This window comes from Mastigoproctus giganteus, chromosome 5, assembly GCF_048544385.1.
Source record: "Mastigoproctus giganteus isolate SK-2022 chromosome 5, ASM4854438v1, whole genome shotgun sequence".
Taxonomy (NCBI): domain Eukaryota; kingdom Metazoa; phylum Arthropoda; class Arachnida; order Uropygi; family Thelyphonidae; genus Mastigoproctus; species Mastigoproctus giganteus.
The window spans coordinates 84802161-84924056 of NC_143579.1; the positions used below are offsets into that span (position 1 = coordinate 84802161).

Consider the following 121896-nt stretch of genomic DNA (forward strand, 5'->3'; position numbering starts at 1 on the left):
GCAGTTCAGTCTGCTGGGAAAGAAAAGTTATATATGATGAATAATCCAAAACAAGATCCTCAAAACTGCTCTCCTCACTTCATCTGCTAAAAACAAAAAGAAAAAACGACGTCATTTACAATAACAACAATTGCTATTATTTTAATGGTCCCCAGGTGCTACCCAAATCCCTATGTGTGTATTTTGTCTATAAAATTGAATGTTCAGGGTCTGATTTCTGTGCAGTGCGGGGTGAAAAACCCTGAATAACTCACGGGGGCTAGATCCTAGCCCCTCTACTTGAGATGGGCTAACTACAGCCTCGACAGAAGAGTACTGTAGAAACTCCACCAATCGTCAACGGGATTCGAACCCAGACCTCTCCAAACTAGTATCAAGTGGTAAAATCACTATACTGTCACGGAGGTCAGTTACATATATACACTCAAATCGCAGTACTCACTTTTAAAGTGCATGTATAGACCAAAATAGTAAAAATATTAGTTTGATTAGTTCTATTAGTAGAGTATTCATCATGTATTCAGTAGAAAAGAAAAGATTTAGGGGACATGTTGTATGAAGTAATGAAATTTTTGTATATGGCATACATTAAGAACCCGTAGGTACAGTAGTCTCAATTTTTAAAATCTTCTATACGGTGAGTTGTAACCAAACAACCAATACTAAATGGGAAGCATTTAAGGGAGTAAGCATAGACGCTACTAGGCTTTTCATACCAACTAAGAAAACCAATTCCAAACCTGAACCTAAATGTATTTCAGATGAACTGATGAGACGAGACTTGTGAGAGAGAGGAGAGGTGCATGGGATGCATGTAAATTGTAGAGTGTTGCAGGAGCCTGTGGTGGATGTGAAATGGTCTGTTAAGTTAATTGGGTCACGGGGGGTGAGCTAGTGCGGATTTTGGCACGTCTCTGGCAGGGAATGCCAGGAGGGCAGCAAAGGCTTCAATATGTTAACAATAAATGGAAGGGGTTGAATCACATTGGTCCATTTTGATGGGGTAATAATTCACAAAGGGGGATCAAAAAGCGACATGAGTGATTGCAGACCTGTTTGTTTAACTTCTGTTCTAGGGAAAGTGGTGGAGTCTCTGGTTGGAGAGGTAATGCAGGATCAAGTAGAGAGAAATGTAGTTATAATTCAGTCACATTATGGATTTAAGGGGTGGCCTTGTCTGGCCGATCTCATTGGATATTGTGATGCAGCGGCAGAGGAACTGGATGCAAAAAATGGTTTTGATGTAATGTGCTTGGATTTCGGTAAGGCTATTGATGCTGCTGCGTGTAGGGTAGGGGACTGCTGTACGAATTGGAGCAGTGTGGCATTAAGAGCAACTTGCTGCTCCGGATGCGGAAGTGATAGTTGAGTGGAGGGACACGGAGTGGTTGTTAATGGGCGCAGCTCTTCATGAACTGGTATCATTAATGGAATCCAGGATGCAGTGCTAGGCCCATTGTTGTTTTCTGTATTTGTTGGTGATGTTGATGAGGGTACATCTAGCTTAACTTCTGGGTCTGCGGAAAGTGCGGAGGTTGGTGGGCTGGTTAATGACAGTGATCGGGATGAGCTGCCGCCCCGGGGTCTGGAAAAGTTTAGCAAGTGGGCTGAGAAATGGAGATGGGCAGTTGAAGTTTAACATTGACAAATGCAAGGTGTACATTTGGTGGCAGTAGTCCCTGATTGACGTGCCTACTCCGTCGTGCTACACTCGGGGTAGTGACGGGTGGAAGGGACCTGGGATGATGGGGCAGTCGGATATGGAGTTCTCTGAGCAATGCAGACAGATTGCTAGGACAGCTCACTTATAGAGTTTAGTCTATATTATATAGAAACTTTGCTAGTGGGGATAAGGAAATGATTATCCCATTGTATAAGGCGACTGTTAAGCTGCATCTTGAGTACTGCATATAAGTCTGGTGGCTTCATTTTGGGAGGGATGTGGGTGGAGCAAAGTGGGGGTGTTCTTCCCACGACAGGCTTCGGTTCTACAAATGGCGTCTGAGGACTGGGCGCCTATGGAGTGATCTGATTGAGGTGTTTGGAGTTTTGAGTGAGTTAAGCGGGCTCAGTGATGATGGCATTCTTCCTCTTACTCAGACTACACACACACACACACACGAGGTGTAAAAATTGGAATGATTGCAGGATGGATGTGCGGAAGTTTGCCTTCGGCCAGTGGGTGGTTGAATTGTGATTGTTGGAACAGGCTCCAACTGGTGTTGTTGTGGGGTGGGCAGTTTGAAAGGGTTCAGGGACGAATTAGAAGAGAACGAATTATTATTATAGAGGTGATGGACAGTGATGTGGTTTTTTTTTTTTTTTTTTTTTGACTGATGCTTTGTGAGTCTGCGCAGTAGCACAGTGGTATCGTCACTGTCCTCCCCACACCATGTGGAAAAGGCCTGGGTTCGAATCTTGTGGATGACGCGAGGTACTTTTATGGCTTTTTTTTCACTCCGTGGCTGAGTTATTCGATCTCAGGCGTAGATAGCAAGGTTTTTCCGGAAAAACTGGGGTTTTTAGTCCAGCAAAGCAGGCAAATCTACCAGAGAACACAAGCAATTTGCAGACACAATACACATGGCTAGTTGAAACTAGCTTTCTAAGTGACCCTAATATAATAGGTTTTTTTAGATGCTTTGTGAGCTTGCTTTCTTGCATCACATGCCACTACTGCTACTAAAAATACAGACTAGAAACACTCAATCAAGATCAAAAATATAACTTAAATCTGGTTACTCCATAATGGGCAGAGAAAGTGGCGGCATAACATACTTCTTATATTTTAACTTCCTAAAATCACCAATAAATTTGAACTCTGCTCTGCAGTTCAAACTGATATACTACATAGAAGCATTACAAGTAAATGAATAAAGCAGAAATAGTTATATATAAATCCCACAAAAAAGGTTTGGGTGAAGCAGGTATTGATACAGAATTGCGCCTCCCCCCCCCCGCACACACAAAGAAATAAGCAAAGCTCCTGGTTACGACACTTAAGTTAATAAGCTCTTCCTGCATACTATAATTAAAAGTCCATTTCATTATGCCGAGTAAATTTCCGAAGACCCCACTAAAAATGACTCAAAACGTAACATTAAAAGCAACTTTTCTCGTCTGACTTTCCGTAGTAGTTTTGTGCTTCGTTGTCACATAGAAACAATAAAACCAGAAAGATTTAATCACTGAATAAAAGAATCACTCTCACACACGTACATATACGGCGAAGTGACCGAATAATTGGAAATCAATTCATTCTGGAATTGAGTTTACCTAACCCTTGACAACTTTCCACAAGAATATTTCGCTTCGTACATTTCGAATTATCGCTAGTTTTAATCATGCACGGTCGAAAGTAGGCGACAGCGTTCCATTAAATTATGGCTATCAGACCTCTTCATCTGTCAGGTAATCGGGCACAGACGCTGCAATTAAATTTTGAAAAGTGAAGGCCAGGACTTTCTTTTAAAGTGGTATTTTTAACTCCAACGCAATATTTTAAAAAGTTCGAAAATTATTATTAATTTATAAAAAAAATAAATAAAAAAACTTGAGGAAATAGATTTTACATTGCCACACAGGGAAACGTAACAGCTTATATTGTTCACCCTCTATCGGAAATCATAGTAAACATCCAGAAAGGAATGTTTTAATGGTTCTAATGGAATATGCCTGCACTGTATTATTAATGGGCATTAATAAATCAACAATTCGTTTCGTTGTACTTCTTTCGAAAATGGGAATAAAAGGCAATACGAAAATTTCATTTCATCGAAAGCAAGCTCATGCAGAAGTTACATTAAAATATGGCCAATGCTGATAGTGTACGTACTCTCTTGAAGGCAATTTGTCTCTTACAAGTTTAAGTTTCGTAATTACTGTATAACTTTTATGGTAGGGCAAATACAGATTATTTATTTATAAACTGTATTTTACGGTGAAATACTTTCTTAACTTTAAAAGATCACCCCTAATTTTAAAATAGCTACTTAGGGATACAATAATTATTTTCTTTTCAAATTAAATAAATAAATAATGAGTGTTTACAGTAATAAAATATAAGAGTATTATTAATATTTTTATTGTCTGAGCGAAATGCATTTAAAACAGTACCTCAAATTACGACAGAAATGCCAAGGATTAACAATTTAATTTTACACTAACAAACAATACAAAATACATACTTCTAAATTTTTCTACACTCCTTCCTCCCTAAAAGTTTGGCTTCACAGCGTATGACAACAGTTTTCGTTATTATTATTATTTTTTTTTAATTAGCTATGACAATGTAAGGCTTAATATAAAGAAAAAAAAAACTTACAACCTACTTTAAGATTTTTTATTAAGCATTGAAAAATTTACAGCAAAAAAAATATTTAGTATTAACAACTATACTGATTTTTCCTCCAAAATATCCTCCAAGAGACCTTATTCCGTCGATTAATTTTATAGTAGTGTCGTAACTAACTTTTTTTGGCAGTTGTTGGCGCATCGGCTTCTGTGGTCATAATGCACCTCCAAGGTTTTTTTGCAGTACTTTGATCCAAGCCCGAGGCAGGATTCGCACCCGCGATCTTTGGGTTGCCAGGCAAGCACTTTACCCACCCAGTCGGCGTCGTAACTAACATTATTCCAAGTGATCTTCAAGGTTTCCCATTAATTTTGTGAAGACTTCAAGATTCACGGACTTGACGGTCCAGATCAGCGATTCTCATTTGGTGGTTTGCTAACCCCTGGGTGTTCGGGACGATTATCCATGGGTTCGCGCTAAAAATTCTATGATGTCGTCTTCAATTTTTATAAAAATATTTTTCATTAAAAAAATTATTTGGAAATATACACTTCGCGGAAATCCTGATAATCAATTAGTCAGTGTTATTAAAGACAATAACGTAATACATACGGATGGTGAATTTTGAATCTGACGTATCTCAAAATTTACTTAAATTTAGTTGTAGATGGCGCTATGCAAAGAAACTCTACTTATATAACCCTTCAAAATTTTATAATGCTTACTTTATCGATGATACGGTTTTCCCCCGATCTTTTAAATGACGTATGTCAATAGTAAAATATACAGTAAGAAATCTGACATAAATCAGTGAGTTCAGTAAATAAAATAAATATTTAATAAAATAAATATATAAAATAAAAGATAAAATAAATAAATATATAAAAGTTTTATAGAAGCAAATTTTACATTTATAAAACTTTTACTTTTACTTCTATATAATTTTACTTCAAGTTGACCAAGAAACTAGTAAAACGCATTCAACTGATTAAAATTCTCAAATAGTGCATAAAAATGTTCAAGATATTAGTATAAAGATTAACATTAAAATGAAATATAATGAAGATTACATTAAATTTAGTATTAAGGGCGTTAAGGGCAAGTTGTTGCAAAGGATAAAGGGATGGTTGAGTGGGAGACGGCAAAGAGTGGTAATAAATGGACACTGCTCTACGTGGACTAATGTTATTAGTAGAGTTCCCCAGAGTTCGGTGCTGGGCCCATTGTTGCTTTGCGTATTTATTAATGATATCGATGATGGTGTATCAGGCTTAATGTCCAAGTTTGCAGATGACGCAGAGTTGTTAATGATAGTAAAGACAGTATGCCACTGCAACAGGATCTAGAAAAGTTAGGCAGATGGGCTGAGAAGTGGCAACTGAAGTTTAATATTGACAAATGCAAAGTACTGTATATGGGTAGCAGTAACCTAAGAGAAACGCCAACTGTGTGGTACTACACTCAGGGAGGCGGAAAATGAAAAAGACCTGGGGATAATTGTGCAGTCGGATATGAAGTTCTCTGAGCAGTGCAGACTGGTTGCCAAAGAAGGTCATGGAGTTTTGTAAATGATATATAGGAATTTTGCTAGCAGAGACAAGGAGGTCATTATACCTTTGTATAAAGCAATGGTCAGGCCACCACATCTTGAGTACTGCGTACAGGTCTGGAGGCCTCATTTAAGAAGGATGTAGAGTTGCTAGAACGAGTACAGAGAAGGGCAACAAGATTGGTGAGAGGAACAAAGGGGTTCTCTTTCCAGGAGAGGTTTAAATTCTGTAAGTTGCAGCATCTGGAGACTAGGTACCTGCGAGGTGATCTGATTGAGGTGTACAATGCCTTGAATGATTCAGGCTCAGTGCTGATGGAATAGTTCCACTTGCTAAGATTGAGACCCTAAGGAGACATAGATTCAAATTGAGGAAAAACAGTTGTGGAAAGATATGCGGAAGTTTGCCTTTAGCCAGTGGGTAGTTGATTGTTGGAACAGACTGCCATCTGTTGTTGTGGAAGTTGATAGCTTAAATAAATTTAAGGCTGGACTAGACAAACATTTGGAGTGACTGGGTGGGTAAAATGGGAAGGGGTTTTTTTTGGCTGATGCTCTATAAGCTTGCTTTCTTGCATCATATGTCTCAACTAATGCTAATGTTATTTCATTTCTTGGAGATGATGAGTATCCATGCCCACAATGTGTCATTTGTGCTCGCAAATAGAAACTTGAAACTTCTGTCTCGACGTTTACAATCAAAACATGAAAACTGTGTTGATAAGCCTATCGATTTTTTTAAACGTATATTAAAAGAATTCAAAACATAATATTAATTCATATATTTCTCTCAATAATCAAGAAAGCAAAAAAGCAATTGAAGCTTAATATTTAGTAAGGTACCAAATTGCAAACGCTGTACAAGCCCATACTATTCCAGAAGAATTGATTTTACCATATGCAAAAGCAATTATCAAGCGTATATTTGGAGATGATTCATCAGTTAAAAAGTTGGAGATGATACCTTTTTCTAATAACACGGTGTATCGCTGAATTCATGATATATCTGATGATGTTGAATCAGCTATTGTATTCACTGGTTCTACTGTATTCTTCTTTTGCAGATTACAGGAAAATTTTTAGGCTTAATTACTCGCATAAAAAATATTAATACAAATATATTATGGACACATTGCAGCATACATAGGCAAGCTTTGGCTTCGAGGCGAATACCACAACAACAGAAAAGTGTGTTAGATAATGCCGACAAAACAGTTAATTTTATAAAATCAAAACCAAATAACTCCTGACTGTTTAGTACTCTATGCAAAGAAATGGGCAGCGTGCATGTCATACTTTTAACGCACGCAGATGTTAAGTGACTTTCCCACGGAAAATTAATGACTTATTTATTCGAGGTGAGACAACAGTTAATAGTTTTCTTCACCAATCATCCTTTCCACCTTAGTGGGTGTTGTTGTTGTTGTTGTTCGGTTTAACGACACAGTTGCTACTGAGGCCAAATTGTGTCTGTTCATCGTTAATTCACAAAAAGCACTTAGTGGGTGTACAACAGATAATACATAGCTACAAAGATAAGTATATTTAGCAGATGTCTTTACAGATCTTAATCTATCATTACAAGGTTCAAATTTTAAGTTCAAACCATTTTCAACGTTGAAGAAAAGGTAGCAAGTAAGGTAAATTAAAATTTTGGAACAACACAGTTGAGACGAGTACCGTGTGCTTTAGCACATTATATAATTTTTATATAAAGTGCTAAAGCACTCAGTATGCCAAATCCCATGTACTTTCTCTGACAGAATCCCAGTTATCAGTTGATTCAACCACTTCTCATCTCAGTTATCCAAAGTATTCGCTGTATGATTTCTTTTGCTTCGAAGGTGGTACTTGTGCATATGCCCGTTCTGATATTATTGTCAGAGATTTAGTAATTTGGAATCTCCTATTTTCGAGCTTCTCTGGCTTAAAATCTCTCGACCACATTCCGTGAAATCCATCTGTTGCCTCTATCATTCTTCCAACTCCACTAATCACTTGGAACTCTTTGACTTCCCCTCTTTGAAACTTGACTTTCTCGAGTACAACTCCTAATAGTGAGGTAATTTTCCATGGTTATTTTAATGTTCAAAACTCTAGCTGACTTCCATTTTCTAGTCACACAGACCCAGTTGGTTTAAATGCGGAGGCGTTTGCAATTACAAATGACCTCGCAGAGATTGTTCATTTACGTACCAGAATAACAGATAATCCTTCCCGCGCAGGCAACACGCCTGATCTTTTTCTGATAAACAACCCTTCTAAGTACACACTCGAGGTGAGTGGTCCTCTAGGCAACTCAGATCACAACTTGGTGATGGACTCCTCTCCAATGGAGCTTTTCTCTTGAGACCATTCTCAGCCTCCTGTTCTGTAACATTACAAAAATGCAAAATGGATGATCTGCGAAATTTCTTTTATTCTTTATCTTGGTCGGATTACTGTTTCCGATCTTCTGATGTCAATGTTTGCTCACATCGTGTCAGTGAAATTATACTTATAGGGATGGAATCCTTTATTCCCCACTCTACCTTAAAATCTTCTCCTTTATCTAAACCTTGATTTTCCGATAAATGAGCTAAGACTGTTCAAGATAAGAATGTCGCATATCGCAATTGGCTTGTATCCAAATCTCCAGGTTCATTTTCTGCCTGCACCGAAGTTTGCAATAATTGTAAAACAGTTATTAATCAGTCCACCCTAGATTTAGAACACGTTTAGGGTAGAAAACTTGCTTCTTGTCCAAATGGTAGTCGAGCATTCTTGTCTCTTGCCGAGGCTACTGGCCACAACTTTTGTCCATCTCTATTCCTACCTCTGCCAAACCAGATGGTTCTGATGCCACTTCAGCCAAAGATAAAGCTGACCTACTTTTCTTCCAACTCATTTATCCACGATCTTTAGCATTAGTAGTGTCATATGATATATGATGCAAAAAGGAAGCAAGCTTATACAGCATCAGCCTTAAAAAAAAAAAAAAAATCCCATTACACGTATCCATTACCTCCAAAACTTTGCTATTTCTTCCATAAATTTGTTAATCCTATCAACTTCCACAACTCGAGGTGGAAAGTCGTTCCAATAATCAGCCACTCTCTGCTTAAAGGAAAATTTCCGCACATCTGTTCTGCAACCGTCTTTCCTCAAATGGAATTTATGCCACTGAAGTGCGTAATCTGAGAAAGAAGCAGAATCCCATCAGCACTGAGCTTGCTCAAACCAGTCACAGACTTAAACATCTCAATCTAATCACCTCGCAGGTGTCGAGTCTCCAGACACTGCAATTTGCAGAAATGAAGCCTTTCCTCGTAAGAGCACCTCTTTTTTCCTTCACCAATCTCGTTTCCCTTCTCTGTACTGGTTCTAATAGCTCTACACCTCTCCTAAAATGAAGCCTCCAGACCTGTATCAAGGAGTAGTCTGACCATTGTGTTATACAAAAGGATAATCACCTCCGTGTTCAGGCTAGCAAAATTCCTGTATATCACAGACAAGATCCCATGAGCTGTCCTGCCAAGCTGTTTTCACTACTCAGAGAACTTCATATCTCACTGCACAATTTTCTCCAGGTCTTTTTCAATCTCCAATACTCTGATTGTAGTACCACACAGTTGGTATGTTAATCTGGGGCTACTGCTGCACATAAGCAGGATTTTGCTTTTTGTCAATGTTAAACATCACTTGCCACTTCTCAGCTCATCTGCCCAACTTTTCCAGATCCTGTTGCAGCAGCATACTGTCATTACTGTTATTAACAACGCTCCCAACCTACGTATCGTCTACAAACTTAGACATTAAGCCTGATATACTTTCATCCAAATCATTGATAAATATAGAAGACAACAATAAGCCCACCAACGAACCCTGGGAGACTCAACTAATAACATTAGTGCACAAAGAGCAGCGTCCATTGATTACGACTCTCTGCCTTCTCCTACTCAACCATCTGTTTATCCATAGCAGCAATTTACCCAAATTGGAGCAGTATAGCATTAATGCTATACTGCTCCAATTTGTACAACACTCTTTTATTATTATTATTATTATTGCTGCTCCTATATTATTTCTCCCTGATTGGGGGTTCCACGGGTATTGCTACCAAGTACACAGGGTGGTTGTTATGTCTGATGTTACTGTTGGTCGAGGAACGCTCTGACAATCTTACAGGTGTTCAGAATTGCGACTTTCTGGAGTTCCTTGTAGCAGTTCACTGGGAGACCTATTGCTGCTAGGCTATTATGTAGGGTCTTTGGCACAATACCTGTGGTTGACACGATGATCGGGACGGTCGTTACTTGTTGCATATGCCACATCTCTTTGGTCTCCTGTCTTAGGTTCGTGTACTTCCTGATTTTTCCCAATAGGATTTCTGCAGGTTGCCAGTGTTGGTACCGCTATATCAATCAAATAGGTAGCCTTTTCCTTCTTGTCCACAAGGGTTATGTCCGGTCTGTTCTGCGGGATTGTCCTATCCGTTATTATGGCGCGGTCCCAGTACAGCTTGTAGGTTGGGGTCTCTAGTACTGTCTGTGTTCGTACTTGTAGTACGGTACACTTTCTTCGATCAACTGGTATTTCTTTGCTAGCTTCTGATGTATTATACTGGCTACCTGGTCGTGTCTATGAGTGTATTCAGTCTGGGTGATCACCTTGTATCCCGCGGTGATGTGTTGGATCGTGTCTGAGGCCAGGTGGCATCGTCGACATATGTCATTGAACACTCCGGTCTCCTTGGAGATGTATTTTCTATAGTTCCTGGTGTTGATTACCTGGCCTTGGATGGCGAGCATGAATCCTTCAGTCTCGGGGAAGAGCGTCCCACTCGTGAGCCATGTATTGGAAACAATTTTATCTATGTAATCTTGACAGGAATCACTGTAGTGTCTGCCATGGAGTGTCTTCTCTGTCCATCTTTCTAGCTTCGTTTGTACCTCCTGGTTGAGGGGGAGACTCCTCGCTTAGGTTGAGTGGGGTATACCGCTTGTCTATCTTCCTTATAGTCTGGTGGAGTGCTGCTGCGTGTTTCTGGAAGTAATCCTTATTATTATTATCTCTTATATTACTTCTCCCTGATTGGGGGATTCCACTCTGTGACGGATACTACTATCAAGTACAGAGGGTGGTTGTAACGTGTGGTGTTACTGTTGGTCGAGGAAATCTCTGATTGTCCTACAGGTGTTCAGGATTGCGACTTTCTGAAGTTCGTTGTAGGTGTTCTCTGGGAGACCTATTGCTGCTATGTAGAGTCTTTTGTACCATACCAGTGGTTGACACGATGATCGGGATGGTCGATACTTCTTGCATACGCCACATCTCCTTGATCTCATGTCTCAGGTGCATGTACTTCCTAATTTTTTCCTCGTGGATTTTCTGGACATTGCTAGTGTTGTGCACCGCTATGTCAATCAGGTAGGTAACTTTTTCCATCTTCTGCACAAGGGTTATGTCCGGTCTGTTGTGCGGGATAGTCTTATCGGTTATTATGGCGCGGTTCCAGTACAGCTTGTGGGTCCGGGTTTCTAGTACTGCCTGGGGTTCGCACTTGTAGTATGGTACACTTTTTGTGGTCAACTGGTATTTCCTCGCTAGCTTCTGATGTATTATCCTGGCTAATTGGTCGTTTCTATGAGTGTACTCAGTCTGGGTGATCACCTTCCAACCCGCGTTGATGTGTTGGATCGTTTCTGAGGCCAGGTGGCATCATCGACATGTGTCATCTGACATTCCGGGCTCTTTTGCGATGTATATTCTATAGTTTCTGGTGTTGATTACCTGGTCTTGGATGGCCAACATGAATGCTTCCCTCTCGGGAAAGAGCGTCCCGCTTGTGAGCCATGCATTGGAAGCAATGTTATCGATGTGATCTTATGGAGGTCATTGTAGTGTCTGCCATGAAGTGTCTTCTTTGCCCATCTTTCTAACTTCGTTTCTTGTACCATGTGAGAGGGAGGGGGATTCCTCGCTTACGTTCAGTGGTGTATACCACTTATCTATCTTCCTTATGGACTGGTGGAGTGGTGCTGTGTTGTTCTCGAAGTAATCCTTCAGGTTAACTATCGCTGTTTTCTGTTGATCTATCAGGCCCCTTCCTCCCTCTTTCCGAGCTATTCAGGTGGTGTTGGCGGCTCTTGGTCATTATTGTCCTTGTCTTTCGCATGATATATTCTAGCTCAGTGTTAGTCCAATCTATGACCCCGAAGGTGCATACTGGAGCTGCATAGGTTTTTATGGCTTTAACTGTGTTCCCTCCGTTCAATTTTGCTTTCAGCAGGCTCCTGAATCTCTGATGATATTTTTCGGTCAGGCACTTTTGATTTTCTTGTGCTCTAACTGCTGAGCCTGCATCATCCCTTGGTATTTGTAGGTCTCTCCTTCTGTCATAGCTTCGATCTCTTTACCAGTCTGGTAGTTTCGGTCAACTAATTTTCCCTGGTGCAGTGTGGTTTGCATTTGTCTAGACCAAATTCCATCCTGATGTCCTTGCTGATTTCTTCGGTGATCCGGAGTAGTTGCTGGAGTTGCTTCTCGGTTGCCGGGTAGAGCTTGATGTCATCCGGGTACATCAGGTGGGTGAGGGTGTACAGGTTCTTTCTTCCTTCTTTGAGGTTATATCCATATTTGCTGCCGTTAAGCATGATGGATAGCAGGTTGAGTGCTAGACAGAACCACAGTGGGCTCAGAGCATTTCCCAGAAAAATTCCTCTTCTAATGGGGATTGGCCTGGTTGTGGTGTTCTTCTTGACCTTAATGGTGGTATTCAATTTTGCCATTGTTGCTCCCAGGAAGTTTGTCACTATCGGATTGACCTTGTAGATCTTCAGGGTCTCTATTAGCCAGCTATGAGGTACGAAGTCAAAGGCCTTGCGATAATCGATGTAGGCCGTGTATAGGTTGCGGTGCTTCTTGTACGCTTACTCCATAACTGCGGCATCTATATTTAATTGGTCCTCCGCTTGCATCGTTTCTGCTCTCTGGCCATTATGTTCTGACTCTCTAAGTGGTCTGATATCTTCTTGGTTATGCAGCTGGTCAGGATCTTGTACATCGTTGGGAGGCAGGTGATTGGCCTGTATTTCGCCGGGTTTCTTGTATCTTTGTCCTTAGGCTTCGGATATGTGACTCCTTCGGTGAGAAACTTCGGGATTGTCTCCGGGTGTCTTATCATTCTAGTGAACTGCTTGTGTGTGCAAGTGAGCTTCTTGTACCAGTAGTTGTGGATGTTATTAATTCCTGAGGTGCGAGTTGTGGGTGTTCCTGATCGACTGTTTTACTTCTTCTTCTTCTTCTCGACTCTTCCAATCTCTCATCTCTTGTATGTCCTTGGTTTTCTTCCATTCTACTTCTATCCACAGTGCTCTGCTGTTATGTCTTGCTTCACTGCTCCAGATATTTGCCCAGGACTCCTCGATCGTCTTCTTCTCGGGTGGTCCGTTTCCTGCTTTCTCATCTTCACCCATTTTCCTGTAGAAGGCTCTTTGGTCCTCATCGAAGATTCGGTTTATTTTCCTCTGGGAGCTCTCTTTGTATCGGTGTAGTCTCTTGCTGAGTGCGAAGGAAGTTCTGCTACAGTGTGTCCAAGTATTCTCCTATTCTCTGATTTCTGGTCTCATGTATGCTCGCATGATATACGTATTTATTTCAATGCTCCACTTAAAACGTTGGCGTTTTCTTCCTTCCTGCGTGGTCACTAGCACAGTTGCACAGGAAACACTTCCAGTTGGTGGGACTGGATGGTCTTGCCCTTCTCTTGTGGTAGCCTTACGGATTCTACTTTGGATTATCAATTCCCTGGACTGTGACGACCATTTCAGTGGATGCAGCATCGCTTTCTCTACCTGCAGGTAAAATTTTATCTTTTATTTGATGTGGGAAGGCCATTTTACAAGCAAGTGAAATATATCGTCGTATCTTCCATCACTTGTTGTTAAAGTTGATAGCCTAAACAAATTTAAGGCTCAACTGGACAGGTATTTCGAGCGAACGGAGGGGTGAGATGGGGGTGGTGTGTTTTTTTTTTTTTTTTTTTTTTTTGGCTGATGCTGAATAAGCTTGCTTTCTTGCATCATATGCCTCTACTAATGCTAATACTAATGCTAATGCTAATCTTCCCTATGGAAACCCACGTGGTCGCCGTAGCGATAGTGTCACTGAGGCAGTGAAACCTGTAAACTGTGAAACTGACTGGGAACGGAGTTCTCCCAGGAAACTTTTAAACTGGTCACCTCACATACAATGTCTTTATTTTAGATCCTAGCAGTTTATTTTATATTTTACCATGTTTATCGCCAGTCTCCTTTGTTCGCCACCATATTGTTTCACTTAGCTAACCTACGTTTTTCGAGTTGGCATTAAGAAGCTTCCTGCTAATTGGCTATAAATTCTAGCTGTTTTGAACAACTTCAAAAAAAAAATAATAATAATAATAATAATAATAATAAATGGATAAATAATAATAGGTGAATAATAATAAACAAATGATAATAAATAAAATAGTAATAATAAAGAACAATAAAATTAAAAAATATGTCAAAAATTGAATCTCAAACGGGAAACAGTACTCCCGTAGTTGTGCTATTGCGCCCTTCATGCAGAGAACGGCACACCTCAAGCAACGAGGAATTACTTGAAAACACTTGCCCAAACTCAGCTCTGATTAAACGGCTCAACAGCAAACCAGCTAAGTTAGGCACTGATGTTTCCTCGCAACGGGATCCAAATAATAGTAATATTATTGTTGATGAGGAGGTGGTGAGTGGGGACACCAATATGAACAACTCCACCCCTCCAGCTGAGCAAAAACGGCTAAAACCCAAAAAAAAAGTCAAGAAATCCACTAAAACCTGCTCTCCTTCAGCTGCTCTCTGGGAGAATCTAGAAGAAGAACTGAACTCCATGCAGTCCTCACTAGATAAGGATTGCTCTCACTTGTAGAAAATTATGATCCTCAGGTCCATGATGGAATGCTGCCTTAGCTTTGAAGGAAGCAGAGTAACCAAGCCAGCTGCCCAAAACGTTACAGGCTGCTGGGGTACCCTCGAGAAAATGTTACATGACTTAATACTACAGAATGAACAACTAAGAGCAATCAATGAACAACTGAGTGAAACAAATTATACTTTGACAAAGGCCCTCAGCAGTCCAGCTCGGACCAGCCATAGCACTCATAACTCTTTGCTCCCAGATCTGACAGCACAATAAAACCGCTAGACACGACCAGCACTTCTCCCTACACCTATCTCAGAATCAACCTATGCTGCTATGGTACAGCGGCCAAAAATTAATGCCCATCCTCCCAATCACACTGCCTTACCACCAGCCAGTATTGGCTGCCACCTTATGGACAGTGCACCGAATATCATGGTTAATGATTATCACCAGACCAAGAACCGGGAACCAAGTGAAATGCCACAGCGCCCCCGATCCTATTCAGATGCGCTGAGGATCCAACCAATGGCAGAAAAGCTATTTGCCCCTCCCAATACCAGACAGAATAGAGAACAAAACCTAGTCATCCTTCGTGCGACCCAAGAAGGTTGCTTTACTTCAAGCGAGGCTGTCAAGGAGGTTGTTACTACCAACTTGAAACCTCAAATGAAAACCATAAAAATTAAAAGGCTCAGAAAAATCCGTAATTCTGGGATCATCATTGAGACTGCTTCCAAAAAAGATGCAGAAAACATTATCCAAATCCCACAGATAAATGAACTTGGTCTTAGCGCTGAGATACCCAAATCAAAAGGCCCATCTATTGTAATCTTTGATGTCGAAAAAGGAATTTCCAAAGATGACCTCCTTGAGGAAATATATGACAGGAACCTTGCTGATCATATCACTAGACATGAAATTCAAAGTGAACTTAAAGTCAAGTACTCCACCAAATCCAGATCGGGTACTTGTTGCAACTGGGTAGTCGAACTCTCCCCGAAGATATGGAAAATATTATCCCAACAACAACGAATATTTATCGGCTGGAGCTCTTGCCGGTTCAAGGAGCACATACCTACCATCAAGTGCTTTAAATGTCTCCGATTTGGACACAGATCCCATGTCTGTGCCCGACAAGACTTCACCTGTGGCCACTGTGCTGAACGCGGACACACCTACAACAATTGTCCAAACAAAAATCGAGCCCCTAACTGCGCCAACTGCAAAGCAGCAAAAATGGATTCCAATCACTCCGTCCGGGATGCCAAATGTCCAATCTATTTAAGGGTATTGAGAACCATCCAGAACAAAACCGACTATGGCTGTACACCATAATCGCCATTCCACCAACGTCCTCAAAATTCTCCAACTGAATGCCCAAAGAGCCAGAAATGTGGTCCAACAAATTAGAATGAAAATGGATGAAGAAGAAATTGATATCCTCTGCGCTCAAGAGCCCTACACCCACAAGGGATGGGTACAGGGCTACCCTCGCGCATATAGGATCATTGAGACAACCACAGATACTCCATGGGCAGCCATCATTATTAGGAATACTACAATCACAGTCACAAAGATCGACTCCTTATGCACCCCCTTTGGTGTTTGTGCACACATTATCTGCCAACAAGGCTCCCAGCACGTAATCTCATTGTACTGCCGACCACGAACTGATATCGCACCATATATTGAATATCTCCAGTCAGTCATAACTCTCTTATCTTCCAGCAAAATCCTAGTAACGATGGATGCCAATTGTAGATCTCGCTTGTGGCATAGCCGGGTGGATGGTCACGTAGTTTCCCAGAATGGACAGCGATTATAAGATTTCCTTTCATCTTCTCCATTTGAGGTCCTTAACAAACCACATCAACTTTCTACCTTCAGCAATACCCTGTGGGAAAGCAACATTGACGTTACCCTCGCCACACGGTCCATAGCACAAAAGTTCTCATCATGGATGGTTCATGAGGCCTGGACCACCTCAGACCACAGGGCCATCTCCTTCCATCTATCGAGACAACTTGATAGTACTCCTCCCATATACCACGATATCATCAGATACTCCACCAAAACAGCTGATTGGAATGCCTTCAAGGACAATATAAAATCAAAGCTACAAATGGATACATCCCAACTAAACCATCTTGATCCACAGGAGCACCTCTCCCTCCTAACAAGTACAATCCAACAAGCATGTGAGAGAACTATGAAAAAAGGTCAGAAACACCTAAAAGCAGTCCCTTGGTGGTGCAGGGAACTAGAAAACCTAAGGCGCCAACTCCACACTGCCCGAAAAGCCTTCCAGAGAGCGAGGCACTCCTGGCCTCCTGCTGAGGTCCAGGCTCTACGGGAAGTATATAGAAGATATCGTAACGACTACACAAGCCTCATTCGACAGAAAAAGAAAGTGTCTTGGCAGAACCTTGTGACAACTACTGGAAACGCAGATCCTTGGGGGGTCGTTTATCACATTGTTATGAACAAGCTGCCGAGGGGAGAGATGTTAAATGCAACTCTGACTCCTGATGGCAATCCAACACACACATGGGCTGAATCCATGAATAATATTCTGAATGCCCTACTTCAGACTGATGAGAGTCCCCTCAATGATGAACAAAAGCAAATTAAACAAGACAACCAGGCCTTCTCCAACAATAAAATAGAACCTCCTTTCACCTCTGAGGAAATGAACAAAGCACTTGACAGAACAAAAATAAATAAATGCCCTGGTCATGATAATATTGAGGCTGAGGTCATCAAGAAAGCAGCAACACATCTCCCAAACCACCTATTAGCACTGTTCAACAAATGCCTTGCGAAGGGAATTTTTCCTGATTCTTGGAAACAGGCAGTGCTTCGACTCATCCTAAAAGGTCCAGATAAAGATCCTACTCTACCCAAATCTTACCACCCCATTGCTCTTCTCCCGGTCTTGGGAAAGGTAATGGAGTGGCTGCTTCAATCCAGATTATCCACCTACTACCAGACAGCCAACTTAGACTCTCCCAAGCAGTATGGCTTTAAGCCAGGATGCTCCACTGAAGACGCTATGAACAATCTCCTCAACACAGCAAACTCAACCACAGAAAAATATCTACTGGCTATCTCCATTGACTTTGCTGGTGCCTTTGATTCCATCTGGTGGCCCAGCATTGTCAGGAGATTACGTCAACTCAATTTCCACTCAACCTCTACCGCTGTCTCCAGAACTACCTCTTCAACCGCTCAGTAACTGTTCAAACAAATTTTCAGAAAAACCTCCCGACCAGTTGTTAGAGGGTGTCCACAGGGCTCAGTTCTTGGGCCGTACTTCTGGAACTTGATACTAGATGAATTCCTTCTTATGGATCTAGGTCCTGTGGACTGCAGATGACCTCAACCTCCTTATCAAAGCTGATTCTAGAACTCAGCTTGAGCAAATTGCCTCCCCTGCCTTAACGATCCTCCAAAATTGGGCAAACAACCACAAGTTAGTCATCTCTGGGAAAAAAACGAAGACTATCCTCCTCAAAGGATCCTTAGACATAAGAAGACCGCCCCAAATTAAAATCTCTGGGCAGACATTGCAACTCAAAACAGAACTAAGATATCTAGGAGTAACCTTCGACTCCCGATTAACATTCTTACCTCATCTTAATTACCTCTCCAACAAAATACGTCGTTATACTGCCATGATCGTAAGAATTAGCAGAGCAGACTGGGGTTTGAAGAGGAGGACTCTCATGCTACTTTACAAAACCATCTTCTTACCAGCTGTGTGCTATGGTGCAGCCGTATGGTTCCCTCATGCCATCATTGCCCGCAATAAAGCAAAGCTACATACAATTCAACGCGATATCCTACTCACTGTGACTAGAGCTTGCCGCACAGTCAGTAATCCTGCCCCGCAGGTCTTAGCAGGTACTCTTCCTCTGGACCTGGAGGTTATTCGTCGCGGCCTTGCATACCGCATAAAGAGAGGAATTCCCACCACCATTCTGGATATAACACTCGATCTAGCTAATGATCCAAAAAACGAAATGAAACAGATTTACTCTAAGCTCTTCCAGCATTGGCAAAGATCTTGGGAGCAAACAACCAAAGGTGAAACAACTAAAAGATTTCTTCCACAAGTTATGATAACTGCACCAAAACCTCCTCCATGGTACTCACCAGGCCTTCACGTCTCGTTCTTCCTCACTGGTCATGGATAGTTTCGGGCCAAGCTGCATGCCCTGGGTCTCACCGATTCTCCTCTCTGCACATGCGGTGACAATGAAGACTGGATTCACCTCATGTATAATTGCCCTCTTTATGATTTACCCAAAAGTCTCCTAATTACCAGAACTGGAAATATACCCAGTGGGCAGGAACATCTCCACATAATTGACGAAACCAACTACAAAGCCTTCACTACTTTTGCCCAGACTGTATTTGAAATGCGTCAAATTCACCTACAGAAAACTGTTCAACGCACCCCCATCTTATAATGAACCCAAAACTCAATTCACAGAACATATCCTGAATGGAATCAAAGAAAACCAAACAGGATATTGATCTTTATCCTGACCTAACAGGAATCTCTCGACGTTCACAAAGGAAGCTATCTGACAAACCCACGAACCCAAAAAGGACTTTTCTACAATAGACACAAGAACTCCAAGCAATCCTCGAGCTTCATGAATCCATGTGCCTCCTCTCATCCCCTAAGAGAAGGTTATCCAAGTCCTCTACCCAGTGTGGGACAGTGCTCATTGCCCACAAGTCACCCTTGGATGAAGAAGATTAAATTGCTGACACTGGGCCCCTTGCCCAATGTGGCACCCACTCACTTGCCGGCACCTCTTCTCTTTAAGGTGTAGGACAATATCTGATTTTCCTACTTGTGTAGGAACTCATATAAATATTCCTCTGGGAGTGGGACTGGCATTTGACATCAAATGCAGGATCATGCTATTAGGCAATCTGAATTTGTGGGTCACTTGACCTCACAATCTTTTCTCTTCTTCCTGAGGTAGGGTGGGCTCTCCCCCCAAGGGGGGAGCCCACCCTACCTTCTTTAGGTACCTTCTTTCTTCACCTCAATCTCTCACCCCTTCTCCTATTTCAAAAAATATATATATATATTTTTTTTTTATTTTTATTTATTTTTTTTCTGTTATTATTATTATTATTATTATTATTGTTATTTTATTTTATTATTTTATTTTATTTTTTTTGGCTCTCCCTGGGAAGCTCAGGCTAACCCCAGGGTCGGCCAGCCAGAGTTCTCTTCCCACATACCTGGTCCGGCTCCCAGTGCCAGTGACGGTAACTAGCGGTCTGTGGTGTTCCACAGACCCTAGGCTAAGCGGCCAGATGAACAACATAACCTGCACTAAGCAAACATGAACATACACTAACATATGCTATCTGGCCTTGACAGTACTGTCTTACTTCACAAGAGATTCAAATGCGGAGTTGTGCGAAAGCACCGGTGCCGCTTGTCAAATAACACTATGTCACTATGTGGTAGCCTTACAGGGTACAGTGCCACTTGCTCTTATTATTATTAGCCATATAGTGCAAGGAAGCCTGAGGCTTATGCTGCACCAGCCACAAAAAAAAAATTCCAAATTACCCTGAGAGAGAGAGATTGAGGAATAAACAAGAAATAGAACAATGATGATATCCAGCTCAGGACCCTGGGTGTGCCAAGCCCATACTCACCAGATGTGAGCCTCTGGGGTTCTTTTATGTACAACAGTATCAAAAGCATTCCTGAAATCCAAGGGTATGATATCAAAATTATATTTTGCATCCAGTTCCTTTGTAACCAATCGCAGTATCCAATCAAATTGGTCAACAACATTTCCCCTTAACCCATGCTGCGTCTGAACTATAACTGCAGTCTTGTCTAGATGGTCCTGAATTAATTTTTTTAACCAGTGACTCGATTATTTTCCCCAGAACAAAGTTTAACTAACAGGTCTCTAATTACATTCTGTCACCCTTTGATCACCCTTCTTCAATTGGGAGTACATTCGCACTTTTCCAGTCTGTGGGAACCTTCCCTGAATCCAAGGATGCTCTCATAATTATGACTAAGGGTTTGCTTATTTCCTTTGCTGCCTCCATTAATATAATTGGATAGATTCCATCCCCCCAAACCCGTTTCTTATATTTGACTTCAAAAATTTCTCTTCCACTGTGGTCTCAGTTATTACAAAATCATTATTATAGTTGGATAAACTTCTGGCCTCCCCTTCCCTAGAGAATTCCTCATGTGTGGATGTAGATGCAAAATACTCATTCAGATTGTCAGATTCTGAGCAGGATCATCAACAGTCTAACCATCGATATCTAGTGGACCAATCGGATTCAACCACTTTCTTCTAGAGTTTACCTAAGTGAAGAAGTCTTTACTGTTTTTCTTTGCATCATTTTCCAAAGATTTCTCGTAATCTGCCTTTGCTTGCCTAATCTCCTTTATGACTTGATTACAGACTAGCTTATATCTATCATTGGCTTCTGTGTCACCTGATAATTAATATGCATCCGACGCAATTTTCTTTTCTGTCACTAGTCTGATTAATCTGCCATTCACTTAGGCCGAAACGTTGAAGAGTATTTCTTGGTTGGTATAAAAATTCTGGTAGCTTACATGATTAATTCCTTAAAAGCTTCCCATTTGGAATTTTCTGTTGGTAGTATTATTAGTTGGTTCCATTATATAGAATTTAAAAACTGTCTGAGACCACTGTCACCTTTACGAAAGCAAAAACCCTTCACCTTACCCGTGATGGCAGTTACATCTTTGCGTAAATACAAATCAATGCACTGTGATCACTGCCACCTTGTAGTTCCTTTATCTGCAGATTCCCAATACAAGAATAATCACTGCTGCTAATGAGATCAAGAGTATTACTCCCTCTGGTTGCCTCTCGAATATGCTGCTGTAGAAAACAGTCACCCAATAAATCAACAAGTCTTGCTAATGTGCAAGTGATCAGTCCTAAAGTTCCAATCAATATCTGGACAGTTAAAATCCCGTTATAACACATTCTGATTTACTGGTCGACTCTATTTTCCTGTACAGTTATTTGTTGTACTCATCAGAGTCATTAAGCCTATAACATACTCCTACTATCATTATTGCTTTCCCAGTGCTTATGTCACAGCAAACTGACTCAGAACTGCACAGTTCACCCATGTGAACTAGATGCTCTGCCTTAGATTTTGTTTCTTAACTAACAGCATAACCGTCTCCATTCCTATCCTGTCTGTCCTTTATGTACAGCTGAGTTGGAGGAAACCCTCGGTGCCGCTAGTCAAACTGCACTACATCCTTGGTGTTTTCGCTTTCATTTTCTCATATTGAGCCAGTTCCCAATAGGGTGACAAATCCTTCGCATCCAATTATTGTCCAATCGCACTTTAAACAACAACAAAAAAAGTTTGATTATACTCCGGCATGACCACTAGGTCAGTAGAATTTACAATAAATCATCATATAAGGCTTAAAACCCAGCACACTCAAAGATCAAGTGCTATGGCACTCATAATCCTGACCACTCAGCTATTTCAGGCCTAACTTCTACTCTTTCTAAAGTAATTGAAAAATCAATTAACTGCTAACTCTTAAACCGTCTAGAAACCAATCTGATCAACGATCACGAGTATGGATTCCGTGTCGATCCACTCGTGATATTCTGACTTATGTTACTTATCTATGGACAAATTCAATGGAAAAGTTTGGTGAAACTCAAACAGTTGCACTTATTATTTCAAAGACTTTTGATCGTGTTTTGTGTAAAAGTCTTCTAAATAAGCTTCCATCTTACAGTATGTCATCTGTATTTTGTAACTGGTATCCAGTTTTCTCTCTGACTGCGTACTGCAGTTATGGTAGATGGTTCTCTGTCTTCTAACTTCTCCACTATTTCCTCAAGGTGCAGTTCTTTCTTCCACTCTTTTACTCTTGTATATTAATGACCCTCTTCCACTGAACGGAAATCCTATCCATAGTTTTGCTGCTGATAAAACATTGCATTCCACTTTCCAGGTTGAGAAATCTTCCCCTTCACAAATACCTTCCATTTCTTGATTATCTACTACTAATTCCTTAAATGCTTATCTCCAAGTAATTTTGCAGTGCGCAAAGCTGTCTTAGTTGATTTCAATCCTTCTAAAACTCAGTCCTATCATACATCTCGCAAAAATGGTTCTTCTGCTCCCATGCTTATCTTTGATGATACTCTGATTTCTAGGCAAGATCATATATCTCTATTGGGGAGTACCGACTTCTAATCCCTTTCCTGGCATAAGAACATTTCAATATTGCTTTCTCTGCATCTAAAAAACTAGGTTTTCTCTCTCGCTCTCGGCATTACTTTTCTTACAAACAGTTGTTCACTCTGTACAAATCCCAAATCCATCCTATCATGGAATATTGTTCCCACATCTGGAGCGGTGCCTCAAAAACCTCTCTCTCAGGCTTCTAGATTCCATTCAAAAGAGGGCAGTTGGGCTAATTAATGACTCATCTCTAACAGCGTCTCCCCACTCTGTCTCAAAGACGTTCTGTTTCTGATCATGTCTTTTTCTATACATACTTCTGTGGGCACTGTTCTTCTGAGATTGTTTGTATAATTCCTACTCTCTTCCAAAGCAGTTCGAACACATACCACAACTAGTCAACTTCCTTTTACTGTCCATCTTCAAACTCACACATCCAACTTTTATTCTTGCTCATTCATTTAACTTCCGTTTTCTGGAACTACCCTCATACGTATTTCCTAAAAATTACAATCTACAGAAATTGAAGTCTGGTCATTAAATATCTCTTTCATCTTCACAACTTTCAGTCCATGCACGGTACTAAGTACCACAAACCGATGAGCCAAAACATTATGACCAGCGAGTCGTTATGTAAATCGAAGCAATGCAGGTGAACTACAGCGCGTGCGCGGATCGGAACACGGTATAAAAAACAACTATACTGAGCTCCTTTAATCAGTGTTACTCTTGTTCTTCAGATGGGAAAGCCAGCAGATTTAAGCGAGTTTGACAAAGACCAAATTGCAATGGCCAGACAACTGGGTCAGAACATATCTGAAACAGCACGACTGCTGAGATGCTCACGGTCAGCCGCGGTTAGTACCTACCGAAAATGGTCTGAGGAAGGAAAACCCACGAACAGCCAGCGAAGTCGGACGATCACGGCTCATCAATGCTCGAGGTGCGCAAAGGCTCTCCAGGCTGGCACATGGCAACAAAAGGACGACTGTGGTGCAACTAGCCGGTTATTGGAACCCTGCGTAGCCGCAGTCCCCTCTGAGTGCCCATGCTAACCACGGTTCACTGGTGACAGCGCCTACAATGGGCACGCGAGCATCGAAACTGGACCTTGAGTTAATGGAAGATCGTCCAGTCCGATGAATCACGTATCCTGCTGCACCACATAGAGGGACGGGTACATTCGCGTCATTTACCTGGGAAAGTGATGGTGTCTGAATGCACCGTGGGATGAAAACAAGCCGGTGGTGGTGTCATGCTTTGGGCAATGTTCTGCTGGGATACCCTGTGTCCAGTCATTCATGTGCCAGGCACTCTGACGTCTACCACCTACTAAACAGCATTGCTGACCAGGTACATACTTTCGTGGCAATGGTCTTTCCCTCTAGCGGCAGTGCCGTCTTTCAGCAGGATAATGTGCCATGCCACACTTCTCGGATTGTTAAAGACTGGTTTGCGGAACAGGAGAAAGATTTCCAAGTACTGCCCTGGCTTCCATATTCCCAGACATCAATCCCATTGAGCATCTGTGGCTTGTGTTGGAACAGCAACTCTGGTCTGTGGCATTTCAACCACAGACCTTACAGGAGTTAAAAGATCTGCTGGTTACGCATTGGTACCAGATACCGCAAGACATATTTAGAAATCTTATAGCATCCATGCCTCACCGGGTACTATCTGTTTTGGCTGCATGTGGAGGACCAACATATTAGGTTGATGGTCATGTTTTGGCTCATCGGTGCATATCCCATCTAACAAATGCATTTCGAACATTTCTGCAACCCGCAATGTGCTACAATTGTGTTAATTGTGTAATTTGTGTTACAATTGTTGGGAGATAACAGCAAGAAGGGAGGAAGAACATATAAGCCAGAGGTTTTTTAGGGGGTGTTCCTTTGAAAAAGATAACAATAAAACCAGATACACCATGAATCGGGCATATTTCTACATTCCATTACAGCGACTTCGTAAACCAACCCCACATGTCGCGTGGTTAACAACAGTACTTTTAATTACATTGTGAGTACTTTTACAAAAACAAGTATGAAAGAAAAAATTATGAAATAATTGCGTAGAGTGTTACAAGCTTTTTGACAGCTATTCCTTCAGCTTGTTTACATAATTTCCAAACTGGTATGCATTGTGGAAAGTTCAGGAGTTGAGTGGAAGGTGATTTAGATCAGACATCCCTGGTGATGTGTTCAGTCAGGAGCTTCTTGAACCTGTTTAGTTAAATGGTATTTTTGATATTTTCAGGAAGATTATTCCAGGTTTTTGCACCTCTGTATTTTATATTTTTCTGACCTATGGCTTTTCTAAAAAGCGGAACCTTCAGGTTCGCTTCATTTCTTAAATTATGTTATTCCTTCTTCTATTGTTATAAAAAAGGATCTGAAGAGAGGAGGAAAGTTTGGTGTTTTCAAAGCATTGTAGACAAAGACCGCCTCTGCTTTTTGTATCAGTTGGTAGATGTTTAAGAGTCTCGCTTCCTTATATCTCGAAGTCACCGATGCATTCCAGGGAAGGCCCAAAATTGAACGAACACATCGATTGACAATTGAATTGATTCTCGCAAGGTTATCTTGACTGGTCGTACCCCATGAGATGATTCCATATGTGAAGTGAGGCTGTATTAAGGAAAGGAATACAAGTCTGAGAAGGGAAGGAGGTACTCAAGCAGAGGCTCGGGCGAATATTCCTGCTAGGGACGAAGTCTTCTTTCGTAAGGTGATCATTTGTTTATCCCAACTCAGCTTGTCATCTAGCCAGATTCCTAGAAACTTGGTATCATTCACCCTTTCAGGTCGTTTTCCTTTTCTATGTTATTTCGAAATCAATATTTAATGGTTTATTTTTCGTCCTAAACACCATATATTTGGATTTTTCTGGGTTTAGTATTAGATGATTCTTTTGAAGCAAACTATGCATTTCAGAGAGCAGGGCAGAGATCTTGCATTGAAGTTGGTTAGGGTCTTTATGAGTGATTAGAATGGAAATGTCATCGGCATACGCTACTAGGTGGGAAGATGAGAGAGAAATTCATTAATGTAAAGAACAAATAGGATAGGTCCGAGAAGTGAACCTTGAGGTACTCCCCTGGAGAAATAAGAAATATCTGAAAAAGACTCGTTTGTTTTAACGACAAATGGCCTATCAGTAAGGTAGTCTTCAAGGAGAAGTTAATTTTTCCTCTCAAGCCAGATTGTTGAGCAGGATATTATGATTTATGCAGTCAAAAGCTTTTGGTAGGTCTAGAAACATTGCTATTGCATAGTGACCTTTTTCAAGACAGTCCGTGATTCTAGAGCAGAAGTCAACAATTGCCAGGTCAGTGGATCTTTTTGAACGATAAACGTACTGTTGTTGATGGATAAGCTGATTGACTTCCAGGAAGCCCATGTCTGCCGTGAAGAATTTTTTCGAAGAATTTTGCAAAAACTGAGAGTAGAGCTATTGGACGAAAATTGTTGATAGTTACAATTTTTCCCCTTAAGAACAGGAACAATGACTGCTGTTTTGAATTGAGACGTGAATTTACCAGATTGAAAGGAAAGATTGTAAATATACTCCAGTGGTGTTAGACCTTTTTCAGGAGAGCAGGAGATATTTCATCAAAGCCAGGGGCTTCCTTTTCTTTTAATTGATGTCCTGCTTCTAAAATCTCTTGAACTGAGAGCAGAGCGAGGAAAAAAGAGCTCCCCATTGAGTGCTTGACAGATGCTCCCGTTGCATTATCTCTAGAGTCAACTTCGTCTTTAAAAAGGTTATTCACACTTGAGATAAAGTGATTACGGCAAGCTACGGCTTTTTCCTGGTCATCCGAAATGAGTACCTCGTTCTCAACTACATCTCCAACGTAGCTGTGATTTCGTTTTTCTTCCAGGTAGTAGCTTGTTCAAGGCTGTCCACTTTTCCTTGCTTGTAATGACGTCTTTAAGTTGGGAACTATATTTCCTTTTCTCCGACCTAATACTCTTGGTGACTTTGTTTCTGTACATTGTGTATTTGTTTTTATCCGCCTCCTTTGCTGTTTTTCTAGCAATTCTTGCAAGTTTGTCCCTTTTCTTTAGCATGTTACAAATTTTTGTTTGACATAAATGGGCATAATTTCCGTCTTGGCCTAGTGGTCTTTTTATTCCCTGGGATCCTGATGTATGAGGCGCATTTTTCGTAACTATTTAGGATATGCTCAAAGAAGAAGTTCGTCGCAATTTCAGGATCATCTGTAGCAATCACCCCATCCCACGAAGACTGCTGGAGATCATAACAGAGCTGATTGAGAGAGCCTGGAGAGACAGATCTGTAAGTGTGCATGATCTCTTCCACGATTTCTTCATTTTCAATTACCATTAAGATGGGAGGATGATCAGAAATGGTTGCATCCAGTACTGCTTAGGTTAGTGAGTATTCCCCAATTGCGAAGTCAAGAAGGGAATTGTGGGACTCTCCCATTCTAGTCGGGATAATTCCGTCAGTCAGAAGAGAACCATTGGAAGAAATGACATCTAGGAGGTCTTGCACTTGAGAGGAAGAGCGTTAAAGTATGTTAATATTGAAGTCTCCCATCAGCAGAAGACTAAGGGATTTACTTGTGAAGTGAGATAGAATATTGTCAAGAGTTGCAATGAAACTGACTGAAGCTGAGGGAGGTCGGTATAGACACCCAATTACCAGAGAAGCAATGTGGATAAAAGTGATTTCACAAGCTTGATCAGGCAGATTTGTGATAGGATAGGCAGAGCATAGCAGATGATTGTGAACGTAAATAGCAACTCCACCCCTTTTAGAATCACATCTGCAACTGTGAAAGAGAGCATAGTCTTGAAATCGGACTGAAACTTCAGGAGAGAACCAGGTCTCAGTAAAAACCATCAGGTCTGGATGGAGATTCCGATTTCAGTTGAGCCAGGATTTCATCATTGTTTTACAAGACTGCGTGCGTTCATATAGAATACAGTAATTGCATATTTTGGTGCTGTAGTAAGGCATGTTATTTGGTTTAATTGTTGGCAAGTGACATGGCAGAAAGGTATTTTCACAAGAGTTAGTCATTCAAATTCTGGTAGGATGAAGAGATAGATGAATCATTTATAGAAGTTCTTCCCCGTTGAGATACCAGAATATCTGAAAAATGCTCGAATTGTCATTCCCGTTGACTAGTTTCGATAGCTAAGTCACTGGCTGATGACCCAGTACGAGGAAGAGGGGTTGGGCGTCCATAGAAAGGCCGAATAATGGCTCCCTCAGGCCAGCAGTGATCCTTTAGTAATAGATCAAGATCCGTTTGTTGACACTGAATATAGAAACAGCTGTACGAATCGTGTTTGGAATTCATTTTTAATGTTTACTTCTATCTGCAGTTCAGTTGATATGCTGCTCTACTTCTGTACCGCACAGTTGGGGTTCGAGTCGCGAGACGAAAATACCCTTGGTTGAACTTTTAGTTCTAGGGACTGCTCTGATTGAACTGAGTTGCTCTGAACTGAGTTGGTAGCTGTTCCCACAACAGCAGGGGTATGTCGATGTCTTCCTGTCTGATTAGAGGCAGATTGATTCCGTTGTCCTCCGATGTGATCTGCCTGCCTCCTGGAGAAAATGACATCTTCTAGGAGTGGATTGACAGATCTATTTGCATATTTACACGCTTTCTGAGATTAACTAGTAACTGGAGCATATAATGGAGGATGTAGAGGTTGCTTTACAATAGATGCATAAGTGGCTTCTGCTATAGCACTCGGTTGAAATGTAGGATTTTCCACAGATTTCACCAAGTTTCTTGTAGGACTGAAGGATCTACTGGAGTTTTGAATGAGATTTATTAAATCCCAAAATTTTTTGTAGTAAGATATAATTTATTTCGCAAAGTTGGGCGTTTTAAAAAAATCTGACCTGATTTTTTTAATTTCGTCAAGAAGAGAGGCCATCATGGATTTTTGAGTGTCCAGGATTTGAAAAATCATTTTCGTGATCATCTCATTTGGTTTTTCAACTTGTGAGATTTTGTGGTTAAGGTGAGAGAAGGAGCAATTTGCTCTGATATCACGTCATAGTTATGTCCTCGGATGGCCCACTGTTGAGCGCCATTTGACGATGAGGTGAAACACTGAGATTCACGGTCGGAAAGACGTAAAAGATCCGTTGGGGTTGATCTTGAGTTATTTTCATTTTTCGTCTGTTTTTCTTCGTCTGCCCGTAATTTATGCAGCAGGGACCTTTCCATGAGTTGATAGCTGCCTGACATCTTTTCCAGTTTACGGTTGACAAATCTATGCATTTTATACAATACACAGAACCGCATTGCACTGGAGGAAGTCTTTGCATTTCTTTTTACACATATGGCAAATAATTTGCACTGGCGGAGCCATTGTAATTAACAGTAAAAACAATAAATTTCTTTTTTATATTAAAATGAAAATTTAATATGCAAGTTAAAATGCAAAATATGCAATATTCGAAAACATATTATTGCTATTTGAACTAATCAGAGAATTAGTTGAAATACTTTAGAATTCTTTAAAATACATTCAAAGGGCTAAGTGCGATTCCTGAGAAAAGCTTAGAACAGTCCTAATTTGAATTACACGCAGTACTTAAGGTCACACGACTGCAGATTAATCAGAAGTCTTTTGAAAGGCACGGTCCTCTTTGTAGGAAAAATGACAGGTGACCTTGCGGGCTTTAAAAATTCAGAAGTGATGCAGATTTTTTTGTCTGCCACTGTATGGGCGAGAGAAAGTTTTCAACTTATACCTTCTTAAAATCTATATACCACAAACTTGATGCAGATTTGTAAGGTTCGGTTTTAAGAGCATTAGCGATTAAAGTCATACTGCTCCACATATATTGGCTGTAAATTGAGTGTTCTGCAGTCGATTTTCTGTATGCAAGGAAACCCAGTGAAAAAAACCAGTACCAATCAACTCAGCCACTTTGTTTTATGGAAATTAAGACCATCTTAATTTCCATAAATTTATTGTTGCTGTGTCCTTGGCATATCTTTTACATTGGGAGTAGAACGCTTTTCGTATAATGATTTTGAATCTTCATATCAATTACATTTAAATTTATTGGTTGTTTTGCTGCCTGATCTGCATTTTCGAGCACACTGTATTCCACAATCTGAGATCCAGAAAAATACCATTGTATGTTGTCTTGTGGATGGATCAGTTTGTATCTGATTTGTTTTAGCATAGGATGGAAATTGTGCGTTTCATTCTGCATCGAGTTAAATAGAGCTTGAAGAATTTTTTTTTTTTTTGTAAAGAATCAGTATACATGATATGTTGTGCTGGTTTGAGAATATAGGTGCTAAAGAACTAAAAGATAGCAAAAAGTTCTGCAGAGAAATTGCTAAACTGTTGGTAAAGAAGCAGAAACAGTGAAAGTAGATAGGACTGCCACAGCACAGTCTTGTCTGATTTCGAACCATCAGCGTATATCTGTTATATTCACCATAACTTTGGGTTTGGATAGCATGAAGTTGTTTTATATTTAAGCTTGTCAAAGAATGCTTACCCCACCGACTGAAATAACTATCACATTTAACCAGTTGTGGGAATAAAAAATTTTAAAAACCAGTTCTCTATCACCTTACTTCGCCTTTTCAAGGTAAAAATGAAAAACCAAACAGACCAAAAGTAGTGTAGCTGGTATGGTGTTCGGTGTGAAAGGGCCTTTAGGTACAGGTTCGATGAAGTCGGGAAATTCTAGGAACAGGTTCACGCGAACCGGCTGAATCCCCACCTGCATTTAACCATAATTATAGCCCACGGAGGGCAAGGTGTACACATTGATAGATTTTTTCCTTCTGTAAATTAAAGTCTGCAGTGATCTTATGGAATCTAATGCTTCCAGGTTTATCGATAGGCAACTTATTTTTTTTATTGAACAGAAAATAGAGGCTGGTAGAGGTATGGCCAAATAGGACGATTGAGCAGGCTCCAAACTTTCAATGCACAGTTTACTAATAAAATTTTCTTCTAAAATGTAATGAGTTGAGCTTCTATATATAAGCTTTGAAATGGGGAAATTTTAAAGGCTCCTAATGCAATTCTCAGAGTGTTGTGCTAGATAGGTTCAAGCCATGCTGGTGTACACTTCCTGGTAGAGCCACAGACCAGATGCGATCTAATTAAAGTTCAATAGAGAAGGCTAGCACACTTAGCAACTCAGTTCTAAGTATGTTCATTGTTTAAGCAATTAGTTCGGATTAGCTTTATATGTGTAAGAAGTTTTTTGTCTAGCGTTAATCCAAGGAGGGAACAAGGGGCTTAGAGGGGGAACAGGTATCCTGTGTGTTATCAGACACTCAGCCTAAAACACTGATGGATCCAATATCTCTCTATTACAGAAGATTTAGGAGAAGTCCGGTTAGCCTGCCTCCCTAAAATCCAATTATGCACACCTTCTCCATGGTAAGCCCTGTTATGTCACTTAGGTGGCAACGAACGTGTAGAGTGGTTCTCTTCAAGACGCCTGGTCAGCGTGAAGAGGAAAAGACCAAACCCTCCAGCATATGACAGCACGACAAAATAAATGGCCCTCAGTCACCAGCAGCTTTCACTCTCCCTCTTATGGCAGCAAGAGGATCAGAGTGGAAGCAGAGGGTGCTAAGAATCTCTGGGTACGACCAAACTGCCATGCACAGAAACTGAACTTGGCCTGTTATAATGTAAGATCACTCATCGGTGAAGACAGAATATTAGAGCTGGAAAAGGAATTAGAAATGTGAATTGGAATATAAATCGGTTTGGCTGAAACAAGAAGAAATGAATCACTTATAAGTTTATCAAGTGGAAATCTGCTGTACACCAATGGAAACAGTGAAAGGAGTGAAGATGGAGTTTGGTTTATGGTCCATAAAGATTTTAAAAACATTTTGAAATTCAAAAGTACATCACCAAGGGTGTCAAGACTAATACTCAAGATTTCTAAGAGGTACAAGCTAAAGATTATAATGATTTATGCACCAACATTGAGCCATGATGATGAAGAGGTTGAAGAAATGTACACTGAAATTGAGTCTTCTAGATGAGCAGAAAACCGACTACACTATTATTACGGGTGATTTCAATGCTAAGGTTGGAAAAAAGACAAAACAGCGCAGAAAGGGGAACTATAGGAAATTTTGGAATTGGTGAAAGAAATGAAAGACTTGTGGAATTTGCAGAATCTCAAGGACTGTCAGTAATGAACACTTTTTTCAAAAAAAGGGTGAACAGAAAGTGTGCATGGAAGAGCCCAATGGATTAACTACTAATGAAATTAACTACTTCATCCTCACTAACAGAAGATATATTGTAAATGATGTTACTGTGCTGAATAAGGTAAATGTTGGAAGTGATCACAGAATGGTAAGATGTACACTTGATATAGATGTAGGAAATGAAAAAACTGACTCAAGTAAATAATACAAAGGTCTTTGAGATAACAGAAGAGGAGAAAAAGCAGTATGTACTGGAACTTAAGAACAAGTTTGAGCTTCTGCAGACGGCTCAGGACCAAGATATCGACGAGGAATATTACAACTTTCTGAAAGCGATAAAGCCCAAAAAACCTATAGGAAAAAAGAAATCCAAAGAAGAAAAAATTAGTCAAGAAACACTTGTCATGATGAACCGAAGACGACAAATGAAAAGCAAGAAAAACACTGAGAGGGAGAAAATTGAGTATACTGATTTATGCAAAGCCATTAAGAAAGAGACTCAGAGAGGACATAAGATTTAACACAAGAAAAGTAGAACAAGCATTAAGGGAAAACAAATGATTTAAATTAGCAGCCATGAGCAGTAATAGAGAAAGACATATGATACTGAAACTGAAGAATAGCGACTTATAAACAGCAGAAGACTACTATAGTCTTCTGCCTTCGTGAATTTGAGGTATTGCTCAAAACAAAGGCAGATATTGTTGGGATTTCAGACGTGGTGTCACACAGATATAAGGAATGCAGAACTGGAATTTGGGGAGTACAATGTCTACAGAAAGGATAGACAGGATAGGAAGGGAGGAGGGGTTATGCTATTAGTTAAGAACTACATGAAATCCAAGGAAGTGAAGCCAGTCGACATCGCTGGACAGTGCAGTGTTGAGTCAGTTTGGTGTGACATAAGCATTGGGAGATCAAAATTGAGTATGAGTGTGCTATAGGCCTAATGACTCATGCGTATAATAAGAAACTGTACAGGGAAAATAGAGTGGGCCAGTAAATCAGAGAGTCTTATTTATAATGGGGGATTTTAATTTCCCAGATATTGCCTGGAATTTGGGGGCTGGTCACTCGCACACTAGCAAGGCTTTTGTAGATTTATTGGATGATTGTTTTCTACATCAGCATGTTCAGGAGGCAACTAGAGGGAGTAATACTCTTGATTTGATTATCAGTATTGATTCTCCATGCATTAAGAATCTGCAGATAAATGAACCACTAGGTGGCAGTGATCACAGCGTGCTGAAGTGGGATTTACTCAATGAGGTAACTACCATTAAGGGGAAGGGTTATTGCTTTCGTAAAGGTGACTACAATGGACTGAGACAGTATTTAAATTCTATAGAGTGGGACCAACTGATGACGTTACCAACAGCAAATTCAAAATGGGAAGCATTAAAAGAGAACTTATCTTGGAAGCTACTAGGCTTTACATACCAACTAAGAAATATTATTCAAGGCTTAGATGAGACATATGACAGAGAAGAAAAATGCATGGGATACATACAAATTAACACGTGACACAGAAGCCTATGATAGATACAAGTTGATCTGTAACCAAGTTACAAAGGAGGTTAGGCAGGTGAAGGCAGATTACGAGAAATCTTTGGCAAGGGATGCAAAGAAAAACAGCAAAGAGTTCTTTACTTATGTAAACTCTAGAAGGCAGGGGATGAATCAGATTGGTCCACTTGATATCGATGGGTCAACTGTTGATTATCCTGCTCAGGCCGCTAACAAACTAAATTAATATTTTGCATCGACATTCACACATGAGGAGTTATTCAGGGAGGAGAATGCAAGAGGTGTATTCAACTCTGGCAGAAAGCTAGAGAATCTTGTAATAACTGAGAGTAAAGTGGGAGAGAAATTGAAGATAAACACAAAAAAGGCACCTGGGGTGGATGGGATCTATCCAGTTATATTAAAGGAGGCAGCAAAGGAAGTAAGCAAACCCTTAGCCATAATTATGAGAGCTTCCTTGGACTCAGGGGAGGTACCCATGGACTGGAGATGTGCAAATGTGACCCCAATTCACAAAGGAGGATCAAAGGCTGACACAAGTAATTATAGACCTGTGAGTTTAATTTCTGTTCCTGGAAAATTAATGGAGGCACTGGCTAAAGAAGCACTGCAGGATCATCTAGACAAGACTTCAGTTATAGCTCGGACACAACATGGTTTTGGTAAGGGGAAGTCTTGCCTGACCAATTTGATTGGATACGATGATGCAGTCACAAAACTGGATGCAGGGAATAAGTTTGATATTATATACTTGGATCTTAGAAAGGCTTCTGATACTGTTGCACATGGAAGACTGCTGCACAAATTGGAGCAGTGTGGCATTGGAGGCAAATTGCTGTATGGATAAAGGGGTGGTTGAGGGGGAGAAGACAGAGTGGTAATCAATGGACACTGCTCATCAGGGACTCATGTTATTAGTGGAGTCCCTCAGGGTTCAGTGTTGGGTCCATTATTGTATTTATAAATGATATTGATGATGGTATATCAAGCTTAATGTCCAAGTTTGCAGACGATACGAAGGTCGGCAGAGTTGTCAAGGGCACTACTGACACTATGCTGCTGCAACAGGATCTGGAAAGGTTGAGCAGATGGGCTGAGAGGTGGCAAATGAAGTTTAACATTGACAAATGTAAAGTACTACATATGGGAAACAGCAACCCCAGAGCAACGTATCAACTGTGTTACTACACTGACAGTGGTAGAGAATGAAAGGGACCTGGGGGTGGTTGTGCAGGCAGATATGAAGTTCTCTGAGCAGTGCAGACGGGCTGTAAGAGTAGCTCATGGTGTATTGTCAATGATATATAGGAATTTTTCTAGCAGGGATAAGGTGATTATTCCCTTGTATAAGGTAATGGTCAGGCCACACCTAGAGTACTGTATACAGGCCTGGAGGCCTCATTTCAAGAAGGATGTAGAGCTGCTGGAACGAGTACAGAGAAGGGCAACAAGATTAGTGAATGGAACAAGGGGTGCTCTTACGAAGAAAGGCTTAAGTTTTGCAAATTAGTGTCTGGAGACTAAGCACCAGCGAGGTGATCTGATAGAGGTGTATAAAACCTTGAATGGTTTGAACATGCTCAATGCTGATGGATTCTTCCTCTTGCTCAGAATAATCACCTGAGAGGGCATAAATTCAAATTGAGGAAAGACAGATATAGGATAGACATGCGGAAATTTGCCTTTAGCCAGCTGGTGGTTGGTTGGTGGAACAGACTTCCATCCCTTGTCGTAGAAGTTGATAGCCTAAATAAGTTTAAGGCTCAGCTGGACAGGTATTTCGAACGAACAGAGGGGTGAAGTGGAAGTGGTTATTTTTTTATTTTTATTTTTTTGGCTGATGCTGCATAAGCTTGCTTTCTTGCATCACATGCCTCTACTAATGCTAATTATACAAGAAGCAGGGGAATGATGCCAGCAGTGGGGAAGATGGATTGCAAAGTAGCAACACATACAACATACCCGATATTCTTCCTGATGAGGTAGAACATGCATTCAAGAAAATGAAGAATCAGAAAGCCCCGGGGGAAGATGAAGTTACTGTAGAGTTGTTAAAATTGGGAGGAAGAGACATAACACAAAAGATGGCAAGGCTCTTCACAAAGTGCATTAGAAAAGGTGTGACACGTAAGCAGTGGAATAATGCAATCATAGTTTTGCTGCATAAGAAAGGAGATAAATCAGAAATTATAGACCAATTAGCTCATTATCCCACATCTACAAGTTGTTCACAAGGGTCATTACTAACAGATTGGAAAGAACACTTGATGAGAATCAACCGAAAGAGCAAGCTGGCTTTAGGACAGGATTCTCAACTATGGATCACCTTAACGTAATATCACAGCTAATGGAGAAAGCAAATGAATATAAAACACCATTATGCATTTGTGGATTATGAAAAGGCATTTGACTCCATACAGCATAAGGCAATGTTTCGGGCACTGCAAAGACAAGGCATAGATACCCCTATATTATGATTTTGAAAAAAAATGAGAGTGCTACCTCTTTTATTAGACTAGACAAAGACAGTAGGAAATTTAAAATTGAGAAAGGAGTTCGACAAGGAGACAATATCTCCGAAGCTGTTTACTGCTGCCCTTGAGGAAGCTTTCAGAAGATTAGACTGATTTCAGAAAGGAGTCAATGTGAACGGAGAGTACCTAAACCATTTACGATTTGCAGATGACATTGTGGTCATAAGCCACAATCCCAAAGAATTAGAGGAAAATCTTAATCAGTTATGCACAGTTAGTAAGGATTTTGGACTAAAGATGAATATGACTAAAACAAAAGTAATGATGAACAAGTATGCCACAGAAAGGGAAATAATGATTGAACGAGCAGTAATTGAAAAGGTGGAGTCATATACTTATCTGGGACAAGTTATTATCTGTAATAATGATAAATGGCTGGAAGTCAAGAGAAGAATAAATTTTGGATGGATAGCATTCAGGAAATATAGTCGCATACTTAAGAGCAATATCCCACTTTGTCTGAAACGTAAAATAATGAACCAATGTATACTCTCCACCATGGCTTATGGAAGTGAAACTTGGGCACTCACCAAAAGAATGGAAGAGAAGCTGAGAACTACACAGCAAAGAATGGAACAAATTATATTGGGAATCAGACTGTTAGATAAGAGAAACATGGATTAGGCAGCAAACTCAAGTAAAGGACATTCTTATCAAAACTAAAGAACTAAAAAAATGGTCTTGGGCAGGACACATAGCTCGAAGACATGACAGATGGACTAAGAAAATAACAGAATGGTATCCAAGAGGAGGTAGAAGAAAACCTGGAAGACAAAGGCGGAGATGGATAGATGAAATTCATGAGTTTGTGGGTAGTAAATGGATGGCCAGTGCTCAAAACAGAAGAACTGGAAAGTTGCTGGAGAGGCCTTCATCCTGCAGTGGATTGAAAATGGCTGATGATGAATCCAATGAAGTGCATCGTACTTGTGAACTGGATATGGTCCTGTAAATATAATTGGGGTTTTCCGAATGTGGATTTTGTTTTTACAGAAATGTATGGCTACTGTCTTTTGTTTTGATAGACTTTAGCCATTGCAGTATTCCCATGCAATGGTTCCATTGATTGTCAGTTGCAGTTGTCTTTCTATATATGCCATACCTTGAGTGACATATTGATAGGTAGTCTGCAAAAAGATGTTTGCACTGAATTCAGAAGGTCATTAACTAGTTGAATAAGTCTAAGAGCAGAGCTTAGTACTGAACTACTATGGTAATTATTCTTCTTCTGTATAATGCTTGAAAGAATATTTTGATATCGTACTTGGAAGGATAGATGTTATAGAAAGTTTTGAATAAAGACAGGAAGGTTGCCTCCAAGTCCTAGCTTATAAAGATCCTGCAGGATTCCATAAGGCCAAGTAGTGTCAAATGCTTTTTCTATATCCAGGCTCACCATAGCCACATGTTCTTTCTTAATTAGCATTGCAAATGTTAGATTTTATTAAAAGGTGAAAGGGATCTGTGCTTGCAAAAACCAAATTGATTAGCTTTTAGAAAAATTTTGGTTTTCTAATAGCCAAATTAAACAGTTACTAATCACTTTCAAGAGTTTTCACAGGACAGCTGGAAAGGATATTGGACAATAATTCCAGGGATTTGAAGGGGCTTTCCCTGGGTTTAAAAAAGCTACAATTATTGAATGGCGCAAAGGCCTTGGATAAACATTTTCTAGAAAAATAGTGTTTTAGTAGTTTAGTAGGCCTTCTAAGTCTGCTTCATTTAAGTGTCCAAGCATCAAGTTAAAAATTCCACCCAGCCCTGCTGTACAATCGCAAAATTTGGACTATAGACTGCTCAGTCCTGATAGCCCAAATGGCTGATTATATGAAAAAAGCTATTTGTATGGAAAGTAATTTTGCATTGCTCAGCTTGAAATTTAATTTTCTTAGGGGTTGAGCTGTATGTATCACTGCTGATACATAGGCAAATGTTTCTCCTAGGATGTTTGTGTTATCATGGAGAGAGGATAACCCATTCCCATTCCAGTAGGGAAATGAAACTTGTTATTGAGCAATGTGATGTTGGCAGCTTTGTTAACTGATGAATCATCATCATCCAGGAATCTTTCTTTGCTTTCCTGTTAATTTTTCTAACTTTAGCTCTAAGTTTGTTTAGAGTTTGACAGTAGGATATTTGCGGAATCGGTTCCATGTTTTGTTTTTTTTTCCTTCTCAGCTTTTGTACATTCTTCATTCCACCAATGATTAGTCAGTCTTCAGCATGATACTTGTCGGATGGAGGCGTTTGCTACATCTATTATTTGCTCTTAATGTAATCATTTACTGCATCAAACGGTCAGGACTGGATAAAATTCTGATCTGGTTTCACATGAGAACTAAACACTAGGACCTAGATGTGGCTGGCCTGTCACGTGCAAGTGACGCATCCTGGCCTCTGCCAAGACTAAGTTCACTACCTGGAGAGTCAAAGTGAACGACTTAGATTGCAGCCTTACTGCCAACTAGCGACCCAGGTCTGACACTTGCTGGGCCTTCTTTACTCCTTTTCCCGGTGGGAGGAACACCCCTGTCCCCTCCTCTCCCTGCCAAACCCACTTTCCCTTTTCAGTGGCATGGCTACTGAACATTTGGGGCCACCTTCTCCATCGGTCCCTTTCTTCTTCTGCCCTCCAGCCTTCCTTCTCCCCACCCAAATCTGTCTACCTTCACAGTCCCACATGTCAAAATTGTAAGTACACCAAAAATGCTTGCCCGACCCTTTTCAGCAAAAAATAAGACCCATCCAGTATACAGTCCCTTCTCGCTCTTAAAGCAAATCTCTATGACCAAACAAAAGCATCAACAGCGATTAAAGCAATTTTTTTTTTTAGGGTTCTAGACACTGAAATCTGAGGAAAGTAGGTGGTAGGACCTGCCAGAGTACTGATTCCTTACTGATAACACCTGGCTAGCCTCCACGTGATGCGGTATGGGCAACGTCGGGTACTAGCAGGGCCCCGATGGCCAATAAGCCAGATGAACAATGGACACAGACTATGCTATACACGATCCACACACTTTAAATCTCTGGCTTGACAGGGTACTGTCAATCAATACAGAGAACACTGCAGAGATGGGAGAAATCCCAGGAGCCACTAGACCCTCAACATACCAAATAAGAACTAAAGGTTGACCAGTTTACTATTGTCGACTGCCATTTCCTGCATGGTTCATCATTTGAGTGTTTTGCTATTACTAGTTTGCAGATTATTGGGAAATCATCACTGTTTGGTCAGTTTACTAGTATCCACTAAAGATACTAGTAAACTGACCATTCAAAGTTTAAGTATGGTGAGGGAGAGCAGACTCACAGATCAATTGCTGAAGATGACCCACTGAATCTAGAGAAATCTTTATTGCAAGATAGACAGGATTTACATGTAGTGCAGTTGCAAAACCCCATCACAGCAGTGTCCCAGAGCTATGCCGAGGTAAACATAGCTCTGGCCTCAGGTTAAAAGCTGAAAGGGGCGCCAAAAGAAAGATTAAATAATTGCCAACGTTGCCATCATTAACAGTAGGGTGCAATTTTCCATCCTTGCCTCAGGTACTAAAATAGCTTGGTAGGGCCCTGCAATGCCCAACAATGTCATATAAAGAAAGTTGCCTGAATAGAGCAAAAAAATAAATACAATGATTAAGTTAAAAATTAAAGTATTAGTTTCACCCTCACTCCAAAACCCAGTATTCATGAGTGAATACTGGATCCTGAAATGAGCCACAAGTATGCATTGCCGATCCCCTCAACTGAGAACCATTGACATGGATGAGCAGCTAAATGTACCCAAGCTCCCAAGATTACTTGACATCAGGAGTTTAATGACTGGCAAAAATGTTCACAGGAGTGATAAATGTCTCCAATATCTGGGATTTCTGTCAGTGGCATAATGCCTGCCATCCTTGAAGTCAGACCAAACACTAATCCTCAAATACAACCATCTGAAACCTTTTAATCCTTTCCTACCTGCCCAAGCTTTCTAAAATAGAGTCACTGCAGCATCTTGGAATTAACCTGCAGAAAATGGCTACAAATTACAAATACCTTTGCATTCTAGAATGGATCGCAGCTGTTCAACTAGACTGCTGAACTAGACATCAGCCAACCACCTTTCCAATCCTTACCACGCTGTTTTGTAAGCAGCAACTTATTTCTAATCTTGAATCAAAATCCATGGTGTGGTTTTGATTCAACTTCACGGACAATTTTTTTTAAATTGTTCTAGGATGTTTTCATTTATGTATTTTTTTTTTTCATTATATTTTCCTATTTATTATCATTTTATTTTTATATGCTTTTTTGTGTAACATAATTTCCTATGTAACTTTTCCTTTTCCCAATTTTAATCACATAATTTTTTGCTTTAATATAAAACTCTTGGCCATGTTGCCGTGATGAGTGTTATTGTTCCTAGTACTTGTACCATACTTAGCAGCAATAAAGAAGTTATATTTACTTATTAAATAATAGATAAATTAATTGAGTATACTAAACTTTGAGTGTACAAACCATTAGTTACACAATTCATAACAAGAATATACATCGAATTACATAATTATACACATTGAATTGAATTAAGAGAATACATTGACCAGGACCCAAGTTATAATAATGGTGGCATTGACCATCCACAACAAAGTATTCCTTTTCTCTATCGTCAATCTTGATTAAACTTGAAATCAACATCTACATCCTCAACATGTGATAACATCTGCTGAGAAGGAACCGATCAGACAGGTGAATGCATATTTTAAGAAGGCAATAGCTGTGGAGTTGCTCGCAGATGCACCACTGGGATCCTCCATGCACCGTTATCCCAGGAGGGAGAGATTAGTCCAATCATGAGCTTGATCATAATGATAAGTCTCCTTTCATAAATGAGCCACGTGAGCCTGGGGACGTTGAATGTGTTGGACATAGCCGTGGTTTGGATTGGGGAGGTAGGCTGAGCTTGTGGCAGCAGACCCACTTGAGGAGTTAACTCGGAGAACACTTGTTTGGTGGTAGAGGGAGATGGGGAGGTGCATCTGTGTGCTGCTGCTGCCAGTATTTAGCAAAGTGAGATGGTGGACATCTAATAAATGTCAGATTTTGTAATGTAATTTTAAAAGTATACCTAGTACAGCATCATCATCAGCAAATTTGCTTCAGGCAAAAATACTGGAGGATAAAAAAATAACTATTCTTCTTAAGGAACAATTACACCGATGAGCCAAAACAATATGACCAGCAAGTCATTATGCGAATCAAAGCAACTTCAAGTGAACTACAGCGCATGCATGGGTCAGGACACCACATAAAAAAACACCTGATACCGAGCTCAGTTAATCAATATCACTCTTGCCCTACAGATGGGCAAGGCAGTGGACTTAAGCGAATTTGACAAAGGCCAAATTGTAATGGCCAGACAACTGGGTCAGAGCATATCCTAAACAGCACGGCTGGTAGGTGCTCACTGTCACCCATGGTTATTACCTACCAAAGTGGTCAGAGGAAGGAAAACCCACGAACCACCGGCGAGGTGATGGACAACCATGGTTCGTCAATGCTCAAGGTGAGCGAAGGCTCTCCCGGATGGTACGGGGCAACACAATAGTGACTGTGGCGCAACTTGCTGATAATTTGAATGCTGGTGGGAGTAATGTGTCACAACACACAGAGTACATCGAACCCTGCTGAAAAAGGGACTGCATAGCTGCTTCAAGTGCCCATGTTAACCACAGTTCAGCACCTCCATAGCCAGGTGGGAAGGAGCAGCAGTGCGTAGCACACGCTTCTTGATTATACCGGGGTTCGAGCCCGTCACCACCCAATATGGGAAATGTGGAAAGGTCAGGGAATGACCACCGCATATCCCGGAGCAATATGGCCTTAGTTGCTAATGCTCCTAAAAACCAAACAACAACAACAACCACAGTTCACCAGTGACAGCACCTACAATGGGCAGCAAGCATCAAAACTGGACAGTGTTTGGAAGAAGGTCGTCTGATCTGATGAATCATGTTTCCTGTTACACCATGTGGATGGCCGGGTGTGTGTCCGTAGTTTACCTGGGGAAGTGATGGTGCCTAGATGCACCGTGGGACGAAAACAAGTCAGTGGCAATGGTGTCATGCTTTTGGTTGCTGGGATACCCTGGGTCCAGTCATCCATGTGCCGGGCACTCTGACGTCTACCACCTACTAAACAGCATTGCTGACCAGGTACACACTTTCGTGGCAATGGTCTTCCCCTCTAGTGGCAGTGCAGTCTTTCAGCAGGATAATGTGCCATGCCACACTTCTCAGATTATTAGAGACTGGTTTGCGGAACAGGAGGAAGATTTCCAAGTACTGCCCTGGCTTCCGTATTCCCAGACATCAATCCCATTGAGCATCTGTGGTTTGTGTTGGAACAGCAACTTCGATCTGCAGCATCGCAACCACGGACCTTACGGGAGTTAAAGGATCTGCCAATACTAGATACCACCACACATTTAGTAATCTTGTAGCATCCATACCTCGCCAGGTACGAGCTGTTTTGGCTGCACGCATAGGACCAAAATCATATTAGGTAGATGGTCATAATGTTTTGGCTCATCAGTGTATAACCAGATATATGTAATCTTTATCAGTGCACATGACATTTTGATAACAGGCTGTGAAGGAATTTTACATAATAGATTGGGTCAGTAAATCAAAGTGTCTTATAATGGAGATTTTTTACCTCCCAGATATTGACTGGAACTTGTGGGTTGTTCACTTGCACACTAGCAAGACTTTTGTGGATATATTGGATGACTGTTTTCCACAGCACGTTCGAGAGGCAAACAGAGGGAGCAGTACTCTTCATCTGATTATCAGCAGTGATTATTTATGCTTTAAGATATTGCAGGTAAAGGAAGAACAAGGTGGCAAGAGATCAGCATATTGATGTAGATTTACTTAATGATGTGACTACCACCAAGGGTTAAAAAGGTTTTTGCTTTTGTAAAGGTGACCAGTGGTCTTAGTTTTTAAATTCTATACAGTGGGACCAACTGATGACATTACCATCAACCATTTCTAAATGGGAAGCATTCAAGGAATTAATCATGAAAGCTACTAGGCTTTTCACACCAACAAAGAATACTGTTCAAGGTTTAAGGCCTAAATGGAAGTCAGATTAACTAAGGAGACTCATGGCAGAGCAGAAATGCATGGTATGCATAAAAATTATCAGGCGACACAGAAGCTTATGAGAAATATAAGCTAATCTGTAATCAAGACAAAGGAGACTATGCAAGCAAAAACAGATTACAAGAACTCTTTGGCAGAGGATGCAAAGAAACACAGCAAAGACTTCTTTACTTACATAAGCTCTAGAAGAGGATGAATCAAATTGGTCCACTTGATATCGATGGTTCAACTGTTGATGATCCTGTTCGGGTTGCTGACAAACTGATTATTTTGAATCTACATTCAAAACAGGAGTTCTTTAGGGAAGCAGACGCCCGGAGTTTGTCAAACTCTTAACTGGGAGCTAAATGATTTTTTAATAACTGAGAGGAAACTGGAAGAGAAATTGAAGTAAAACACAAGAAAGGCATCCAGAGTGGATGGGATCTATCGAATTATATTAAGGGAAGCAGTAAAGTAAGCAAGGGAAGCCTTAGAAATAATTATGAAGTAATCCTCAGATTCAGAGTTGGTCTTCATGGACTGGAGATATGCAAATATATCCCAAATTAACAAAGGGGATCAAATGGTAACATGAGTAATTAGAGACCAGTAAGTTTAACTTTTGTTCCAGGGAAAATAACAGTCACTGGTTGAAGAAGTAACATAGGACCATCTAGACAAGACTGCAGTTATAGTTCAGACCACAGCCGGCCCATCCATTAGGCAAACCGACTGGGTAACATAAGCCTGAATATCACCAGTGGATCAATAATGAGGGAATCCGTATTGCAATCGCTGATCACTTGGAAGGTTGCTAGATAGTTTAAGAGTTAGCAGTTAATTGTTTTCTCCATTACTTTAGAAAGAGGGGATTCACAGACTAATAGATAAACGGAAGATGCAGGCAGAGGCAGAAATGATTCTTGCACTGCTTCTACTGAAATGAGCAGCAGCCCAGAAAGCAAATTGCTGGGGATTTCGGGAACTGTTGAGAGTCATGAAACAAGTAAATATATGGGCTGTGTTAGAGTAACTAAGAGTAAGAACAACAGGTGAATGTATACTTTCATGTACACCAATGCTAGAAGTATAGTAAATAAATTTGTTGAATTTGAAGTGCTGGTCAAGACATCAAAGGCAGATATTGTTGCAATATCAGAGACGTAGTGTCACACAGATAAGTAATGCAGAATTGGAATTTGGGGAGTAGAATGTGTACAGAAAGGATAGCCAGAATAGGAACAGAGGAGGGATTATGCTGTTAGTTAAGAAACACAAAATATAAGGAAGTGCATCCAGTGGACAGTGCTCGATAGGATTGATGCCTGGGGAATTTGGAGGCCAGGGCAATACCTGGAAATCTTCCTCATGTTCCCCAAACCAATCTCAAACAATCTGGGGCGGTGTGGCATGGTGCATTGTCCAGAGGGGAAGACAGTTGCCATGATAGGGTGTACCTGGTCAACAATGATGTAAAGTGTGTTGATGTCTAGCAGCACCAGGGATTTCTCCCATCTTCGTGTTGGTTACATTGTGTGTGTGCCGGTTTGTTGGGAAAGCCAGAGATTTAAGTGTGGGAGTATTGAATTTGTGTTATATCGTATACCATTGTTTATCTGGTTGTTTAGCCGCTAGACCCCTGCTGAGGCAGACCGGGAATCTAGTAGACTATTTTTTATTCTGGCAGGTCCTGCCACCTAATTTCCTGAGATTTCAACAGCTAGGACCTAAAAAAAAATGTATATCTATATAAAAATATATACAAATACACATAAAATATATATGCATGTGTAATATTGTACACGTGTCGTCAATTGCATGGGAAAATATCGCTTAGATGTAAAAAGAACGAAAGTGAGCATAATTAATTTGGATTTTTAAGGTTTTGGTGTGGAGGCATACACTTGCATAAAGATAGAAGGGGAGGAGAATGTAGACTGGAGGGGAGGAGTAAGGCAGAAGTATGTGGACAATAGAGTAGCTGACCCCAGTAGAAGCATGCACATTCCTCACCAGAAGGAAAGGAGGGTGGGGGCCCTCCCACATCAGGATTTAAAGAGTCAGGCTAGGTTTCCTGGCACAGATCGCCCTGTGGCATCGGCAGCTGGGCTGCATGTCACACACATCAACTCCGTCAGAGTTGTCAGTCCAGTATTTGTCCTGGAACAGGAGCAAGGATCCCTTTGTTCCAGCTACGTGGATGTCCTCAGGTTCTGCTTGTGGTTGTAGGCGACTAGTCATGTACCTCGTGGGTGTTCATTATTAAGTTCACTTCTTGTTACTCCATTGTCACAGTCTATGTACCTATGGTCCAGTCTGGTTTGTTTTTAGTCGGAGGTCTCGTCCGTGCAGGCAATCCCCGAGTGTTTATCTGTACTTTTGTTGTGTTTATAGTAGGAGGCTGTTCGCCTGCTTTGTGAATTGACATTTGTCCTCAGTCGGGGTCTCGTCTGTGATAGGACACTGGGGTTTCCTTTTCATTTCACCTGATTAGTTGCAGGCTTTTCTCGTTGGTTACTGTCCATATTTTTAAACAGTGCCTTGGGGCTTAGGTTTATCCTGATCCAGTTACTTTAGTCAGGATTTAAGTTATCCTGGGAGTGTTTTCAGTTGTGGGCGATGGCATAGTTGGCTCTCCGTCTTGCAAACAATTTCTGGTCAAAATCAGTGAACACTAATTACTCATCTTTGGTGTCCAGGAGGTGGTGTTCAAGGCCTCTTGGTAGGTATCTGATATTGGTGATTAGGGTGTTGCGTAGGTCGTATAAAGCTGGCAGTCATACATGAGGTGCTGCCAGCTCTCTAATCCTCCGCAAATACAGGTGGGGGTTGTCTTGGATCCCAAGGAGTGATAACTTTGCATTGATGGCCCCATGGCCTGTGAATAGATAGGTTGATTGTAAGCCAGGGGAGAACCAGTTGGATGATGTGGGGTATACCCGAGTCACATTAGGTATGAATTTTCTTGTGATGTCCCCAGTACTGGAGTTTTGCCATCTTTCCTGCCACACCTGTATTAGGTGCACATTTTTTCTCTTCTTGTGTTTTCTGATTAGTGTCCGGGTCTGTTGTGAAATCCAGGCAAGTTTTGAGATGCCCTTGGTATGGTGGTATTGAAGTCCTCGTCTGACTATTTCCAGGTCCAGTGGGAGTACTCCTGCAATGACTTGGAGAGCATGGGTACTGACAGTACTGCATGCACAGATGATGGACAGTAGTATGGTTCTTTGGGTAGTCTATTAGTTGCTTATTAGAAACGAGTGTGGTCTTTTGGAACCACACTCCTGTGGCATATGTTATGATGGGGATGTACACAACCTTGTAGAAAAGATGGAGCGTGTGCTGGGTGAGGCCCAATCCTTTTGGGTGACTCTCGCGATCATGGCTGAGTAGGATCTGATTTTTTTGCGGATGTATTTTATATGCTCCTTGAAGGTTAGTTTGGTGCCTAGGATCACACCCAAATATTTGATCTGTGCAGAGAATTTAATGGTTGTATTGTTTATCTTTATTTGTTGGGGCCGTCTGATTTGTAGGGTGCCTTTGAGCAACACTGAGATGTGCAGCTGATTGTGTCAAGCCCGTTGCTGCAGTTTGTCCAGGGAGGTATTGTCCATGCTCTCCAGTTCTGCTCGTGAATTTGCCTAATGGTAATGATGAGGTCATCGGCGAAAGCCTGAGTTTTCACCTCACCATTATTCTGGCTAAGAAAGCCGTCCAGTGCAATGTTCAACAGTAGGGGGCCGAGTACAGAGCCCTGCGGGCAGCCTCTCTAAATGTTCCTAGTCAGTGTCCGGAAGGGGGCTTTCACTGTGATTTCTCTTTCTGATAGGTAGCTTTGATGAGATTGTAGAGATTTCCTGGAACACTAGCGGCCCTGAACCTTGCCAGGACGTTCGACCATCAAAGGGAGCCAAATGCCTCGGTGAAGTCCACAGAGATCATGAGGAAGTATTTTTTGTTGCATATGGCCACTTTATCCAGCAGGTGCTGAAGTGCACCCACTGCCGAGGACTCCCTTCTGAAACCAAACTTTCAGATGGGAGTCCTCGTGGAGGAAAGCCCAGCCCTGTCATAATGCTTCAAGAGTCAGGAGTATAGAAGGCATTCTAGTAGTTTGCTTATTACAGCGAGAAGGGCGATAGGCCTGTATGAGTTTGGAAGAGTTCTTTAAGATTAATTTTACATTAGCCTTCTTCCAATCTGTTTGGAAGGTTCCTGTTTGAAGGCAGTTGTTATAGAGATTGAGGTGCACGTCGGGTGAGATCTCAACCACTTTTTTTTAATCATTTCTGGTTCAAGCAGGTAGAGTCCTGGGCATTTGTTTGATTTTATCAGTGAGGTGGCTGCAGTGAGTTCCTCTTCAGTGCAGTATGGTTCTGCTTCCTGGGTCTGATAGGCATCGTTTTGTTGGCACTGATGCTTCTGCTCCTGGGTTGTAAGTGGGACTGCAGGATGGAAGACTGTTTAGGATGTTTGTTATTGAGCATGCCCATGTTGTTGTCATGTCTGATGTTTAGATTGATGTCTACCACCTGAGTGCCCAGAACATGGATGACTGGACCCAGGGTATCCCAGCAGAACATCACCCAAAGCATGACACCACCACCTCTGGATTGCTTTTGTCCCACGGTGCATCCAGGCGCCATTATTTCCCCAGGTAAACGACCCGAGGAAGTGATGGTGCAACAGGAAACATGATTCATCGGACCAGATGACCTTCCAATCACTCAAGATCCAGTTTCGATGTTCACGTGCCCATTGCAGGTGCTGTCGCCAGTGAACTGTGGGTAGCATGGGCACTGAGAGCAGCCTGTGGCTACGCAGCCCCATTTTCAGCAGGGTTCGATAGACTGTTGTGACACATTACTCCCATCACCAGCATTCCAATTACCTGCAAGTTGCACCACAATCGCCCTTCTGCTGTCACGTACCATCTGGGAGAGCCTTCACTCACCTCGAACATCAATGAACCGTGGTTGTCCAACACCTCGCTAGAAGTTCATGAGTTTTCCCTCCTCTGACCACTTTTGGTAGGTACTAACCACAGCTCACCATGAGCATTCCACCAGCTGTGCCGTTTTGGCTATGCTTTGACCCAGTCCTTCTGGCCATTACAATTTGACCTTTGTCAAACATGCTTAAGTCCGCTGCCTTTCCCATCTGAAGAACAAGAGTAACACTGGCTAACGGAGCTCAGTATCAGGTTTTTTTTATACAGTGTCCCAACATGTGCAATAGTTCGCCTGCAGTTGCTTTGATTTGCATAACGACTCACTGGTAATAATGTTTTGGCTCATCAGTGTATACCCAGCTTCTTAAAATAACGTAACCTCTACAATAGGGCCCCCCCCATACACACTACTGACTCCCTCCAGCTACTATCTTGCAGAGTTGAGGCAGCGAGAGTACACAGTAGCTGATCCAGAAGCATCCTAGAGAGTTATTAATAGGATCAGTCCAGTGTACTAACTAGCATCCAGCATGCAAACACAGTTTTAGATCTGTACCCCCGAAATGTAAGGAAGGTTGGATCTTGCCATGATGTCCATTATAACCTCAAAAGACATCAATCATACTGCATGATGGAAGAGATGGGGGAAGGGTTTGCCAGAGCTTTGCACTAGAGACTGTTTTTGTCAGAGTAATACAATGTTTGTAGATGAGTATTTGAACACTTTTTGTTTGATTGAATGGCATTAATTCCTTATGTGTGCTGAACGTTTGGTAAACATTTGCAAGGTGATCATCAGATTTTTGCATATGTGGTCAGCTTGCCATCTGCAGTACTTTCATCCCGATCACCAGACCTCAACCCTATGTGACTTCTTGTTGTGGGGTTTTTTGAAGAACCAGGTGTATCAGGAAGGATGTCAAACTCTATCAGATCTGAAGGACGGAATTAGACATCATGTGCTGGCCATTCCAGTTGACATGTTATGTTCTGCTGTAGAAAATGCTGTTCTTCAAATGGAAACTGTTGTTGACCAAAAGCGACAGGACATCTTGTTGTTCACAGGACACAGTCAACAATTGTAGAACTGTTCAAGTGATTTATATTACCACAGTGCCATATAGTGACAAATTTTGTAACTTTTTTTTTTACAATAAATGGTGAGCACATTCTTTATTAGCATTAGTAGAGGCATTTGATGCAAGAAAGCAAGCTTATGTAGCATCAGCCAGAAAGAAAAAAAAAAAAACCACTTGCACTTCACCCCTCTGTTCGTTCGAAATACCTGTCCAGCTGAGCCTTAAACTTATTTCAAACTAACAGAGGGGTGAAATGGGGTTTTTTTTTTTTTTTTGGCTGATGCTGCATAAGCTTGCTTTCTTGCATAAAATGCCTCTATTAATGCTAAATAAAGAATGTGCTCACCATTTATTGTAAAAAAAAAAAAAAAAAAAAAAAAAAAAGTACCTGTTGTCCCAATTTCTCTTCAGTATGAGTCTTAGCACTCTCTCCAGAGCCCTCTACATAGGGATACCTTAATTTTAACAACCCTGTATATATATCAAAATTATTTTTTGCATCCAGTTCCTTTGTTAATGCATCATAGTATCCAATCAGATTGGCCAGACAAGATCTCCCCTTAACAAATCCATGCTGTGATTGAAGTATAACTGCACTCCTGTATAGATGATCCTGCATCACTTCCTTAACCAGTGACTCCATTATTTTCCCTGTAACAGAAGCTAACAGTCTTTTGATCCCTTTTATGAATTGAGGATACATTTGCACATCTACAGTCCATAAGGACCTCCTCTGAATCCAAGGATGCTCTCATAATTATGACTAAGGATTTTGCTTACCTCCTTTGCTGCTACTCCTAATATAAGTGGATAGATTCATTCCACCCCTGATGTCATTTTAGGTTAGCTTCAACAATTTCTTTTCCATTTTCCTTTCAGTTATCATAAAATTATTTAGCTCCCAATTAGTTTGATAAACTTCTAGCATTCCCTTCCCTAAAGAATTCCTTGTGTGTGTATGCAAGATACCTATTCTGTTTGTCACCAACCTGAGAAGGGTCATCAACAGTTACACCACTGACATCAAGTAGCCCAATGTGATTCAACCCATTCCTTCTGATGTTAATATAAGCAGAGAATTCTTTTCTGCAGTTCTTTGCCAGTCTTCCTACAATCTGACTTAGTTTGCCTACAGACTAGTTTATATCTATCATAGGCTTCTGTATCACCTGATAGTTTATATGCATTCCACACATTTTTCTTCTCTGCCACAAGTCTCATAAGTTCATATGATATCCATTTAGGTCCAAGCCTTGAACAGTTAGTTCTCAGGTGTTATGAAGAGCCTAGTAGCTTCTATGATTAGATTCTTGAATTTTTCTCATTTAAAATTTTCTGTTGGTAACATCAGTTGGTATCATTGCATAGAATTTAAAAATTGCATGAGACCACTGTAGTTACCCCTTATGAAAACAAAAGCCTTCTTGACACTAGTTGTCTTTAAGTAAATTCCACAGCAGTACACTGTGATCACTGCCATCAAGTGAAAATACTGATAGAGTGAGAAAAAAAAATTAAGATATATAGTAGAAGACAGAAATAACCTACCAGGAAGCAAAAAAAAAAAAAAAAAAAAAAACCACTGCACCAGTCACTTCCAAACCTTTTTGGGCCCTATGCCTTTACAAGCAGCAAAATGTTGCAAACTTATGAGCAGTTTCATCTTAACTGATATCAATCTCTGACTTGGTAACATACACATCTCCCAATAGCAAAACAATCCATGAATCAAGTTTTTAACACTGCATTGTTGTTATTATTTGGTTTTCAGGAGCACTAGCAACTAAGGCCATATTACTGTGGGGATATGCAGTGGTCATTCCCTGACCTTTCGCATCCTCCGTATTTGGTGATCACGGGCTCGAACCTCTGTCTAATCAAGAAGCGTGTGCTACGCACTGCTGCTCCTGTCCACCTGACTACAGAGGCACCTTAACACTGCATTAACAATTTCTCTCAGCAAGTAGATGATCAAATGTGAAATATAAAAAACAAGACAAACTGACTCAACCAAAGATACTGATCCAAAACCATCACATATAGATGTGATGGTTTTGGATCATATTATATACAGAAACTGATGCAGATTCATACTGACTTTTCTTCTCAAAAGAAAGGACTTAATTTAAATTCAGCTACTAATAATACTAATGATTAAAGATACTAATAATAGTACCTTTAAGTTGTAAAGATACTAATAATAGTATCTTTACAACTTTTAATGGCCTTCTCCAGTTACTTTATTGAAATTTTGTATTCAATCAATTCACTATATCAATTTCATTTGCAGTTTCAGTTTATTCCTGAAAGAATTCTAATTTTATGCTACTTGTCTGCATTATAACAATTAATAGTAAATAGCAATTTTTTCCCTCCCCCATATCATATACAAGTGAATGGGTGCATGCACGAGTCACTGTCCATCTATTATGCTCTTACTTCTTTTCTTTGTCTGTAGAACCTTGAACTAGGCCGCCGTAGCCTAGTGGTCAGGTGCGCAGGTGCATAAGTACACGTGCCTTGAGTGACTGGGGTTCAAGCCCGTGACTGCTAAATACGGTGCTGTTTCTTGTATTCTGTCTATCTTGTGAACTCTTCTGACCATTTGGTCGTCCTGGAGTATAAACAGAAAATTTATTTATTTATTTATTTATTTATTTAAATAAGCTAGACTGTCCACTACAAACACTAAGTTAAGACGAAGAGAAGTTTTCTGTTATGGCACTTTAGCAATCTTTCCTCCCCCCTTCAGTCTCAGGGTTTGTCATCACTCTACTAGTAATATTTTTTATTGCAAACAAACTTCCTGCATCCACCGTATGCTATCCTCTGATATGGTTTGTTTTTAGTTAAATGATATGCAATTCCACCATACTGAACCAGTGTTCTGAGGAAGATGTATAATCATTTTTCAAATATCTGAAAATTAAAATATTGTTTTTTTCTCTGTACACAGTGTATATTTTAATGTTCTTTTGACCAGTTTAAACCTGCCTACTTGAATTTAAAAACTTAAAAATCATTAAAGGATGCCAGATATTAGACAAACAATAAATTATCAAAATTCTTTATTTTTGCATATATTCTTCAAAAATGAAGAAGATGCACAAAATCAGGCATATTATTTAGTGAAACATTTTACATAAATGCTTTTCCATGTTTTTTGATAGCAATGTGTATATATGGCTCACTTTCCTTGGAGGCAGTATCCCCTTGGTACTCATGTTATATCTGTTTCTAGTAGTTCAGTTCATTTTCCCTCTGTGTGGGGGTCACTTAACATAAATTGAAATAGAGTGGATTCCGATGATTCTATATAGTTTTCAAAAACTATTGTTCATAGCTGTATCAATAATGTAAATTTCAGAACAGTTTCTGTTGCCCAGAAGAATCCAAAGATTACTGGGTTCAGATTTCCAGTATGAGTTCCCAATTCCACAATCTAGTGATGGTTTATCTGGAAAACCAGGTGAATTTTTTTATCTCAGTAGATAATATCCTCTTTATAGCAGGCTATGTCACAATTTTGCCATTCTTACTGCCCTCCTAAATCATCAGTTAGCACCATGGTTCAGTGGGAACTTGAGTAAAGTTCAGGAGGTTGAAATGGAAAAATTTTATGAAGTGGAACACTGGTTAATAAACCATCTTATTTTTAATAATCAAGTAAGTCAATGACATTATCAATGCACATGAAAAACTGGAACAGTGTTCTAGTACACTGATCTATTTCAAGCTCTGGGAAACTTATTGCACTTTCACTGCCATTTCTTTAATCTTCTCCAGTAATGTTATATGCTTCAGGGGCTCACATCTGGTGAGTATGGGCCTGGCAAACCTAACCTGAGCTGGATATCATCATTCTTCTCTTTCTTGGTGATTCCCTTCTACCTCTCTCTCAGGGTAACATGGGAATTTTTTTTTTTTTTTTTTTTTGCTGGTGCAGTATAAGCCTCAGGCTTCCTTGCACCATATGGCTAATAATAATAATAATAATAATAATAATAATAATAATTTGTAGCAGTTTCTGGTGATAAGATTTATGCTTTACCAATAAGAATTAATTGATTTTTGATATGTCAGCTATCCTTGCAGAGCATAAAATTTTGTATAAGTTAAGAAACAATCAAAAAAAAATACAAATCATATCTGATGAGAATTGTCAAGAATTTATATAAATATCTAAGTATTTGGTTTGCTATATAAAAATTTAAGACTATGGTTTAATGCTTAGCATATTTGCATATGGAAGGGGGCAGATTTTAAAAATAAAGTTAGTACACTAATATTTAACTGCTTAAGTATAGTAAATAATAATATATTTACTATCTATAATGTCATGAAAAAAAAAAAAAACTCCAAATACCCTGTAAAGCAGTATTAATCAGGTTAAAAATGAATCAATTTTCTTCATGGTGAAGTAAAAACAGTGAAATATAAAATGAGTCAATCACAATTTGCCCAAACAATTAGATAGTTACCTAAAAAAGGTAACCATCTAAAATGCCTTTAACTCTGTCAGACTCTACCTCAACTATTTTGGAAGGCAACTTATTCCAATGATCAAAAACATGCTGCCCTTCATGAGATCTAACTTTCTGTTGCTTCCCAAAACTATATTTGTGGCTCCTTGTTCTAGTTTTACCTGCCAATGCAAATATACCTTCCTCATTCACTCTGCTTATTCTTCTAAGGACCTTAAACACGTCAATGAAATCATACCTAAGTTGTCTAAGTCTCCAGTCTAGATCAGCAGTCCTCAGTGCTCCCAACCAATTTAGTTTTTCTCTGAACTCTCTCTAGAAATTCTTTTTTTTTTTTTTTAGATAACCTCCAGATCTGAATACAATATTCCAAATGTGGTCTCACCAATGTTTTATAAAAAGGAATAAAAACATTCTTCCTGCTAGCAGAAGTCCCACAGATCTTTAACAGTGTGCAGCAATCTTTCCAGACTACTAGAAGTGTCACAAGAATTTTGATAGCTGAGAAATGAAGACTTTAAATGAAACATGTATACTTCTGCATTGGGTAACATGAACCACCTATTTCCTAACTAAAATAAGACAAATTTTTATAATATTCTACATATAAAATGCTAGGATATAGTGATAATTTACATGTAGAGTTTAAAGGAGAGCATACAAAAACATTATAATCAATTTTTTTTTTTATGTAATATTTATAACTCACATCTAACAAGTCACTTTATTCACACTGACTTATGCCAAGAAAATCCATTTTAAATTATAATCAATTTGGCAAAATACCAGAAACAAGCAGAATCATGTCACACTCAATTTCATGACTGATGAGCATTATTGTTCCTGTATTATGTTTTTAATATTGTGTTCTTATAATTGAATTATATCTAAAAATATAAAAGAATGTGTGAAAATTATATCTGCAATGCCACTGACAATTTTTTAAAAAAAAAGTCTAACATATGAAAAATTCCATACAAGAAAGTGAACCCTCATTTTCCTTTACAACTTGATCCTGAATTGTGGCTCGATTTCGTCACAAGATTTAACCGTATTCCTATGCCAAACTCAGATCTAGCTCTACTAACAGAGCCCATCCAGCAAGAAGTGTTGAACAACATTCAGATTACAAAACAACAGCTGATCGTAGCCATCAATTCTCTACCTGCCTCGTCTACCACCGGTGATGATGGAGTTCCAATTCATGCTCAAATGCCCAAGTCCGTACATTATTCAGCCACTTTTAATTATCTTCAACCAGTTACTCTCGAACAAAATTTTCCCACAGCAGTGGAAAAACTATCTCATCAAACCTTTAGCCAAAGTTCAGTCGCCATCGAAACCTAAACACTTCCGACCCATCTCTAACTCCTCCAGCCTGCTGAAGCTCCTGGAGAAGGCCTTACTCCCCATCCTCACTAAGCAGATCTTGCCCAGTAATCCAGTCCAAATTCACTACTCCCTTCCAAACAGATCAACGATCACCAATCTGCTAGCCACCACGAATACTATCTTGTCAGCATTGGAGAATAGGCAGGAACTAGCTGTGACTTACTTAGACATTGAGGCTGCATTTGATGCCGTCCAAGTAAACCAACTTCTCACTCTCCTGGAATGCCACTTCCAGATCACAGGGAACATTATGCTTTCTCTCCTCTCTTCTGAATAACAGAGTTATAAAGCTTCATACAGGAGATCGCACCCTTACTAGATCCGTCACCGCAGGAGTCCCACAAGGAGGGGTCCTTTCGGGCCTTCTGTTTTCATCCATTATCTTCCCACTGGTTGCACATTCTCGATGTCTACTGAGCTATGCGGACGATATCAAGATACTCACTCCCATCATTCCCGGTCAAGGCCTAGATCTGGTAAAAGTGGAAATTAACAACACTCTCACCACAGTCACATCTTACCTCTGCCAGTTTGGGCTCAAGATCAATCCTGCTAAGTCCGAATTCATGGTGTATTCATTGAAGCAAACTCCTTCTCTCCAGCCTTCGGTCGGCAACACCCTCATCCCAATTGTGTCCAGCCATCGTGATCTGGGCGTTGTATTCGACCCAAAACTTCGATTCAACGCCCACATGGATATGCTCCTCACACGTGCTTCAAGACTCCGGTGGATAGCAAAACAGCATCTCCTTCATATCACAGACAAAAAGATAACCGTGAGGTACATAAGAACAGTTATCTTTCCACCTTTACTCTATGCTGCTGAAATTTGGGCGTCAGCGGCACCGTCAATAAAGAAACCACTCTTTGCCACAGAATTCTGGCTCCTAAAGTGGGCCAACAGGAAGCACAACCTTCCAGCTCTGATTCGTACCACACAGCTTGCCAACTCTCTCTGAATTCCACGGCTTCCCACCTTAATCGATGACCAACGCCTCCTAGCAACAGTCAAGATGATAACAGGCATAATGGCAACACCTTCATTCTGGGATACCTGTGGCTGGAGGATCCCCCCTGCTGCCCTTAGGGCCAATCCCGAGCTCTACTCGCATTCAGCACGACTCCATCTCTCGGACAGGTTCCTTCCTCAGCAGATGCTCAAGCAAACCCAGGCACTGGACGCCGACCTCAACAAATTCGCTGCTGACCGGACTTACCGGAAAAAAATTATGACGAGTACGACTAATCAGCAATGACTGATGTATACCTTGCACCTGTTCCTGTCTGATTGAGCTGGTGCTCTTATCTCGATGTTAAGCCAGCTCAAGCAGATTTAACTCTCGTAAGGAGTTCTCTCCTTTGTATTATAATATGTTTTCTTTGTAAAATTACCTTTTTGTAAATAATTGTTCAATTTTCCCAAGTTTGGGAAACTGTAAGCCCCTGGCTTTATGGCCGTGAAGGGTAATAAAAGATTATCTCTCTCTCTATCTCTCTCTCTCTCTATATATATATGTTTATGGCAAAAAGCAATATTTACAAACACACAGTTAAAATTACAAAATTAAACTAGACTAGTTAATTTTAATGCATTCTTTTAAAATAAATTCTTTACATGTACACAGAATTTAAAAGAAAAAAAATGCCCACTTTAATACTAGACAAACAAATTGTGCAAATTTACAATATGAAGTTGGAATGACTTAATTCAATTGTCTAATCTCGTTGGACACATAAATATCACTTCGATTGTTTTTGAAAGTATAATTCACTCACTCAAATCAATGTGAAGTCGAATTTCCTAAATTCTGGTATATTTTTTTTCTTCTGCAAAACAGACAGCTTCCTTATTTTCAGCATGTACTTACTCAGAAGAAATACTTTCAAGTTATGAAAATAAAATATTACATTCATCATTCCATTTCAGAAATTCTTTTCCATCAGACTTTTGGCACTAAGGTTGACAAATGAGACTATATCCAAGTATTTTATCTTTACAAATTAATAATACTGCTCACCCACTTTTCCCAATATTTGTATCTGAAAGTCTTTTTTCCACTTCTGCTATTCTTGAGTTAAAATTTTCAAGCATATCTTCAAAGGTTGAAAGCTTTTTGGTAATTTTGACCATTACATCTTCCATAAATGAAGATAGTGGTTCAGTCTCTGCATCTACATTTTGATTCTAAAAAAAAAAGATACAAAATTATCTTTTAAATAGTAAGAAACACAGAATCTCAACTGCATTTAATAACTATATTTAAATAATGCTTTTGTAATGGAAAAGATAAAGTATAAAAAAATTACCTTGCTAATTACATTGCTTCTACCTACTGCTTCTTACAATTAAAAAGAGGACAGAGTATCCCAAGATATAGAAAGATAAGAAAATACATGATATAATGTATCTTTTCAAATCACTTTAATATAAACTAATATTATATTGCACCAATCAGGATCAAATTTTGAAAATTAGGAAATAAACAAGAAATATGGGACAAATATAGGGAAAAAAATAGGAGAGCAGAAGAATGAAATTACTGTAATTAATTTATAGGATAATCAAGTATTTTATTCATATATTTACAGAAATGTAAGTTAAGATTCTTATGACTATTTACATACTCAGCAGAACTTACTGATAAAATATAGCACTTGCTAAATAATTTGCCAATACAGTACTTAAAATACTAGACCTAATATTTTAAGTGCAATCAAAAAATTGACTGCACTGAAATCAATTTTTTGATTTTTATTTAAATGGGTGCTGACTCTTTAAAAATTACAGCTGTGAATTACAGGCTCCAAAAAAGCAATAAATGTTTGCTGTTTTATTTACCTAATTGTTATTTTATATTGTACTTTATAAGTAGTCTTATAGTTCTAGTTACTCTGGTTATTTTTATTTTTAATTTAGATAGTTTTTGTAGATTACTACTTAATATACATAAAACCATTGTTTCGTTCGAATCTTGCAGCCATTGTTTTCTTATAAAGTGGTAGGGAGTTCAAATTTTTAATTGTGGTAACTAGCTAATTGTGGTATCAAATTTTTAATTGTGGTAGCTCTAATGTAAAATTATATAGTGTAATACACATCACTACATTTAGAATTCTATTAGATAGTGTAGTATTGACAAATTAATTTTATTGATCTTATTAATTTTAAATATCATGCCCCAGACTAGAGCAGCAAAGCAACGGGCACAAAGTGGCAGGAGTGTTGTGACTTAGGGGAGAACTGAGGAGGGGTGATTCTCCAAAGCCCAGAGTATATAATATTTATTTGCTAAAAAAAAAAATGTGCAACTTGTGAAATGTTTGCCGAACTCTATGGAATAGAACATGATCTAAGCAAGGAGGATGTCTTTGTGTGTGCCATGTGCAGAGAGTGTCTAGAAATAAGGCATCAACTCAGCATTCTTATGGGTGTCTATGAGAGCTTGAGGTGTAGGGTAGATGCCCTCGAAGAAATTAATGAGGGGCCTGTCAAGCTCTGAATTGCCCAACTCAGTGCCAGAGCTCTTGTGCATCCAAGGCAGAATGCACTGGTTCCACAGGAGTTAGTTATTGTTGGTGACTATTGTCAGGGAGACGGGTAATATATTGTAAAAAGGATAGATGGAAAAGGACCAGGGTACATCTGCTAGGGGCAAAAGTTTGATTTTGTACAGCAGATATCATCTCTTAAGGGCACAAATGGTGATACTGTTGTACACGTTGGCACCAATGACATTAAGAGTAGGAGATTTGCAGGTTTACTTAACAAGTATAGGTCAAAGTCAAAAATAAACGAGTCACAAGTTGGAATTAAATTTGAAAGTGTCTGTAATTCTGCCCAGACACGATAGGAGGGATTATATGATGAGAGCCTTGCCAATCAATTCGGCCCTGGAGGGATTGTGCAAGGCTCATGCAGCAGAATTTTTTTTCAGCATGGCCTGTGCTTGTTAACAGAAAAGACTGCTTCTAAAGGGATGGGATACACTTAAATAGAAAGGGTGCAAGAGTGTTTGCTGATGCTATCGAGGCAGTGTTAGATGGGTCAGAAAACTGCTAGCTACGGGGGATTCACAGACTAAAAGGTTAAAAGTAGCGGCAGGCAGAGGTGATTCATGCACTACTTCTATTAGAATGAGCAGCAGCCTAGAGTGAGGGGTGCTGGGGTTTTCAGGGATTGATGGCAGTGATCATGAAACAAATAAATACATGGGATGTGTCAGGGTAACTAAGAATAAAAATAGGTGCATGGATACTTGCATGTACACCAATGCTAGAAGTATAGTAAATAAATTTGATGAATTTGAAGTGTTCATCAAGACATCAAAGGCAGGTATTGCTGGGTTATCAGAGACGTCATGTCACACAGATATTAGGAATGCAGAATTGATATTTGGGGAGTACAATGTGTACAGAAAGGAGAGAAGATAGGAAGGGAAGAGGGGTTGTGTTGTTAATTAAAAAAAAAAAAAAAAAAAAAAAAATCAAAGGAAGTGCATTCAGTTGAAATAGATGGACAGTGCAATTTTGGGTCAGTTTGGTGCGACATAAGCACTGGGAAAGCAAAAATAAGAGTAGGAGTGTTATAGGCCTAATGACTCGAATCAGTACAACGAACAATTGTACAGAGAAATAGTGGAGTAGTAAATCAGAATGTCTTATAATGGGGGGATTAACTTCCCAGATAACTTTTTGAATTATTGTGAATTTTATTATACTTTAACTAACTTAAGCAGAAGTACCAGTACATCATGAACTGTGATCACTAATATTCTCTCATTTCATTCCAACACAACAGTCAATTCACTTATCAGCTATTGATTATCAACATGTTGGCCTGGCCTAAAGCAGATTAGCATTAGTAGAGGCATATGATGCAAGAAAGCAAGCTTATGCAGTGTCAGCCAGTAAAAAAAAAAAAAACACCTTCCACTTCATCCTCCATTCATTCGAAATACCTGTCCAGCTGAGCCTTAAATTTATTTAGGCTATCAACTTCCACAACAAGGGATGGAAGTCTGTTCCACCAACCAACTACCCGCTGGCTAAAGGCAAATTTCCGGACATCTATCCTACATCTGTCTTTCCTCAATTTGAATTTATGCCCTCTCAGGTGATTATTCTGAGAAAGAGGCAGAATCCCATCAGCAATGAGCATGCTCAAACCATTCAAGGCTTTATACACCTCTATCAGATCACCTCGCCGGTGCCTAGTCTCCAGACACTGTAATTTGCAAAACTTAAGCCTTTCTTCGTAAGAGCAACCCTTTGTTCCATTCACTAACCTTGTTGCCTTTCTCTGTACTTGTTCCAACAGCTCTACATCCTTCTTTAAATGAGGCCTCCAAACCTGTATACAGTACTCAAGGTGTGGCCTGACCATTGCCTTATACAAGGGAATAATCATCTCCTTATCCCTGCTAGAAAAATTCCTGTATATCATTGACAAGGCACCATGAGCTACTCTTGCAGCTCGTCTGCACTGCTCAGAGAACTTCATATCTGCCTGCACAATTACTCCCAGGTCCTTTTCATTCTCTACCACTCTCAGTGTAGTACCACAGAATTGATATGTTGCTCTGGGGTTGCTGTTTCCCCCATATGTAGTACTTTACATTTGTCAATGTTAAACTTTATTTGCCACCTCTCAAGCCCATCTGCTCAACCTTTCCAGATCCTGTTGCAGCAGCATAGGATAGGGTCAGTAATGTCCTTAACAATCCTGCCAACTTTTGTATCGTCTGCAAACTTGGATATTAAGCTTGATATATCATCATAAATATTATTTATAAATACAGAAAACAATAATGGACCCAACACTGAACCCTGAGCGACTCCACTGATAACATTAGTCCACGATGAGCAGTGTCCATTGATTACCACTCTGTCTTCTCCCCCTCAACCACCCCTTTATCCATAGCAGCAATTTGGCTCCAATGCCACACTGCTCCAATCTGTGCAGCAGTCTTCCATGTGCAACAGTATCAAAAGCCTTTCTAAGATCCAAGTACATAATGTCAAAGTTATTCCCTTCATCCAGTTCTTTTGTGACTGCATCATAGTATCCAATCAAATTGGTCAGGCAAGACTTCCCCTTAACAAAACCATGCTGTGTCCGAGCTATAACTGAAGTGTTGTCTAGATGATCCTGCAGTGCTTCTTTAACCAGTGCCTCCATTAATTTTCCTGGAACAGAAGTTAAACTCACAGGTCTATAATTACTTGTGTCAGCCTTTGATCCTGCTTTGTGAATTGGGGTCACATTTGCACATCTCCAGTCTATGGGTACCTACCCTGAGTCCAATCAGGGGAGGTACCCATAGACTGGGTACTCCCCTGCACAATCTCTCCAGGGCCGAATTGATTGACAAGGCTTTCATCATATACTCTCTCCTATCGTGTCTGGGCAGAATTGCAGACACTTTCATATTTAACCCTAACTCAACTTTTTTTCAACATTAATCTGCACTTGTTAAAGGGTTCAATATATATGTAAAAAACAAATTTTAATATTCACTCTCATTCATTCACTCTTTCTCAGAATCCTATAAGTACACTTCTGAGAAGTCTGTTATTCAACAAAATACAAAAAGCAAAGGAGGGATAAGTTGTTGGAAAATAGAAGCATTAGAAGTTTTTACCTAAGAGAGGGTTACCATGCTACCCTCTTGGTATATCAACAGTAAAAAGGTATTTCATTATGGCCAATGGTTCCAATCAACAAAATACCTTACTTGCATGTATACAGAACATCAAAGGTTTGTATTTTGCTGTACACTAGTGTTGGTCATCCTGAAATATTTCTATATGCATAAAACTTCATTAACTTCAGATTGAAAACCTATGATTTCCAACAACTTTCCCTTCTCACTTTTCAGTATTTTGCCAAATAACCAACTTCTAAAAAAGCAGACTTATAGAAGACCCCGTAGTAGTAGTAGTAGTAGTAGTAGTGGCATGTGATGCAAGAAAGCAAATGTATGAGCTTATGCAGCATCAGGCAAAAAAAAAAAAAACTATCACACCATTCCCTCCAAATGCCTGTCCAGTTCCTCCTTAAATTTATTCAACCTATCAACTTCCACAAAGACAGATGGAAGTTTGTTCCAGCAATTAACCACCCGCTGGCTAAAGGCAAATTTCCGTACATCTATTCTACATCTGTCTTTTCTTAATTTGAATTTATGCCCCCTTAGGTTCGTAATCTGAAGCCTTTCAGATTACGAACCCATTCAAGTACCCATTACAGTACATTACAGTACCCATTCAAGGCCTTATATACCTCAATCAGATCACTGCGCAGGTGCCTAGTCTCCAGCCACTGCAATTTGCAGAACTTAAACCTCTCTTGGTAAGAGGATCCCTTCATTCCCCTCACCAATCTTGTTGCCCTTCTCTGTACACGCTCAAGTAAATCTACATCCTTCCTAAAATGAGGCTTCCGGACCTGTACGCAGTACTCAAGGCGTGGCCTGACCATTGCCTTATACAGAGGGATAATCACCTCCTTTTCCCTGCTAGCAAAATTCCTATATATCATTGACAAAACCCCATGACCTGCCCTGACAGCCTGTCTGCATTGCTCAGAGAACTTCATATCTGACTGCACAATTACTCCATTGTAAATATCACTGATCTTTCTACATAGTCCAAAATATTATACCATAGCTACAACAGCAATACAGAGAGAGAAAAAAACTGGGTATTTCAATTTAATTTAAATATAACTGAGTTAAATTTATTTTAGGTTTGTGAGTTTTTGCCTTCTAGTTTTTTTTTTTTTTTTTTATATTATTATTAAATTTGTCAAAATTTGGCTAATTACTATTTTGATTTTGTGATGTCTAACCTTGCAATTTCCCGGATTTTGTAGTCTTTCCAATTGAAAAGTTATCCTCATCATGTTCAGTCAAAAATCATAATTGTACTCTAAAAACAAACTCAAAAACTGATTTTATTTTTTAAAAGATAATAAATAAAACAGCATTCCTTGTATAAAAGTTGGTACTCAATACACAAGTCAAAGTGCAAACTGAGCACACATCACATGCAGACAGAAAAATTTTGTTACATCTCTAGGTTGCAAATAAAATCAGTTTGTTCATTTTAAAAGTGCAATGACATTTTTGTTCTTATATTAAACCAATGATGGTGAATCACTTAAACATTAACACAAAAACAGCTGATTAGGCAAAATTTAAAGTTAAAACAAAATTTAAATAATAATATTTAATCTGATTTACAACAAATTCAAAACTTTCGATGCAGCTAAGACAGTCTAAATAACAAAGTTCCTAAACCTAAAAATAAGTGTAAAATACTATAATTCATCTTTAAATTGTAGCACGTCATATAATCAGTTATACTGATAAGCACCAAAGCAATGACTGTTTTAATTAGCTGCTAAAGATCAAGTTTGCTTTGCTTTTATTGTATAGTGTATATTAACTTTAGAATCATAATCATTTCAACCAAAGGTTACATAAACTTTTTAAATCTTATGTAAATAAAATTCAGATTACAGTTATATAGAATGGGCCAAACAAAAAAAACAGTCTGAAAACAATTTTATATATGAAAAAATCTATACAAACAAAACAGCAACATAAATATTGTTTACGGTGTTCATGCGATCAAACTGGCAAAATTTTAATATTGGATTTCAGAGTAAAGGAATGTTGTATATTCCTTATCTGGTAGCATAAAGAATTTGGCATTCTTACTAGTAATCATCAAAACTAGTGGTGCCCAAATTTGTGCCCCAGAACTTTGCTGGACTGGGATGATTAAGTATGCAACAAGATTAGGAAAAAATTCCAATGAGTTCAACAGTAATCAGACTTTAGATGCCACAAATATAGTATCTTTTAACTCCAAGTGTGACTTAAGTGACAAAAGTTTGGAAACCATAGATCTAAATAAAGCTGTGAGTATTACTCAGTAATAAATATAATGTGTGTTCTGTATAAAGGGAAATTAATTTTAAAAGAAAAACAAAACTGCACATATTTGCAACTTAAATAGTTTATTGATTGTTACCAAGAGATGTTAAAAAGGATTTGCTACACAAAGGCATGTTCAATTAAAAAAATAAAATTGGTGTAATGTTTCAGATCTGATTTGGGATTCTGTTTCCAGGATAAGATGTTATACCATAGGTGTGATTGGATTCTTCTTGGATGAAACCGGTTATAAAAAAAACTTGAGACAAAAAAGCACTGTTCTTGAGAAAAGGTGCTGTACCATAGAAGTGACTAGACTCTTGAGACTGGCTGCTTACAACAGGATGTTGTTTAAAACCCAACCCATTTAAAACTTGTCTCAGCAGTCCAGCTGCTTCTACAGCACAGCAACTTCTCTTAAAAAACACCAAGTTCTTTTACAACTTGTCTTAGAAGAGTACAGCCACCTGTATCATATAATAACCTGTCCTGAGAACTGAATTACAAACTGAAATTCCAAGTGGATCCAAAATGTTCACATCAAGTGAAATTTTATTTAGTTAAATGAATGTGCTTTAGTACAGGAAATCTTTTGTTACATCTCTAGGTAACAATCAATAAACCAGTTAATTTGCAAATAAACATGGAATCATGTTTTTATCTTTTGAAATTTAATTAAAATCTACTTTCCTTTTGCACTTATTTACTCTGGAATAAAGTTCCCAGACTGGCACAATAAAAAGAACACAAAGTGAAGGAGCTAAATGGTTATTTTTAATGAAAGTAACCACCACCTGATCAAATGCACTTATTACATCACTCTAAAAATTTCTGAAAAGAGTCAGCAAGCGTGTCCAAAGAGATTATGTTCAGTTCAGCAGTTACATTTTTCTTTAACATTCTTTGAAGCACCTGTACATAAAACACAGCACTGACACTCTCTCCTCCTTCAGGTACAAATTCCTTATGAATCACACCCTGTTTTTCAAAAAACATAATCAGCATAGTCTTGATTCTACACCTCTGCAAACTAAACTTTTTGGCTCTTGAAAGTGATTTAAGTCCACTGCATATTCTCTGATGCGTCGTCTCTAGGTTGTACTGAAACACTCAAAGCTCATTACCAGTGACAATACAGTCGCGCAAATTAGGATTGTTTTGACAAGTCTGGTTAAGTCTTCACATGATGACACTATTCATTGCTTCTACTCATAGGTGAGACTGTGCAGCACAAATTTTGCAGACCTTCCTTTCCTAACTCTTCAAGTATAATTTGAAGAATCATCTCCTTATTCATATCCAACTCATCAGCAATCATTCTGAAAGACAAATTACAATCTCTTGCCACAATTTCCAAAAATTTTGCCAATCTGTCCTCATTTCAAGTGGCTGACAGATGCCCACATCTTGGGTCATCACGAACATCCTCACACCCACCTTTGAACTGCTTATACCATTCAAATATATTGGTACAACTTATTGTTTCATCACCATAAAACAGTTTTTAATATTTCATACATTTCTATTGCATATTTTCCCATTTTAAAGCAAAATGTGATATATGCTCATTGCAAAATGGTGACACAGAACATTAGCATTATTAATGAAATTGCAACCTGTCTGCCTACCGGACAATATTTGTACCAACGTCTGTTGAACAAAGTTTGAACTACAACATACCACTTGCATTTATTTCCAAATTCATTGAACATGACAGCAACTGGGAAGTTTATTGCAATACCTCTATAAATCATTGTACCAACTCTGAAAACTTCTTCAGAATCAAAAAAGCTCTTTCAAAACCAAAACGTTTATGCAAGTGTTATAAATACTGATATTTGTTGTTAAACTTATATCAGATATGAGTGAGAGGGTTCAAAAAAGATTTTTATTCACCCAGGAGTAGGAGGGAAAGTTGATTTTTTTTTTTTTTTTTTTTTTTTTGTTTGTTTGTTTGATACCTTGAAATCTATGGCAACCACAAAAATTTTGGTTTTGATCAGACAATTTTTTTACTTTGCCACAATGAATGAAGCACTTTGCAGCACTGAATGAAGTGAAATGTGCCACAATGGCTAAAGTGGAATACAGATCAGTGATTCAGTTCCTCTTTCTGCAAAGGAAAACACCCAAAACAATCCAAGAAGAAATGGTTGCAGTTTATGGAGAAGACTGTCCAGGTTACAGTGTTGTTGCACTTTAATATAAACAATTCAAATGTGGAAGAACCTCAGTGCATAATGAAGAAATCCCATTATGCCCACAACTGCTGTAACAGAAGTGTTACAAAAATTGAGACATTAATCCTGGAAGATTGCCATATTAGCATCAAAGAACTAGCTGCAAAGCTTCAAATTATTGTAGGGTCTGTGGAGAACATCATCCATTAACAGCTGCATATCAGTAAAGTGTCTACTAGATGGGTTCTCAGACATCTGACCCTTACCAGAAGAAGGAAAGGACACAATATGCACATGAAATGTTGTCAATGTGCCAGGAAAAGTAAGGAGTTTTTCACAGCTATTCTCCATGGATGGAACTTGGATCCATCACTAAACAAATGTCAAAACAATGGAAGCATACAGAATCACCCCCCCCCAAAATGCAAAAGTGCAACCAAGTGCTAGCAAGGTGATGTTGTCAGTTTTTTGAAAACTGACATGGTGTAATACTAACTGATTACCTTCAAAAGGAATGTACTGTGACAGCAAAGTATTATTCCAACCTCCTTATAAATATACATTATATTATAAAAGCAAAAAAAAACCAGTAAAGGCTGTCAAAAGTGTGCACCTGCTCCATGATAATGCCCCTGTGCATTCCTTGCATGCTGCAGTGAAGTATAGCCACTAATGTGGGTTTGAAATATTGCCTCATCCTGCTTATTTCCCCCCACCAACCTTGCACCCTCAGATTTTTCCCCTTTCCTGCCCCAAAATCCTTTCTTTGTGGGAAACACTTTGTTGGTAATAAGGTGTATTGAGAGGTAACAAAAATGAGTCTTTTGTCTAATGATTATGTTGAAAAATTGTAATACATGGGATTTGTTTCAATCCTTCATCACAACTATTGGGTGAATACAAATCTTTTTTGAACCCCCTGCCATAACTTTAGTAACTGTAAATATTCAAATTTTAATATATATATAGGAGGTATATATAGAGGGAGTACACATTTTATATTTATTAACATTATTCCCTCAAATCATATAGGAAGCCATTAAATGTTTTACCTGTAATAGTGAACTTTTGTTTCATTCCTCTAATCTACCTGCATAAAGCTATACTCTGCCAACTATGAGCATCCAGTTACAAAAATACAACTGTTTTCATAACTGCATGCTTCTGAATTTTAAGTTGATTTTATCAATTTAGATTTTTTTTTTTTTTCTAAATTATAAACTATATGTACATTACCTTAAATGGAGGAGGTGGTTGATCTAATTTAACCCAGTTATTAGTCACTGGAGAGGCTACAAGAATAAAAACAGGCATTAAAATTGCATTCAGTATTGTGCAATAAATTAACTGATTAATTTATTGCACAATTCTAAAATTAACTGATTTTTTCCTTTCTGTGTGATTTAACAGAAGTGAAAAATAATTACCTTGTTATTAATTAAATAATAATACATCAAATGGTCAAAATACATCTTGAAACTGAATGCTCCAAAACAGCATCATATGTCCATTCCATGTGATAAGCAAATAACATACAGCCAACAGCTGTGTGTTATTCGAGCTGTTTCCTACCAACAGCAACCCTGTGGTAGGAAACAGCTCATTCGTGCAAGAGGTCAGGTCAGTGGAATACCCCAAAAGCTGAGGCATTTTCCTTGAAGCAACAAAGACTGGCAGAAACCAATTCAATCTTGGAAGCTATTAGGCTTTTCATACCAACTAAGAAACTATTCAAAGTTTAGGCCTAAATGGATGTCAGAAGAATTGCTAATGAGACTCGCTGCTAATCATTATTAGCAATGCTTCTGACATCCTAAATGGATGTCAGAAGAATTGCTAATAATGACTAATGAGAATTGCTAATTGCTAATGAGACTCGCTGCACTGATGCATGAAATGCCATACTACAGTATGCACACATGTCAACCAATTTTAATGTCAAAATAAAAAACAAATTTAAAGAACCATGAATATAAAATACACAAAAAATACTGCACATTATAAACATTCCAACTTATTTTTTAAAAAAAAATCTGCAATATTTGTTGTTTAAAATCCTTAGAGATTAAATTTAACATATCGTTATAAACTGAGAAAAAAAAGAATTTTTAGTCTTCATTCTTCCCTCCCTTAAGTTCTAACACTAAATTATACCCTAAAAGAGCTATTTCTCCAGTTTTTGTTAAGTCACAAGACTACAATATTTTCATTATCAGAATTTATTTTCTTAATATCAGGTATATATCTGATACAATTTCAGCCACTGTTGTTTATCAAGAGATCATCAAAATTCGATGTAATAAACCAATTACTTATGTACCTGGTAATGGCACAGCACTATCTTCAAAATTTTCAAAAGCACCTGTTTAAATAAATCCAGCTTTAAGAAAAATTTGACTGTTCACTCAGAAAGTAAATCCTAAGTACCAGCCATAATATGCACTGCATTTAACAATTTAAATTTTTTTTTTTTTACCATTTCCTTAGGCTGAGCATCATTATTTTTGCCAATTTCTGAAATAATTTTGTGTTGCATTGAACTAAATCCTTCCATTTAATTAGATAAGCCATCCCTACCTATTTTTCTGCTGAACTCATATCAGAGTGAAAGTTTTTTCCATGAAGCTTTTTATACTCTGTTTTTGATGGTATGAACCAGAGCTATAATGCTCAATACCAGGGGCTCACATCTGGTGAGTATGGGCTTGGCACACCCAGGGTCCTCAGCTGGATATCATCATTCTTCTCTTTCTTGGTGATTTCCTTCTACTTCTCTCTCTCTCTCTCTCTCTCTCTCTCTCTCTCTCTCTCACACAGGGTAACTCAGAAATTTTTTTTGGCTGGTGCAGCATAAGCCTCAGGCTTCCTTGCACCATATGGCTATTAATAATAATAATAATACATTCTACATTGATATCAATATTTGTAAAATAATAAGAGGTTTACCTCAATATGATATGCAGAACACTTCTATATGATACTCTCCAGAAATTAAAACAACTTTAAAAAAATTGAAAATCTTAATATTACAGTAAGAAATAATTAACAATAATTAAAAATCAAATGAACACAATTAAAAATTAAGTAAAAAATTAATTTAACAAAAAATGCAAAACGATTTTTCTTCCTAGGACGAGTCAGAGATTAGATATGGCCGGCGAACATTAACAGAATTATCATGTAATTTAATTTGACAGTTTCTGCAATTGATAGTCTCATATAATTACGCTGGACACTAAGTATTTTGGCCTTGTTAAATAAAAGTGTTTTTCATTAACAGTATGAAAGGCTAATTCTTACGCTGCTGAACGAGAAGCACGAACTGAGGCCGCATGTTGATTAACACAAAATTTCAAAGGAAACTACGTAGAACCCTGATAAGACGAGCCACAATCACCACACGAAATGTTGTATACTTTCATTTATCATTTATTTGTGTTGCAAACAAGGAAAGGACTGAGCGATTGTTCAGTATAGGTGTAATTTCTATTTGGCCTGGCTACAATTTTAAATTCGGTATCTTTAAAGAATCTGTTAAGTTGTTTGTGCCACTGTTCAACATATGGGACAGAAATGAAGTATTTTTTGATATTACTATTGTTGGTTGGTGTATTTTTTTGTATTCTATCTTTAGCTTGTACCCTAATTCTGTCTATTGTACCAAGTGGGTAACCCCTGTTTAAGAATTTGCTGGTTAATATTTGTATTTCTGAGCCCAAAGCCCATTCTGTCATTGAATATTTATAAGCATTGAGAAACAGATCAGAGATAATCAATCAATCTTTTGTAGATGAATGGGTGATAGCTGTTATAACGTAGAAGCATACCAGTGCTTGTAGGTTTACGATAGATGTTAAATTGGATTTTATTTGCATCCCAAGTAAGTGTGAAATTTAGAAAATTTCATGACTTAGTATCCATATTCTCCCTCTCCAATGTAAATTTGAGTCTAGAATGAATATTATTAAACGAATGTAAAATGTCTTTGATAGTGCTACTATCAGTAATGACTAGAACATAGTCTAAATACCTCCCATAGTATGTGATACGGGGTAGAAAAGGCATCAAACGCATACGTTCAATCATTGAGGGGTAGATCTCCGATCTTAGGCCACTCAGGCTTAATCCCATTCAAAACCAAAAATTTGTTTGTATACTTTGTCTCAAAAGGTGACATAGTTGGCTTCAACTAAGAGTTTAATTAAGTGAAAAATTTCCTTAATAGGAAGCTTCATATAATTAATCAGTATAGAGTTATTATTTCACAAGTCCAATTCCACAAAGAATATCTAATGTGTATTCAACATTTACATTCTTATATAACAAGGTAACATCTAGTGAGAATAAATTATCATTACCGCCAAGTCTACAGTCCTTAAGGTTATTAAATAGTGTATCGTAATTCTTAATCTCAAATTGTATCACCTGTCTAAAGGGTTTTATAATGCTATGTACATGTGTGGCCAAGGATGAAAAAGACAAGTTTCTGTAGGAAACAATAGGCCAAATAGGAAATGCAGTCTTGTGTAATTTTACCTGACCGAAAAAATGCAGGAATATTGTATGTTCTGGCCTTCAATTCTTTTAACTGAGCCATAATAATGTAGTTGTTTTTTCGATACGGGGTTAACATTTTATTGTATTGATTGACCGAATTGGTAAATAGTGCCGGGTCTACTTCAAGCTAAGTGGAGGTATCTGATACAACTGACCAACTTATTAATATAATCAGGTTTATTGAGTATTAACCACTGTATCTCCTCTCTGAATAATGTCTTTATTTTCCCAAAGTTCACATAGGAAGGAAAATCATTTCGCATTTTTTTCGTTAAATTAATTTTACTTAATTTTTAATTGCGTTAAATTGATTTTTAATTATTACTTACTGTAATGCAAGATTTTCCTTTTTTTTTTTAAATTGTTTTCATTTTAATTTCTGGAGAGTATCACACAGAAGTGATACTGGAGAGTATCATATTGAGGTAAACTTCTCTTATTCTTTTACAAATACTCTGTTTTCATGTTGTCAATCTCTTTCCACTTGCTTAGCAGTTTGTCTGTGGGTTTTAAATCTTTTTCACTAAGTTCTTTTTGAAAAGGCAAGGGAACTTAGTGAAAAAGATTTAAAACCCACAGACAAACTGCTAATCAAGTGGAAAGAGATTGACAACATATAAACAGAGCATAAAAAGCTTCATGGAGAAAACTAACTCTGACATGAGTTAGATTTCGGAGGAAACTTGTGCAGTAATTAAGTTGACTAAAAGAAAACTTATAATTCAGTAAAATCCCAGTGATTTGAATTTATTTCCCCTAGTTCTGGAATAATTTAAATTTTACTGTTATAACTGTTATTTACTGTTAGTGTTATAAGTGAAAAATTTCCTTAATAGGAAGTGTCATATAATTAATCAGTATAGAGTTATTATTCCCCAAGTGCATTCCAGATGATACCCACTCATTTTATTTTCCTCTCCCAGAGCCATACAGATCTCAATCAGGTCCTCTCTAAGGTGCTTAGTTAACTACCTGGCTTGCAGACCACATATTCAGTCTTCCCTCATATGATAATCACCAGGTACATTAACAATCTTTCAACCCTTTGAAGAAGTCCAAGGTCTTTTTTTTTAGAGGTCTCCATACTTGGATGACAGTACAGGTAGCCCTCGTTTTGCACTGGACCGATTTGCGCCGATAACTTAACCACAATGCCATTTTTATTTTTATTTATTTATTTTAACAAATTTTTTTTTTTTTTGAAATTTTTTATAAATTGAAAGTTTAAAATCGTCAGACAAAATTTATTGGCATCATACTGTGCTATCCATTGTTTACATGATTTAGGACAATCTGAGGCAATCAGCAATTAGCACATCAGTATCAGAGATGAGAAAGATTCCTGCCCTTAAAGTAACCACTTTGTGGATGCGGGTAGTAAAGGTCCATGCAGTGAACCGTTCAGTTGGTGGTTGCTTACGCTATTTTCACGTGTTGGAAATTTATTATGCTAGCATTTTTTTATTAATTGTGCTATTAATAAATTAAATAAAAATAGTGATATCTGTGTGCAGTTTTTGGCAATCATGTTATAAAGTTTTTAATTTAATAGAATAAAGAAACGCCACGTCTGGTAAAAGAAGTTCATTGAATCCTAGTGCAATTTTCGGAGGATGGAATCTGGTGAAAGCCGCCCGAATGTGTATAGGGCTATGAATATGCCTCCATCGACTATTACTACAACTATGAAGAATGCTAATAAAATAAAACAATCGATGCAAAGTGGTAGGTAAAATTTTTGGTGCCCAGAACCTAACCCTGTGATTTCCAATTGACTCTGTTATACAAAGAGTTCCATTTGCACCTGTGCCCCCCAAGAACCTAACCCCGACGTAAATCGAGGGCTACCTGTATTCTAATTGTGGGCTTACAACTGCCTTATATAGTGGGATTATGATCCCCCTCCTCTTCTCTACATGCAAATGTTTTAAAAATCATTAGGAAATCATGTACGACCTGTTGACACTGCATGAGATATTCATATCTGCCTGCACTGTAATCCCCAAATTCCTTTCTTCTTTTTTTTTTTTTTTTTTTTTTTAAATCAACCCCATCAGGTGTACAAGTTATTTCAGGGTTGCAATTCCACAAGTGTAAAACTTTGCATTTTGCTGAATCAGAATATAGCTGCCACTTCTCTGGCTATGCCTGTAGCTTGCCTATTTCATCCTGAAGAAGTGCTGCTTGGCACTAATCATTAGCCTGGCAGTGGTGACACCCCAAAGTGTAGTGAAAATAGTGGTAGATCACCTGATAGATGCTCAGCTTTCTTTCACTTCTGGAAAGTGATTTTTTTTTTTTCCCTTGATGGACTGCAGTATTTATTATATGTACTTAAAAAATTTAATTTTAAAAACTGCTATGTTTTAACATCACTTATTTTCAAATAAAAAAAATAATAATTCTGCTGAAAATTGCAAAAAATGTTTTATACATAAAACAAAGTCTTTTCCTTCCATTTTTCAATTTATTATTATTAGCCATATAGTGCAAGAAAGCCTAAGGCTTAATACTGCACCAGCTAAAAAAAATTTCTGAGTTACGCTGAGAGAGAGAGAGAGAGAGAGAGAGAGAGAGAGAGAGAGAGAGAGAGAGAGAGAGAGAGAGAGAGAAGGGAATCACCAAGAAAGAGAAGAATGATGATATCCAAGCTCTGGGACCCCGGGTGTGCCAAGCCCATACTCACCAGATGCGAGTTTAAAAGACCATTAGGTGCACGAAATTTAAAACATGCACATATTTCTGTTTATTATGTATACAAATATGATTAAATTAAAAACATTATATAGAGGGGTGTACAAAATAATGTAAACACCTAATATGGAAGTAGTAGTTTTTGTGATATTGGTATCTACGAACAAGGAAACCATACACACTGCTCCTGACTTTGCAAAATCGTGCAGTGATGACTATGTTTCTTCTACGAAGGAAAATTGATAAAAGCTGATATTTATTTATAGGCGATAAAAAAAAAAAGTACATGAGGAAAATGACTGACCTGTCTGAATTCCCAAGGTGACAAATTATTGGAGCATGTTTAGCAGGGGCATCAGAAAATAAAACTGCTGATTTGTTTAATGTAGCCAGAGAAACTGTATCAAAAGTGATGTCTGCATTCACCAAGTATGGAAAAACAAAATCTGATAGGACAAATTCTGGCAGATGGCTTATTCTGGTTTATGTTACCCATCTATGGACAAATTCAATGGAAAAGTTTGGTGAAACTCAAGCAGTTGCTGTTGACATTTCAAAAGCTTTCAATTGTGTTTGGTATAAAGGTCTTCTAAATAAGCTTTCATCATATGGTTTACCAACTGTATCCAGTTTTCTCTCTCTGACTGCTCATTACGAGTGATGGTAGATGGCCGTCTTCTAACTTCTCCACTAATGCTGGTGTTCTCCAAGGTTAAGTTCTTTCTCCCACTCTTTTCCTGTTGTACTGGAAATCCTATCCATAGTTTTGATGATGATAGCACATTGCATTTCACTTTACAATTTGAGAAACCGTGCCCTGCTCAAACAGCTTCAGCTTCTCGAATATCCACTACCAATTCTTTAAATGCTGATCTCCAGGTAATTCTCCAGTGGGGCAAAGATAACTTAGTTGATTTCAATCCTTCTAAAACTCAGTCCTGTCTTATATCTTGCAAAAAGGATTCTTCTACTCCTATGTTTATCATTGATGACACTCTGATTTCTAGGCAAGATCATGTATCTCTATTGGGATCACCCTGACTTTAATCTCTCTTGGAATAAGCACATTAAAAATATTGTTTCCTCTGCACCTAAAAAAACTGGGTTTTCTCTTTTGCTCTCAGCATTACTTTTCTTCCAAGCAGCTGTTCACACTGTACAAATTACAAATCCGTCCTACCATGGAATATTGTACCCACATCTTGCGTGGTGCTCCCAAAACCTCTCAGGCGTCTAGATTCCATTCAAAAGAGGGAAATTAGGTTAATTAATGACTCATCTCTAACAGGGTCTCTCCACTCTGTCTCATAGACGTTCTGTTTCTGCTGCATGCCTTTTCTATAGATACTTCAAGTACTGTTCTTCTGAATTGGCCTCTATAATTCCTGCTCTATCTTTAAAAGCAGTCCGAACAAGTGCTGTTACCACTTAACATAATTTTACTATTCAACTTCAAACTCGCAGAACCAACTTTCTTCTCCCTCGTTTATTCATTCAACTTCCATTTTCTGGAACAACCATCCCTCATACATCTTTCCTAATAATTACAATCTACAGAAGTTTAAGTCTAATGCCAACAAATATCTTCTTTCATCTTGTCAACCTCCTACCCATGCACAGTACTAAGTACTATGGGTTCTAATACCTCTTGTGTTTGGAGTTTTCATAAAAAAAAAAAGAAAGAAAATTGAAATTGCCTGAAAGAGACTGCCGGACACTGAAAGCGATTATAGGCCAAAAAAAAAAAAAAAAAAAAAAAAAAGAAACTACTAACTCAAAAATAACTGCAGAACTTAGTGATCCTCAGCAACCCACTTTCTAGCAAAACAGTTTGGTGAACACATCATTAAGTTCAAATTTATAGCAGAGCCACTTAGCAATATTGGCTCTGCTATATATTTCATATAAGGACTGTTTAATAAAGAACAATTATAATTTTTCATGAGCAAGATTGACTGTTATTTCTAGCTGAGCTTTTAAGACCAAACCAAGCTGCATTACATAGCAACCACGTAGTTTACTTGTGCACACTGTGCTCTTGGCAGTCAGTCAAGTTTGTGCCTGTTCAGTTTTGCTACATAACAGTGAACATGACACACATGGAACAGTACGCTGCTGTCAAATTTTGTTTCTGTCTCAAGGAAACTTCAACTGAAGTGTATGGAATGTTAAAAGGCTTATGGAGACTATGCTTCCACATAGCACAGCTTTCAGGTGGTTTAGAATATTTAAAGATGAACGCAATTCAATCACGAAAAAAAATCAGCAGTCCTTGAGCACCAGTCACTGCTGGCACCACAAAAACAAACATTGTTTCTGTAATCATGAAAGATCATCATCATATAACAGTAAGCCAACTCACAGAGATGTCAAGAATATCAATAGGAAACATACAAGGTATTCTCCATTACCATTTGAATGACATGTTTGTGCATGCTGGGTTCCAAAACATTCACACCTGAGCAACAGCAAGTTTGCATGGAGATTTGTCAGGAGCTGCAATTGATGGTTACTGAAGATGAAGTTCTGCACAAGGTGATAACAGTGGATGAGACATGGCTTCATCGTTTAAACCCAGAGAGTAAGCAACAAAGCTCTGTTTTGAAGTTATGCCATTGCCAACACTGAAAAAAGCAAAAAGTTGTGGCTTCTGCAGGAAAGGTTATGGTCATTTCTTTTTCTGACATTCAAGGAATGGTTCATCAGCATGTTGTGCCACGTCATATAACTGTTATGGGACCTTACTACAGAACTGTAGTCTGCAGGATCACATTCATTTCAGATGACCACAACTACATGCAGGTGGGTGGATGCTGCATCACAAAAATGTGAGACCTCTCATTACTCATATTGTCATTTAATGTCAAATGTGTTCCTCATCCACCCTACAGCCCTAACCTTGCAATTATTTTTTTTTTTTTTAGTTCCAAATTTAAAGGAGCTGCAAGAAAAATATTTCTTGTTGTCAGAAGTTGTACACACATCAGAGATTGTGAAATGTGTGTGAAAAAAAAATGTATTTCACCATGTTTGGGAAGAACAGCAGAAACAGAGTAAATTATTTCAAATGGGGACTACTTTGAAGAGGACCAAAATATGGATGATCAATAAAGGTATGTTTTGAGAAAAAAAAAAAAAAAAAAAATTATGATCATTCTTTATTGAACAGTTCTTGTATTTTCAGAAGAATCATCATTCATACTTTTTCCAGCATCAGGGAGAGTTTGTTTAGCTATTGGCAAAGGAAGTGCATCATCCTGATTGTCTTGTGCCAATCAACAAACGAAGGATCAACAATGGTTTGGGCATCAATATCTTTGTATTCTTTAGGTTGTATTTTTTAGGTTCTATCATCAACCTGAACAGGCAAATTACTGCCACTGATTACCTTGATATTTTGAGTGCAGGTTCATCCCATGGTGCAACATTGTTTCCCATAGACGATTACTGAGACTAAGCACTGCACCAGACTTAAAAATGTCATTGAGCTGCTGTGAGGAGAGTGAGAAGCAGATTTCTTCCACCTTCAACATCACTCAAGGAGTTTTGAAATGTTCCTCTATGAAGATTGGTCCAATATTCCTCTTAAGACAATTCAAGATTTGAATTTATTCCACGCAGAATACAAGCCGTTTTAAAAGCAGAGGGTGGTCCAACACCATATTAGTGAATACCTGCAATTCTTATCACAGGTGTTTCCATTATTTTGTCCACTGCCTGTATATTAGATACTATCAGTTACTTCCATTTTCAAGTTTACTTCAAAATTTATTTTAAATTTGGCATGCTTCAACAGTGTGGAATTTGAATATGTATCTTGCTTCTTGCAGTGCAGTGGTTATCTTGAAAGAATATTTGTTTTCATGTTCACAGTTTTACTATATGAAAATAAAAAATCTTTAAAAAACAACTAAGATAACACTATAGATATTTATTGAACTAGTGGGAGAATAAAAACAAAACCTGAAACTATAAACAAACACAGCATCGGCCCTTGTCTGGTACCATAGTAACTCTTCAAGCAAATACAATGTATGCTGCTAATCGTGATCACAGATAATGTTATCATTCATATAATGGTATCACTTTTACCAATTCCTAATCATATGATTTTCTCATACATAGAAAAAAAATTATTTATTGTAATTGGCATTTTGATTTTTGTCATAATTGTTTGCCTCCTCATGTTTTAAAAATGTGCAGTGTAAGCGATTATTAATCATATATATATTAAGCATAACATCCCGATTAAAAAAAAAGAAAAAAAAAAGTTCTTGTTTATACTCTGACACAATCACCAAGCCACAGTTAACAAAACTTCATGAATAATCATTAATTTTTTTATACCCCAAACGCGAGAGGTATTAGAACCCATAGTACTTAGTATCGTGCATGGGTTAGAGGTTGAGAAGAAGAAAGAAGATTTGTTGATATTAGACTTGAACTTCTGTAGATTGTAATTATCAGGTAAATATGTATGAGGGAAGGTTGTTCCAGAAAATGGAAGTTGAATGAATAAATGAGGGAGAAGAAAAGTTGGTTCTGTGAGTTTGAAGTTGGATAGTAAAATGATGTTAAGTGGTAACAGCACTTGTTCAGACTGCTTTTAAAGATAGAGCAGGAATTATAGAAGCCAATTCAGAAGAACAGTGCCCGTGGAAGTATCTGTAGAAAAGGTATGCAGAAAGTCTGAGACAGAGAGTGGAGTGGCTCTGTTAGAAATGAGTCATTAATTAACCTAACTGACCTCTTCTGAATGGAATCTAGAAGCCTGAGTGAGGTTTTGGGGGCACCGCAACTGATGTGGAACAATATTGCATAGTAGGGCGGATTTGCGATTTGTATAGAGTGAACAGCTGTTTGGAAGAAAAGTAAAGCCAAGAGCAAAAGAGTTTTTTTAGATACAAAGGAAGCAATTTGTAACATGCTTGTGCCAAGAAATATTAAATCAGGGTAATCACCAAAAGTGATATATCATCTTGCCTAGAAATCAGAGTTTCAGCAAAGATAAGCATAAGAGCAGAAAAATCCTTTTTGCAAGATAAGACAGGACTGGGTTTCAGAACGATTGAAATCAACGAAGTTGTCTTTGCCACTGGAAAATTTCCTGGAGATCAGCATTTAAGGAATTGGTAGAGAATATTCGCGAAGTTTAAGGTGATTGGGCAGGGCAAAGTTTCTCAAACTAGAAAATGGAACGCAATGTGCTATCACCAGCAAAACTATGGATAGGATTTCCAGTAAATGGAAGGTCATTAATACACAAGAGGAAAAGAGCTGGAGAAAGAACTGAATCTTGGGGGACAACAGCATTAGTGGAGAAATTAGAAGACGGCCATCTACCGTCACCCTCAGTGAGCAGTCAGAGAGAGAACTGGATAAACAATAAAAAACAACAGTTGGCAAACCATAAGATAGATGCTTGTTTAGAAGACCTTTATGCCAAACATGATCGAAAGCCTTTGAGATGTCAACAGCAACTGCTTATGTTACACCGAAATTTTCATTGAATTTGTCCATAAATGGGTAATATAAGCCAGAATATCACCAGTGGATCAACACTAACAGAATCCATACTGGCGATCATTGATCAGACTGAAGGTTTCTAGATAGTTTAAGAGTTGGTGGCTTAATTAATGTCTCCATTACTTTCGAAAGAGTAGAAGTAATTGCAATGGGACAATAATTGGATGGGAGGGATTTGTCACCCTTTTATAAACTGGCTAGATATGAGCAAACTTCCAAGCAGAAGGAAAAACACCTTTGGAATAAAAAAGTGAAAAAAGGTAGCAAAGAACAGGAGCAAGTTTAGGAGCACAGGTTTTGAGAATGAGTGGAAAAATACCATCAGGACCTGGAGCTTTCTTAGCATCGAGATTCGTCAAAAATCCTTCTGACATCCTTTTGACGGAAGACCACAGTAGGCACCGAATGAAACATGCCGGGAATGGTGGGAGGTGTTTTACCAAGATCATTAATACAGGAGTTGGAAGGAAAACGGAATGCCAGCAGGTCAGCTTTATCCTTGGCTGAAGTGACAACAGAACCATCTGGTTTTGATAGAGGTGGGCACAGAGATGGGCAAAAATTGGGGTCAATAGCTTTGGCAAGAAAATAGAATGCTAGGCTACAATTAGGGCAAGAAGCAAGTTTTCTACTCTTAGTCTGTTCAAATTCTAGTTTGGACTGAATAATGATTGCTTTACAATTGCAAGCTCTGGTGTAGGCAGAAAATGAAACTGAAGAATTGGAAACAAGCCAGTTACAACATGCAACATTCTTCTCTTGAACTGCCTTAGCACATTTATTTGGGAAAACCAAGGTTTAGATAACAGATGAGATTAAGGTGGAGTGTGGAATAAAGGCATCCATTCCTACAAGAATAATTTCACTGGCACGATCTGAGCAAATGTTGACATCAGAAGTTTTGAAACAGTAATCCGACCAAGGAAAAAGGAAGAAAATAAATCTTGCAGGTCATCCCATTTTGCATTCTTGTAATGCCAAACAACAAAAGGTTGGGAATATCCATGAGATAAAGGCTCCATTGGAGAAGAGAACCACCAAGTTGTGATCTGAGATGCCCAAAGGCACGCTCACTTCGACCATGTACTTAGAAGGGTTGTTTCTGAGAAAAAGATCACGTGTGTGTGTGTGTGTGTGTGTGTGTGTGTGTGTGTGTGTGTGTGTGTGTGGGCTGTATGGTTAGGATTGTCCAGTATTCTGTTAGGTAAATGAACAATGTTCGAGGTCATTAGTAATTGCAAAAGCATCAGCATCTCAACCAGTTGGGTCTCTGTGACTAGAAAACGGAAACTAGCTGGAGTTGAACCTTAAAAATCACCAAGGAAAATTACCTCACTGTTAGGAAAGTTGGACTGGATAAAGACAAGTTGCAAAGAGAGGAAGTCAAAGAGTTTCAAGTGATTAGTGAAGTTGGGAGAATAGTACAGACAACAGATGAAATTGACAGAATGATTTAGAGAGATTTTAAGCCAGAGAAGATCAAAGAGAAGATTCCAAATTAACAATTTTCTGACAGGGAATATAGGAACGGATGTATGCACGAGTACCACCTTTGAGGCAAAATGAATCATACAGCAAATAATTTGGGCAACTGAGATGAGCAGTGATTGAATCAACCGATAACTGAAATTGTCAGAAAAAGTACATGGGATTTGGCAGACCGTAAGTGGAAAGGAACATCATTGAGGTTAGAACTGAGACCATGTATATTTGTGAAATGAACTAGCATGTGTTTGGGTGGTTTAGATCTTTTCACAGACAGGTTTGCTCTATTAGTTTGACAATTCATGGTGTATTCAATAGTAAGTAAAAGTGAGGGGAGGACATACTGCATGAAGTAATGAAATTTTTGGATATAGCATACACATGGTAAGAATATACTCAGATCCTTGACATAACGTGGCCTCAACAATGCCCCCCCACATCCTTGACATAACGTGGCCTCAACAATGCCCCCCCACATACACACTACTTGAACTCCCTCCAGTCACTATCTCGCAGAGTAGAGGCAACAAGATTATACACTAGCTGATCCAGAAGCCTCCTAGAGAGTTGCCAATAGGTTCGGTCCGGTGTACTAACTAGCAGCTGGCCTGCAAACACCGTTTTAGAGATATACCCTTGAAATGTAAGGAAGTATGGATCTTGCCATGGTGTTTGGATCTCAAAAGATATCATTCATACTGCATGATGGAAGAGATGGAGGAGGGTTGACTAGAACTTTGCTCTGGAGACTAAACATGGGTTCCACCACTAAGCCTCCACAATAAGTAAAGTGGTGGTATTGCACCGGTTGAGGAGTCATCTACCAACTAGTATTGCCTGGTAACACAGAAGGGCAGTATTCCTCTGTGTGGTATGGGCACCACACCTCGACCCACCCCTGCTTACATTGGTTCACACCTGGGTGGTCACCCACAGTGTGCTTGTGCATGGGGGTTATACTCAAGACTGCTAAATACCCATATTTAGCAGTAACAAGCTTGAACCACAGTTCACTAAAAGAGCATGTACTACTGCACTCTTACCCCTGACCACTCAGATATGTCAGGTCTTGTTCTTGAACTCTGACAGGTTGAAATCTAGTTACTGCCATTGCTTTGTACAGTTTGTATGATTGTCATTACTCTGTGAAAGAAAGTACTGTATCCACACCCTACCAATTTGTTGTTTTACATAAAGCATTAACCTTTTTTAATTCTTGATTTTAATATTTTCTTTGTTTTTTAATTGTTTGTATGGATTTATGACAGTTCACTTTTATTGATGACTTTTTTCAAAGAAACAGTAAACAGTCAAATTAAAGTATTTTATACTGCTTGATTTTAATGTTTTCTTTCAGTCCACTTCCATCTTTCTACATACACATTTCCCCTCTGTATCAATAGACAATGTTGAACAGCTGCATTCTTGTTCCATCAGTTATTATCAATTAAGCCATGTCAAAAAAGTGATCAAAATAAGCAGCATTCATTGCAGTTGCAAAGATAGTGGTGGGTTACCTGACAGGTTCTTACATACAATTTCTGTATGAAAACAATAAGAAAATCACTTAAAACTATTGCAATAAAAGTTTAACTGTACTTAAGAAGGTAGAAAAAATTTCAGATTTTTAATCATTGATTAACAGTTTAATGTGGGAACATTATATATTAGTATTAGCCACATGGTGCAAGAACGCCTATGGCTTATGCTGCACCAGCCAAAAAAAAAAAAAAAAAACCCCGAATAAAACAATGATAAAAAAATAATAAATAAATAATAATAATTAATAAAAGAAAAGGAAATTAAACCTATCATCCTATGCACTTCCCTAACCAGAAGGTACTATCCAGATGACCTTTGAATTTCCCCAAACTGTCAGCCTCTACCACCCATGTAGGCAACTTATTCCAGTAATTTATAACTCGCTCACGCTAAAATAATGTCTTATAGTTCCCTTAAAAAGTGAAAAATGGTTAGGAGCAATATGTTCGGTCTTTGCACCACGTAGACTAGTTTTTCTATTCCGTGTGCACGTGTGTTGTAAACTGAAACGTTCCCAGTTTCGCTAAGACTTGATTTTCCAAATGAAATTACAGGAATCCTTCACCAACCATAGGAGATAGGTACCTGAAAAGTACCATGTTTGGCAAGACTAAGGTCAACAGAAAATAGGGATTAAAGCATAAACCACAAATATACCAAAAAATATGGGAGGGAACAATAGATTCAGACTTAATTTTCATTTTTATTCAAAAAAAATGACGTTCTGTTACAATGTCATAATTTTCCTTGCTTATTTCACACATTCACTTTCATTACATATTGAACATAAAGTACAATAAATATTGGTTTATGACAAACCAAGTAATCTTCAGAGAGTTACAAAAACCAAGATCCAAAAATGTCTATGAAAATAAATGTTACTCAAAAAAACACATAGGGAGGTGACAACACATCCATGCACAGCACTACAGATGGTACTGAGGGGTGCATAATTCAGAGTAAAGTATAAACAAATTCTTTCTCTCTGTACTAATTACTATCCATCCCTCCACACAATCTATGGGATGTAGGAACAATAAATGTCACATTTTTGTTTAAGAAAAGAAGATTCAATACCCATGTAAATATATGTAAAGAGTAAAAAAAAAAAACAGATTATAAAATTTTGTTATACAAATACAAAAACCACATTAATATCAACTCTGTGGCTGGCAAACCTTCAGCTGACAAACAATTACTGTACAGTAAAACCTCCCTAATTTGTGCTGGCTGCATGGTGCAGTCCTGAAATTCTAATTCAACATTGTATGTAAAACAAAGTTTGCTGATGTTGTCGGGTTTTAGATGCATCACAAACTTAGACCATATTGTGTCATTGTGTATTTTGTCTGTACAAGTGTGGGTTCATGAACAGATATGAAGGCTGTACAAGCTAAAAAAAGCTTGAATAACTACAGCTGTGAATTATTTTAACAATGGGCTTGCAGTTTTTCCGACTTTCTACCTAGTAAATTTGATCAGTCACGGAAGTGACATCATCCGCGGCTTCCACTAGAGGCGCTTCCCACGCTTGCACTACTACTACTGTGATTATAGCGTGTGACGCATTTTTTATGACTGGTATGATATCTCGAGTCAGGGGCGAATTTAGGGGGGAGACAGATGCGGCTTATTACTCCCTTAACCAGGCGTATAAGTGAATGTGTAAAATGTTCACCAAGTCTATCTAAAAAAAAAAATTTTTTAAATCTAGTTGTCATGCCTCGCCTTACGATGATAACTGGATACAGCGGTGTCTGGAGTTCTAACTTTTTAGAATTTTTGAATAGTATGATGTCACAATCATGCTTCCTGAAGTTACTACTGCAGTAAGTATGATTTCAACAATTCAAATATTTGTCAACAATTTCTTTTTTCGTCTTGCATTTTCATTACATTCCATTGTTAGGTGCCCCTGACAGTTGCTTATGTCGCTTCAACCAAATACAAGATCGGTACATCAATCAGTGCTATTTTACAGAGATATTTAAATACACTGCACTCGCAAGTATACATCTCTTACTTTAGTTATCATAAATCCATTGTATCTTATCTTCCAGAAATTATGAAAATCTGAATGATCAATAAAATATTTACAATAAAAAAGCTCTTATTTCGTAATCGATGTATACAAATCAAAATGCCTAAAAGAAATGCGAAGGACATTTCGCATAAACCATATAACACGCATGCTCGGCATACGCACAACTTTTTTTATTCTACTTTTTTTTTTTTTTTAAGTAGGGAAATAACGAATTTTTTTCATGATAAAATTTTAATATTGCGAATAAAAAATAACATGAAATATTTCCCATACACAAATAACATAAAAACTATCACAAAGCATTCCACAATATAAAAACAAATATTACATAAAAAAACAACTTTCTAGAAAAAGTACATTAAAAAAAAAAATTACATGAAAAAAAATTATTTCAAAAATATTCAAGAAAAATTTATTCTAAAAATTGCCATATACAATTTACTTCTTTATTAATATTTGTTGTCGATCTTCTGCTTTGCTCGATACCTGAGCAATGATTACAGAGGAATGATTTGACATAACAATCCGGATCAAATTGAAGCAATGGTTTTCCATTTAGATGTATGATCATCATAATCTACAACGTGTTTAATTATCAACATTATTCATTCATTCACTCAATAGTATTCATTACACTGAAAACCCACTCAGCTTCAACACTGCTTTGAATATCTTTGAAACCATTGCTAATGGCAATGGTTTCAAAGATATTTTCTGGCTTTATTAATTGAAAAGTAATTTCACTCAATTTTAAAGATAAACTGTCTTCAACAAAATCTCTAAAATCATTAATTTTTATTTCATATTTTATCAGAAAACTTAAATTTCTTATTCGGTTTTCACTGTCTTGCCACTGAGAAGAAAGTTCTTTCAAATTCATGATTTCGGGTAGCATAAGTTTAAAATTTCTTTCAATGGTATCGTTATTTTCTTTATTTAATTTAAAATCACCTTGTTCCATTAATAAGTTATCCTTTAAGGATAAAACAATGCATTTAATAACTTGTCATGATGTAATTTTTTTACTTTCAATTTTGATTCCTTCAAATTCTTTCCACTTCAACATGTTCTCAATTTTAGCTTCATAATTTCCTTCAGAATTTTTCAAATTAGCAATAGCATTGATAGTTCGAATAATTAATTTATATGCTTTTACCATTGTGATTCTGTAAAGCTTCTGAAAGCTCCTGCAGGATGTCGACCATTAGTGTTAAATGGGTAAGAAATTCCAAATTTAAGTCTATTTAATAATCCGGAATATTTTTTAACTTCTGATTCAAAATGTTTGCACAAAGTGGGATAATTCCTCCAACCCACAATTGCCATCCACAAGCTAAAAGCTGCCCAATCGTGGCCCAAACACACGACCGATCTTTATAGTTTCCACATCAAGTTCTTTAGCAATCATCCTTAACTCGCGCTAGTTTTTTGGAGATTGGCGTTTTTTTTTTTTTTTTTAATTATTGCCTGTATGCCATTATATTTTAGAATGTTTTCTACACAGTGAAAGACTCGACAATGTTTCAAAATCTGCCAACATTTCATCTTCGTAAAGTTTAAATATCTCAGTTGCCTCAATTCCACCCCCCCCCCACATTACTCTCACTAGTTCTTTGAATACTGTGCAAAATGTCTAAATCACACGGATATCCTGCTACTGTGACCATGCAAACACAGACAGGAGAAATTTACTAGAAGGTGTGGATCACTCACTTCTCTGAAAAACATATGCCCGTTTGTCGGAGTAAGGGGGAACCACAACACAGGTTGACCAGAGACTATAATCCGTGTCGAGAATCGTCTTAATCCTCTGACTGGCTATGGAAAGCATATTGACTAGTGCAACTTCTCGGTATGTGACTGTATAGGTTTTACAGACACCACTAACATTGTGAAACGATAATCCCTTTCACCCTTAATTTGCACTTTCTAATTACCTAACTTAAGGGCCCGAGGTGAGAACAATGCATATACAGTTGTCTCTCCTAATCCATTCGTTACATGGAAATTCTTTGTTCAACAGAAACTATTTTAAATGTAATTACCAAGAGGAATCAAAAACATTTGCTATAAAGAAGTTCGTTAAACAGAGGTCCGACTGTAATTAAATCAAAAATGAAGCAATTTTAAAATACATAACTGATCGATTGCACCATTAAAATGCTGGGAATAGGGGCCCCACCATAGTTTCGGTTCTGGATACTCAATAATTGCATTCTGGATTTCATTTGTAAAATAAATCTCAACAATGGCTCGCAAATTTAAAAAAAAAAAAGTCTCAACAATGGGCTCTATAGCTCACCACCGACTACAGCCCCGACTAAAAAAAAATCCTTTAGAAATCCCTTTGTTTTATGACAGCACTGAAATACAGACCTCTCTAAATATGTATTGCACAGATACCTCTTATATCAAGCAAAAAAAATATTTTAATGTCAAATATTGTTACACAATTTGGCAGTCAAAGCTGCCAATGAGCACTAATGAGTTAATAAACTTTACTCGGTATTAACACCATTATATCTATAAGAAAACTGATTAAAAGAATTGGACACATGTAAAAAATGAAGATTTTCTTTTAAAAAAAAATTCTTGCCTTTCTTAGAATTTGGGGTGTCTCTAAAATCACATAAAGATGACTGTGCTTTCTTCACCATTTTGATTCCAGAATGAGCTACAAGCTGCAAAGTAAAATCAAATACAAATCATGCTGTGATATCTTACATCAGGTTTGGGTATAAAACTAGCATTTATCTAATAATTAACTTGGACATTACAAACTATTTAAAATATCAAAATGGAGGCTAGCAAAATTCAAAATGGAAGTAAGCTATCTTCCAAAGATTAAGTATAAAAGAGAATAAATCAAATGTGTGATTGTAATGAATGTTTGTAGGCACAAGAGCAATTTATGCCAAAATATCCCTATTCATATATTATGAGGACTGTGCAGAGAAATAGTCATATGGCAACAAAGAGTTAATATAACTGTGTTTAAGGTTGGCAAAAAACTTATCCAGATTTGCAGTGTTCCTTATAATGCAGAAAAGCAGCACAGGTTCTTGCAACTGTGACAGAAGGGAGCAGTTTTTTCTGATATGAGAATAGTAACGTACATCCTAAGAGAATTTTTTAGAAATCGTGATGAAGTATTCATGCATAGGAGATGATCATCCTCCATGGGTAGAAACGATTGAATTGTGTGCATATATGCCCTATACATAACCTTATTAATATTACTACTTCCTGCCCATTTTGTCTGAAGTGGGAGTTCCAAAAGTGTCATGTTTAATTTGGAGTAATTCCTTGTACATATGTAAATACCAATTTTTTTTTTTTTTACCACAGTTATACACAAACCCCTTGGATAATTATCGTGAAATCCAATAAATGCCATAGTGTTTGGTTTCTTAATCCATAACCTCGTTTTCTATAATGCCAGCATGCCCTTGACCTGAGTGGAAACTCAGACTGACTGTTATTCCACAAATGATTTAACCAAGACCTGAATTTCTTTTATTATGTAATACAAAGTTGAGAATTTGTTGTCCATTGCATGTGTGCGCACACGCAATCAGTGTATATTAAGTTAGGCTAATAGTGTTATGGTTATGATGCTATTGTCTAAAGTTAACTTAATTGCACATATATTTATATTGCTAAAAACATCCAACCCTTGGATGGAGTTAATAAAAATTAACCATACCTGCCACCCATGTCACAAACAGATATAAAAGCAACTGCGATCATACTAGAAGCAGACCAACAAAATTCAATAGATAGGTTGAGGCATTGAACTTAGTGACTTTCAACAGGGAGTCATTTCACAGGAATGACTGTCAGCAATCAATCTGTTTGTGCCATTGCAAAAAAAACTACAATACTCTAGATCAATGGTGACTGATGTAATCATCAAATGGAAATGAGGTACAAGAGCAACCAAGAAACTTTCAGGCAGACCACAAATTTATAGAAAGTAGGAAAGCATTCCCATTTATTTCTATAAATCTGTAGATCCTGTTCGTCCTCATTAATTTTCAGCCAGGAGTTCAAGGAGGTCACAGAAACTGATATTACAAGGGTTATCCCAAAAGTAAGGCACACTGTGCAAGTGCCCTCACTCCATATGCCTACACAACTAACATTTATCAGAATATAATTTGAAGTTTAACCTCAACATTAGTGTGCTTGAAACAGAATTCCTGGATTGAATGTTTATGTAGAGGCTTTCAAAAATGGATGTTGCTATTGCTTCAGGTCAATGATCTTTTATCAAAATTGAAACTTTACACAGATGAACACTGACAAAAAGTAATGAATTCTTGTGGGAAGTATATAGTGAGTCAACAGTAGATTGTAGCACAATTTCACATTGGTCACAAAGGTTTCATCAAGGTCAGACCAGTTGAAACAAGCAATGCTCAGATAGATCAAGAACATCTAAGGACAACACATCAGCAGTCATTATGACCATTCTGGAGGAAGACAGACATGATATGTGAAGAAATACCAATGAATCTGAAATACCAAAATCTGTTCGAATTTTAACTGAGGCATTACATACATGAAAGGTTTCACCCTAGAGGTCCCACATTTTCTGTCAGATGAAAAAGCAAATCATAAAGAAACTGCAACACCGTTATCACACGTTACTGACAAGAAGGCAAAGAGTTTGTAAAATGCATTGTTGAATGAAATGAATATATCAATTAATCAGGTCATGTGTATATTCAAGACATCCAATCACAAATAACTAACTAATAGTAATTTCAAAGTTGCATTGGATAAGCATTATATAATAGATTCCATTCATTCCATCTGCTGATGGCTGATCTGTGCAGAGTTTCTTCAATTCAAAGTCAATTAACTTGAATGGTTAATTATAGGCCATATATTAGAAGGTACTAAAATTTATCTTTCACTTTTCTACTAAGATTTTAAGTTTCAGGAAAGAGTTGTCATATGCATATGCCTGAGAAAAAGCTTCTGCAAGGACAGTGAATATTTCTTCATAAGATGTTTCCTGTCCATTGAATTTTTTTTCCAGATTGGGCAACTGTTGATGTCTTTGATGATGCAAAGTAGAGGCAAATTGTATCCATGAGTCTTCTTCGGCTTTTCTTATAATTTGCCATGCTTTCATTTCATAAAGTCATTTGCAGTGGAACTTTATACCTTCATGGGGCCCAAGGCAAAATGGGATTTGGGGGACCTATCTAAAGAAAAAACTAATGAAGAACATTTTCAATTTCATTTTATTGTGACAACACAAACAATTTATATGACATAACTAAATATTAAATTTAGTCAAAATCAGTAAAACCATTTTTGAAAAAAACAATTTTCAAATTAATCTTCAAGTAAAATTCATTGACCTTGGCAAGTAGAAAGTTCACTTTCTGATAAAAATCACTTAAAAATGAGAAAAAACAGTAATGAGTTTTTGAAACAGTGATTTTGGGGCCCCTCTCTGATTGGGGCCCTAGGCAGATGTCTTTTTTGCCTATAGGATAATGCACAACTGGTCATTTGTATAATAAAAGAAGTTAGAAACGTAAGGAATGGATTCCAGGATTTATATGTCATTCTGATATTATGATGTTCGTGTTTAGCTGCAGAGAGCTAAAGTTCACTTAGCTCTCTGCAGCTAAACACAAACAGGATTTTTCTTCTAACAATTAGTTTATCAGACAACACTAAAAGTATCTGAGCACACTGTCAAACAAACTCTGGCTTGAGTCTGTTTGGCAATGTGTTCAGTGACATAACCTAAAGCATTGTCTATGAACTGCTTGTCCAAATAAATGGCAAATATTTTGTCTAGTCTGACTTCAAGAAATTCAATATGACCTAATGGATATACTGATCATATTACATATGATTGGTATATGCAAGTGATCATTTTAACAGTGCTACTGTATATCTATATTTGAAAATTACTTATAAAAATTAAGTTACATTTCTTCTAGCCTCAGCCATCATGAGAATAAACAGATTATTGAAAAGCAAATACAGTCAAACTTGGTTATAATGAGCATCAAGGGGACCGACAATTTCCTTGTTATAACTGTTGCTCGCTATATCAGTGATAGCGGAGATGGGGAACCCCTGGGGCCATTAAACAATGAACACTTTATATCAGTGATGACTTAAACCTACCTCCTATTTTTTTAAATTCTCAATAACTTGATAAAAAGAGATTCAAAAAACAAAAGAAATATTAGAGAGAAATAAATAATATAAGTATATACCTACATATTATTTGTATAATATGCTTGTATAAACTACAATACAATTAATATTAAACACAATTTATTTATCTGTAATTTTAAAACCATACACTTAATACTAAACAATTTATTTCTCTGTAATTAAACACAATACTATTTAATAATAAACAATTTCAATTAGTCTAATTATTAATCTTAAAATTTATGTTTGTTTTAAAGATTTCACTTTGATATTTGAGTTTCCCCTTAAAACACTCAAAGCATTAAAAGTCTCATTATTTGCTTCAGTTCCTTCAAAAAAATTGACTAGTGTGTCCATTGCACCTTGAGCTTATGAGATTTTCAGCACTGATTTTGATTCACTTTCAATTGTCATCATAACATCACCATAGTCATTATCGTCTTTGTTGAGCACAGCATCTACAATGTCATTCTCTGTTAATAAGTTGTTATTGACTCACAAATTCATCGATGTTATCGGTATTAAAACCTAAAACGTTGTTACGCAGCAACCATTCTGATAATGGTAAGTTGTTTTCTTCATCTACAATTGAAATTTCATTTGAATTTAATTTAGATTTCTTGAAGCAAATCGATATGGTTGTTGAAGTAACGTTGTTCTATGCATCATTCAATAAATTTGTAGCAACCAATATTGATATAGACTTGGTAAGTTTCTGTTCTCTGACTGATCAGATGAAGAACTAGAAATTTTATAAAATCCTTTTAAACTCTTGATTACACTTATGTCCATGGGTTGTAAAATTGATGTTACATTGGGAGACAGAAACACTAGCTTAATGTTGGGCAAATTTTGAATCTGGGGATGTGCAGGACAGTTACCAACTAACAGTAAAATATTTTTCTTCCTTTTGAATAGTTCCTTATTCCAATTGTTTATGTATTGCTGAAAAATATCTGAAGTCATCCAAGCTTTCTTGTTTGCAGTGTAATCCACAGGAAGTTTGCTAATGTACTTTAAACACAGAGGTTTTTACGATTTTCCGATAACAAACAGTTTTTTTTTTTTTTTTTTATCAGTTCCTGTCATATTTGCACACATAAGCACCGTCAAGCAAGCCTTTGATTTTTTCCACTAACACATTTTTCCCCTTTGAATTAAAATGTATTGTCGAGTGTCAAATTATAAAAAAATTCCTGTTTCATTTTGTAGTAGTAATAGAGGCATGTGATTCAAGAAAGCAAGTGTACAAGCTTATGTAGCATCAGCCAAAAAAATTCCATATAGCCATTCCCTCTAAAAGAATGTCCAGTTCCTGCTTGAATTTATTTAAGCTATCGTCTTCCACAACAACAGATGGAAGTTTGTTCCTTGTTCCAGCAATTAACCACCCTAAAGGCTAAAGGCAAATTTCCACACATCTATTCTAGAATTGTCTTTCCTCAATTTGAATTTATATCCCCTCAGGTTCATAATATGAGCAAGCAGAAGAATCCCATCAGAATTCAGCATGCTCAACCCATTCAAGGCCTTAATACACCTCAATCAGATCACCTCACAGGTGCCTGGTCTCCAGCCACTGCAATTTGTAGAACTTAAGCCCTTCTTGGTAAGAGGACCCTTTCGTTCTACTCATCAATTTTGTTACCCTTCTCTGTACATGCTCAAGCAACTCTACATCCTTCCTAAAATGAGGCCTCCATACCTGTACACAGTACTCAAGGCACAGCCTGACCACTGCCTTATACAAAGGGATAATCACCTTTTCCCAGCTAGTAAAATTTCTGTATATCATTGACAAGACACCATGACCTGCTCTGGCAGCCTGTCTACATTGCTCAGAAAACTTCATATCTGACTACACAATTACTCCCAAATCTTTTTCATTTTCTACCAACCTAAGTGTAGTACCATACAGTTGGTACACATTTCTGGGATTATTTCTACCCATATGCATTATTTTGCATTTGTCAATTTTAAACTTCAGTTACCCCTTCTCAGCCCATCTGTCCAAATTTTCTAGATCCTGTTGCAGTAGCACAACTGTTGTAGATGTCTTCGTCATTGAAATCTTTTCCGATTTCTGCCCAAACACAGTCAATCCATTCATTTGCCATTATTGTATCTGCCGATAAGAGATTCTCCACTAATTTTTGCATAAACAATGTTAGTTGATTTTTAAAATCGATCCAGCCAACCATTTGTACACACAAAATCGTTGCATCCAAATTGTTTAGCAAATTTTTCTGATTGAGCCTTCAAGATTGGATCGTCTATTGAAAATCTGGCACTTCTTTGTTTGGTGAACCATTGAAGCAATTCTTCCTCGACATTTGTAACCGCACACTTTCTAATTTTTTTTTTTTTTCCCGATTATGTTTTTTTCCAGTGCCAATATGTAAACATCTTTATTCTCCCACAATGTTAATACACTTGAAGAGGACAAAGAAAACTTTTTACACACTTCATTTTTTGCACTTTGTTCTAACTCACAAATAATTTCAACTTTTTCGCAAATCGAGAGAGACTTTCTTTTGTTAATCAACATGTTTCCAAAGGAAGGGTTCACTTCTAACCGGTTTTTACTTTAAAATGAAAAAGTGACTTGCATACAATGTTCTTGGAACTCCCGAAATGCATACAACATTCTTAGAACTTTGAAATGCATACAACATTCTTAGAACTTTGAAATGCATACAACATTCTTAGAAGTGGCATTTCCAAAATTCTTAGAAGTTCCGAAATAAAGTTATGGTTCAGTGAATACAAGACAATCTAAATAGGGTATTGCAACAAGCGGAACGCCAATGCATTATAGTATAGCCCCCCCCGTCCCCGAAAGGACAAGGTCATAAACCAATCCAATTGGTTTATGACCTTGACAATTTTTATGACAATTGGACAAGGCCACTAATCCAATGCAGGTGGTCATAAAGCTAAGTCGCCCTTTTCATTTTCATCTCTTCCAAGAATTGGGTTTTTTCAACTACCCAAGAAATTAAGAATGTTTGCAAAGTTATCAAAAATTTGTTAGGTATATCCATATAGTACACTCATAACAGTGAGAGAGTGTATGGGAATATGTGCAAATAAAAAATCATGGCTTTTTGCTTGTTACAACCATGATCTTGTTATTTCCATGCTCATTATTATTATTAGCTATATGGTGCAAGGAAGCCTGAGGCTTATGCTGCACCAGTCAAAAAAAAAAAATTCTTAATTACCCTGAGAGAGAGAGAGAGAGAGAGAGAGAGAGAGAGAGAGAGAGAGAGAGAGAGAGAGAGAGAGAGAGAGAGAGGAATCACCAAGAAAGAGAAAAATGATGATATCCAGCTCAGGACCCTGGGTGTGCCAAGCCCATACTCACCAGATGTGAGCCCCTGGGGTTATAACCAAGTTCGAATGTATTTTAAATGTTTCATTTGTAAGCTGAATACTTACTGGGGAGTCTGAAACTGGTATCTTTGAAGAAAGCTCTCTGTTTTTCTCAGTCACCAGTTTTATTATCTCAATACACATAAGCATCTAAATAAAGGGGAACTAGGATAAGTTTACTTAACCTCGATACACAAATGAATCTAAAAAAAAAAAAAAATAGCATAGCATAGTATAGTATAGTATAGTATAGTACGTTACAAGGCTCGATAAATCCAGGTACTAAGATGCCATGGTCATTAAGTCACATGGTATTTTCTGCTAATATAGCACTCGCTTCCAGTAATTTTTTTGACATAATTGTTATTACTTTTAATTTTAAAACTTTATATTTTATTAGGTTTAAATCTTAGCAGTCTTTGCATTATACATGTGCCTGACATTGTATAATGCAGTGTGTTATGTGTTCCCACTATACTTTGCATTATACAGTGCCAGGCACATATATAAAAACATCAATTTTTACATAACACTCTGTAATAACATTATTAAACTATTTTGTTACGTGTCATGAGACAATTAGTGATTATAAACCTGGTGCTTATTTCTAAAAACTTAAGTTATTTTTTGTTTGCATGGGAAAATTTAAATAATCTGTAAATGTTAAGTAATTTGTTAGTACATGAATGGCAATGCCTATTTAATGTATCAATAAGAAAATTTCAATACTTTAGTTAGTCTACATATGGGAAAAAAAAGGCCCATTTATGATCTCACTTGGTTTATATTCTTCCAAAAGAGAATTATGCTTCTTATGAAACTCAATTTTATTATAAAAAGGTATCTAAAATGGTTCGCTACAGTTATCTAAGCAACTCAGTTTTTTTTTTTTTTTAATTCATTTTTTTCAGCCTTGATACCAGTAAACATTACAACAGTACAGCATTAAAATGGCAATGGTACAGGAGAAAAATATGCCTGTTGTGGCTTTGGGATAAAAAATCTCCAATGATTGTAAAGATATGTTTTCAACAAGAATTCTATAAAAATCCACCTACAGAATAATCAATGACGCAATGATTGAAACTGTTTCAAGAAACCATCAGTGCACTGCACCAAAAAGGAGCAGATAGGGCTAGTGTATCTGCAGATAAAGTTTCAGAAATTCAAGAAGTGTTTACTCAAAGTGCTGCAAAATCTATCCACTGGGCAAGCCTGCAGCTGCAAATACCATGAGCAATATTGCACAAGGTGGTTCACAAGAGACTGGAACTTTATGCTTACAAATTGCAAATCATCCAGGAAATTAAGCCTTGCAACAAACTACAACAAGAGGAATTCACTGTTCTCATTCTCAACTGTATAGACAAAGACAAACTTTCTGGAAAATGTCATTTTCAGTGATGAAGAGGCATGCCATCTGTCTGGTAAAGTTAAGAGATAATTATCTTATATGGGGATCTGAAAATCTGACTCAGTACATAAACATGACAGACCCAAAGCCTTTATGTACAAAAACACTGTAAACTCTACAAATTATCTAGATATGATCGAACTTTTCGGCAAAAATATTTGTGAGGCAGAAATAAAGTACGTACTTAAGTATAGTAAATTACTACATGAGATAATAAAATTATACAACTACATTTTGTGTATTACATAAATGTAATTAAATATTCATGGCATAATCATAAGGAGATTATTATCCCATTGTATAAGGCAATGATTAGGCCTTATCTGAGTACTACATATACATCTAGAAGCCTTATTTTAGGAAGAGAAGTGAATCTGTTGAAATGGGTGCAGAGAAGAGCAACAGAATTAGTCAGGGCCACAAAAGGTTAGTTCTCCAAGAAATCATCTAGAAACCAAATATCTGCAAGGAGACCTCACTAAGATACACAGCTCAACAAAATTAACAGAACAAAATGTTTTTCATGAATATTTTATTATGAAAAGTATCGCAAAAATGAATTTGATATAATAGGTATCCTTACAAACAAATTCTGAGTATCCAATAGAAATCAACCTATCACCTTACAGAGCGAGCTGCACACTGAAAATTATTCAGCCTATAAAAACACGGTTTGCAACCACTTCATTACCATTTTTTTTTTTTTTTTTTTTGGCTTACTCAGTGTGACAGCCATATCTCCAGTACTCAGGATGGCAAGTCATCGTCATTTAGATGATTCTGAGTTGAACTGTTGGAAGACTAAGCCGGGCAGTCGTAGGAGGCACATTGGCTTACTGTGTCACACAGTGTCGTCTCAGCACTATGCAAGCAGTTTCGGGACACAGGAACCATTACAAGAAGAGTTAGCCAAGGTTGCCCCAGGGCTTTGTCAATCACAGACTGCTATTTGGTTCTAACAGCAAGATGGAACCCTACAGTGCCCTGTTATTAACTGTCTCTTGAAGTTGCTGCAGCCACAGGTGAAAACATTTCCAATCGGACTGTGTTAAGAAGCTCGATTCAAGTAGACTATGCAAGGAAGCTAGTGGTTTGTATCCCATTAACCCCCAAACCACCGCAGAGCTTGTCGAAACTGGTGCCATGAACATGACTTGGAGCCGTGACAAATGGGATACAGTTATATTCTCTGATGAGTCCCGCTTTAGCCTACAAACAGATTCTAGATGTTATTTCATTTGGAAAAAACAAGGAATGCGGTACCATCCCTCCAACATCAGAGAAAGGGACACCTGCTGGAGGCAGTGTTCTCATGTGTGGCAGAATTGTGATCAACAGCCACACCACCCCTCTTCATGTTTTTGTACTGTAACTGCACAGACATACTGAGAACAGATCATTGAATCCTATGTGTGACCTTTTAGGGGTGTGGTTGGCCCAGATTTTCTTTTCACGCATAACATGCCACTGCACATAGAACTCAAGTGGTGGAGGAATACCTTGAAACTGAGGGTATCCAACAACTGCTGTGGCCAGCACAATCACCAGACTTAAATCCAATCAAACATGTGTGGGACGCCCTTGGACATTGCAGTGCATGCCAACAGCTATCTCCTGTGTAACTTTGTGAGCTAAGGTCTACACTAGTGTAAAAATGGGATTTGTTGCCACAGAATCTTAAAGATTTCCTTATATCAAGCATGGTTCACTGCTTTCAGGCCTGTTCAGCTGTTGGAGGGTAATCATAGGCCATACTAATGACATGTGACCATATTGTCAAGCACCTTGTATCGACTTCTGTAAATGTGACCTTTTTGGTAATTCTTATACAATCCCTATAAATGTCCCTTACACTTGTCCAAAGTTTCTCGGTCTCCTCATTTCATCGTTATTCTATGGTACACCACTATACCAAATTTTGTCCCGCTTCATCACAAGATGCACGAATTACACCATGTTAAATGGATCAAGTAAACTTAATGTGAATGACTTGCTTAGACAAACACACACATAGGGAAACAAATTTAAACTGAAATATAGATAACAGGTTTGATGTGTGAAAATTTGCTTTCAGCTAGAGAATGATTGTTGGAACTACCTCCCATCTGGTGTTGTAGAGATGGGTAGCTTCAATAAATTTAAGGAAGGATTGGACAAATTATTAGAGTGGATGAACAAATGAGATAGGTAGTGTTGGTTTTTTTTGGTTTGTTCTACAAACTGTTTTACTGTTCTACCAGTAAAACTGGTGGAACAGTAAAACTTCTGTTCTATCAGTCTAGTTAAGCATTTAACCAAAAACAGCCAACATGCACACATACACTGCAAAGTATTTTTTGCTTCAGTATCAGGGATCAGTTTAAATTGCTTAAAAGTAATCTTTCCTTTTAGAATTTCTTTCTAGATAGCAGTAAATATTCATCCACTTTCACAAATTTAATATGATGACAAGGACAACCTATTAACCACCTAATGCTCAATCTCCTCTTTTAATAGCCCTGCTACTCAGTTTTAGGCCTACCATAATAACAGGTGCAATTACCACTGCTAAGTGCAAGAATTTCTTTAAAGGACTCTCGCATGCTTTTAGGTAGTGGCATTTGTGGCTGTACCGACAGTCACCTTCCAATGCTGACACTGAAAGCACACTGCTTTCACTATGATTACTGCCATCTATAGCAATCAAAAATAGTCCATTTTTCATCACTAATTCCCTTTTGCTTTCTGTACAATTTCACTAATAATCCATATTGTATTTGTTCTGTAAGTTTTTTCTTGCTATTTCATTAACACAAACATTTCTGAACAACAAACACCTACATAACCAGAACTTAGAGGAAGATTATGTTCTATGACAAAAGATGCAAATAAACATTTTCCATGTATTACGTCATTATCATTATAAAATGCTATATCTATTTTTGCATTTCTTTCCATTCCCTCCAATGGTATCATTATGCTTCTTTGAAAATATCTTCCAATATTTTCAAAAAAAATTTAAATTGAGATTAAAATCAAATCTATGGACAGTAACACACAAACATGTTACTTTTTCAGATTTTACAATACATGGAAAATCTTGCGTATGTCTTCTGAAATTTTACATCTTACTGAAAGACTAACTTTTCACCATATGTATAATAAAATGATCACACATTACAGAGAATAAGACTACCTTGTTTTCCTATTTTACAATGTAGGCTAACAACTGTAGCCAATTCATTAATGAAATAATGAATTTTAGTATCAGAAAATACTGAAATTATGTTTAAATTAGAATTTTAAATCTTATTTTCACAAAAGCTAAAATAACACTGACAAAAACTATTTTTGCAAAAAAGAGAGAAACTTTGTAACAAACTACATTACAACAGAGAGATAGAGGAATCAAATCAAATAAAAAAAATAACATAGATGCTCCATCGTAAATCCAGAAGACTGACAAATGTGTGCCCATTGTGTATTTATTAGCTACAGGCAGTTGACTGGCTATGGCAGCAAATTGCAGCTGTTTAGCTGCTCAGCAGTTAATATCTTGTTTCTGAGTTAAGAACAAAATCTGAGAGAGAGCTGGGAGGGCTGCTCTTCTTCAGATCCTTGAATTTGCAGATCTATATTGTTCATAAATAGTCATTTACTAGATAGAGCACTAACCTGATTGTTGTAGTAGATCCACAGCAATCTTGTTTATATTGCTAGCAATCTTATACTGGCAACATACCAATGTTGTTATAACATCAAGGTTGATATGATGCCAGTATTTGGTGGTAACTTCATATAACTTGTGTAGAAGTTTTCATGTTAAGTGAAAACTATTCTAATCTGGTTGCCTGTCTCAAGAAAATAAACCCCCCAAGTTTTCCAGAGGAGAAACCAGCATCCCTGCACACAATTATAATATTTATAGTATTAGCCAAATAGTGATAGGAAGCTTTTGATACACCAGCAAAAAAAATAAATAAATAAAAAAGAAACAAATTAAGCACTTGCCTCCTCATGGCAGTAATTATCCAATTGACCTCTGAATATCTTCAAACTGTCAGCCTCAACTATCTGCAGAGGCAAATTATTCCAGTAATCAACGACTTGATTGATAAAACTTAAATTCTTCTCTAAACCTCTTCCCCTGTAATTTGAATTTATAACAGTGAAAATTCTACCCTTCATTCATTTTACTAACCACTATCAGAGTATTTAAACCTCGATCAGGTCTCCTCTGAAATATCCAATTGCCAAGCTCAGTAGCCCACATAATCTGAGTCTTTCCTCATGCAGTAGCCCTTTTGCTGATCTCACCACATAAGTTACCTGTCTCTGGACCTTTTCAAGAAGCTCAATGTCTTTTTTTCAAATGAGGTCTCTACCTGGACACAGTATTCCAAATGAAGTCTTACAACTGCCTTATAGCATAAGGTTATGTCCTGCAGAAACACATTAACAACATTAAGCAAGACCATATCTATTTTATTACACATACTATTTTATTGGCAAAAGTGTTGACTTATTTTTTATGATACAGAATTAATTTAATTGGACATTCTCTGATAATAATAAATACCTTTCGTTCAGCAAATCCTGAAGACTGAAACTGAACAATAGTAAGTAGGGGTTTAAAGCTAAATAAATCACGCAACACAAGGTACATTCCTTCAATGAAACGAATAGGGTCTTTGTTAAATATAGGTAACTTCAAACCTTTCTCATTAATAAGATGCGCGACAGCAGGACTATACCACTGGAACAGGTAGTCATATACTGTCAAGTAAGAGTCTGTATCACCTTCAGTAAATCTGTAAAAAAATAATCTACATATTAAAATTGTCTTGGGTAAAAACCATATAAACAACCTATTTTTCAAAGAACGTGAATTTTTTTTTATATTATATCTAAAAATGTTTAGAATATTGCAAACCACCAAATACCTCAAAAATTGCAAGACTGGCTGTCCCCTCTCCTCCCCAACTCAAAATATAAACTTTAAATAAATTCATTAGCACAAAAATACAATAGACTCAAAATTTTAACCACCATGCAAGCCTTCGCACAGTTTATAACTGCACAAAACTGGTTGCAGATAATCTGTGCAAAAATATTATTTATACTTTTTTTAAAAATTTGACCTTGTGTTTAATTTGTCGGATATATTAATTTTGTTATTGCATACAGTAAGTCCTCAAACTTACATTGTTAATTTGTTCTGAAGGTTTCCATTCAAGATGAAAACCATGTAAGTCAAGCAGTGCTTAAATACAATATATTTTTGGCATATACGTTCGTTTCAAAGGATAGTTACAGATAAACAGGTACTGCTTATAAAAATAAAACATTAAGAAATTGAAAATTTATTCAGTATGCATAGAGTACACATAAAAACATAATTGTAAGTAAACTAATACATACTACATGTTCATTATGAATACATATACATACTATTCAATTATGTGCTCAAATTTTTCAGCTGTTGGCAGTGTCGAGCCTTTTTTTCTGATTTATGCAGGTACATGTACTTGTCCAGTGATGTTTGTATTGTAGCTCTTATCTTTTCTTCATAAATCAGTTTATAGCATGCAACAGCATCATGCACAGCTCCAAACACTTTCACAAACCATTCTGTGTTTGAATCCTGAGCCTCTGAACCAGCCAGTCCTTTGTTGATCATATTAAAGCATTCTGCCATCTGCTTAGTCTCAAATCATTTTGTTGGTTCAGCTTCTTGCTTTTCCTCTGAAATGTAGTCTTCATTTCTCTGGTCTTGAAGCTCCATTTTGTTGTTCATTTCCTTTGTACGACTTTGCAACAATTCAATAAAATCACTTTCCTCTAGATTTAATTCAAATTTCCTGGTCATTTCCACAAGTTTGCTAATTATATCATGCTCTTCAGATCCCGTACTGTTGTGAACAAACTGAGGGGGAGGGATTTGAGCTTCTTCCAGACATCATGTTAGATGTTGTAAATTCATTCCAAATAGCAGTTTTTAAAAGCTTTGTAAATGTACTCTTTCCAGTGCTGCTTCAATGATTTGCCATTCTATCCTTCAGAAGCTCTTACTGCATGTCTAAATGTTGTTCATAGATAATGTTTTTTAAAAGACCTTAATCCATGGGTTGTATGAGGGAAGTTGTATTTGGAGGCAAGAATATTTGTTTTCAAGACAATCATACAGAGTTGTGGGGGGGCGTGGCGCTTTATCAACCAACAGTAATATCTTTAATGGTAGACTGTTTTCCTTGCAATATTTTCAACCTCATGCAGTAATAATGGAAAAACCAGTCTTGAAAAATTTCTTGAACCACCCATGCACTTGGATTAGATTTCCATACAACAGTTAGCATTGTCTGAAATATTTTTAAGGCCCTTGGGTTTTTGCTATGATAAACTAACAATGGTTTTATTTTGCAGTCCCCAGCAGCAATTCCACCAAACAGAGGCATCAGCCAGTCCTTTGATACCTAAAATCTTTTTATCTTGTACTATGTTACGCATTAGTTCTTCAAAAAGACTCCAGTCTTTCTCTTGTACGAGCATAAGGCCTATTGTTGTTCCTTGTCTTCAATCCAAATCACCAATAATTTTTCCACTTCTTTTAATACACCTCTTTTTTTTTTAGAAATAATCATGGATTGTATTAGTACAGAACTTTTCACATGTTGCATAATTCAAACTATATCTTTTAAAATATATATAGTTCTAACAATCAATCCATTTGTTTCGTATGCATGTACAATATCTATGGACGCATTACCTTTTTCAGCACTTTAATTCCATAGTTAAATAGTATAACTATTTAACTATGGAAATACTATGGAATTTAACTGGGCAATATTATGAAGTTAGCTAGTATAGTACTTTTACATTTCTCAGAACATGTTTAGGATTTATATTTTGTTTATAATAAGCACTTCGTGGATTCGCTAACAAGATGCAACTTGCACCCAAAGTAGAACCAAACAAAATGGCAATGACACTATCAGCTGTGCATCAGCTTACCAGGAATGCCATCTATTAAAATCCAAGAAGCACTTTGGCCTGTGAATAAACGTATCAGTAGCTAGCTAGCACTATCTATTGAGCTTGACACAATAACATATTATTATTATTATTAGCCATATGGTGCAAGGAAGCCTGAGGCTTATGCTGCACTAGTCAAAAATATTTTGGGGAGAGAGAGAGAGAGAGAGAGAGTGTGAGAGAAATAGGAATTGCCAAAAGAGAGAAGAATGATGATATCCAGCTCAGGACCCTGGGTGTGTCAAGCCCATACTCACCAGATGTGAGCCCCTGGGGTAACATTATGAAGTACACAGTATGTACATTATATGTATATACATATCTCTACATATAACAATTATATGAAAAGAAAGGGAAGAAAGAGTAGGAAAAAAAGTAAAATTTTATTTATGGTAGTAATTTTATTTACTGATAGACAGAAAGCACCTGATGGCCATAATTGTATAATGATATATAAAAAATTTTATATTGTTGTATATCACACAATCTTGGTGTCTCTTCAAGTGTCAGTCACAAGAATTGCATGAGATGACAACAATATATTGTCCTACATAAAGTACATGCCATGGTAAAATAAAATTATATAAATTTTATTTAAATAAAAAACCTACTGCCATAACCAAGTATCTATGAATCCATATAAGTCAAGGTTCTGCTCTATATCATATACTTTATATATGATATATAAAAATTACTTTCAAGTAAAGTTTATATACATTGATGTAAATAAACTTTTGGGATTTCTGACCACATTGAGCACTGCAGTTGTTTTGAGAGAGAGAGAGAGAGAGGCAAAAAAAAAATGGATGGAGATGAGCAGTTTGGATATGAACTATACAGATTTTTTCTAAATCTATGTATATTTAACATAAAGTAGTAAATTATTATGGTTAACAAAGTTTTGTTAAGGGTTTTCTGAAAAGGCCTGGAACATTTTAATGCCACTTGTTGGCTAGTATCAGTTAAAATGTCTTAGTGGACCTGTACATAGTCTACAATGAATCTATCCATAGAAGATTTATGCATAGTCTTGAAGTAGTGAAACCCATGTTTAGTCTCCACAGCAAAGCTCCAGCAAACCACCCCCATCTCTACCATTGTGCAGTATTATTGACTTCTTTTGAGGTTATGATGGGCATCATGGCAAGATCCAATCTTCTTTGAATTTTGAGAGTACAGCTCTAAAACAGTGTTCGCAGAGCGGCCGCTAAATAGTCCGCCAAACTGAACCTACTGGTAACTCTCTAGGAGGTTTCAGGATCAGCTAGTGTATAATCCCACTGCTCTTACTCTGCCAGACAGTAACTGGAGGGAGTCTGAGTAGGGTGTATGCAGGTGGCATTGTCAAAGCCATATATCAAGGAGCTGGGTATATTATTACCATGAGTACACCATATCCAAAAATTTCATTACTCCATATAACATGTCCTCACCACCTTTTCTTACTACTGAATACATAATGAATAGTCAAACTAGCAGAACAAATTTATCTGCAAAAAGATCTAAACCTCCCAAATGCTTCCTCATTCATATTTCACAAATATGCATGGTCTCAGTTCCAATCTTAATGATGTCCATTTCCACTTAACCTACCAAGCCCCATGCATTATTATTTCTAACAGAATCCCAATTATCAGTTGATTCAACCACTGCTCATCTCAGTTGTCCTAATTATTTGCTGTATGATTCCCTTCACTTCAAAAGGTGATACTTATGCATATGCACACTTATTTCCATTTTGTTTATAATAAGCATTATGTAGTTTCTCTAATAAGACAACTAGCACAGAAGTCAGAACCAAACAAAATGGCAATGTTATCAGCTGTGCATCAGAAATTTAATAATTTGGAATCTCCTCCTTTTGATCTTCTCTGGCCCCATTCTGTCATATTCATCTGTCACCTCTATCAATCGCCTCTTGATCTTCTTCCCACAAACAATCTTCCCAAGTACATGGCCAAAGTGAGTGGTCCTCTAGGCACCTCAGATCAACTTGCTGATCATCTCTTCCCCAATAGAGCCTTTCTCTCTGGACATTCTGAACCTCATGTTTTGCATCAAGAATGCAAAATGGGATGATCTTTGAGATTTCTTTTCTTCTTTTCATTGGTTTTGATTTGATTTCATTAATTTAAAATAGCAATTCAATAAACAGAAATTCACCGATTTAAAACAGTATTCCAATTTCAGATTGTTTTAAATCTTCTGATGTCGACCTTTGCTGAGACCATGTCAATGAAATTATTCTTGTAGGGGTGAAGTCCTTTATTCCACATTCCACCTTAAAATCTCATCCTTTATCTAAACCTTGGTTTTCCACTGAATATGCTTAGGCAGTTCAAGATAAGAATGTTGCATATCACAAATGGCTTGTATCCAAATCTCCAGGTTCATTTTCTGCCTGCACCAAAGTTTGCAATAATTGTAAAGCAGTTATTAATCAATTCACACTAGATTTAGAACAGGCTTAGGGTAACAAATGGTAGTCAAGCATTCTGGTCTCTTGCTGAATGCTGCTGGCCACAACTTTTGCCCATCTCTATTCCAACCTCTGTCAAAACCAGATGGTTCTATTACCACCCAAGATAAAGATAAAGCTGGCCTGCTAGCAACCTACTTTTCATCTAACTCATGTATTGATCATCTTGGTAAACCACCTCTTAAGATTCCCAGTACACTCCATTCAATACTCCTGTGGTCTTCCATCAGAAGAAGGATGTCAGAAGAATTTTAGAGTTTTCATTCCAAAAAAAAAGCCAAGTCCTGATGGTATTTTTCCACTGGTTCACAAAACTCAGCATACTACTGTTCTTATTCCATCAGTGTTTTTATTGTCCCATTTCACTTACTTCTACTCTTTCTAGAATAATGCAGAAATTAACTGGCAACTCTTAAACAATCTAGAAACCTTCCATATGATCAATGATCGTCACAGTATGGATTTCGTCAGTGTTGATCCACTGATGATATACTGGCTTATGTTACCCATCTATGTGAAAAGTCAATGAAAAAATGGTGAAACTCAAATAGTTGCTTGACATTTCAAAAGCTTTTGATTATGTTTGACACAAAGATGTTCTAAATGAGTTCCATCGTGATCTGCAAACTGTTTTTTGTAATTAGGTATCCAATTATGACATCACTGCATGTGATGGTAGATAGCTCTTTATCATCTAATTTCTCCACTAATGCTGGTGTTCCCCAAGGTTCAGTTCTGTCAACTCTTTTCCACTTGTATATTAATGTGTTCTTCCATTGGCCAAATTTCCCACCCATGGTTTTGCCAATGATAGCACATTGCATTCCCCCTTCCTGTTTGAGAAACCTTGCCCTGCACAAACAGCTCCAGCTTTTGAACATCCACTACCAATTCCTTAAATGCTGGGAGGAAAGATAACCTAGTTGATTTCAATCTTTCTAAAACTCAGCTCTGTTTCACATCTTGCAAAAACAATTCTGCTCCTATGCTTATTTTCAATGACTCAGATCACATATCTCTATTAGAGATTACCCTGATTTCTAATCTCTTGGCCTACACACATCACAAATATTGCTTCCTCCACATCTAAAAACCAGAGTTTTTTTCTCTCGTGTTTGACATTACTTTTCTGCCAAACAACTATGCACTCTATTTAAGTCTTAAATTCACCCTACCACGGAATATTGTTCTCACATCTGAGACAGTATCCCCAAAACCTCTCTCAGGCTTCTAGACTACATGCAAAAGAGGGCAATTAGTTAATTAATGACCCATCTCTAAAAAAGTCTATCCACAGATGTTCTGTTTCTGCTGCATGCCTCTCGTATAGATACTTCCATGGGCACTGTTCTGAATTGACATCTATAATTCCCACTCTCCCTTCCTAATCAGTCTGAACATGTGCTGCAACCAGTTCGCATCCTTTTCCTGTCCAACTTCAAACTCAGAGAACCAAATTTTCTTCTGAAACTTCCATTTCTTAGAACAACCTTCCTTCATACATATTTCCTGAAAATTACAATTTCAGAAATTCAAATCTAATATCAGAAAGTGTCTTTTTTTCATCTTCTCAACCTTAAATGCAAACGTGGTACTAAGAACAATATGTTCTAATACCTTTTGCTTGCGATTTTCATAAAAAGAAGTAATATAGTTAATTCTCCTTCATTGGAATTAGGGCTTACAATACCGGAATCCCGGTCATTTTTTTCTGGTATTGATACAAAAAAATACCGGTTTTTCAGTACTAATTTTTAAAAAAAATAATTGTTTATAATTTAATCACATAATCTGGGAGCGAGGTTAGCCTGTGCGGACATTGCTCCTTAAAGCTCTTCAAACAGAGAAGTTTTTCCTGATTTATTTTCTGCTTTATTAGTTTAAATTGTCATATTATCTTATTTTCTAGAGTAGCTTTATATTCCTAGTTACGATACTTAGTTTAAAGTTTAACTTAGACAGAGATTTTGTAGATATTACTTAGTATCGGTAACGGTATCAAATCGACGTGTCACAAACCAAATTTTTTTTTTTTTTTTTTTTTTTTTAACCAAATTTAGTCGATTTATTAACCAACTGTTATATCAAATTATCTTCTATAAGTAGATTATAGACCTAGTCAGGAGCCTTAGTTTATTCTAAATTGAGATAGCGAGATTTGGAAGCTAATCAATACTTACGAGTCCGTAGAAATACCGTTCGTGAATTCCCGCCATTTTTACACGATAGCATAAGCTTAGTGTCGTATAGTGCATAATATAATATTGCCAATTAATCAGTAAATCTATTAATCTTGATAAACTTTATTGTCAATTAAATTGTACTTTTAACTCTATATATATATATATGTAACGACTTAATCTAACAAATAATTAATACATAACTATAGTGGTACACGTGATACGGAAGTTGTATAAAGGGAACTCGTAGAAAACACTAGATACCGAAAAAAATATATATATAACATAACTGTTTTGGGATATAACTTAAGGATTTAATTTTTGTTTTGAATTTTATTGAATTAAATCGGAATCATGACTCTGACCAGAGCAGCAAAGCAAAAGGCTCAAGCTAATGGGAGTGCTGTGGTTCAGGGGAGAACTGAGGAGGGCAGTTGCCCTCTGAATCACAGTCTATTAAAATGCACTGTTTGCTTGATGTTTGCGGAGCAGTCGGGTACGGGACATGATACTGCCAAGGGGGATGTCTTTGTGTGTGCACGATGTAAGGAGTGCAAGGAAATCAGGCGACAACTCAGCGTTGTTATGGGCCTTTATGAGAGCTTGAAGGACAGGGTGGATGCCCTCGAAGGAAATAAATTGAGGGGCCCATCAAGCTCTCAGCTGCCCACATCAACGCCAGAGCTTGCACTTGGTCATCAGGCAACACAGAAGCAGCCCCCTAGGCAGAATGCGCTGGTCCCACTGGAACTAGTAGTTGTTGGTGACTCTATTGTCAGGGAAACGGGGAACATCCTTTGTAAAAAGGATAGGTGGAATAGGACCAGGGTATGTCTGCCAGGGGCAAAGGTTGATGACGTTGTAGAACGGATATCATCTTTTAAGGGCACAAAAGGTGATATAGTTGTACACGTTGGCACTAATGATATTAAGAGTAGGAGACCGGCGGAATTACTTAGCAAGTACAGGTCACTGTTGAAAAAAAGCCGTGAATTAGGGTTGAACTTGAAAGTGTCTGCAATTCTGCCCAGACATGATAGGAGGGAGTATATGATGAGAGCCTTGTCGATCAATTCGGCCCTGGAGGGATTGTGCAAGGCTCAAGGGGTAGAATTTTTTTCAGCCTGGACTGTACTTGTTAACAGGAGAGATTGCTTCTACAGGGATGGGATACACTTAAATAGAAAGGGTGCAAGAATTTTTGCTGATGCTGTCGAGGCAGTGTTAGGTGGGTCGGAAAACTGTTGGGGGGGATACAAGGACTAATAGATTAACAGTAGCCAGTGGCAGAGGTGGAAGTGATTCTTGCACTGCTTCTATTGAAATGAGCAGAAGTCTGAAAAACAGGATGCAGGATATTTCAGAGACTGCTGGTAGTCATTGCGGTACAAGTAAACACATGGGTTGTGTTAGGGTAGCTAAGAATAGAAACAGGTGCATGTATACCTGCGTGTACACCAATGCTAGGAGTTTGGTAAATAAATTTGATGAATTTGAGGTATTGCTCAAAACATCAAAGGCAGATATTGTTGGGATATCAGAGACGTGGTGTCACACAGATATAAGTAATGCGGAACTGGAATTTGGGGAATACAATGTGTATAGAAAGGATAGACAGGACAGGAGGGGAGGAGGGGTTATGCTATTAATTAAGAAACACATAAAGTCCAAGGAAGTGAAGCCAGTCGACATCGATGGACAGGGCAGCGTCGAGTCAGTTTGGTGTGACATAAGCATAGGGAAATCAAAATTGAGAGTAGGAGTGTGCTATAGGCCTAATGACTCTGATGAGTATAATAAGATATTGTACAGGGAAATAGAGTGGGCCAGTAAATCAGAGAGTCTTATAATGGGGGACTTTAATTTCCCAGATATTGACTGGAATTTGTGGGTTGGTCACTCGCACACTAGCAAGGCTTTTGTGGATTTATTGGATGATTGTTTTCTACATCAGCATGTTCGTGAGGCAACGAGAGGGAGCAATACTCTTGATCTGATTATCAGTAGTGATTCCTCATGCATTAAGAACCTGCAGATAAATGAACCACTAGGTGGCAGTGATCACAGTGTGTTGAAGTGGGATTTACTCAAGGAGGTAACTACCATCAGAGGTAAAGGGAAGGGTTTTTGTTTTCGTAAAGGCGACTATGATGGTCTGAGACAGTATTTAAATTCTATACAGTGGGACCAACTGATGATGTTACCAACAGCAAACTCAAAATGGGAAGCATTCAAGGAACTAATCTTGGAGGCTACCAGGCTTTACATACCAACTAAGAAATATTGTTCAAGGTTTAGGCCTAAATGGTTGTCAGATGAACTAATGAGACATGTGGCAGAGAAGAAAAATGCATGGGATACATACAAATTAATGGGTGACATGGAAGCCTATGATAGATATAAGTTGGTCTGTAACCAAGTCTCAAAGGAGATTAGGCAGGCAAAGGCAGACTATGAAAAATCCTTGGCAAAGGATGCAAAGAAAAACAGAAAAGAGTTCTTTACATACTTGAACTCGAAAAGGAAAGGGATGAATCAGATTGGTCCACTGGATATTGATGGTTCAACAGTTGAGGATCCTGCTCAGGTGGCTAACAATCTAAACGAGTATTTTGCATCTACATTCACGCATGAGGAGTTATTCAGGAAGGAGAATGATGTAGGTAAAGTAAACATTGGCAGTGAGCTGGATGATTTTGTAATAACTGAGAGGAAAGTGGAGGAGAGATTGTTGGGGATAAACATAAAAAAGGCACCTGGGGTGGATGGGATCTATCCAGTTATATTAAAGGAGGCAGCAAAGGAAGTAAGCAAACCCTTAGCCATAATTATGAGATCTTCCTTGGACTCAGGGGAGGTACCTATGGACTGGAGATGTGCAAATGTGACCCCAATTCACAAAGGAGGTTCAAAGGCTGACACAAGTAATTATAGACCTGTTAGTTTAACTTCTGTTCCAGGTAAATTAATGGAGGCACTGGTTAAAGAAGCACTGCAGGATCATCTAGACAAGAATTCAGTTATAGCTCAGACGCAGCATGGTTTTGTTAAGGGCAGGTCTTGCCTGACCAATTTGATTGGATACTATGATGTAGTCACAAAAGAACTGGATGCAGGGAATAACTTTGATATTATATATTTGGATCTTAGAAAGGCTTTTGATACTGTTGCACATGGAAGACTGCTGCACAAATTGGAGCAGTGTGGCATTGGAGGCAAATTGCTGCTATGGATAAGGGGATGGTTGAGTGGCAGAAGACAGAGAGTGGTAATCAATGGACACTGCTCAACGTGGACTAATGTTATTAGTGGAGTTCCTCAAGGTTCAGTGTTGGGTCCGTTGTTGTTTTCGGTGTTTATGAATGATATTGATGATGGGATATCAAGTTTAATGTCCAAGTTTGCAGATGATACAAAGGTTGGCAGGGTCGTTAAGGACAATACTGACGCTATGCTGCTGCAACAGGATCTGGACAGGTTGAACAGATGGGCTGAGAGGTGGCAAATGAGGTTTAACATCGACAAATGTAAAGTGCTGCATATGGGAAACAGTAACCCCAGAGCAACGTATCAACTCTGCGGTACTACACTGACAGTGGTGGAGAATGAAAAGGACCTGGGGGTAATTGTGCAGGCAGATATGAAGTTCTCTGAGCAGTGCAGACGAGCTGCAAGAGTAGCTCATGGTGTCTTGTCAATGATATACAGGAATTTTTCTAGCAGGGATAAGGAGGTGATTATTCCATTGTATAAGGCAATGGTAAGGCCACATCTTGAGTACTGTATACAGGTCTGGAGGCCTCATTTCAAGAAGGATGTAGAGCTGCTGGAACGGGTACAGAGAAGGGCAACAAGATTAGTAAATGGAACAAAGGGTTGCTCTTACGAAGAAAGGCTTAAGTTTTGCAAATTACAGAGTCTGGAGACTAGGCACCAGCGAGGTGATCTGATAGAGGTGTATAAGGCTTTGAATGGTTTGAGCATGCTCAATGCCAATGGGATTCTTCATCTTTCTCAGAATAATCACCTCAGAGGGCATAAATTCAAATTGAGGAAGGACGGATGTCGGATAGATGTGCGGAAATTTGCCTTTGGCCAGCGGGTGGTTGGTTGGTGGAACCGACTTCCATCACTGGTTGTTGAAGTTGATAGCCTAAACAAATTTAAAGCTCAACTGGACAGGTATTTCGAACGAACGGAGGGGTGAAATGGGAGTGGGTTTTTTTTTTTTTTTTTTTGTTTTTTTTGGCTGATGCTGAATAAGCTTGCTTTCTTGCATCATATGCCTCTGCTAATGCTAATGCTAATAATGGTTATAAAATCACCTTTATGTAATTATGACATCATTATCTCTACTAGCAAATGTTTGATAAATCATCGATAGGACACCATGCAACATTGCAACCTGTCCACAATTCTCAGACAACTTCATGTCTGACCGTATCGCAACTCCCAAGTCCCGTTCCTCCACTAATGACTTTAGTTTAACTCCACCAAGTGTATAAATTATTTTGGGGTTGCTGTTTTCCAGGTGTAAGACCTTGCATTTTGTTGAATTGAAGCATAGCTGTCACTTTTCTGACCATCCCATAAGTCTATCTAGGTCACTCTGAAGAAGCTCTGCTTGGCGGCAATCATTAACTACTCTACTGATCTTTACATCATCTGCAGGTTTAGACCTCACACCCTTCATAGATGTCATTTAAGATAATCAAAAACAACAGTGGTCCTAATACTGATCCTTGGGGAACTTGACTACTTACATTAAACCAATCTGAGGAATAACCATTTATGACAACCCTCTGCCTGGTGCCTTCACGCCATCGTGCTATCCATCTAAGGATTTTCCCTATGATTTCAGCCTGCACCAATTTATAAAGTAACCACTCATGTGGGACTGAGTCAAATGCTTTGCTGAAATCCAAATAATGTCGAAATTATTCCCTAAATCCAGCTAAGGAGTGACCTGTCAAAATGGCTAACCAAATTTGTTAAACATGATTTTCCCTTTACAAAACCATGCTGTGTATTGTACACAATTCCATTTCCATCTAAATGATCCTGAATTCCACCCTTGATCATTGCCTGCATGATTTTCCCCTACTACTGAAGTTAGACTGGCTGGTCGGTAATTTCCTGTTACACTCCTAGTTACACGCCTTTATGTTCCAATTTACACCAATCCAACGGAATCTCTCCCGAGTCCAGCGATGCTCTCATAACTAGCCTTAATGGTTCAATGCACTCAATTGTCGCCTCCTTTAAGATTATAGGGTATGTGCCATCAACCACAGGCACCTTACTCGCCTGTAGGCACAAAAGTTCTCATTAAATAATCATTTGAAATTTCAACATCATTACATTTTTTTCAACTTCACTTCCATAATATCTCATTGACATAAAGGGTTTTTTATGTAAATATCGATGCAAAGTAACTGTTGAGTTCATCTGCAACTTCAGCTACGTTATCTAATATTGTCCCACGTCCAATACATAAGGGTCCAATCTGATTTGTCCTTTGTATTTACATATGTGAAGAATTCCTTAACTGCACTCTTTGCTCTCTTCTTTATTCCTTATCCCCACTCTGCTCTCTCCCAGACTCAGTAAAGATACTATAGTGAAAATTATACTTTGCTGAATAAAACTTTTCTCCTTCAGAAAATTGTGAACATAATTCAATCATAGAATACCAACATTCAACAGATCAGTGTTATGCAAATTCTTTCCAAAATAAGAAATTGCCCGACTCCAATGAGATTTTAAAAGATGAACTTGAGTCGAAAATTAATCAAATACTAAACTATTTTTGCTAAAAAAAGTTCAAAGCCTAGAAAATATGGACTGAGATCGTCTACGATTATCTCAGTACCAGAACAGAATCATACTATTGATTGCTTATGTTTCTTAAGAGCTCACTTTATTCGGACAGGTAGTGTGGATGCTTAAACATAACTAAACTTTGCAATAACAATATGTATTTTTTTGTTTTTAGAATAACTGTATTTTAATGATTTTTCCAGAATATTTATTATTGCAATAAAAGTTTATTTAAAACATGAATTCAAGTAATTACAGTACTTGTTTTTTTTCTTACTTTATTGCACATAATTGTAATCACTTTATTGAGAAAAACGTTTTTTTTTTTGTAATACCAGTACCCCGGTTTCTTAAATTAAAAATACTGAAATACCGGTATTAAGATTTTGCCTGGTATTGTAAGCCCTAATTGGAATATCTGCATTTCAGAGATACAAGCTCAGATCATCTGACACAGCTGCTCTCCTTTTTTGAATCTCCAAGACCGTTATAGAAAAAAAGGCCATTCATCATCATCAGCCATTTTCAATCCACTGCAGGATAAAGGCCTCTCCAGCAACTTTCCAGTTCCTTCTGTTTTGAGCACTGGCCATCCATTTACTACCCCAAAACTCATGAATTTCATCTATCCATCTCCGCCTTTGTCTTCCAGGTTTTCTTCTAGCTCCTCTTGGGTACCATTCTGTTATTTTCTTAGTCCATCTGTCATCATGTCTTCGAGCTATGTGTCCTGCCCAACACCATTTTAGTTCTTATAAGAATGTCCTTTACTTGAGTTTGATGCCTACTCCACGTGTTTCTCTTATCTAACAGTCTGATTCCCAATATAATTCGTTCCATTCTTCGCTGTGTAGGTTCTCAGCTTCTCTTCCATTCTTTTGGTGAGTGCCCAAGTTTCACTTCCATAAGTCATGGTGGGGAGTATACATTGATTCATTATTTTACATTTCAGACAAAGTGGGATATTGCTCTTCAGTATGTGACTATATTTCCTGAATGCTATCCATCCAAAATTTATTCTTCTCTTGACTTCCAGCCATTTATCATTATTACAGCTAATAACTTGTCCCAGATAAGTATATGACTCTACCTTTTCAATTACTGCTCCTTCAATCATTATTTCCCTTTCTGTGGCATACTTGTTCATCATTACTTTGTTTTAGCCATATTCATCTTTAGTCCAAAATCCTTACTAACTGTGCATAACTGATTAAGATTTTCCTCTAATTCTTTGGGATCGTGGCTTATGACCACAATGTCATCTGTAAATCGTAAATGGTTTAGGTACTCTCCGTTCACATTGATCGCAGAAAGGAGTCAGTCTAATCTTCTGAAAGCTTCCTCAAGGGCAGCAGTAAACAGCTTCTGAGATATTGTGTCTCCTTGTTGAACTCCTTTCTCGATTTTAAATTTCCTACTGTCTTTGTCCAGTCTAATAAAGGAGGTAGCACTCTCATATATTTTCTTCAAAATCATAATATATGGGGTATCTATGCCTTGTCTTTCAAGTGCCCGAAACATTGCCTTATGCTGTATGGAGTCAAATGCCTTTTCATAATCCACAAATGCCAGGCATAATGGTGTTTTATATTCATTTGCTTTCTCCATTAGCTGTGATATTACGTGAAGGTGATCCATAGTTGAGAATCCAGTCCTAAAGCCAGCTTGCTCTTTCGGTTGATTCTCATCAAGTATTCTTTCTAATCTGTTAGTAATGACCCTTGTGAACAACTTGTAGATGTGGGATAACAAGCTAATTGGTCTATAATTTCCAATTTCTTATTTATCTCCTTTCTTATGCAGCAAAACTATGATTGCATTATTCCACTGCTTAGGCGTCACACCTTTTCTAATGCACTTTGTGAAGAGCCTTGCCAGTTTTTGTGTTATGTCTCTTCCTCCCAATTTTAACAACTCTACAGTAACTTCATCTTCCCCCGGTGCTTTCTGATTCTTCAATGCATGTTCTACCTCATCAGGAAGAATATTGGGTATGTCATATGTGTTGCTACTTTGCAATCCATCTTCCCCACTGCTAGTATCATTCCCTCGCTCCTTGTATAATTCTCTATAGTAGTCTTCTGCAATTTGAATTATGCCTTCTCTGCTGTTTATAAGTACACCATCTCTGTTCTTCAGTTTCAGTATCATTTGTCTTTCTGTATTACTGCTCATGGCTGCTGATTTAAATCTTTTGTTTTCCCTTAATGCTTGTTCTACTTTTCTTGTGTTAAATCTTCTTATATCCTCTCTGAGTCTCTTTCTAATGGTTTTGCATAACTCATACTCAATTTTCTCCCTCTGTGTTTTTCTTGCTCTTCATTTGTCATCTTCGGTTCATCATGACAAGTGTTTCTTGACTAATTTTTTCTTCTTTGGATTTCTGTTTCCCTATAGGTTTCTTGGGCTTTATCACTTTCAGAAAGTTGTAATATTCCTCGTCGATATCTTGGTCCTGAGCAGCCTGCAGAAGCTCAAACTTGTTCTTAAGTTCCAATACATACTGCTTTTTCTCCTCCTCTGTTATCTCAAAGACCTTTGTATTATTTACTTAATAAAAAGGCCATTATCATACCACAAAAATTAAAGGTTATAGTTTGCCACAGATGGTCCACTTCCATGGTAGTACAACGAAAATCTCAGCATTCTCACACACATATCAGTTATATACAAGCTATTCTAGTAGATAGTGTTTCACTTCACCAGGTAAATGCACCTGGCTGTGCCAGAAATGTCATTCCCTTGTTTCAAAAAGATTCTATAAAATTTATTGATATTTGTAAAATGAAATTATAATACATCTGAAATAGTAGTAGAGGCATGTGATGCAAGAAAGAAAGCTTATGTAGCATCAGCCAAAAAAAAATTCACACATCCATTCGCTCCTTGAATTTATTTAAGGAGGGAATGGATGATAGATGGAAGTTTGTTCCAGCAATAAACTACCCACTGGCTAAAGGCAAATTTCTGCACCCAATTCTACAGCTGTCTTTCCTCAATTTGAATTTATGTCTCCTCAGGTTCGTAATCTGGGCAAGAGAAAGAATCCCATCAGAATTGAGCCCAACCAACCTATTCAAGGCCTTATACACATCAATCAGATCACCTCACAATCGAAATGCAAGTCTTAAATTTAAATAAATATTCTGTTTACATTCTGGTATGGCCGTACTGGATCAAATGAGTTTCAGACAGAATACAATAACATTACCATAAATACATTTGCCATGGACCCTGTACTAATTTGAGTAATTTAACAATGGAAAATAGCACTATGAAAAATTTGTATCAAGTATGAAAAATAAGCACCATACATCTTAGTGATAACCAAAAAGATTATCTTCTAGAGCTGAGTAACAGATTCACCCCACTCTCCTCTTTGGGTGATCTTGAAGTCCAAGGGCTGTGTGACAAGATAGACGAAGCAATAATGCAAGCTTCAGAAAAACTTGAAAAGTCAAATAATACTACCAAACTACCACCAGGTATTATAAATATGATCAAGAAAACAGAAATCCTCAAGACAAACAAATTTGTGAGTGCAAGACAGAAAACACTGAAATGGACAAACTAACCAAAAGAGCTATCAGGAACTTTGTAAGCAGAAGAAATGCTGAAAGGATAAGAGAGGCACTTGAAAACAATATACCTACAAAATGGGCAATAAGAGGTGCAGCACCAGGCATAAAATGGATTTCAATACCTACGAGATGAAAATGGTATCACTCAAACAGGAAGAAATGCAGTTATTGAAATAGCTACAAAATTTTACAAGAATCTGTACAGCAAAGACTCCCAGGGTGGAAGCTGAAAAAATTGTGTTACCCTGAGTGAGAGAGAGAAGGGAATCACCAAGAAAGAGAAGAATGATGATATCCAGCTCATCAGACAAAAGCAGCAAGAACTATTGAAGTTCTACCAATAACAGAGATAGAAATACACCATTCACTAAAGAATTTAAAAAACAATAAAAGGCCAGATCTAGATAGAATTACAGCAGAAATGATAAAAGTTGGATACAAAGAAATACTTCTTATTTAAACCTACTCTACAATAAAATACGGCAAACAAATATCTCACCAACACAGTGGCTAATGTCTCACATAATACTTCTCCACAAAAAAGGCAGTAAATCAGATATTGCCAATTACCATCCTATCAGCCTGATTTAACAAAATTATAAATTATTCAAAATATTTCAACGACAAATTTCCCATTTGCTGAATGAGAATGAACATATGGAACAAGCTGGATTCAGAAAGTGCTTTTTGGTAACTGACCACCTACACACTTCAATAATATAGAGAAGTACTACACACTTTAATAATATAGAAGTACAAATTATAGAGACGTACCAGGAACACAACAAGCTAGTTTATCTGGCCTTTATTGATTACACCAAACTTAACACCATGAACCACAGAGTACTTTTCAAGGCCTTACATCAACATACTACAGCAAATCTATAAGAACAGCTCAGCACAAATAAAATTGGATAGATTGGGAGAGAAATTCCAGATTAAGAGAAGGGTCAAACAAGGTGACCCAATCTCACTGAAACTATTTACAGCTACACCAGAGTATATTTTCAGAAACTTAAATTGGGAAAGCATAATATCTTAGGAAAGAAGCTAAGCCATTAAGATTTGCAGGCAATATCATTTTGTTCTCTGAAGGTGCTGAGGAACTGCAGGAAATGTTATATGAATTAAGGAAGGAAAGTACACATGCTGGCTTGCACATCAATCTCGGAAAAAAAAAAATGACAAATTGCCAACAGCACCCCATTATAATCTCTATGACACACTTCTCAAATTTGTTAATCACTTCACAAATCTATGGAAAATTCTTTTCACAATCGCCAGGTACAAGGGACCAATATGAGATTGAAAAATGGCTGGAAAAAACACTGGATGCTTGGGGACTATATGAAAGGAGAATAGCCAGTTTGCCAAAAAAGAAAGCTCTTAAATACATGCATAAATCCTGTACTCACTTACAGAGCACAAACCTGGTCCCTTACCAAGATGCAAGAAAGAAAATTACAAGTAGGACAAAGAGCAATGGAAAGTATGTTGGATCTGTCACGTAAAGACAGAGTTAGGAATGAGGTACTACATAAAAGAACTGGTATAAAGGATGTTTATAGTGAAAGCAAAACATCTAAAGTGGAAATAGGCAGGTCATATTATGAGAAAAGAAGATAACAGATGAAGTACAGCTGCAACTGAATGGATACCACTGGAACGACATAGAAACAGAGGTCGACAAAAGAAGAGATGGTGCAATGAGTTGAAGGAGGAAACTGGCCAACCACAGCATGGGACAGAAAAAGATGGAAGATTTTGGGAGAGGCCTTTGCCCAGCAGTGGGACAGCAATGGCTAAGAAGATGTCTCATCTGAAAAATCATTTTATAAAATATCTCATGTTGTTGTTTTTTTTTTTTTTCAAGAAATCATTTCTCATTTTCACACAAGGCCAAACTAATCAACAAAGAAAGAACTGTAATAATAAAATTAAATGTGGAAGTTTTACTGATAAATACCAAACATCCAGAAAACAGTATAATAAATTTAATTTTTTTTATAATAGCAGAACTGATGCAACAGAAAACATTAAACACAAGATTTACACAATAGATCTTTAAATATTAAAGTTATAATAAATATTATGAGAGTATGATATTTTTCCTACCATCCTTCATTAACAAATTAGCCTTTCTCAGCTTTGAAACTATAATTATTACAATAATAATACAATGTGGAACTGTTTGTTCAGAATATGAATCTTTCCCTGAATGAAACAAAAGAAATCAGTATCTGCAGTTGTTGGCAATGACAGTGCTGCTAACACTTTGTGGAAGTCTACTATACCTATTTAATTTGTGATATTTGGCAAGGTGCAGTTCTGCTATTTGGGTACCTCTAATACCTTAACAATTAAAAATCACCATCAAATTATCAATATCAAATAAAATCATAAAATTAAAAGCAAACTAAACTGACATTAACCTTTAGCAATGCAAGCACACAGAGTACCCCATCCACAATATATAAAAGATATAAGGACCACAAAGACCACTTCTTCGGGGAAGATTAGCCCTTTGAAATTACAAAATTACCTAATACCTCATTTCTTGAAATACGTTGTACTGCATCTGGTTTTCCCTCATCCCATAAATATGCATTGTAAAATGAAATTTTCAGAAATCCACTCAATCTAGATAACAGTAAATACAAGTGCTGGCCTTAATCATCCGCACTTCCCAACACCATCAGATTGGATGAACAGAAATTATGGCTCCTGAGTAAGGGATATCTGTCACTCCAGTTACAAAATATAGACTATCACCTGTGTGAAGTCTATTTGATGTCAAATAAATTAACCTTTTGCAATTCATAAATACATTTAAGCAAAAACAGAAAATGCTCTACTGTCACTTGGAGAAAATCAATTGGGAAACGTACATGATTGAAATTGTGATCCCACACCTATAATTCAGGAAAAAAATGGAAAAATGAAAAACAGTGGCATTTGTCAAATATAATGCAACTCATGAAGGACTAAACTATTTCTAGTTCTTATTCCAAACAGGGTGAATAGTATACAAAATGCAACAATCATTACAATCATTTGATTATTTTTGCCTCCTCCAGGAAACTTCAGTGTTCTCCAAATGGGGATATGGATTCGTATTTTCTCACACAATTCTCTCCAAATGATGTGCAGTACTTCTTATTTTCATTTTAATTTACTAATCATGGCAAGCAATAGTGAAGTGCTCAATCTTTTCTTACACTGGGAAACCATTTAAGAAATCAAAATTTTCAATGGATGCCCAGACTTCAATAATGGTAATATACAAATTTAAAAAAAACTCGATAATTTAAAAATATATCTTTTGAGAAATCCCCAGAAATCCATTGAGCACAGATTGAAAACCCTAATTCATGTCATTTTACTATTATTTCTTGGATCCCAGATGCTCATTTCAACACTTTCAAAGTGAACTGTGTGTGTTTTTAATATAAAATGGAATCATTTCGATACAAAAGATGTTTATTTCAGATTGTTTGCTTACAAGTTCTATGGTGCATTAGCATCTGTGGCTATAATGTGCCATTTATTTCAGATTAATATTTCTTATTTTAATCTACTCCTACACAATGGGCATTTTTATTTTTAAATAATCATTATCAATTGTATTATCAGACATCTGGTTTTGACCTGAACAATCACAAGTCTATTTCACACTTTCTGCCTAGAAAAGAAATTGGGAAAATACCAGTCATAAAAATGTCAAATTTTTTATTTAAGTTTTATGATCATTTTAGAAGTTTGTTAGCATAATTTATTTATATGGTTTTGATCCTTGAAAGACACCATAAATTTTTCTACCACTGCTGCCATGTAAGCAAGCAGAGCAGTATTTTTTAATTTTTATTTTCATCACCTAGAAAGAATGTTTCAATTCTCAATTTAAAATAAAAAAAATTAAACTGCAGGGGTGAAACTATAAATTCTGGACTTCCCCCTGAGAGACTGCTGAAAAGCCCCCAAATAAACTTTAAATCCATTCTAAATTAACAATGGGGGGGGGGGCACCTGTCTCCTCAGGCCCTCCTGCTGGGGTGGACTTTGCAGTATGGTAGTTTTTTCCACTGTTCAATTGCAACAGATTGTGAACTGAATTTGTAAACATTGAACTCTGGTGTGTTTTAAATATAAAATTGAATCATTTGGCTACAAAAGATGTTTATTTTCGATTAATATTTCTTATTGTAATCTACTCCCACACAATGGACGTTTTTATTTTTCGCAATAAAATTTTCTCATATGTATCCAATACTCTTATAGAAACCATACGTCCCTTCAACTTATCAAAAGTTGAAGATGTTAAATATCATCATTCTTCTCTTTCTCGTGATTCCCTTCTTTCTACCTACCTACCTACCTACCTCTCTCTCTCTCTCTCTCTCTCTCTCTCTCAGGGTAACTCGGGATTTTTTTTTATTAGTGCAGCATAAGCCTCAGGCTCCCTTGCACCATATAGCTAATAATAATATGTGTGAGCGCGGGTGGAGAATAACATTATTTGTTAAAAACTAACTCCGATTGTAAAACAAAAATTTGTCCGGTCACTTGTATATTATTCAATAAACCTTCACTAAGTAAATATACATACGCATAATATAAATAAATAAACTGATTTTGTTATGTAATAAAAGGTAAAGTGCAGCCATTATCAACCCACTGCAGGATGGAAGCCTCCTCAATAATTCATGCTGAGGGAAATGGACCATAATCTGCCACGCTGGTCCAGTGCGGGTTGGCAGTTCGACCGTATTCAGCAATCAGGGGCTTGAACCCCGGTCTACTCAAAGAGCGTGTGCTACTGCACTCCCGCTCCTGACCACTCGGCTACGGAGCCCTGGTTATGTAATACTTATTTGCAACTTACACAGGCAAGGAGGGTAATAAAGGGCCATTTAAATTCTTAAAGCATGTCATACCACTCGGTATGTGTTGATATTGTTTCTGTTTACCTTTTCTCCCCAACAATCCAAATGAAATGAAGTTAGTTTTAATAACATTGATTAAATTTATTTATTCATCAAATCCACTTATAATAACAGGTGACTTTAATTGGTACTTTCGGTAAATTTTTGTATCCATTAGGTACTAATTATCCATTATTCTTGATACAAGAATTAAATCTATAAGAAATCAGTCGAAAAATAAAACGGAAAATGTATTTATTTAAAATGGAAAAAATAGAGTTTACCCTTTTAAATTCATTAACTCTTCTGGTAGTCGAATTCTTTTAAGTTCCAGACGAAGTTTGTTCACATTATTCTTCATGTCACCTGTAGCCATTACGAAGATGACTTCAAAGACTTAAAAAAAAAACATTAAAACCTACTGTCCACAAATTATTTACGTACCTAATACCACTACAACAACAAAACACAGCTCGCATCTGAAAACTTTCATATCACCTGACCTTGTCTTAAATTGCGCGGGCTTGTATCGCCCTCTTCCATGCCAAAGATCTCACTGCTCTCCGAAAATTACTATATATTCAAATTACTGTACTATAATTTTAATGCTT

General features: G+C 37.7%; 1 protein-coding gene across 1 annotated transcript; it reads right to left on the bottom strand.

Annotated features, from left to right (window-relative positions):
- Positions 1-57355: 57355 nt before the first annotated feature.
- Positions 57356-121667, bottom strand: LOC150085534 (centrosomal protein of 44 kDa-like). The gene is made up of 6 exons (XM_090374593.1): positions 121570-121667; positions 99851-100082; positions 93945-94028; positions 86908-86992; positions 67700-67755; positions 57356-57526 (listed from the first exon to the last, which is right to left on the bottom strand). The coding sequence occupies exons 1-6, from the start codon at positions 121659-121661 to the stop codon at positions 57356-57358; spliced, it is 720 nt and encodes a 239-aa protein (XP_090230719.1). The 5' UTR covers positions 121662-121667.
- Positions 121668-121896: the final 229 nt, after the last annotated feature.

Excerpts from the sequence above, each read along its gene's own strand:
- LOC150085534 (XM_090374593.1), bottom strand. The coding sequence starts at position 121,661 with ATGGCTACAGGTGACATGAAGAATAATGTGAACAAACTTCGTCTGGAA. Across the intron at positions 94,029-99,850 it reads CAGGATTTGCTGAACGAAAG|ATGCTTATGTGTATTGAGAT; the intron begins GTATTTATTATT and ends CCCTTTATTTAG. Across the intron at positions 86,993-93,944 it reads TACCAGTTTCAGACTCCCCA|CTTGTAGCTCATTCTGGAAT; the intron begins GTAAGTATTCAG and ends TTTACTTTGCAG.